Source organism: Pantherophis guttatus, chromosome 1, assembly GCF_059756535.1.
Source record: "Pantherophis guttatus breed Tessera chromosome 1, ASM5975653v1, whole genome shotgun sequence".
In the NCBI taxonomy this organism is placed as follows: Eukaryota; Metazoa; Chordata; class Lepidosauria; order Squamata; family Colubridae; genus Pantherophis; species Pantherophis guttatus.
The window spans coordinates 298,913,193-299,037,337 of NC_142063.1; the positions used below are offsets into that span (position 1 = coordinate 298,913,193).

Consider the following 124,145-nt stretch of genomic DNA (forward strand, 5'->3'; position numbering starts at 1 on the left):
TGCTTAGCCTTATTATGCAATAAAACTTTTTTCAACTTTCTAATAATCAGTGTATTGATTTGAAAACATTGGCTGTGACTATTTTGTATATGCTGTTGAGTGGTGCAGTGGCCTAGAGATGGAGCTCTCACCTCACAAACAGGAGGCTATGAGTTCAATCCTAAATAGAGGCAGATACCGTATTTTCCGGCATATAAGACGACTGGGCGTATAAGACGACCCCCAACTTTTCCTGTTAAAATATAGGGTTTGGGCTATACTCGCCATATAAGACTGCCCCTCTTCCAATGCACACCAAATAAAAATTAAAAAACATCAACTGGCTCACCTACAATGTAAAAGCAGCTGTGCTAGACCTAAAATGGCCCCTGTAACAAGCAGGAACCTCACACAGCCACAAAAAGCCCCCCCAAAAAAACTTTCACACTCTAAACACACACAACACAACACAACTGGCTCACCCACAATGTAAAAGCAGCTGTGCTAGACCCAAAATGGCCCCTGCAACAAGCAGGAACCTCACACAGCCACAAAAAGTCCCAAAAACCAACTTTCACACTTTACACACACCAAATTCCACATACAGCTTTGTGAGATTTTGTGTGTTTGTGTAGTTGGAGTGAAACACTACAGAAACAAACTAAAGCTCAGAAAGCTGCACAAATATTATTTTATTTTATTTTATTTTTATTTTTATATGAAAGCTAAATTTAAAACTTCCTAAACTTTAAATGGCTAGGTCTAAAAAAGAACAACTAAAAAAACCCCAATTAACTATTTTTTTTAAAGCTCCCAAAGGGGAAAAAAACTTACCCAATAGAACAGGGGTCTCCAACCTTGGCAACTTTAAGACTTGTAGACTTCAACTCCCAGAATTCCTCAGCCAGCTTTGCTTTGCTGGCTGAGGAATTCTGGGAGTTGAAGTCCACAACTAACTCCTTGCTTGATTGCAGGCAGGGAGTTGCTTGCTTGCCTGAATAGATTCAGGCAAGCAAAGCAAGGCAAGCGTTGCGACTAGCAGCTGAGGTAAGCAAGCTGGAGGGGGAAAACTTTTTCCCTTTTACATGGCTCTGGCCATCCCAGCTGAGTTGCAGGGAACTCAGCTGGGATGGGATGGACCGTCAGAGCTGGGACCGTCAGAGCCATGGTTCTGGCGATCCCAGCTGAGTTGCAGGGAACTCAGCTGGGATCGTCAGAGCTGGGATCCTCAGAGTAAAAGGGAAAAAACTTTTTTCCTTTTACGTGGTTTCTGGCGATCCCAGCTGAGTTGCAGGGAACTCAGCTGGGATTGTCAGAGCTGGGATCGTCAGAGCTGGGATCTCTAGAGCCATTTAAGGCTCGTTAGAGCTTTTCGGACTGGTCTGTCTGGTTACAGGAGAACGACACCCGGCGTATAAGACGACCCCCGACTTTTGAGAAGATTTTCATGTGTTAAAAAGTCGTCTTATACGCCGGAAAATACGGTATTTCTCTCTGGACACGATGAGAATATATCTGCTGAATATAACGCCGCATTGGTGACAGGAAGAGCATCTGGCCAGTAAACACTCAGCTCTATTCAGTTGCCCAGACTCCACCCCACAAGGGATTATGGGGTCATTTAAAAGATGACATCAGATTTGGATTAATTTAGAATCAATTTACTCGATATAATTTATATTTAATTATGTCTCCTATTATTTTTATAAGCTAACTCAAGGTGGCAAAAATACCTAGTACTCTTCCCTATTTTTCCCTACAACAACCACCCTGTGAAGTGAGGTGGCTGAGAGAGAGTGACAGGCCCAAAGCCACCTAGCTGGCTTTCCATGCATGATCTGTGCTGAATGAGAAAAGGCAGCTATTAAATTTGCCTAATTAAGTTTTAAAATAACTGAATGCCCTGCTCGTGTGAATGGAAAGAGGAAAGGTTGGAGAGACTTATTTGTTACATGTTCACATGCCTTCTCTAGACAACTAGCATAAGAAAAGCATCCAAAAATTTACTGAGTTTCAGCAAAGTAATAAATAACCACTTCAAAGAATACCAGTGTCAGTCACGTCCAGGAAGGTACTTTTTATTTTTTAACATATATACAAGCATACACAAATTACAAAATGAAAAGGCATATTGATTCATATACTATATTCAAAGATGAATTCGTATGCTGTTTCTAATCATTTTCAGAATTTAAAAATGAAGAGGGAATAAGTTAGCATTTTCCAAATAAGGAGGGGAAGGCACTATGGAAATGATACCATAGAATAACAATACAGGTATCTGCGGATGCTGCTGGTAGAGCGGGAAGATGCATAGCTTTCAAGAGAGAAAAAAAATTAGTAAGTGACAAGAATTATCTTGTTTCAGATCCAGGAAGATAGGAGGACTTTCACACTTTGATTCATCAAAAATACTAACACACTATTGGCACTAGATACTTTCCACTCTTCTGGTCTCACAATTTTTTAAAAAGGAAAATGTTCCAAATTATTTAGGCACTTTTAGACATGTAGAAATAATATCAATTATGTCCTTTGTGGGTGTTAATCCATTAGTTAAAAGATACAGTCCTTGAGTCAGGCTTGACTTCTTGCTACTGACAACCATGCAGGTTTCTAGCAACAACACAGAAATTCTTTTAGATAATGCAAAGTGTTCCAAAACAATTTTTTGGACTTCCCAGTGTGGTTGTCAGTCTTGGGACTTCCTGGTCATCTCCCATGTAAAAATAATCTGGGTCTGAACCTGCTTAACTTTTTGAAGCTCAGTCAGAGTCAATTAAGGTCCCGTGATAATTTCTGTCGCTCAAACAAGCCACTGTGTAACTAGGCAATCAGCAGAAAAAGTTCCATTTCAGACTAGGATTGTTCATTGTCTTGGCAGTTTTAGTTTCAATGCTGCCCATCCCACTTGCTGCAATGAGGTTTGAGAAACGCTTTGCATCTGTTGTTGAAACATAACGTTACCCAACAATCAGCATTTGTTTAAAGTGGTGCTGTTAAGAAAGCATCGAGTATGAAGAAATAGCCCATCTGTTTGGAAATTACAATTCATTCAAGTCTGGAGACGGGAGAGAATATTTGTAGCTCGGGTTGTAGATTTAGGCAGGTTTGTCCTCCGAGCTTGCTACTTGCCTCCCAGATGTTTCGTTACCAAACTAGGTAACATCTTCAGCAAAGATGGGTACAAAGATCAAAGACAACACGGAAGGAAGACAGTACCAACATAATATACAGAATCAGTTGCAACAATTGTAACCAGTTCTACTCAGGCAGACAGGACAAAGGTTAAAAACCAGAATCCATGAACACCAGCTGGCTGTCAAACGGCATAACTCGAAGTCCCTGACTGACAGTCAAACCAACAACAAACACTGTTTCAACTGGGATGAAGCCAAAGTCATCGGCCACACCAAAACCTGTTAGGCATGCGAGTTTATCGAAGCCTGGCATTCTGCCATGGGTCCATCAACAAACACATTGACATAGAACCAACGTACAAACCAATAAGGAAGCAGACCATCCAAACCATCAATCAACCACAGAACCAATCACCCCCCCCCCCGACTATTGAATTTCACGCCTCCCAGCAAACAACCAGAAGTCATAAGACCAGAATCAGTCTTGTGATTCAACCAATCTTGTGATCCAATCTGTCTTGTAACTCAATCAGTCCGACCACCCAGAACCTATATAACAAACAAGACACTTTGCCCCAAAACCTCGCTGAAGATGTTACCTAGTTGGTAATGAAATGTCCAGGAGCCAAGCAGCAAGCTCAGAGGACAAACCTGCCTAAATCATTCAAGTTTCTTTCTAATAAAACATATACTATAGAATTACTCTGAATGTACTTTTAGTGTTTAACCAATCAGCTTTATATTTGAATTTTTAAGAGAATACATTGCCTTTAATTGGAAGAGGCAAAATTAAGCTGAATAAAGTCCATCATGTGTAGCTTTCCCATGCAGTATCAAAATACTGAATACTGCTATTCATGTCAGAAAAAGATATTTCTTAAGTTTTAACTTCTATATAAACAATCTGCACTGATTTCTATTTGGTATCTGTATGGCCAAATGAGCAGAAGGCACTTGGCAAATGTATGCTTCTAAAAATATACATAGGTGAGTATCAGCTAAATGTTTTTCAAAAACCACAAATACAGTAAAGGTATTTCCAGATGGGAAAAATACTATCTATTAAGGAACAGGAATATATAATTGACAAGTCTCCATTTTTTCCATATTAAATCAGGCATGTTAAGTTATACAGCCATTCACAATGCTTAGAAAATATATGTTCACAATCCCTAAATGTATTATTAGCACAAATTTGAGTAAGCATAATAAATATAATTAGAGACAAAATATATGCAACATCAACGATCAAGTTGTATATGTAATAGTCTTGAACTTGAACTTTTGAGATGCAAGGTGTGTAATTATATTTAAAAGTTACAAAAAATGGTACCCAGAATGTTTTTATACACCTATATCACAATAACGAGGCAAACAAGCAAGTCAGGTCAAGCAGTGTTGTCCAAATTTAATTAGTCATTTTGCATAAGATACAATACATTAAACTCAATTGAGAAAAGAACTGGTCATTTTTGCACATGATCAATCAAAGGCATTAGCTGTGTGAAACCATGGCATTTTCTTAGGGAGGAAAAGGCATTCAGAATTAATTTATCAAGGCTCAAGATATTTCACATAGACCTCAGAGAATGGAAGAGGCAAGGCCCAAATGCACCACATGTTTGTCATTCCAATTATTTTACAGAAAAGCTTTCATTCCGCGTCAATTTTCAAAGCACTCCTGAAGTTTCCATAGCAAGGCTTTTAAAGAAAGGTTGAAGGATTACATAGATTCAAAGACTCTGTGGGTCTCTAATTCCTTTTTGATCTCTATAACGTATGGATGATCTTTCCCATGCGCTATCTCCATGATAGCGATTGCCTGCAAAAGGGGGAAAAAATACAATTGATTCAGACAGCCTTGGTTTATGAAATATGCTCGTCAGGGATTCCAAAGAGTCAGAAACCTCTGGCTGGTTTTTGTCCTCTTAAATGTACCCCATTGAAAACAGCCCATTTGATTGCAAGTATCAAACCGTATTCTATACACAGTACCTTTGATCCTGAGAGATCTCTGAGCTCTTTTGAAAGGCACAGAAAAGCAAAAAGTTAAATGACATTATATCTGCTTTTCTGTTCCAAACTTAAGAGGACTTTTGCCTAGGGCTGTTTCGAGCCACATTTGGCCCTGATTATATTATAATAATAATAAAAAAACTTATTACAAGATAGAGTTTGGGTAGTCAAGAAGAATTGGTCATGCTCCCTCTGTAACCTAAGTGACCATATAAGTAATCTTGGCCTTAGTCCATGCTAAGACCCTTGCAATCATTTGTGTCACAATTAGGAGGGAAGTACTTGTTCTTATAAATTGTGGCAATATAGTTAAAATATTTCAATATATTTAAAGTAATACTTTATTTTATTTTTATTCACTTATTCATTTTATCTTTTTATTATTTTTATAAATAATTAGAGGCAATAAGCATACTTAAAAAGGGATTAATGATTCACCTTGATGATTCAAGTTGCTATGTTCAGTTAATAGGCCCACCAAAATCGAATAGGATTAAATTGAAGTTATTATATATGTAGATTGTCTTCTACATGGGACTGCCCTTGAAGACCTTCTAGAGCAGGGATGTCAAACTTGATTTGAGGGCCGCATCAGGGTTGTGTTTGACCTCGGGGGGCGTGGCCAGCTTGACATCACTCGTGTCGAGGGCACCTGTGGTGGACCGAGCACTCTGCCAGGGAAAAAGGCTCACAAGCTCCGTTTTCGGCTGGAACGGCCTCCTGCCACACATTTTTGCTGGCAAAGGCACTACAGACCGGTCCTTTGCTGTTTCCAGGGCGGCCCTATGGGCCAGATCTAAGCACCCTGCGGGCCTTGAGTTTGACACCTCTGATCTAGAGGCTTCAATTGGTCCAGAATGCAGCAGTGCAGGCGGTGATGGGACTGCCTCGGTATGGCCTCATAACGCCTCAGCTGCACAAGCTGCACTGGTTGCCAGTTTGCTTCCAGGTGCAATTCAAGGTGTGGTTGCTACCTATAAAGCCCTAAATGGCATAGGGACTAGTTGTCTCCTGTAATATCAACCAATCTGGCAGGATTGGCGCACTCTAGATTCCTTTGTTTAAACAATGCTATTTATTGGCAGCCCAGAAGTCACTTTCTCTGTAGCAGTGCTTTGCCCTCTGGAATGAGTTTCCCCCAATATTCAAATGACCCCCATTTTCCAAAGGCCTCTCATGATGTGGCTTCTTGCACAGTCCTTTGGCAAGTGTGATTGAAGCATCTTTTTCTTCTTTTTCTTTGTTTCCATCTGGGTTTGTTATTTCTGTCATCTTTATTCTTTTGCTGTTGTTATTATTTCCTTGTTTGTAAATGTTTTTAACAATTGCTAGCCTGTCCACAGTCACTGAGAGTTGGGTGGCTTATACAGTTTAATGATGATGATGATGATAACATTTATATTACAGATGCTTCCCTGAAGGTACTTTCAATTGGAAAATCACAACCAACTGGAATCAGATATATACCATTTAAAAAATCTTTTGGAGGTAATTCCACATCACTGGATATAATTAATAATAAAACTTATTTGGATACAACAAGGATAGGAAAAAATTGACAATTTGTCACAAAGCACCTTTCCCAAGGTTCTGAATTAATATGTGTGCAATTTAAAATCAGTATGTTATATGGAGTGATCACAGAATTAGCTAGTGGCAGAGGATTCAAAGAAATTCATGAAGGTGAAATCTCAGGTTAATTCTAAAGCAACTTAGCAAGATTGGCCATGAATCGATTTAGGTGGAATCATGCAAAGTACCAGAAATCAAGGAATAAACATCCTTCATCTTACGTGAATCATCAACTTATTTTATATGAACTGTCCTCTTGAATTAAGACTGGCATATGATTTATGTAAGCTCCTTTCTGTAGTAGTTGCTCCCATTAAGTCTTGTATACCAAGAACTCCAGCTTCCTTTTCATCTTTGCTCTAGTTTCTAGAGAGCTTCTATCATTCCTGCCTGGGTGCTGACCCACTAGAAGGCATCCCCAGCAGCTGCCCCCACAGAAGTAAAATGAGCCCCCCAAAATGAGAAAATGGAAGCAAAGTTTCCATGTCTATTGCTCGCACACCCCTCCCCCCCAACACATGTTTTTTTGTGAAACCACAGACAAAAAAATATTTTGACTACCATATGCACTAACATTCAAACTAGCTACTGAAATGCAATCTGCTTGGTGCCATATGTCAGCTTTGACCACAGCCAAGAACATTCAGTTTCTGAACAGCTCCTGACTGTACACAAAAGCATGAAAACTCAGAACAACTTTTCAGTGAGGGATCTTGATGGAAGACCCACATGCATGACTTAAACTCAGCTCTCTCTTCCTACTACCTGAACTGAAGAGTTGGAGCAACCACGAGAAATACACATGGGAAATCTTTAGAAACATTTGCTTTAAAAAATAATTATTTTGATTCGGAGGACACCTTTTATTTTACTCTTTCGGTGGCAGGCAAAACTTGAATGTATGATCCTATATACATTTAATAGGGAGTAAATTCCATTAAAATAAAGGAGGCTAACTTCCAAATAGGAATTCACAACAAAGAACATTATAATGCGAAGCTCTTTGGAATGAACAGATATTCCTAAACAAAACGTTTCTATGTGACGACATGAAGGTTCAAATTCAACTAACACCAAAATTTTGTAAAGACAATGAGCATACCTTTTTGAGAGCCTTAACACCAGCTGATCTGTTTTCCAAGCCCATGTAAAGTCTTCCCAGCTTCAGCCACATGGAAGCCACATTGAGGGAGTAAGAAGGATAGTGCTTACTGCAAAATATAAACACACATTTGCTTATAAAGGAGTGTGATTTCTTAGACATGCAATAGATATTTATCACCGCCCTGCCTTAATTTAACTTGACCATGACCATGTTTTAGAGACAGTGGATGTTTCAAGATATTCTCATGGAAGGAACTTTAGTCAACTGATGCTCAACTGATCAAGATTATTATTTTTTTACATTTTTTTTACAGATAGCCATTCAGGGAGAAGGCAATCCAAGAGCTAAAGTATTAGTACACTAGATCCTTGGTTTTTAGCCAGCCTAAACCAGTTTAGGAAATTAGGCTCCAAGCCCATAAAAGCTAGGCAAGGATCAGGGGTGATAAATCTGATTGTGGCCTCAGGGGAAGTGTGTGCTCTTGTGCTTCCCTATCACCACTCCCCGCCAGCTGATCTATGACTTCACACTGGCATCTGATTCAAAGGGAAAGAGCTGTATTCCCAGCTAGGGGGGAAATTATGGTCTAAGATAGTAATTTATCAAGGAACCTACTGATTGCTGGCTCACACACCCATATATACAATCCTGAGGTTTACAAGGCTGGCGATAATGCTTCTCTGTCAATAGGCTACAAAATGTAGCCTTTTTAGAACCATCTTGTTTATAGCCTGAAAACTAAAATATCTAAGAAGCCACCAGCCCTGTAAAAATCTGCCATTTCAAAGAAATACTGGTTCTTCCAATACAGAAGGTGAACCGGTCCTCTAGATTTTGGACAGGGATTGCCACCACCCTTTCCTTTTGTTCATAATGGCTGCAGACTATGATAGCTGTATTCCAAAGCACCTGGAGGCAATCGGACTGCCTATCTGTGTGATACAGAAGTGCCCATATACCTCAGTGGCTCTTTAAAATCCAAGCCAATGAAATCTTTTTCCAAACCAAATGCCTCAAGAGGCCTACTGAAGTACCTCCTGTAGCCCAGAAATCTGCCACAAGAACCTGCCTTCCTCTTCTCCTAAAACTCTGCTGAACTTTGTCAATTCCTAACTGTCCATGAGCAAAACAGAAGACCAACCAGTTACAGTAGCATTGCTGGAGGAACTCAATCAGAGTTCCTCAATCAGAGGAACAGGCATACTGGGGAGAAAAACGTTGGGAACATAGGATCAAAGAAAGCTGCCTTATATGAAGACAGGCATTGTAGCTGTGTCTCAATATTACAGTGCAGCAACAATTCAGTTCCTACAACAGTGTTTCCAGCCATAACTAGAAATGCTGACAAATGAGCCCGTAACCTTTCCCATGTAAAGCACGTATATGAGTTTTGTCCTCCTCATGAAGGATATATTGGGTAGGAAAATCTCCGAGATTGATAACTTATATGGTGCTTAAGGTCAAAATGCATAGCTATCCTAGCATTCTGTTTTCTGGGCAAAATCTGCTTCATAATTTGTGACATCAAAATAGATCTATGAATGTTCTTAATTTCATGAGTCTTTAGGTAATGAAAGCAAGAGGTCAGAATACCAACCAGTCATAATCACAATATGAGACACTGGGAAGATTAGCTAACAGAAGAAGAGAAACAGGAACATAAAACTTGAGATCTCTAATGATAGAAGAGGCCAGAGATCCAAGAACAGATTTTTATCATAGAGTCTACCACTTGATGGGCCTTAGAGATAAGGTGCTTTATAAAATTTCAGTCATACTGAGTTTGTTTATGCACATGCACACCAAAATATTTAGGACTGGTATTTGTTTCTTTGCTCATTGAAAGGAAAGCCAACGGTGTGCTTAGTTAGATGTATTTCTTTACAAATATTTCAATTTACTATATTATACAAATTGCAAGAGGAAAAGTCAGGTACCTATATGGCTTAATAATCTTCTGCCCGTAGCGCAAAGCACCTTCCCAGTCTTGTATGTACAGACAAACTCCCATGGCCTGATACATCATATGCAACATGTAAACATTACTCTCTGCAAACACAGAACCCATCTTGTCCAGACTGAGCTCACAAATCTCCTGCAGTTCACCTGGGGGTAAGCCAAGAGTTAAGGTATATGACAAATGAAAACTATATTTTCCAGGTTAGGTTTCTGAATATTATGTCCCGTCATTACTGCCTCAGCTGAAACTATAAGGATGTATACTCTGCACCTTTTTGCTTTTTGTCCATACAGACTAGCGTTTAAAGAGATTATTAATTGTAAATATGTAGCCTCCTAGCTAGGATCTTCTCTAAAGGCCTAGACTAGAGCAATTATGGTGATGATGCTTCATATGACATTTGGCCTTTGAGGTGCTGCAAAGTTTCAGTTCATCTTTGCATGTTGTTTAAAATCTACCCAAAACAATGTGAAGCTGATAGTAGATAGACAGCAGGATTTTGATGGTATCAAATATTTTCTCTCTTGCTTGTTTTCATCCCAGAGAGATGGAGGATGCTTTCAATAAGGATGGATGGAAACAGCACACTATTTCCAATCTACCTGAGTTTGATGTCTTATGACAGCCCCATCCTGTTTCCAATACTGATCTGTACACTTTTTTTAGCTTGTATGAACATTAATGAACATTTTTACCAAGCTTATTTATAACACACCTCATATATTAGTTGAAATGTTTAAATTATGGTTCCATTAGGCATGATGTATACATAAATTTTATATCTATATATCTATACATATACACACATACATGCACACACTTTTTGAGCTGGGGAGTACATTACAACATTCAAAGAACAACAACTGTTTTCTAATCTGTCCAGGAACCATGAATTAGGATGGCTTAACAATGCAGTTCAAATAAAATTCTTAAAAAGTTTCTATTTGAGAGCTGCAACCCAAGTTTGTGGAAAATCATTTTTTGGATATGCCTCAACAAGTGAGACTGCTAAATTGAACTGAAATTTCAGCTTTGCAGAAATGGACACAAGAAAGATAACACCAAAGGATATATTTGTAATGTTTGGCCCGCCTGAATTCCTCAATCACATTTCTGGCATATCTGATCATATCTCGCACAACCTCCGTAGACGGAGGCTCATTCAGTTTACGGATTTCCAGTTTATCTTTGTCCTGAGGGAAGATTTATAAGAAAGTTACAAAGGCTATTCCAAAAACAAAAAGCAGATCCACAGGCAAACTGGCAGTAACTAAACTGATCAAAATGCGTAAGGCATCTTAAAACTTGGTTCCTTCTGGATGTATTGGCTAACTTCTATCAAACTGAAAGCCATGGACTAGCTACTGCGATTGTGAGGAGATCTGGAAGGCCCTAGATTACAGAAGACTGACAAAGAAGCAAGTTACAATTCATTCAATTTCAAAATGAGATCTGACTTGATTGGAAGGCTACAATTCCATCTATAAGACAAAAGTTGCTGAGAAAGTAAGAAAGTAGCTTCTGGTTTTAATTCATAAATCCCCCCATGGCTGGGGGTGAGGGATCTATGACCCTTGTACCCTTGGCTTCTGACCATATCACCTACCTGATCTGAATTATGGAATGCTTTTGGAAAAGGGCATTGCATAGTAATAGAAATAAGTGCTGTTGTTAAGATACAATAGAAAGGGGAGCAGGCAGAAAATATGAAATGGAAACTTAACCTGGGTTTCAATCTCTCCTTAGCTCTAGCTGACCTCAAAAATCCCAAATCTGTTTGGGGGTCTCAAGTACTGCAGGCACTATAAAAATGCTAGATATTATAAGAATAGTGTTGTGACTATAGTCAGTCTACCAATCTAAGTAATAAAGCATATAATTAAATGGTTAAATTGGCTTACCTTTTCTTTAGTAAAACATTCCCTGCAATCACAGGTAAAGAAATAGGAATCTTTTAATCGATCGTTCCTATCTTCTGTTGGATACAGTAAGTCAATGTAACTGGTAAAAATCTGAGAAAAGTAAAATGATATTTGTCTAATATCATTAGCACACAGATTTTAATATAGTCCATTTTATACTAAACCTGCTGTACATGCTAGGCATATGAAACTCCAATGACAATTATTTTTCAAAACTTCAGGACATAGTAAGCTTCCAGCCAATGTATGTTTCTCCTTTCATGTAAATAAGTAAACAAACAGAGAGATTCAATGGACCCAAGAAAATCATAATTCCTAACTAGAGTTTGTTACTGGATTAACAGACATAAGGAGAGCCAGACTGTCCAATTTAGTAGAGTGGTTAAGGTCAGTAGTGGGTTTCAATTTCGGTCGCTAACGTTTCGCTCGTGGGCGTGTGCACACTCATGCATGCGCACAATGCTTTTGCACATATGCAGAAATGTCCGGGCAGGTGGGTGGAGCCTCCCGCCGCTGCCGCCACCAGTTCTCCCGAATCGGTAGAAACCCACCACTGGTTAAGGTGCTGATCTAAAAACCAGAAGACTATGAGGTCTAGTCCCACTTTAGGCATGAAAGCTGGCTGGGTGACTTTGAGCCAGTCCCTCTCTCAGCCCAATGTCAACTCACAGGATTGTTATGGGGAAAATAGGAGGAAGAATGAGTATTAAGTATGTTTGCTCCCTTGAGTTACTTATAAAATAATAAAGGTTGAATAAAAATCTAATAAATATAAACAAACAAACAAACCCTAGAAATAAATGCTGTACTAAGCAATCCTAACTTGATTGTTTAAAAAATAGCATTGGTAGAACATACTTTGGGGCACTGCATTATAGAAGGATCAAATAAAGTGACCACCAAAAGCCATTTGTGGACAAATACAGCCAAACAAATGAAAGTTGCACATCTTAATTTAGCCTTCTCTTTTTTTTTTCTTTAGTTCCTTCCATATATATATAATAGGATGTTGAGGTCTTTTGCTTATTTCTATTATCATAGTCAGTTATAAAGTACCTATATTTTTTTCTAAAAGTTTCATAATAAAAAATACATTCACATATAAGAAAAACAAAATTAAAATGACCTTAGTCCCATTTTGAATCTCTCACCTAAAATAAAATGTGATAAAACCAAGAAGGAAAGGCAAATATCTAACTGCTCCACCACAGATGCAAATTGTTCATTCTGCCTGCTCTTCTTTGTGTCCTTCACTTTCTCACAGCATGCCTAAGGCAATGATGTTAGTTAACAGTTGCTTGTTTTTATTCTATAGTGAGTGTATCTCTATTGCTTTTTCCAGGCACAAAATATGAAAGCCAATTTAAACATGCGTACTCTCCTTCCCCACACACAGTGGAATTTTTTTTGACAGGTTTCTCATGCAATAATCACATTGAACCAGAAGATGGAGGCATAGGCCATACCACCAAAGATTAATGAGTTAGAGTTTAACTCTACTTAAGAATCTTTTCCAGAAGTTCAATTAACATTCTCTCCATTTGACCTGTTAAAACTTTTCCTCTACAGCCCTTTTGTCTCTAAAACAGATATAAGGCAGGCATCCAAAGAGATCAGAGTCTTCCTGAATAACCCCATAGTAGTCGGTAATGCAGTGAAGAAGTTCTAGCACCATTGCCATGGCAAACTCAGATGAGGATGAATATGCAGGAAGTAAGAAGTTACATTCCTAAAATACTTCTTTACTATGAGAAGGTGCCTATTTGTCTATTTATCCTGTTATTTCTGTTCTTTACATTTAAGTGCTTGAATTAGTAAGTAAAACTTAGTCCAAGTTTTGCAGCAATAAAATTCTGAAAGCATCTTAGAGTGCTGGAAAGCAACTGTATGCCCACTTAATCACTATTCTTTGCTAATGAATCCAGCAACTCCACACTGTCTTCTTTTGGTTAAACTGCACTTAGCCAAAATGTCCCACTCTTAGCAGTGGCTATCCAATCATATTGAAGATTGGAGACAAAATGTACAGGCTTTTTTTATTTAAGATTCAGAGAGAGAAGTGGGAGAAAAGAACTGGGATTACCATTTTAGGAAGAACACTGAAAATAACCACAGTCAATCAAATCTCTAAAGATAAAGATGGAACTACATCTACATGGAGGAAAGTATGCAGTGGGGTACCCCAGGGTTCTGTCCTATGCCCAGTATTCTTAGCATAAACAATTTAAATGAGATGATAAAAGGGGAACTCAAAAAGTTTGCAGCAAGCTGGAGAGAATGGACAACATTTAGAATAGAATAGAATAGAATAGAATAGAATAGAATAGAATAGAATAGAATAGAATAGAATAGAATAGAATAGAATAGAATAGAATAGAATAGAATAGAATAGAATAGAATAACAGAGTTGGAAGGGACCTTGGAGGTCTTCTAGTCCAACCCCCTGCCCAGGCAGGAAACCCTACATCACTTCAGACAAATGGTTATCCATCATCTTCTTAAAAATTTCCAGTGTTGGGGCATTCACAACTTCTGTGTTCCACTTATTAATTGTTTTGTCAGGAAATTTCTCCTTAGTTCTAAGTTACTTCACTCCTTGATTAGTTTCCACCCATTGCTTCTTGTTCTACCCTCAGGTGCTTTGGAGAATAGTTTGACTCCCTCTTCTTTGTGGCAACCCCTGGTTGAGAAGATTTGAGAAGATAGACTCAAGATCCACAAGGATCTTGGCAAACCTGTCGAACAAAATGCAATTCAGGACAAGAAAAGTAAGATTTTACACTTAGGCAAGAACAACCAAACACACAGATATAGAATAGGTGGTACCTGGGTTACCAGTAGTAACAGTAGGAGTCCTAGTGAACAACCATCTAAGTATGAGCCAGCAGTGTGCTGTAGCTGCCAAAAAAGCCAATGCAGTTCTAGGTTGCATCAACAGAGGGATATTATCAAGATCATGTGAAGTGTTAATACCATTATATACTGCACTGGTAAGACCACACTTGGAATAGTGTGTCCAGTTTTGATCACTGTGATACAAAAAGTTGTTGAGACTTTAGAAAGAGTGCAGAGAAGAGCAACAAAGATGATTAGGGAGCTTGAGGCTAAAACATATGATGAGCAGTTCTAGGAACTGGGAATCACTAGTCTAATGAAGGACTAGGAATGACATGATAGCAGTCTTCCAATACCTAAGGAGTGGTCACAGAGAAGAGGGGGTGTCAATCTATTCTCCAAAGCACCTCAGGGCACAATAAAAAGTAACAGATAGAAACTCATTAAGGAGAGATCCAACCATAACCAAGGAGATATTTCCTGTCAATGAGAAAAATTAATCAGTGGGAACGCTTGCTTCCAGAAGTTGTGGGTGCTCCATCACTGGAGATTTTAAGAAGACATTGGATAGCAGGGTCTCCAGTTTAGGCAAGGAATTGGATTAGAAGAACTCCAAAGTCCCTTCCAGCTGTATTATTCTCTTTTTTGTATTCCTCAAAATTTAGAGTCACTTATCTTCCAGCTGTACTTTAAAACTAGAAACCAGATTAAGCGAATGAGATACCATAAACTTGATACTATTTATTTCAGCAATACTGCATGAACAAAACACTTGGCCTTTCCCCTGTGCAACGTATTCGTTATACATTCCATATCAGCACATAAAAATTGCATATATTCAGTTACCTCATCTCCTGCTTCAATCTCTTGAACTGCTCTGACTTCAGCCACTGTCCCTTTATAGGTAACAATCACATTGGGGCAACAACTGTGGTTCATAAGTGCCACACTGAGAAAAACAGAGTTTTTTTTTAAAGAAACAAGCAATACTCCAATTTATGCAAAGATGTGAGATATATTTCTAACACTGGAAAAGGTTAGCACAATGTGAAACGGACATAAAAATTTGCTTAATATTTAGAATATGTTGCCATTGCCAGTGATTATTTTAGAAAATGAAGTTTGTATACAATGTAGTTAAACGAATTAAAATCACAAGTTATTTTAAAGAAACTCAGTTCATTCAATGTGTGTTAACTTTCTCACTGAAGCCACTGTACTAAAGGAATTTCACTGTGCCTGGTTTGGGTTGGGTGGCAAATTTGCAAACTTTTCTATATTCAGGTAGTCTTCGACTTGCAACAGTTCATTTACTGACCATTCAAAGTTACAATGGCACTGAAAAAAGCGACTTATGACCATTTTTCACAGTTACCACCTTTGAAACATCCCCAAGATCATGTGATCAAAATTCAGATGCTTGACAACTGGTTCGTTCTTATGACCGTTGTTGGGACCGTTGTGTCCCAAGGTCATGTGACCACCTTTTGCAACCTTCTGACAAGCAAAGTCGATGGGGAAGCCAGGTTCACTTAACAACTGTGTTACTAACTATATCAACTCCAGTGATTCACTTAACAACTGTGGCAAGAAAGGTGATAAAATGGGGCAAAACCAGGGGTGAAATCCAACAGGTTCTTACAGGTTCTGGAGAACTGGTAGTGGAAATTTTGAGTAGTTTGGAGAACCGGCAAATACCACCTCTGGCTGGCCCCAGAATGGGGTGGGAATGGAGATTTTGCAATAACCGTCCCCCAGGAAGGGAGGGAATGGAGATTTTGCAGTATCCTTCCCCTGGAGTGGGGTGGGAATGGAGATTTTGCAATATCCTTCCCCTGCCATGCCTATCAAGCATGGGAACCATTACGGGAAAAAAATGGATTTCACCCCTGGGCAAAACTCACTTAACAAATGTCTCACTTAGCAACAGAAATTTTGGGCTCAATTGTGGTCATAAATCATATCCAAGTGTTAATATATCACAGAAATGATTATTTTATGGCAACACATTGTGTAGCAGACATCAGTATAAGTCATAACAGAATTGATCATAGTTGAGCCACATGTCCCATATTCCAACTCCCAAAGGATAATTATGATTTTACATTAATTTAGTCATTAATTTGTAGTCTCCCTCATGGCCTATGTCCTGCTCTTCCTTCCTCCAAATTGCTAAAAATTGAGAAACAGGCAGTCATGTGACCACATTTGGGCACTTGGCAACCAGCTCACTTTTATGACTGACTGCAGCATCCTGTGATCAGACGCCCATGATTTGCTATGGGTTTTTTGCAGGTTTTCAGTGGTTTTGGCCAGTTTCCGGCAAAAGACACCCATTCAGAATAATGGATTCACTTAATGACTGTGCCATTCACTTAACAATTGTATGACTACTGCATGGCTACTGCAAAAATATCAAAAAAATCAGGACCACCCATCTTAGATGCCTTGATTTACAACCTGATTTACAACTGAATGGTCAGATTTTCAGTCCCAACTGTACGTCCCAAGCAGTGGTGAAATGTAAAATTTGTTACTACCGGTTCTGTGGACGTGGCTTGGTGGGGGGAGGGGGTGAAGGGGGGTTAATGTGACTGAGTGGGTGTAGCCAACTTTTTTTTTTTTTTACTTTTAAAACCATTTTTTCTACAACCTCTTCGGCCGAAGAGGTTGTAAAAAAAAATGCTTTTAAAAGCCTCTGACGATCAGAGGCTGGGATCGTCAGAGGCTTTTAAAAGCATTTTTCTACAACCTCTTTTAAAATGCTTTAAAAAGCCTCTGATGATCCCAGCTGAGCTGTGCGATCATCAGAGGCTTTTTTTTTTACTTTTAAAAGCATGTTTTCGGCCAAAGAGGTTGTAGAAAAAATGCTTTTAAAAATAATTTTAAAAAAGCCTCTGATGATCGCGTGGCTCATCTGGGCATGGGGGGGGGCAGGGATTTTTGTTACCGGTTCTCCGAACCACCCGCCACCCTCGCTACTGGATCGGGTGATCCGGTCCGAACCGGGAGCATTTCACCCTTGGTCCCAAGCACCAACAGGTAGTCCAAGACTATCTAACCTGTACTCAACACTATATAAGCTAAGCAAATAAAAGGGGAGACACATTCCATTTCCTCCATGGGTCAGTTGGCCAACTGGACGTCTTATTTCTCTGTTTCTTTTTGACATTTCAGCATCTTCATTTTCTATGGGATTCATATACATGTTCCATATATATCAACTCAATTATCTCCCAACCATATAAATATTAAAAAGCTGTCAACAGTCATTATGTAGGGTAAAATCACCTATCTTAATTTACAATGGGCCTCATGAATCTAATACTTAAAAGCCTTCTTAATAATGGTGAGGATTTTTAACTAGAGAGACCTTGGCGAATCCCTGTGCATGCAAAATTTATGTTTTGCCTTTGAAGTGTTTGATGCTTCTTTTGCATCTATTCACAAGTTTAAGGGTTCTCTGGGTTCTCTGAGGTCCAAAGAAATCAAATGTTATGTCTTTAACATCACAGCTTTCTTTCTACATAGGTAGACTACTACCATAAAAGATGGTATATACCATATGAGACCATTTAATCTATTATGGTTTATATCAGGTTTTTGTAAACTGAGTCTCTCCAAGTTCTTCTGATTCCCAACCTTTGGCCAGTCTCTCAAGCAAAGGTCTCTGGTGGAGCTATTGCCAGTGGAAGTAGACAGTACTAAGTTAGAGAAGTAAGTTATTTTACTTTGCCTAACCTAACTTAATGCAAGTTCTTCTGTTCAGCAGTCATTCCTAATTCAGAAGCAGAGATGCTACCTAGAAAATCTGCTTTTTGGGTTGAACATGGAGTAGTTGAGAATGGTGTGTGAAGTACAAGTTGGAATAAGGACTGGCTCAAGTCTGTAAACAAGCTAGAGATTTTTTTAAACATTTGTTATTGGAAACAACATTAATACATTGGGGAAAAGAATACAGTACTAGTTCTCAAACACCTACTCGGGAAATATTGCTGATCCCAAGTGTGAAAGTTCTTCATCTTCAATTGTGAAGCCATTGCAGTTAACCTGAGAGAAGAGGGAAGACAGACACACTCAGATCTTAGAAATAAAAAAAAAATCCATCGGCTTACTTAGCTCTGCATGGTAGTTGACCCCATTCATCTGTACCATGCTGATTAATCTGATTATAACACTGCTTATTCTTAATTAAGTCTTGCTGTTGAACTACCAGGATTACATAAGGGAGCTTATGCGAAGTTTATTTATAATCTAATTTTGCCTGAAAAATTAGAACTGCATAGCCTAGCTGGGGCAGACCAAACCACACAATTACCATAAAAGATGGAAGGCTGGGAGAAATTTTTTAAAAATCTAAGTCAGTCACAGTCAGTCAGTCATTCATTCATAACATTTAAATTAAAAAAAAAAGAAGAATCTGAATGATAACAGTCCAGAAAAACATGAAAGTAAGTTATTCCTACTTTAAATTCTTTAACAAATAATAAAAGTATATTTTCTTTCTTTGGGGAAAGAAATTCAGTCTCAATGCAACTCTTCATTTAAGCATGTTGCATTCTATCCCATAATTCCCCAACAGAATTCCTTGAAACATAACACGTGCACCTGATGTGGTTTTGGTATTGACATGTTTCCAAAAGAAGGGATTTGAAATTTAATATGCCCATGTATTTTTTATATATACAATACAAGAGGAAGCAATCTGTAAAAAAAAGTATCTTTACAGTATTGAAGAATTAGTGCAATCACAGTCCACACTGAAGGACTGCCAAGAAACAATTGCAGAAATTACAACACAGTTTTGTACCTATGCAATCATACTTCCTAACCCCCTTTTATCCTCATCTACCTTACCTGTCCAAAAAGTACCACCAGAGCTTCATTGTCAGGGTATTCTATGTGCTTTGAATAAAAGTGGTGAAGAGCAGAGATATCATTTTGAATCAGCTCCTTCTTTTCATTGTCAAGCTTATCAAGATCTATGAAGCAAAGGACATTTTTAACACCATAATGATCACTTGCTGTCAACAGTAAACTTAAGCTCAAGATATTATACACTCTATGGAAAGAAAATGCACTGTTCTTTTCCTGCAATAGACAATGTTACTCCAATCTTTCCCTTGTCCAGGATTTGTGAACATGAGTAATTATCAGCAAAAATGTTAATAACCAGGACATTTTAACTCTGTATATGAGTATGTGCATGCATGTAGCTTTGAATCAGTCGTAACTCCTTGTGAATGCCTAAACAAGTTTTCTTGGCAAGATTTCAGAAATGGTTTGCAGCTGCATTTCTTCCTTGGGTTGAGAGAGTGTGATTGACCCAAAATCACCCAACTGGCTTTGTCCCTAAAATGGGATTGGAACTCACAATCTCTAAACTGGTGATTTAACCAAACTAGCCCTCAACCTTCAATCATGGGGGGGGGGTGGAATTAACAACCAAATTTTTTGCTAAGCCTATAATAAAATTAATTCCCTTCATTTTAAGCTGATACCAATGATGTGGTATCCTAAGTGAATAATCCTGTTTCACTAAAGCAAGAGAATTCAAAAGGAAAACAAATTTTAACATTGCTCAGATTTTAAAATTCAGGACTTGAAAGTGATTGAAAACCACATGTCAAAAATGTCTTCAATTGGGCAAAAAATTACATGCCTAATAACCTGTTGCTGTTTTTTCAAACTGTGATTAAAAAAGAAAGCATCTTGAGAGGCGCCATCTGAGAAGACATCTATTAAAGTAGTTCTAAATGTCTAAATGGATAAAGCTAGAAGTAAAAATATTTCATTTTGAACAATTACTTGTTAAGCCAAATTTATGTTATAATATACATGAGCAACATTTAAAGTACTCTTTTCCCACAGGGATATCTTTATTTAACACAAAGTGAAAGTGAAAATGCTTCAACTGAGTGAAGGTCTAACTGTTCCCCCAAATGAATCTGACCCGAATTCATAATCTGACTGTCCAAGCTTCCCTTGAACCCCTGAGTGGGATTTTTTAATTCTCCAGATCAGGCAACAGTTTATCAATTGATCAAAGGGCCAACTCTTCCAGCTTGCTTTGTCCTCTTTTACAGTTGCTTTATTTCTCTGTCTGCCATGGGGCAGTATGGGGGGAGCTGTTTTCTCTCTGTGTCTCTCACATACACATACACATATACCATGGAACGTACAATTTGAATATTAATAAGTGCTTTAGCACAGGCTTCTGAGCACTGCCAGAGTTTTAAGTATTATATGGCAGCCATTCATTAGCAAGCATATGATAGTTCCAACTCCATGTTAGTGCTTTTTTATTTATTGTTTCAATTTATATAGCTACGCATTTCAGATTCTTGACTTTGGGTGGCTTACAAATTAAAAACTGCAACCAAATGAAGTGCAATCTTGAAAAATATAAAAAGCACATGAAACCATCTAAAAGGCTAGGTAACAGAATCCATAGCCAAGGTCTAAAACAACTAATCTAAACTCAACACAACCACTGTACAGGCTCTACTGCACCTCCAGATCCCCAAGCCTGGTGGCACAGACACATCTCTTCTCTCCACTTGACCTGTTCTACCTGCCCAGTTAGACTCTTCCTGGAGTCCCAGGTGATAGACCTCAAGGCATTCCCTTTCTGTTGTACCTAATGGGATAGGTAGATGTAATTGGGGGGAGGGGTTACTCCTCAAATAACCCAGTCCTGTGCTATGAAGGATATTACAGGTCATCACCACCACCTTGAATCATATTCAGAAGGGTTCAAGAAGAAATTGGTCAGACAATAAGAACTAGTGAAAAGTTGGGGGATTTTGTCTTTGACAAATACAGCATAGTGTGTTAATTTCTAGGTTCTTGCTGCTTGACAATAAACACACCCTATTTTCTTTGTTTCATGGTCTTGCCACGGTATGTTATTGAACATGTCCATGTGCACTTGACCTGGCTTTGCAAACCTATAATAAATTGTGTGGAGACTGAAGTACAACAAAAAATAAACTCATCTTGTTTTACAAGGCCAAGTGAGAAGACAAAGGAAAATGAAAGCCATAAATATTCAGAAGTTCCCTTATTGATTTTTCTCCAACAATACCACCACCACATACATAAAGAGTTAATCACACTTATTTCCTTAGTTTACTTAAGGGATATCCGGAAAGTGGAAATCATGAAGGACGTATCAGAGCTGACTGGCAATGATATACAACAAATACTAGTGGACCTTACAATTAGAGACACTATCAAAAAACAGTACCATCTCTAATTTTATGACTTGTGGTAACAAAACTGGCTGTTTAAATTTTTATAACAGTAATAGCCACAAAAGTTACCCTCGGCCAGGAATATTGTTTGACAAATAGAAATGACACAATTAATAAGCTGGAATTTTAATTATCTTTCACAAAGCTATAACATCTGGGAGAATCATCTGGGAGGGTAGGTCAGGGGAGGGGGTTACTCTGCTCCTCCTCCTCTTCAAACCATCCTAACAAGTCATAGTTTAAGCACAGTTTGTTTAAAAAGCCATAACTGGTTTGGGCTCACTCTAAACAATGGTTAACAATCCAAAATGGAGGCATTTATATTTAATCCTATGCCAAAATCAAAGAGATTAGCAATATAGTTTTGCTTGTTGGATTACTTCAACTATTGGATTAGATCCAGATATCCAACTGTAGATGAGAGTCAGGAGAAAATGACTTTCCCTTTATACTTTTTCCCATCAGCCCACAGAGATGCTTTAACATGCTTCAAGGATCAGGAAATCTTGCTAAGTGGAGGGGAGGTTGAGCCCATGGCCATCCTCAAAGGGGACAAGAGGAGACCAAGTCACGCAAAAGCTAAAACTTGTGTCATCTTTCATGGATACTGTCATTTTGGATTGCCATAGTTTGTTGTGGATAGCCACCAAGTGGAAAGGGGGAGATGATAGAAAATAGGCAGCAGTTCATATTCATCTGCTCCATATTCAGAAGATGCTTCTGCCAATATTTCAAATATCCAGGCAGCAGGGCCTGGAGGGAGCTTCTTGCAAAAACTGGCAAGAAGAGGATAACCAGAATTCAGTTATTCCCTGCTCCTCACCACTGTCTATTTCCAATCCATAACAGATACAAAGCGAGTATATACGTAGAAAAATTAGTAAGCCTTTTTTTTCTTTCTGAAAAGCCTTTTGAAAATCAACATACTGTTTCCTTTATTTTTACTTACGGGATTCAAATTCTTTTATAGAAAGGAGTTTCTCTGACTCAGTCCTTTCCAGGTGTGTTTTCTGGTAATGGTGCAAAAAAAGGAGGGAGGAGGGAGAGAAAATGACTTGTTGAAAAACCTCCAAAATATTTCTTCGGCTATTTGCAATTGTCGCTTGTAACAATCATCCTGTAAAGACTGCAGAGGAGTGGATGAACAGCTTTTCAGGTTTACCTGAACCTGACCTCTTACAATATATAAGCCATCAAGAGACTCATGCTGGAATTTGCATACATACATATAGGAGGAGTGATTGAAAAACTCTCCCTTGTTTTAGTTGCAAATTTGCAAAAAAATAAAACAAAAAAAAAAAAATACCCCAGCTAAGAATAGCAAGCAGTCAGAAGGCAGACTTTGCTTTGAGGAAAGTGAATAATCTCAATGTTGACAAGAGTTCAAAAGCAACACTCCAGCATTGGCCTAAGGCCACTCCTTTGTAATCTTGGCCATTAAATGTGAGTTTGCAGGTGGCCCAACAGCTGAGGTTTGGAGACTTTAGTTTGCATATTTAGTTTTCATATTCCATGTAGGGCCCCCTTCCATTCCCTGCAAGCTATAAAAGCCCAAATTTATTCCAATGACTTTTCATCATTACACATCTAATTTTGCTTGTGGGTCACCAGTAGACTATGCTTTAATTTGAAAAAGGGAAAGGGAGAAAGAGAAAAGAAAGAAGCAGAGAAGGAGGGAATTGGTCAGATTAACCTGCCAGCAGGCCTTCAGCATCTTTTCTCTATACTCTACCTGGATTGTTCTTGTCAGATTAGCAATTCTCGGGCATATAGATTTTCTTCAAAGGCCATCGTTTAAGGAATTTAATTTTTCTTTTAATGGCAAAGACGGGCACATTGGAGAAGTGCAAGAGCTATACAATATAGTTACTTAGAAATGTGCAAGCAAATTCTCCCTGTGAACAAATTCTGAGGCATGCTTCTCACCAATCCAAGAATTATATAGGAAGGACTGTCCAGGTATTTTGATGCCGATGGGGTTATTTCTAATGCTCTGTGCTCTCTCTTATCTCTCTTCTACTAAGCTGCTATCCTTACATGGTAAAGATATACCCATTCATGCAGTTATCTTGAAACCAAGGAAGAAGGTTCAAGGCATATTTTGATATAATACTTTTTTCACATTGGATTAAGTTTTTCTGAACTGTTTGCTTTTGAGCAAATTTCAGTGGGTTAAAGTCAAACTGAGTCACCCCATGGCAACATATCCATTAATCCTAAAGCAAATTAAGCATGTGCTGGCTAATTTAGGCCCCATTAGTGTCACAATATTCCAATTGTTTCATCTTTGTTAAGCCACCCTGATACAGGATGTGACTCATCAATGGATGTATAAAACTCAGAAGATTTTACTATATGTCTGATCTGTAAAGAAAAGGAAAATTTCCAAGTTATATAAAATATGACCGATGGAGCAGTGAAAATCACCTAGTAAATAGTTAGTATAAAGGTCTCTAGGGATTTTTTTCCCCTTCTTCTCTTTCCAAATATAAAGCAGCTCTTCTAGAATTAAACTCATTCATCTGCTAGACTATTATTTTTACTGATCTAATCAAACTGAGCTTCATATCTACCTTTTATTCTATTTTCTCAAATCTTCTCTCTACGTTCTGTTTTAAAACCAAGCTATGATGTCTCAGCTGGCAATGACAAGTTGTCACAAAGGTCATTTCAAAGACCTCCACTTTCCTAGTGAAAATAGTTATCTTTACCTTGGGGAACATGTTTCTCAATAACTCATGTATTTTAACTGATGCAAAAATAAAAAAAAAAGCATGCTTCCAAATAACTGGATTTGTAGAGAAACTGACTACAGCAGGCTCAAAATTTCAACTGCATGACTAAAGCAGGTACTCTCAAACCCAGATTCATGTTTTATGGAATCCTGTAAGGGGGAGGGCAATAGGAGGCAACTTGGCAGACAGGAAAAACAGAGATTATTTCAAGATGCAACATTTTAAAATATTCTTAAGTAATGTATTATTCAGAGGTTCAGCAAAGAACTATCAATAGTTATAGGCAAGAAGTTAGGAAATAAATTTTGCAGAGATCTGTTATTGACAGACTTATTTTCTTCTTTCCTATCCATCTAGACAAAGCAAGGCAAAACAAATATTTCAGATCAGCTCACCTGCTTGGCAAGAATCCTTGCTGTGAGTCTGACTGTCTCAGAAGGATTCCAGTTCTGTCCAAATACGCACATGGCAGAACACTCCAATTTGTGCAATGGCCAATCTTGTTTCTAAAGAATTAAACATACAATTTGAAAATGCATGAAATTTGTTTTCCTCACAATGAAAAGATAGTACCAGAAAAAAAATGAAGGTAAATATATCCTCTTTTCTGACATGAATTCATATGTATTGGTAAGACTCCTAATACTTAAAAGAACATAGAGTCTATCTGTAATACAGTAACTGAAAGAACTGATATGGGTTAGAGTGGGAAATGTCATTGACCATTGCCTACTCCTTCCATTCCCATGAATAGAAACCAAATTATGATCTCCATTGCTGGTTCTATGAAATGATTGTGTTTGCTACAAATTACACAACAAAGAACTGAAGCAAATCTTGGATGATCTCTTAAAATCCTATTCTCCAGAAACTATTTCCCAGTGATCTCCACTTATATTTGCCAAAGAAGTAATCATCAGAGATTAAAGCTAAAAAAACCCATATTCAAAGTTCCTGAATATTTGTATGTGAGATACATGAGAGAGAAAACACTGTCGAGGAGTTGCTGACTTTTATGAGGTAGAAAATAATATTCAAACAATTAATCAACAGCCTTATTTTACTAGCACACATAGGCATAGAAAATGCCCAGTTAAGACAGATGCAAAATTGACAATGCCAATATGTCCTTCCAACATCCCCTTCTGACCCCTTTATTCTTTAAGCATAGTTAATTAAATTTTTTCCTCAGGCTGAATCCAACTGAGTTATATGAACTAGTAAGGTGGTTAAAGGGACAAGATATAGATGAATTGTGCAAAACAAGATAAAAGGCAGGAACATTGCAGGAATATGGGAGCAGTGTCTGCATAATATCTGGCACGGAAGCATTCTGACAGAGATCTTTTTAGTGATCACAGCAGGATCACATTTAACATTCTTTTCCACCATTTCTCTAAGCCGTTTGATTGATAGCAGGCAGCGTTGTTCTAGCCAACTCTCTAATGCTGTAACGATACTCCAGATTCAAGAGGGGAAAAAAACAGGGCAGCCAATATTTCTCTCTGATTTAAGGATTACAATCAGAAAACTTCTGGAAAGGACATCTGCCTTTTAAAAATGGAAGGGGAAACATGAATTGTCTCTGCTGGGGTGTTCGGAATGACTCCCATCTGCTAAGAATGTACTGAACAGAACTTTATGGAAAGTTATCTCTCTCACACACAAAAAAAATCAAGTTCTCCAAAGCTGAAATGTGGCTACCTCGATATCTCCTTTCAAAGTCTCCTATGCATTTTAGATTACTCAGAGGCATCAAGACCAAAGGAAAAGTAACCAAAACCCAAAATAAATAATACATAAAAAGTAGGGGAGAGAATTAAAAAAAAAAAACTCTGATTGTGAACATCACCAATCTAGGTCACATTAGTGTTACAAGTCAAAGTTGGAAGTGGTGACTGAAGGCAGCAAGGGCCTGGATAGGAAGAACCAAAGTAAAGTCGAACCCAAAAGAGATGGGTTGTTGTTTACTTATTGAGGTCAAATAGAATAAACAGTGGGAGAAATAACAGTGCAAATAGCTGAGATGAGCTTTAGAATTTATTTATTTTTCACTTTTTTGGACCATCCATCTTCCTCAGAGAGGCACTCCGGGCAGTGTACAATAAAATGTTGAAATATAAAAACAGTATATAAAAGTTAAAGATTTAGAAGGTGTCAAGGATGATTAAACATGGTTAAATTTAATTAAAAGGTGAAGGGAGGGCTTTCAGGGCACTAGCCATCTCCTCTGGGATCTCCACGCAAGGTGGCAGAGCCATATTTTGTCTCCTTTTTGGGAGGCCAGCAGAGTTGGACCTGTTTCACCTCTGGAGGAAGAAGATTCCAAAGGGCGGGAACAGTGGCAAAGAAGACTCTTTCTGGATCTGCCATTTGGAGTTCTTTCATTGACAGGGTCTGCAACATACTTTCCCTGCCTGACTAGATGGGATGGGCTGATATAATGGGACAAAAACAAGAATACTTATTTTCAGTGCTGCTCATCAGTTTCTGAAGTGGAAACGTAACAGAGAAAAGTAGATCTAAAATTCTTTAACTTGAAACATATTATAACTAATAAGGTTTGGCAAATTATCTGGACTTGATTGGGGAACTGGTTATTTTGGAAAGCTGTTAAAAGACCAGCTATTATAAATTATATACCATAGTACAATGGAAATCATTGTGAAACCACTTAAGTTATAAAAATTGCCACATCCAAAAAGTAACATTTCATTAAACTTATATATATATATATATATATATATATATATATATATATATATATATATATATATATATATATATATTGTTTAAACAAGTACTCAAGGCAGCTTACAAAATTCAAAAAGAAAAGACAATCCCAAAACTATGTATATCATAGTTAATGTTAAATTTAACTGATAGCTTTAAATTAAAATCCTGGTGAAACAGACACGTTTAAACATATTTTTCTACCTTCTAGTGAGGGAATGTAGTCCATATCTTAAAAGCAATGAATACAGCCTGAGATACTAACTACCATTCCTGGAGCAAGAAGGTCTTGCAATGGCCTAGACTAGAGTTATCCTCCCTAGACTCAAGTCAACAGCACAATCTGAACAGGATGAAAATATGACTTTAATTTAAAATAGCTGTATAAACTAGAAATGCAGCTGCAAACAAATTTAATTTGGGGGCCTTTCCCTTTGAATTGCAAGGGACAACACCTGTGACATCATATCATCACCAGGTTTGGCAGGATTGAACTCCCAGACTCAATTTCTTCTATTTCTACAACTGGGGATAAAAAGGGTGCTAATCCTAAAAAATAGGGGGGAAATGCCCATTCTATGGTGCTTTTTTAAAGAAAAGGAGATACCTGCTCTGTTTCCACCAAGACTCAGATACAAGGAAAGCACAATGTTTTGCTTCATAATTATTCACTGTGCTCATAACCATTAAACATGGTGCCTCAGTGGTGCAGCGGACTAAAGTGCTGTTAAGTGCTAGCACTTAGCTGCCAGCTGCCTGCAATTAGTGCAAGTTCGAATCTCACCAGGCTCAAGGTTGACTCAGCCTTCCATCCTTTCGAGGTAGGTAAATTGAGGACCCAGTTTGTGGGGGCAATAAGCCAACTTTGTATAGAACAACACCGCTTAGGGTCCCCCGAAAGCCCTAATAAGCAAGTATATACAAAAAAGTATGCAGGCTATTTCTATAATGCATTGTAAGCCGCCCTGAGTCTACGGAGAAGGGCGGCATATAAATTGGACTAATAAATAAATAAACATAAATTAACTGACTCCAAGCCATAACCTTATAAACTACTTTCTTTAAACTTGATATAGCTCTTACGCATATTATAGCCTAGCACAGTGATGCTAACCTTTTTGGCACTGAGTGCCCAAACCGGAACGCACGGACATGCGTATGCACACATGTGCACCGGAGCACCGGAAACCCGAAGACCAGTTGGCCAGTGCGCATGCATGCGACGGCCAGCTGGTCTTTGGATTTCTGGAGCACACATGCACACCGGCCAGCTGGTCTTCGGGTTTACGGCACTCTGGTGGGTGCAAAGACCAGCTGGCTGGCGCCCATGTGCATGCCGGAAACCCAAAGACCAGGTAGCGACAGTGCGCATGCCACACGTGCCATATGTTTGCCATCTCATATTTCTGAGCTCAGAATATAGACAATCAAGATTTTTGAAACTATAGTAAATAAAGCCATGCAATATCCATTATATCTGGAGGGAGGCCATCATGAAATTATTATATGATTGCAGATCTTAAGGATTCAAATAAATCTTAAATCTTAATCTGCTTTCAGCTTTTAAGTGTCCAAAAATCTTGGTGGAAGAATCTTCCTTCTTGGAAGACAGTTTACAGGTTTGCTTTGTGGTAAGAGCCGGAGTACTAAACCAGGAGCAAGGTAATTAATCATTCACATTACTATTGAAGATTCAGCCAGATTCCCCAGAGGTACGTAATTTATTCAGAATAATTACAAGCTGAGAAGGGATTCCAAATAGCAATACATACACAAAAAATAATCTATTGAAAAGTCATATGAGGAATAAAAGATACACAATTTTTCCCCTTTCCCTCATCCCCTCCCACACACCCCGTAAAACATGGAAGATGAACAAACCAACAGTAGCTCAAAATGAACCACAATGTATATTTATGACTATTCAGAACAAGAACTCTACAAACCCTAAAGCATCCAAACAACCCCCCTCAAAATGAAATTAGGAATAAAGGCATGTATTTATACAAAGAACAGAAATAGACACTCCCTACAAATAGGGAAAAGAAGCATTTTCAGCATGCTCAACCTCAAAAAAATGTGGGGTTGTTGTTTGTTTCAAATAAATTATCAGATTTATAGAGTGTCCTGGCCTGACCAGGACAATTATGGCTTCAGGTGGGTTTTTCTTCAAGAAAAAGGAATTTCAGCAAAACAGCAGATTCCCCAGAAGTACTTAATTTACTTCTGCCTTTGATCGTGGTGAGCTGGCACTAGCGCTAAAAGGGACCAGGCCACAATAACACCACATGGTGGGGACGCTGTCAGAGAGTGTTCTGGTACAGAGCATTAAAGCTGGGAATGGAATTAATCTACGGTGTTCAAACAAACCAGAAGACATGGCTATTCAGGGTTTATGAAGTAGATTGGTTTTAAATGACTTGTAAGTCCAGTTGAAAGAATACTCAAATTTAGAAGAGAACTTAAAATAATTTTTAGTTCAGATGATTTCAAATATAAAATGTTATTTCATTTCCAAACACTGCTATTATACTATTCACTGTGAAACTATATTCATCTCCCCATATTATAAAGCTATCAAGAAAAATATGCCTGTGACTCTTTCATGCCCCTTCATGCAATTCACGATGAAATCATGAGCACAGGAAAAATATGGATAGTCAACAGTTTTAATCCGCCCAATTCCTAATTTGTCTTGGTTCAGTCCATTTAATTCTGTTGCACACCTACCAATGAGAGCAGAATTACTTTTTCTGAGGTATTTACAGCTGTACTGCTGGACAATTGCAGTAAATGAAAGTTTCATCAAACCAATACCCAGAAACCTTCCAGACAGTAAAATAAATAAGAAGCATGCAGGTACCCAAAAGTAAGTCAGCTTATCTGCAGTATTTAAAAACAGACAATATCCAAAAAGCATTACCTCAGTTTTGATGATTTAACAACAGCAAAAAAAAAAAAAAAAATTCACAGAGTGCGAGCAGCCAATCTAATAAGGATAACAAATTCTTTTCACTTTTAGTCGATTCTGAATAGGTCAGCTTGGACTCAGTTCTAGATAGACTCAGAAAGAATCTATCAGAAAGAGGAGAGAAGAGATGATGGCCTTGGCCTAATTTCAAAAGCCTTTTGCAAACCACCTATTCAGACTCAAGAAAGAATGGCATCGCTTTTCCTTGACAGTCACATTAGATGGTGAAAAAAAAAAGGAAGGTAGAAAAGAAAGCGTTAAAAAAAAGACTGACATTGTCTGGGAGTGTGATAACCAAGAAGTAAGGCTATTTTGGTGGTGAATCTTTTGTCATGATACTGTTTCCTAATCTTCAGATAATAAACAAATTATATATTTGTCAAAAGCATTTGCAATCACTCTTGTCCTCAGTATCTTTAAATTTTAATATATTTTAGCTTCCCCAAATAGTTTAATTTCTCTATAGGCTAACAATTTATTATTATGTTTATCATTTTACTTTCTATCCTTAAAATATTCTACTGTCAGTTTTGCTTCTGCGCATCATACTATTCTGGCCCAAAATGAAGAAAAGCAAAGTTTGCTTCTGTTTCTTATTCTCTGTTAGTTCAAGAGGAGAAAAGATACATAGATCCCAATTCATTCATTAAAAGTAGCAATAAAGCATCTTAGTATATGAACAAGGATTACAAAAGTATCGATCTATATAGCAATCTTTCTAGGGTAAAACTGGCTATGATCATATAATTTTGCCTGATTCAATTCCATTTTCATATGATTCCTTAGGATTTCTTAGATCTTACTTTCCTGACATATAACCATATACCAATGTAAATTAATTCCAAACTGACTCCATAGATTAGTTTAAATCTGGAATATAAACAGAAATCTTTAATGTGGCAGTGGAAATCCACATACAACAATTATGTAGGAAAGCTCTAAACTGAAAAACACTTTTAACTTATGGTTTAAAAACCCTGTTTTGTGCACAAAAGCTTTGTAAGTGGTAATAAATATTCAAAATTAGCCTAATAGTACTTTCTCTGCCCCTGTAATATAAGTATAAAACTACCTAGCCAGGCACAGTTGGTTTGTAAACACACACTATTATTATTAGCAGCAATGAAGTACATTTGCAAACAGATTCTCCCACCCACTCACACATCACCCCCACACACCAAAGCTAAATCTAGTCTTTATTTCTGATTGCTCAGATAGGCATAAGCTTCCTCATCGGCTTAGTGAAATAACGTTAAACCATCTGGTTCCCTAAAAGTAGGCAGAAGCTTTTGAAGCAATTAGGGCCATGTAGCAGTCAACTAATCTAATGGCTCAGCAGTCCTATGATCCAGCACAGCTGATCCTCAGTGACTTGTTATGGCAGTGTTTTTCAACCTTGGCAACGTTTAAGCTGTGTGGACTTCAACTCCCAGAATTCCCTTGCTGGCTGGGGAATTCTGGGAGTTGAAGTCCACTCAACTTAAAGTAGCCAAGGTGGAGAAATACTGCATTCTGGCAATTTCCAAATTCCTAGAATGGTTCAGGTCTTGATTTAGTTCCAACCAGGCCGAATGATCAACAGTGTCCCCTTACTTCCCCCTGCAGCCTTTCTTTGTGCTACACTGAAGTTTTCAATCCCTGTTTCCCTCTACCTGGAAATTATTATCTGACATAAAGACATTCAGAAACACAGCATTAAAAACAAAAATCAACATTTAGGTTACTCACCTGGCATTCCACATTGCAGTAAAAAGCCTGCTTGCATTTTCCACACCGGGACAATCCTTCTTTCCTAAACAGAGGTAAGTATAAAATTGTCACACTTTCTTTACGACAATAGCAGCCTTTAGTACTGCAGCATGCAAAAAAAAAAAAAAAAGGACAAAGGCAGACTCATAGTTACATATAACAATCATCATCATTATAAAAAGTTGCCAAGATGAGCTTTATTCTCCAGACCAGGGTGGGCAGTTTTTGGCTCATGGGCATCACTCTGCCAGCAGATATTTCTGGTTATTAGGTTCACTGCTACTTGACATTTTTCTTAGATCCATTCTGTAAAAGTGCCCATGGTTTTTTGAATTTTTAAGCAGGTCACTAGCCCCAAAATTATGTCTACCTCTGCTCTTTATTTTTATTTCTAGTTACTTTTCAAGAATTGCTTTCTGCTCCTGCATTAATAGTATAAGAAATACAAAAGAAAATAATAGGAAAAATAGGAGAGGGAAAAGGGGGGGGGGGAGGGAGGGAAGGGCTTTGACTTCTGACTTCCTTTGGAGCAGTAGAATAAAATAACAACATCAAACCTCAACTTTTTACTTTTACATAATAGTATAAACTAGCCATTTCTATAACAAACCTATCTAATTGGTAAAACCCAAAATCAAAGTTTCATTTTTTTTCCAGCTCAAGCACAAAATTCAGAAGCAGCTTCCAAGTAGAAACAAAGTAGTTGTATTTTTGTCTTTCATCAAAGCGGTCAGTTTAACCATCTCTGCTAACTCCATCAACTTCTGCATCCATTGTTGGAATCTGCATCCATTCATCCATTGTTGGAATCAAAGTTGGAAACAAATCATTTTTTGCATAAAGTAATCTTGCTGCCATCAATATATACAGCATCAACGTTCCAGGTTTTTGTTTTTTTCCAAATCTTTTCCCATTAAACCCAAAAGAAAAGTTTCTGGTTTTATCTTTATGTTCACGTTCTAGTATTTAGAATCTAGTATCTTATACTATTAATACATAAATAAATAAAAACTTTAGTTAATAAGAATTGCTTTCTGTTCTTATCACCTAAGCATAACATTGCCAAATATTATGATTTCCCTCTATGATATCTAGTGCTGTTACTAAGCCGTGTTCCCATGGTGATTCTTTGGGCTTAAATGATGCACAGAAAATATGGGAAGCCATGAGATCCAGCAGAGCCAAAGTAACTTTGCAAATCTAAGCTGGGCTACCATATTCTTTTTAGAAAGGAGAGCCTTTCTCCCGGCAACCCTTCCAAACAAACCATACTTATTCAGTCTTTTTCTAATTGTACTGTCATGAACATTTAAGGCCTGTAGATGTAACTCTTGGATTTTTTTACAATTTCTCTGAGTATTGCACAGTCTGACCTTGGGGTAAATTTGCTGAGATGTTCAACTCCTGGGAAGATTGGCAGCTGTCTTGAATGTTTTCCATTTGTGAATAATCTTCTTCACTGTAGAATAGCTATTTCCAATTGTTTGGAAATAGTCTTATAACTTTCCCCCGATTGATGGGCAGCAACAATTGCTTCTCTAAGATCCTTTCTGATGTCTTTAGTCTTTGGCATTGTATTAACATTACACCTCAGTGCTGAAGACCAGCAAACTCCTAAAACTTTGGCTCTTATAGTCACATTTGCTGATGATTAATTAATTGATCAAGGGCACTTGATTAGCAATACCTGGCTGCTACTTAGCCTTTTTATACCTATGGAAGTAGTAAGGGTCTACTTAGTTTTTCATACATGACTTCTACATTTTGGCATTATATTTCTGTTAATCCATCTATTAAGCTACAAATGTTACAAGCTTTTTTTCACAATAAAACTTCCTTTTATACATAAATAAAATAATCATAGCACAGAATAATGCATTGCTCAATAGTTCTGTAGGAGATGACCAGGCTGAGCCCCAGGGAAGGGTCAAACATGTCCTCAGTCTTGAGTCCCTTCGAATGCCCAAGAGATCTAAGTCCATCCCACCTTGAATTCCATGGACTCTTATCTACCGTCAATTTGCTTTGTCTGTTAGTAGTTCAGGTTCATGTCAAGCCCCAAGGAAATGAGGAAATCCAGGCCACTCAAGTGAATATAAAAGTTAATTGCAAGTTTAAGTTCCCTATAAGAATCTGAACTACTAACAGTATATATTAAAGGATAATCATGTTTTAATATTGAATGGATCATTTTTTTTACATGTTAGCTCATTTTAATCTATTTTTACTTATTTGATTATTTATTTATATCTAGGCAACTTGACTTCCAAATGATTCTGGCTTACAACTAAAAAAATATTATGTAAAAAGAATACAGATTAGAAGCGCAAAATAGAAAAACTGATCCGAAGCGAAGCGAAGCGAAGCGAAGCGAAGCGAAGCGAAGCGAAGCGAAGCGAAGCGAAGCGAAGCGAAGCAAAGCAAAGCAAAGCAAAGCAAAGCAAAGCAAAGCAAAGCAAAGCAAAGCAAAGCAAAGCAAAGCAAAGCAAAGCAAAGCAAAGCAAAGCAAAGCAAAGCAAAAGCAATGCATAGTAATGCAAAGCAAAGCAAAGCAAAGCAAAGCAAAAAAAGAGGCTCACAGTCACCCTGTCTCCAAGACCTGGGAGAACAACAGGGTCTTCAATAATTTTCTGAATAAAATAAGGGTGAGAACAGACAAATCTCTGAAGATCATTCTATCTAGAGGGTAGGAATTGCAACTGAATACATTTCCTGGATCTCTCAAAATGTCATTCTTCAATTGATAGGACTCAGAGATGGACCATCCTGGACAGGCAGAGGCAGCGAGAGTAAATTACCTATATAATTGTACTTTATTGCTTTTTATTTTTATTGGTTAATCCACTATATAATAGCATATATAAAGATATTTTATATTATTTTGGGTTAATTTATATTAACTTTATATTAGGCCCTAATATATATTCTATCATATAGAGATGATGTGTCTCCACCTTTATTAGTAGTGAGGCTACACAAATAATTGGGAAAATAAGAGGACAAGAAAATATAAAAGATATCCCATCTCTTAGGGCTTATGTCAAGCTCTTATCCGGATAAGACTTGCTGCTAAGTAATCACACTTCCAGGTTTGCATTAAAATTGTTCTGATTTAGAAAGTTCTGTAGAGGTCTTGGTGGATTCAAAGGATTGGTGAAATCCAAGCAAGGCCGTTCAAAGAAGAATTAAACATGAAAAAGAATGGGACTTGCCTGGAAAATCCAGCCAATGGATTGGGCATCCTCAGATCCAGACCTCAATAGTTTATCTGACTGCAAATAACTCCACATAGAGACTGCTCCTTGCCACTCCCACCCATCATGCCATCAAAAAGCAAATGATACTGTTGTCTGCTCTTTTTAAATATAGCATAGGCTACTTTCATTTTAATCACACTGAAATAAGATTTAGCTGCCATCTATGAACTACAAAGTATCATTTTGTCCTCAAGCATTGTGTTCAACTTATCAAATACATGCAGACTTTATATGTGGAAATATACTAGTGCAAAAAACAGCAACTAAGATGATTAAAGGCCTGGAAGCTAAAACATAAGAACAGTTGCAGGATTTGGGTTTGGCTAGTCTAGAGAAAAGAAGGACTGGTGGTGGTGGGGTGGGGGGGACATGATAGCATTATTCCAGTATTTGAGAGGCTGTCACAAAAAGGAGGGGGTCAGTTTATTTTCCAAAGCACCTGTAGGCAGGACAAGAAATAATGGATGGAAACTAATCAAGGACTGAAACAGTGGTGGGTTGCTACCAGTTCGCCCGCAAACTGGTAGCAGCGGCGGTGGGAGGCTCCGCCCACCCACCTGGACATCATCAAATACAATCTGCGCCAGTGGCGGGTTTCAAAATTTTTTACTACCGGTTCTGTGGGTGTGGCTTGGTAGGCATGGCAGGGGAAGGATACTGCAAAATCCCCATTTCCTCCTGATCAGCTGGGACTTGGGAGGCAGAAAATAGATGAGGGCAGGTCCAGTCAGAATTTTTACCTACTCAAAATTTCCGCTACCGGTTCTCCAGAACTGGTCAGAACCTGCTGAAACCCATCTCTGATCTGCACATGTGCAGAAGCTTCTGCACATGCGCAGACGGGGGGGGCGCATGCAAGCAAAGTGCGCGCATGAGCGAAGCGGTAGCAAAGGTAAGTGAAACCCACCCCTGGACTGAAGCAACCTGGAATTGAGGAGAAACTTCCTAACAGTGAGAACAACTAACCAGCGGAGCGGCTTGCCTTCAGACCTTGTGGGTGCTTCATCACTGGAGGTTTTTAAAAAGAGACTGGACAGCCACTGGTCTGAAATGGTATAGGATCTCCTGCTTGAGCAGGGGGCTGGACTAGAAGACCTCCCAGGTCCATTCCGGCTCTATTCTGACTCTCATTTCTACACAGCCAGACTTCAGAATTATAGATGTCAACATCGCCAATTTTTTTGGCGATATCTATAACAATTATTGGAAAAATACATTTACTCACATACTTATCGGCTCTCCACTCATGTAAATGAGGGAATGACCCTAACGATTTGAGATTATGCATTTTCATAACAGGGATGTTACATTCATTCATGATTAATGTCAGTATTATTTTTAATTTATTGTACTGTCCATTGCTGGTCGAGGACCGTCATAAAGTTTTATTCATTCATTATTCACCCAGCCAGAGACCCCCTGCGCAGTTTCTACATGCCTAACCGCGCTAGGCGATGGCCCTCAACGCAGGGCGGGCACCTGTTGAGCCGCTGTCTGTCTGACAACCGCATTAAGCACCCGAGGTGGAGGAGGAAGCGGCTGCAATTTAGCCACAGCCCAGAGCTAACATCCGGGTTTAAGAAGGAGGAAGAGGAGGAGGAGATTTTTTTTTTTTCCTTTTAAAGCACGAGAGGCGCAAGTTCCACGAAGGCCTTTCGAACTCCCCCCCCACCCCACCCCGCTGCCCGCATCCCATCCCGGTGGGACCCGGGGAGGGGGGGGTGGGCGAGCAGAGCACTCGCTCGGCCTCGTTTCCTTCCTCGCAGGGCGGCCGGCAGCCCGTCTTCCCTCTGCGTGTGATACCTGGCAAAGCAGCATTCGCAATGGTTGCCCCTCTCGTTGACGGTCAGCACGCAAGTGAAGGCCGGGCAAGAGAAGAGCAGCTCCCCAACGACGAAACGGCGCAGCGCCCGCAGGCCCCGGCCCTTCCCGGGGCTCTGGAACTTCTCCAGCCGTTCCATCTGGGAAGGGGCGGCTGCTGCGGCGCGCATGACTCCAGGGGCGCCGCTGCTTTCCTTCAAGCAACGCGGCTCCCGGATAGCGGCCCGTCACTCGGGGCTATTAATGGAGCGGCCGCCACCCGCAGCGCCCGGCTCCAGCGAGTCAGCCACCGCAGGCACATACATGGGCATGAACGGCGGCAGCCCGCCGGCTCCCTGAAAAAAAGTGCGCCGGAGCCCGCTGGGTCCTAAAGGCAATGGGTGCCGCTGAGATCGGCCATAGCTCCAGCCTTCCCCCCCCCCCCCACTCCTCACTTTGGAAGGAAAAGTTTCGACGGCGCAATTGCAGGAGCCCGTGGCTGGGTTTGCTGCATCTTCCCGAGCGCTTCCTTTGCTTCCCCGCGATTTATTAAAATCACGCACTGGGCTTTTGCACCCGTAAATTGTGCGGAAACCCAATCGCGCTTAGTGGCATCGCTTTGGGTGCAGGCTGGCTTGTTTAGGGCAGGGGTCTCCTACTTGGCAACTTTTAAGACTTGTGGACTTCAACTCCCAGAATTCCTCAGCCAGCAAAGCTGGCTGAGGAATTCTGGGAGTTGAAGTCCACAAGTCTTAAAAGTTGCCAAGGTTGGAGACCCCTGGTCTGGGCCTATCTACAGTAGAAAATAAAAACGGTCTGATCAGTGAGGGTAGTAATACGAATAGGTTAGGATCCAGAATTATTGGAGGTGGGGGAGAGAACCCCACTAAAAATGGAGTAGTAGTAAAATATTATTCGTGTGATATTTATGGAAGTTTAAAAAGCATATAGCAAGTTTCTTTCAAAGAGGTTACAGTTGATGAAATGGAGATATTATGGCTAGATAATTAATAAGAATTCAGTTCAGTTTAACTATTGAAATTTCATTAAACTAATATTCCTTCTAATTGACAGTGGGATGAGAAGTATCTAAATTTGATAAAATTGTAGAATCGTCTAATGAGGGGCGGGGGCAGTGGTGAAATTCAATTTTTTTAAACTACCGGTTCTGTGGGCGTGGCTTGGTGGGCGTGGCAGGGAAAGGATTCTGCAAAATCTCCATTCCCACCCCACTCCTGGGGGAAGGATATTGCAAAATCTCCGTTCCCACCCCACTCGGGGGCCAGCCAGAGGTACTATTTGCCAGTTCTCCAAACTGCTCAAAATTTCCGCTACCGGTTCTCCAGAACCTGTCAGAACCTGCTGCATTTCACCCCTGGGCAGGTGGGGAAAGGGCTGACAAATCCATTCTGATTTAGTCTTAAAACCATTGACAGTTCATTTGGATAAAGGCAGCCAATAGGACAAAGGGCCTAAGTGTGTTCTTTGTATGCTCATTTCAAGGGTCAAAAGGGTCACATACTGTTTTAATTTACAGCCATGCAAATGGGTATAAGCAGACTCTATTCATGTTCAATCAATAAGTTCACTGAGTATATTATACTCAAGAAATCTGCTGCATAATGGATTTGTTCTTGGTTGTTTGCTACTGTAAGAAAGTCAGCACTCGCCCACCCTCCTAGAGAATGAAACATTTTGGGGAATATTAAAAAGGCAGGATAGAATACTTCCCCTAAAGGAGAAATGGGAAAAAATCTTAAGAGAGGCAGAAACCAGCATCAGTCTCCCTGCCCCAAGCAGAAACTGAGGCAGCCAGGTTTTAGAAATACAGATTTGGTAATCCATTCAGAAAGACTGGCTCAGACAGAAACTCCAGATAAGCAATTAGAAAAGACAAGAGTAGCTCAGACAAACACCTAGGGTTTGCATTTCCCCTTTTGCCTATAGAGCCAGCCATGACCCCTACATGACCACATAGTAATCAAAAGTATAAAAAGCCACCCTACTCTCAACTCCATTTTCTAAGCTGTCCCAGAGCTGCATACTGTGTATGTGTCAGTGGTGGGGTTCAACTTTTTTTATTACCAGATTTGTGGGTGTGGCTTTGTGGGCGTGGCATGGCATGGCATGGTATGGTTGGCGTGGCAGGGGAAGGATACTGTAAAATCTCCATTCCCTCCCTACTCCAGGATTAGGTTACTGCAAAATCCCCATTTCCTCCCGATCAGCTGGGACTCAGGAGGCAGAGAATAGATAGGGGTGGGGCCAGTCAGAGGTGGTATTTACCGGTTCTCCAAACTACTCAAATTTTCTGCTACCAGTTCTCCAGAACTGGTCAGAACCTGCTGAATATCACCTCTGGTGAGTGTTGGTTCTGTTCACCAATAAATGGATCTTTCTTTCTTAAGCAGCCTCCATTTTATTCCCGGCTTGGAACTGGACCTGGATTTTTCTTCCTACACTACCCACATAGGAAGTTTATATACTATTCTTTTATTCACTTGGGAACAAGTATTTGTAATTCTGTTATACACATTGTTAGCTCAACAATTTGTACTTCTAAGCAATCAAGGAAAATTAGGTAAGGATGAAAGTTCAGGATGTACATATTTATTTTACACATAAATCCATAAGTCTATGGGTAAATAACCATTCATGAGAGAAGGAAAAATACTATTTCATTGATGATGCTCACCCTACCAAATCACACACTAAAAGCTGTGATCCTATAGAAACTAATCTGGGAATAAATCCAATGAACACAGTTGGGCTTACTTCTAAGTAAGTATGCATAAGATTGAATCAAAAATAAATACTTTGAGACTACTTAGCACCTTGAACTAAACTGCAGGGATATCATTTGATTTGACAGTGCTTTAGTAAACAAACCATGATAATAGTAAATTGTAGTTTATTGTAACCTCAGTCATAAATGAGATTGCTCATACGTGTTTATTTCCAAGAACACAGAAATCAGTTTTAGGAGGATTCAAATCAGTGGCATCGGTGAAGGGCAATTAACATAAGACTAATGGATTCTAGTGCGTCTTCAGCATGATTATATTTGCATTTGTATATTTCTTCAGTTTTCATGTCCGAATTTGGTGCTTAAATGCAATAATTTAATTATTTTCTTGTTTGAACTTATATTTTTGATGTGATTTTGTGATTATAACCTGAGATCATTTTATTAATTGATATTGTTGATACTATAAATGCTTTATTACAAATAACTTGATTGTAGCCCCATTGCCAGTAGAGTCATTGTGGCAGGCTAATAATGAATGAATGAATGAATGAATGAATGAATGAATGAATGAATGAATGAATGAATATTTGTGGCTTAGTCATAGTTGAAATAATTATATGGATATAAATATACAGATCCAACCTATGGTGTGTTCAAAAATATTTTTGAAAATTATGTATGAATCCAGCAAATAGCTGATCCCTCCCTAAACTAGGACTGGCCATCGTTTTACAGAATAAATGCACTTTTCTGTATAGCATGGATCTTTCTACCTTAGAATATTATAGTACTCTCCCTCCTTCCTTGTCATCTCAGTCAGTAATGCTTTTCTGAAGCCAATTAGATTTGTCAAGCTGCATTAGTAGAACAGTAGAATAATCTAACACTTCATTCACACCAGAATATAGTGGATCATTTATTTTTCTGGTAATGTTTACCATTTTCATTAATGTTATTAAATCAACTTAAATACTACTAATGATATTACTCGTGTCAGATTTCCCAAGGCATTAGTTTGATGACTTAGCCATGGCTACAATTAACAGGCAGAAATTGATTTTAAAAAACGAGGAATGCAACAGATGAACAGAGTTGAACATGTCTTTGCTATGAATATAACAAAAAACTTCCAACAATTATATTCCTTTTAATTGCTTTACATTCTGTTTATGTGATCATTTAACATGTAACCATCTTGCTTTCTAGCAGTGCTGTTCCCGAATTTCTTACAATGTAGATTGATAAAAGTATCACAATAAAATCCAAAAATAAATACATGAAAATCATAAAATGGAGTAGGGTAAAATGAGTTCAAAATGACTCAATGTGATTGAGGCTCCAAGCAAACCTTGTCTGTAACACATTGTAAAGCATACATACTGGACTCAATTGAAATCCTGACCCCAATATCTGGGGGAATTGCCAGGTTTTCCAAATCTTATCGAAGGCTAATAGAGTTGGGACCATCTGAATCATTTGGGAGGTGGCTGTTCCATAGGGCAGGTACTGCAAAATTATATCTCTTGGATCTAAACAATTGATTTTTGACAGAAGTAGGCCTACCCTGCTGAATCTGATTTAATTAGATCATTACAGACATCAGTCTTATAAGTAATCTGCACCTGTGGTATGCAGGGTTTTATAGATGAAGATCAGCATTTTGATACACTTGGAAACCTATTGGGAGCTGGTGCAACTCACAAAACTGGTATTACATGGACATGTATCCAGAACTCCATGCACTGCACTACTGCATTCTGGATCAGTTGCAGGTTCTGGATGCTCTTCAAGGGCACTTCCAAGTAGAACACATTGCAATAGTCCAGTGATGGCTAACCTTTTACATCACCGCGTGCTGGCCTCTGTGCCGGAAATGGCATGTGAAACCATCCCACGAGGAATGCACGGCCCTGCTGGCCTTCACACGCGCAGGAGCACCAATACCCAGAAGAGTGGCGGTCCGTTGTGCATGAGTGAGCCGGCACCCAAACTTCCGGTTTTTGGCACAGACGCATGCCCAACGAACAGATGGCCATCGCACATGCGCACAACATAACCCCAGAGGTTCAGGTGCCGGCCTGCGCATGCACGATGGAACACTGCTCTTTGGGTATCGCCACTCCCGTGCGCAACAGCCAGCTGACCGTTCCATAGGTTCGCCAACACGTCAATAGTCTAACCGGAAAGTGACTAAGTCATGAGTGACTGAGCAGAGCTTCAGTCCACTAAGTGCCTACTAGTGCACAGGATGGATCTGCACATAGGGTTGTGTTGCAGTAAAATTTGATTGAAGGTTAGTATCATTTAAATAATTAAGCATCAGAACAATTTGAATGATTAAACAACTTTTTCATACAGAATTGTAAAAATGATGCTGCTTGTCAGACTGCTAAATACGTTTCTAAAAAGCAACTTGTTGGTTGGCCTCAGCCCTGATCCTGGATATTTACAATGACGTATAAGTTCACAGGCAGTGACGGTTTGGTTTTTGAAATAAATGTTTGTGTGTCTGAGACATAGAAACACAGATTTGAGATAGAAACAGAGATATACAATTTAGTGCCATAAATCAGCTATAAATAAAACTTGTGAGGTCTTTTCAGCGTGTAGGCATTTCTGAATGCATTTTAAATCTATCAGTCTTCCAGGAAATCTGCAAAGACAAGGAGTGACAGCAACACAGATGTGTCTTCAATAACAGATTAGGAAAACGGTGATAAGAAAAGGCAAGGGCAGCTGTTAAGTATGAAAATGACATTCAGTTCTTAGATGGCTAGAAGTTCATAATAGCCTTTTATCAGAAACAGCAGCTTCTCAATTGTTGTGCTATATTAAATCCATTTTGCCCTACCAGCCCTATCAGGGATTAAGTAAATAAAAGCATATGGAACACATCTCCACATCTTCACAACTGAACTGGCAACTCAGCTGAAACATATTAAGTTTTGACCTAACATATATGTTCGGATGAATTTCAGAAATCTAGTAGTGTAGACTCTCGGGGTTCACTTTACAGTAGAATAGATTTGAATGTTCCATATGTAAGGGCACATTTATCTCACAGATGAAAAAATGTAAAGAAAATAAACCCAAGTAGGCAAAAGGATTTCTGAATTAAAGCCAGTTTTCTCTGACCTCATGCATGTTTGGTTACCTTTGATCCAGTATTTCTGGTTTTTATCTTAAGGAATTAATAACTGAGAAGCTATTAACTACTGAAAATAATTTAATTTCTTTAAATAATTGGAAGTATTATGTTGCCAGATGGACTTCTAGGCTGAACCCACCAGTATTCTAAATTACATTCATTGAATTAAATGCAATCTTAACTGTACGCTGCAATCAGTGAAGTCTAATAGTGCTTGATTTGCTTTGGATTGTATCCTTGGCATAGGAAATTGATAACAATATTTGTTTGGTAGATCGCATGAGGTTCTTTGGTTGTGTGCTAAAAGGAAAGTATTATTTCTTGATTTTTAAGCTTTGCACAATAAAATCCAAGAGTTGTTGCAATATAATGTTTTGGAGTGGAATGCCATGCATGTCATGAAAGGAAGAAAGGTGCCACTCATTATACCTGTATTATACATTTCCGTATACTGAAAGGATATCTTCATTTTTTAAAAAAACATAGAAAAGAGTTGAATATAGAATTGAATTGTGTAATACTCCAAGGAGATTTGCTTAGCTGTACAGTTGTTAGAAAAGATTTGAATGGATACTAATGAGTAGGTCACGGTTAATATGTCATTCCTTACACACAGCTCTTTGTCTCTGTCAAGGACAGCCCCATTAGAAAAATAAGCTGTTGATTATTGAAAACAACCACACCAAAGGTATTCAGCACTTTACGGAGTTGTCTTCCAAAGGGGGCAGCTGTTAAGTCACCATTTGTTTTGTTCATCTTTGAGTTATTTCCATGCTGTTTTTGACTTCAGCAACATTGTGGCTCTGTATACTACATAAATAAAAACCATGAAAGCTTTGTTCCCTTTGTCTAAAGAATTGGTGGTCAAAGAGACTTCTCCTCTTCTTGACCTTACAAATTCTCCCATCTTTTCCATCGAATTTTCACAAAATAGAAAGCTGATGCCGCTGTCCTCCATATGTTCTTAGCTAAAATAAAGACATATAAAATGGAGGGCACAATATAGACATAGCTAATGGCATTAGAGGAGTTGTCTGACTGGATGCCAAAGGCAACTTAATTTATTACTTTCTTACTTCTAGAAAAATTGTTCTGGCTCATATATGTGTATTAACATTCACTGATTCTCTTGCTCATTCTCTCAGCATTTTACTTTAAAATAGAACTCAGAAATTTCCTATCCATTAAGCTAAATTTGGGGCAAGGAAGGGGGGAAGATGACAATCTCTTTGTAGAGAAGGGTAGTTTGTGAGCGTTTCCAGTTTTTATTGTGCTATTCCCCTATATATTTATGGAATTTAAAGATAGTTCCAACCACACTCACCACCATTCGAAATTCATCAGGTTTTCCCATAACTTTCTGTGCCATTTTTGTTACTAGTGGAATTTCATTAAAGAACATATATTTATTTTCTTTTAGATTTTTTAATCTCACCTTTATTATTTTTTATAAATAATTCAAGGCAGTGAATATATCTAATGCTCCTTCCTCCTCCTATTTTCCCAACAACAAGAACTGTATGAGGTGAGTTGGACTGAGAGGGGAACATGCCTCCTCCTTTTTCCCAACAGTGAGGTGAGTTGGACTGAGAGAGAATGACTGGCCCAAAGTCACCCAGTCAGTTTTCATACCTAAAATGGGACTAGAACTCATAATCTCCTAGCCCGGTGCTTTAACTCCTACACAAAACTGGATAATTGACACAATGAGACGCATTCTATGGGTTCACCAATGAGACAGCTTTTCAGCCACAACATACTTTTGCACAGAACCCATATTTTGTGTAAACACAATGTTAGCATGCTTGCTTCTTGAAAAGGAGTCAAAACATGGCTCTATAGCCTCTTATGGGGAGCCCAGGGGAACATGCAGTCATGGGGCTGATTAGTCCTCTGCAAATCCTTCCTTCACCTTTTAACTACTTTTACATTCATAATTTAAATAATTTTAATCTCTTGCCTCCTCTTAATTTTTTAAAAAGCTTTTATATATTCTGTTCTATATTTTAACATTTTATGCTTAACATTTTATGTTAAACAAAGTTCCTCTGTGAGGGAGATGGACAATACAGAAATGTGATTGATATATAATAGTAAAGTGTAGTGTAGTGTAGTGTAGTGTAGTACAGTATAGTATAGTATACTATATTATTATATTTGTATAGTTTGCATTTTGAGTGAACCGGAGAAAATTTGCTTCGCTAAAGACGCATCAGCTTAGCTGTGAGAAAGGATGGAAAAACATAGCTGTGGTGTTAAACATATGCCTACGAACATTCATTTTGAACTCAATGGCCATGAAACATTTTAAAAGTCCATTATGGTGCAAGCGGAGTGCAGCTGAGGAAAAAGAATAACATCAAGTTGTAACAGGAATAAACTACACGAAGGCCGACAGTTCAATGCGCAGGACAGAGCCACCAGAGGCCAAGAGGGCCTTACATTTCTGAAGAATAGAAATGCCATAGGAAAGCAATTTTATGAGAAACAAAATGCATCTTCCTGTCAGGGAGGAAGGGAGTTACAAGGTGCTTGAGAAATGGAAAATAAAAAAGAATGCAATTAAAACCAGATATGAATAAAGATCAGGTGAGAGAGGATGTCACCTCCTGGCCTTCTGAACTATGTTTCTGCTGTCTCCTGAAATTATGCTTTTCCTGAAACAAAGGAACAATGTTACGGAAAAATGGGTGCCAGGTACTTTAGGAAAATGAGACACAGTGAAGCGGATAAAAGAGAAAGACAATAGCAGTCATCTGCAATAAACTGAAGACAGCTGAGGTTCGAGACAAAAGTACAAAAATTCAGAGCCAGCAAGATGACTGAAGCAGGGGAAGGAAGGAGGGGAAGGTGAATCACAATAACATTTGAAAGACATTGGCTTGAATATTTATCAGTGTCATCCTGAGCAAAGCTCAGCAGCCTGAGTTTAGTTCCCAAATTTCCCTGCCTTGAAGATGACTAATGGCAAACTGGGGCAAGAGGCCCCAGGCTCCACGGCTTGCAGGATGCTGCATATGGATTTAGATATGTATGTATGCCACTACATAATCTTTTTTTTTTCAATCAGTGCAGCTTGGTTGAGTCATCTGGGGATTATGGGATTTGTAGTTCTGCCTAGCCAAATGGACCTTGATCAAAGCAAGGCTGGGATAAACATTTGGTTGTTTTAAACAAGTTGGTGCTGCCACACAATTAAACAAAGAGTATTCTGGCAATAATCTTGATTGCCTCGTGTTAGACTAAGACGTCATCCCAATATAGTATTTCTGCTCAGTGGTTTCCTGCTGCTGCTGCTTCTTTTGGAAATGATTTAAGGGATTAATTTCATTTCATTTTCATTTTATTAGATTTCTATACCGCCCTACTCACGAAGGACTCAGGGCGGTGCACAGCCAAACAATAAAAACACATACAATACAAAATTTAAAAAATAGAATAAAATCAAATTAAATAATTTTGGCCCCGACAAATTTAAAACCCCAAACTTTTAAAACCAATTTAAAATTGAATATATAAAATACTAAAAGATATTTAAAATTTTAAAAATCTTTTATAAAAGAGGGGGAAAATTAGGCCAGGCCGGCCTGGTGAAATAGTAAGGTCTTTAAGGCGTGGCGGAAGGTGCGCAGATCCGGGATCCTCCGTATCTCTGGGGGGAGCTCGTTCCAGATAGTAGGTGCTATCCAGCATAGTCTGCAAAAGATATTTATTAGTCCTTAATCCAGCATAGTCTGCAAAAGACATTTATTTAAACATCACACACACACACACACACACACACACACACACACACACACACACACAAATTCTATAGCTGCCCATCTCAGGTGTTGAACAAGAAGTTAAAACTAAACAGCAGTAACATCGAGCAACCAATAAACCAAATATCAAAACTTCCGTTTTAAAAAAAATCCAATTTTTACCACAAAAACAGTAATAAACCCACCAATCGTTAAAGTTCACTTGATATTCTGGCCTAAATACCTGAGGGAAGAGCCAGTTTTGAAGGCCTTATAGAAAACTAACAAGATTAGATTAGATTAGATAATGTGCAGTGGTGAAATCCAAATTGTTTTACTACCAGTTCTGTGGGCCTGACTTGGTGGGTGTGGCAGGGGAAGGATACTGCAAAATCTCCATTCCCACCCCACTCCAGCGGAAGGATACTGCAAAATCTCCATTCCCACCCCACTCCAGGGGAAGGATACTACAAAATCTCCATTCCCACCCCACTCGGGGGCCAGCCAAAGGTGGTACTTGCCAGTTCTCTGAACCACTCAAAATTTCCGCTACCGGTTCTCCAGAACCTGTCAGAACCTGCTGGATTTCACCCCTGGTAATGTGCCTAACTGTGGTGTTTACAGTATAAAATTTGTACAATAATATGAACAAAAAATAGGAAAGAATCTTATCCCTCTTAACATTCCTGCTATTTAATTCAATACTTCAGATGATTTGTTAGTTGATCATCCACAATTATGTTAGGATTTGTAACCTTGACTCTTCATAATATTATAGGCCCATTGTCTAACTTTCAATTATACTACATAGAACCTCCTATAGAAGTATTTCGGATTTAAAAGGCGATCTTGATCATTTTTAGGTGATAATAGCCTCTTTGAGCCCTTGAGGACTCAAAGAAGACTAAACAGTTCCTTAGTCATGGAATAAGTCCAGGAGAAAAGGGCCACTGACTTCATCATTTTAATGGAATATCCACACTATACAAATGATCAGACGTGGCCTGAACTGAAAGTGATGAAAGGAAGTACTGAAGAAAGCTTCCTTTTATTTTAACTTTCTGTATTGAGTATTCTCCCCATATAGATTATAGGAAAGCTAACTTTGAAGAGAATCTGTGGTGATTTATTCGCTGATTGTAAATGTCTGCATAGAAAAAAGCCTTTACATTAATGTGGTCTTTTTAAAATATACTAGGTTAAATCCAAATATAGTCTTGCTTAGATCACTGGAATAAATGGGAGGGGTTAATCAGGAATATAAGCCTCACTGAGTTTTGGGGGAGCACTGCTAAATCTGGATGCAATCCACTGATTTTATTTATTGTTTTAAGATTAGGCTTGATTGGCTATTTTTGACTTTTAAGGGTTTTTTAATTGTTTATTAGGAAATATGAAACATAAGGAGGTGTCAGTGTCATGAACGTAATTCCTCAGGGGTGAAAAAAAGAGAGATTTTACTCTCAAATTACCCTCATCTAAATGAAGTTATTTGAGTGTAAATATTCACAGACTGGAATCTGGTTGCCTTGTTTGCCATTTCTATTAAATGCTGTCAAACAACATTTTGCCAAAAATAACTAACCAATGGATATTAATTTCTACTGAAAATCCAGAAACCATTTTCAAGACTGAACAGTGAAAGAGAGCCAATGAATGCTGGTGCACAAATAGATAATAATGTGATCCAATGCCAAGAATGTACCTGCAAAGCCTGATTTGGGTACAGACATATCATCCAAAAAGAGAGATTAGCTACATGTTCAATTCTTTTTCCTTCCTTGCCCCTTTCCTTTCACCTACCTAACCCAGTGATTGCATAGGAAAAAATAAAGAATTTGTTCCAGTCTCTTCTCCTCTGTTGGGCTGACACTTAGAATAATAGGAGATCTGCAGTAGGCAGTTTTCAGTGTGGCCCTTCTGCAAAGCAGCTGTTGCATAGTCTGATAGTGGGAATCTGCAACCAGCTGCTTCAGCCAGCTCCTGGCTTTTGCTGCTTAGGTTAATGAAAAGTGAGGCAGGAGGGAGGCTAGACCAATATAAGGCAGAAATAATGTAATCAAGTGCCATACGAAGCATGGGGGGATGGGGGTGGGGAGGAATAAGAATTTGAATGGGCAAGCAAACAAAGGATGTGGCCGAAGCCGGAGGCACTTCAGCAATCTGGCAACCAAGAAGCAATTTTGGAAACAGAGCAGTGCAGCCACAAACCCACAATTTGCAAGGATGGCATGACCCATGTGCCAATAGGAATGTTGGCTGTTCTGTAATACCCTATGCATACATGTGGAGATCTGTATCCCTCTACCAAATATTACCTTGCAATAGTCATGTGATAAATAACCAGAACATGTGATAAACTGGGTATTTCTTTTGGCCTTCTGACTACCTAATTCATCTTTTTTTTGGATGTGCTGAAACACTTCACATTAATTCTACCTCTGCTTCCAGTTAGACAAATATTTTAACGCACCATTTAATTTTTATTTCATGAACAGATTGAACTGGGGCTGGGGAAGAGGCCTTCCTTGGATTATTTAAATAAATCCATATTTCATGATTCAAACTGTGGGCATTATGGATAATTTTCTCATTGTCTGTCTATTGATCTGTCTATCAAATAGTAAAAGTGACTCATGACAAAAGTCATGAAGTGACTCTGATGATACTGTAATAATAAGAATAAAAAATTGAAACAGACAAGCACCTGCCATATAACACCCCAGACTTAACAACTGTCAATAAGTAAGACAAATAGTAAATGTGGCAGTACCTGGAGGCAGTAAAATACAAGAAAAAGCACTGGAGAAAATCACAAAATAGAATTAGTTTAGTTTATTATATTTGTATACCGCCCTTCTCCCGAAGGACACGAGGCAGTGAACAGCCAGCAGATAAAATACAGAAAATACAAAAATTAAAACAATATTAAAATCCAATTAAATTAATTTGGCCCACAGTTAAAACACCCCTATATTAAACCCATAATTTAACAATTTAAAATTTAAAACAGTTTAAAAAGTTAGGTCAGGTGAGCCTGGCTTGATGAAACAAAAACATCTTTAAGGCACGGCGAAAAGTGTGCAGATCCGGGATCCACTATATCTCCGGGGTCAACACGTTCCAGAGGGTAGGTGCCCCCCCAGAGAAGGCTCTCCCCCTGGGAGCCGCCAGCCGACATTGTTTGGCCGACGGCACCCTGAGGAGCCCCTCTCTGTGGGAGCGTACTGGTCGGTGGGAGGCTACTGGTGGCATAAGGCGGTCTGCAAATAGAAATAGAATGACCGTGGCAAAAGAAAACAAAAGTAGTACCAATAGAAATAGGCACCTTGAATGCAATCCCAAAATACTCCACATGAACATCATTGGCATTGATAAAATTACCATCAGTCAATTGCAAAAGGCAGCCTTACTAGGAACAGCTTATATCCTGTGACGATACCTTTAGCGCCATCAAACACAAATATTTGCCTTTCCCAGGTCCTTGGGAAGGACTTCATGAATAGGTGAATAAAAACGCCAAATCTAATTTGGCTGACTATGCAACAAAACACAATAATTTCTGCAAGAAATACCATTTGCCTGCAAGCAAGAACTAGTGGGACCACAGAATAGACAAAGTAATAGAAAACAAAAAAGTTAAAGTGCTCTGAGACAGTAGAATTCAAACAAACAGGCCTTGCCACACAACAATCCAACTTAACAATTTTTGATAAGAAAGACAAGATAGTTTTATGAGTATTTATAGATCTTTTATTGGATGTTTCGTAAGTGCTTAAAATTGTGGGAATAGGTGACATATATATGTTTACAAATAAATTATTCCAGGAGTGAAATCTAAATTTTTTTGCTACCAGTTCTGTGGGCGTGGCTTAATTAGTGGGCATGGCTTGGTGGTAAGGTGACTGGGTGGGCGTGGCTTGTTGGTAAGGTGGGCGTGGCCAAGTCAATGTCACTTCTTTGCCCTTTTTTAACCTACAAAACACAACACAACAGGCTCACCCACAATGTAAAAGCAGCTGTGCTAGACCCAAAATGACCCTTGCAACAAGCAGAATCTCACACAACCACAAAAAGCCCCAAAAAACAACTTTCACACTTTACACACACACAATTCCACATACAGCTTTGTGAGATTTTGTGTGTTTGTGTAGTTAAAGTGAAACACTACAGAAACACACTAAATCTCAGAAAGCTGCACAAATATTATTTTATTTTATTTTATTTTATTTTTATTTTTATATAAAAGCAGCTAAATTTAAAACTTCCTAAACTTTAAATGGCTAGGTCTAAAAAAAGAACAACTAAAAAAAACCCCAATTAACTATTTTTTCTAAGCTCCCAAAGGGGGAAAAAACTTACCTAATAGAAAGGGATCTCCAACCTTGTCAACTTTAAGACTTGTGGACTTCAACTCCCAGAATTCCTCAGCCAGGAATTCTGGGAGTTGAAGTCCACAAGTCTTAAAGCTGCCAAGGTTGGAGACCCCTGCAATAGAAGGTACAAGGCAGGCAGGAAGGCAGGCAGGCAGATAGAGCTGCTCACCGATGAGCTTGATTGTAGGCAGGGAGATTCAGTTGCTTGCTGATGCAATGGATTGAAGGGATTACAGCAAGGCGTTGGGACCAGCAGCTAAGGTAAGCAAGCTGGAGGCTGGGGGCGGGGGGGGGGTAGGATTTTTGCTACCGGTTAGCAGGCAACTCAGCTGGGATCGTCAGAGCCATTTAAAAGGAAAAAAAAGGCTCTGATGATCGCGCGGGTCAGCTGGGCATGGGGGGCGGAGGGCAGGGATTTTTGCTACCGGTTCTCCGAACTCCCCGCCACCATCGCTACCTACTCGCCCGAGGTGGTCCGAACCGGGAGCATTTCACCCCTGAATTATTCTCTATTGATATAATACTTTTTCTATTTTCAACACTCTAAATTATCTAAATAATAGAATGTAAGTAATCTTCAATTAATATTATATAAATACCACTGTACTGAAATAATACAATGTATCAGAATTTCTAATAACATAATAAAAAAAGGGGGGGGAAGGAAACACATCCCCATGGCCAACAATTTGAGGGAAATAAAATTTTCTTCTAATTTTACATTTCCTTCTTTCTTATGTTTACTCATTTCTTTAAGAAATATGTTTTCTGAAGTTCGTCCTGGGAGAAATTCTGTTATGATTTTTATCTTTTTACCAGAGTAACACTATACTGTATGTCAGGTTTGCAATTTGACATGGTTGTCAGATTCCCACTGAATGTCATGAAAACATGTCTGGAGAACAAGACTTTGCTCAAGGAAGGGTGCGAAATCAGGCTGGTTACCTCAACTGCATGGTTGAAGCCCTAGCCCTTTTCATGTGCGTTGGTTTATTCTATATCTATTCATTTATACCGTTCAGTAGATGAAGCACCACAAACACTTTACAATAAAATACACATGTACAAAATACAACCTGAGTGAAAACAATTTATAATAAAATCAAATAAAACCATGTACGTTAGGGTTGGGATTTTCAATCTTGGCAACTTTAAGATGTCTGGATTTCAACTCCAGCATGCTGGCCGTAGAATTCTGAGAGCTGACGCTACACTGGGGTGTTATGTGTCAAATCTATAGTAGTCATTCAAAACCTAAAACAATATAAATTACAATATAGTGAAAAGCCAAGTAAAAAGCCTGGGAAAGTAGGTTTTCGCCTCAAATTGAAATGATACTAAAGTGGATTTCAAAAGTGGATTCTGAATATTTATTTTTGAATCTTCAAAATTATGGTTCCTGGTGGCTGCCCGGATTAGTTGTTGCAGTTTTCTTGGCAATATTTTTGGAAGTGTTTTATCATTGCCTTCTTCCTAAAACTGGGAGAGAATACTTGGCTCAAGATCACCTAGCTGACTTCATGCCTAAAGCAGGACTAGAACTCACAGTCTTCCAGTTTCTATCCTGATGTTTTAATCACTGCAACAAACTGGCTGAGATGAGACATCTCATTTCCATTGGTTGCTCACTGTGTCACAGCTGCCTTCCTGATCTTTTTTACCATCTCCTGAAGACACCTCTCTTGGGCAGAATGAATCCTATTATATTGTATTATATTGATACTAATTTCTTGCAAGACGAAAGCAAACACCATGTGAGTAGAGGTGGTATTCAGCTGGTTTGGACCAGTTTGGGTGAACCAGTAGCGGAAATTTTGAGTAGTTCAGAGACACGGCAAATACCACCATTGGTTGGCCCTGCCCCCACCTGGTCACCGGCTCACCGCTTGTCCTGCCCACCCGGTCTCCGCTCACCCCGCTCGCCCCGTTCACCTCGCCTACCCCACCCTGCCCTATATATCTTGCCTTTGCCACGTGGCCCAGTTAATCTCCACACCTCGCCTCTGTACCTCACCCACTCTGCTCACTAAAGATAAGCATGCTGCCCGCTCACCCTTCTCCTTGGCCGGGTCAGGGAACACGCCATTCCCCTGCTCTGGCTTTGCCCCAGGCCTCCACCTGCATGCTGCCCACCCCTGGCCTCAAACTACGCCCCCCCCGGGCCAAAGCAATTTATTCAGCCTGCGGCCTACCGCACTAGGCCAAAGGGCCATGGGGGGGAGCATGCACACAAGAAAGCTGAAGTGGTTTGGGAATGGACCGGGTCCGAACGGTTCTTACTTGTAAGAAGTCCCATCCAGAAAGTGTGTGTGCGCGCATGCACAGAGACTATGCATGCACACATGCATGCAAATGCGCAGAGGCTGTGCATGCACACATGCTCATGCATATGCAGAGGCTGTGCGAGTGCGCCTGCACACGCACGCATTTTCAGTGAACCGGTGGTGGAATTATTTGAATGCCACCACTTCATGTGAGCCATTAAGGTAATATTTCAGTGGGAATTTCAGCAGTTTCATTTGCGGATCTTTGTCAGTTCACATAGGTATTTGTTGGTTCATATTATTCACATAGGTATTCACCTAATATTTAATTTAGCCCTTTGTTGCTGTAATCATTCATGGGGTGGGGGGAGGTTAATAGTCAAGTGCTTTGAATGATGGGGCACAGGTTCTAATGATAGATAATAGCTCCTTCTCTCGTCATACCTGTGCCAAAGCAGAATTATTTCTTCTGATGTTCAGCCTCACCTTTAGGTACATAATACATACACTTCCTTTCTTCCTTTGCTTACAGCAGGGAGAACAACAAAGGGAAAAGACGGAATGCCACTGTGTAATGCAAAATGCCATTCATAAGTCATGCAAACTCTAAACCCTATGTATAATGAATCTGTTCTTTAGGGACAGTCCTTTCCATGTCATTGTCTGCTACTTATGTTGTCGTTCATCTAGCTAATTACCGTTTTGAAAGGTATAGTCCTGCTGTCATGGCTAGATTAGCAGCAAGTGTTTGGCTGGCTACTTTCTTGTCACAGTTGATAATTATTTAATGAGTTCTGTCCTTCCCCAGGAATGTAAGATTGGAAGAGAATTGGACCTATTTTATCACAGTAGCATTGCTGTGACTGTTGGCAGATTTGACAGCAGCTGTGCTGGATTCCACTAAGATGGGAGGAGAAGAATTTCAATAAGTAGCATCTGAATTGGTCAGAAGCTGAAAAAGGTTTTAGCAGCAATGAGTAGGTCTTGATAGGGGCAGGCTCCTCAGCTTGTCTGCTGCCAGGCTAGGCTTTATAGCTTGAAGCTCTAAGAAGTTTCTAAGGGTGGAATTCTTGTCTAGTTGCTTGTACAGTCTGACTTTTAAGTATGTGATGGATCATAAGAAGAAAAAGGGGATGAGAGCACCTGTGGGCTCGTGGGTGGAATAATGAGAAAACATGCGTATGTTGTTAGGAGATGATGTAAGAAAAAGAATTTGATTGCACACACAGAGATGTCTGGACTCCCAACCCAAGCTATGAAAACAAGAATATTTTGATATTCTCCATCAACAGTGCTATGACCAGACTTGTTTAGCTGAGGACCGTGATGGTGAACCTATGGCACGTGTGCCACAGGTGGCACGCGGAGCCATATCTTTGGGCACGCGAATGTTACCCTAGCTCAGCTCCAGTGTGCCAGTTGATTTCCGGCCTCCTGGAGGACTTCTGGGAAGGTGGGGAAGGCCATTTTTGCCCTCTCCAGGCTCCAAGAAAGCCTCTGGAGCCAGGGGAGGGTGAAAAACGGGCCTATTGGGCCCACCATGCCATCGCATGCCAAAAGCAGTGGCACGGGTGTTTGGGGGGTATTGAATTATGGGTGTGGGCACACACGTATGCGACCCCTCCCCGTGTTTCCCCCACTTTTGATAAGCGATGGTGAAAAGGTTCACTATCACTGGCTTAGGAACTAACAGTCCCCTAACTGGATCTATAGAGGAACTGTTCCAAGCTTGATTCCTTGGTTTGAACAACTACTCTGTGAGTTTGTTTCAGTCTACAGATAAATCCTGAGGCTTTATAAATCACAGTAGCCATCACTGTGTCAAGTAGTCCTTGCTTATTTGCTGCAAAACTTGATTACTGCCTGTTTCAATCAGTGACTCTTGGCAATAGAGACATATTTTTGTGCAAACATCAAGTAGCTGCAAATATCTGCTTCTGATAGTTTGAGGTCCCAGCTTTTCTAAAATAAAAAAAAAAGCCTCTCAAACATTTGAGATAGTTTAAAAGGGTTTCCTAAATTTCAAGATGCAGTTTTATTGAGCGTGGTTATAAATTATGAGAAACTGGATAGTAGCGTGTGATATGGTAAAAATGTTTGGTGGGGGAAAAGATGTTGACTTAAAAGGATACAGGATGCAATTAATATCATCCTGTTCTCCACTCCACCCTGTCACTCTCCATGGGGAAGCCTTTGGAAAATTAACTTTCCAAAGCTGGGATCTGCATTTCAAAGAATGTTTCCACTGGTGGCAATGAAATATAAATAATAATTTAAAAGTGGCTTTTCTTGTGGGGGCGGGGTAGGGAAAGATAACCTGGAAACTACTCAAGATTCTTTGCATCCAAAATGACTGAGAGGCTAGAGCTGTTTTTAGGGATTTAACAGGGCAAAAAATGTACATAAGGGTCTTGATGTTAGTATATGGCTGTGATGGCGAACCTATGGCACGCATGTCCAAAGTGGCACACAGAGCCATGTCGTCTGGCACCTGCGGCGACACCTGTTCCTCTTCCAGGGTTTTGGCGCGCATGTGTGCACGATGGTCAGCTGGCCTCTATGCTTGCATCAGAGGTGATCTTCTATTTTCCGGCATGAGCATGTTCCAGCTGATTGGCACATGCACATGCGCAGCAGTAATCTGACAACTTGCCGGCAGTAAAGAAGAAGAAACTGCAGTAAAGAAGAAGAAACCTGAAGAAACCGCAAGTACATTCTCCGGCACGCACATGCCCCTGGGCAACTCCTATTCTTGGTCTCGGCCCAGTCGAGTGCCCAAAGTGCTCCCGTGCGTGAAGTGCTCCCTTTTCGGCACTCGGTGCCGAAAAGGTTCGCCATCACTGGTATATGGCATTATTTATCACAATTTTTAAAAAGTAACAACGAAATCAAAGCTTTATATACTGATACAACAAATGTATCAAACCATCGCAATCATGTATAATCATGAAATGCCTGATTAAATAAAAAGATGTTGAACACATGCTGAAAAAATGGTAATGTAGACAGCTGTCAAATCTTTGTGGGAAGAATCTTTCATAGTCAGAGAATCAATGTTTGTCTCTCTTGTTGAATTTTGTTGAAACAAAATGCACTGAAGGGCCTTGGTGGAGAAACTCCCATTGCAAATTTAAAAAAAAAAACCATTATCCAAACAAACAGACAAACAAACAGCAATAAAGAAAACTCTGCTTGTAGGAGGTGAGGTGAAGAATGAATCCAGCACAGTAGGTGAAAATTAATTTACAACTTTCGCCGTGAGGTGGCATGATGCTCTTGAGAACAATGGTCTTTTGATAATAGTTTAGGAGGTCTTCAGAAGAACACAAAAATCCAATATTGGGTGAAGCAATTAAGTAAAAACTTAATTCTAATTTTACTGTACTATTTTTTTCTGTTTCTTTCAACAGCACAAGAGACTTCTTTGTGTGAGCTAGCCTTCCAGCTGGAGCGCACTCAACACCTTTCCATTTGCTGAGAAGGGAAATGATTCTTGAACCAAATAATGACTATGGCTTTCAATCAACAGTATTTCCTATGATATGAGTAATCTCACAGCTCAAAGCCCAAGTTCTGTTAAAGGAAGGGAGAAGATCGGCTGGAGTTCTGCCTGTTTCACTTGAAGTATGTTGGTTGGCCAGGCAAACGAAAAATGCATGACACCGTCAGCAATAACGACCTTTATCTGAGTATAAGGCAATGGTAAGCATTGAAGATTTATAGCTGTCCTTCCAAAATCCCATTATTTGAGGCAGAAACAATAACACTTTCAGATAATATCAGAACGGCAAGAATGTTTCTCTTCCTCTTGATCATGAGATAATGATTCTTCATTCTTTATCCAGCCAAATGAATTAAGCAAACACACTTTTCACATGGAAATTCAAACTTCAGAAGAAAAATAAAGAAACTCCTTTAAGGACAGGAAGAGGATGACTTCCCCGTTACACAAGAGAGATCATTTTGTCAGCTGGAGTCATACTGTTGATCTCTTGTTTAGAACCCATGAACTCCAGCTGGCTACGATATTTACGCCTAGCACTGGCATACGTCATTTTCTACCCCATCATATATTTATTTTGCTTTTCAAAAAAATTTGTTGCTGTGTATTAGAGAGCTGTTTCTTATCTTCTAATAGTAGCCTTATTTTGACCTAAACTTGAATGAAATCTGGGTGGAAGCGCATTTAACTGGGATCAGAGAAAGAGTGGATTATGGAATGGTTCATCTTACAAAATGAAATTTTACCTCATTACAAATCATCTTCTTTTAGCAGGCTTTTATTGTTTTGTTTTAATTATTTATTTATCTAATTTATAGAGCTGTCCATCTCACAAGCAAGTGACTCTGGTTGGCATACAACAAAACAATAAATATCTAAAACCATCATAGTTATTTAAAAACTATTTTTAAAAAATTATTTAAAAACATTTAAACATATATAAATAGCTAAAATAAGAATAATAGATGAAGGAATGTTAATATTAAGAGAGTTACTACACTAGAATCCCTAAGCCTTCTGGAATTACTAGGTCTTGAGGGACCTTCAGAAATGATGAAGTCAATATCACCTCAGGGGAGAAAAGATTCCCCAAATGTGGGTGCCACAGCAGAGATGGTCTGCCACTTGGGACCCACCAGATGTAACTTCATAGATGATGAAACCCGTAACATCCCCATTCTTTTGGATCCAGTGAGGCAGTTGAAATTGGGGAGAGGTGGTCCTTCAAATAACCCCCTCCCGTGCCATGTAGGGTCTTGAATTGGATTCTGAACCGTAACAATGCAGCTTTTGCAGCAGAGCTGAATCAGTAGCACACATTTCTACTAGTGTTACTGCATTTTGAACCAGCTGAAGTTTCCAGCTACTTTTCAAGGGCAGCCTCATGTAAAGCATCTTACTTATACAGTCCAAACAAGAGGTGACCAGTACATTTGTGACTATGAGGAGAGCCCCTTGGTATAGAAGCAGGCACAACTGGCAAACATTATGAAGTTAGGCAAAGACCCTCCTAACAACAATTGTCACCTGCTTCTAAAGCTGGAGTTGTGAGTCCACAAGGACTCCCAGATTGCACACGGGGTTTATGTGGGGCAGTGCAGCCCCCTCCAGCACCAGAGATAGTCTAGTGCTGGAGCAAGAGAGCCTCCAAACCCAAAGCCACTCAGTCTTGCCAGAGTTCAGCTGAAGCCTATTGTTCTCCATCCAGATCTCCATAATCTCCAGACACTGGGATAGGATCAGAATAGAGCTGGAAGGGACGTTGGAGGTCTTCTAGTCCAGCCCCCTGCTCAAGCAGGAGATCCTATACCATTTCAGACAAGTGACTGTCCAGTCTTCTTAAAAACTTCCAATGATGAAGCACCCACAACATCTGAAGGCAAGCTGTTCCATTGGTTAATTGTTCGCATTTGTTCACAGCATTGCTGAATTTGCAGGAGCTGAGATGTACAGTTGGGTATCACCAGCATATTGATAATACTTCACCCTATGGCAATAAACAACTGTAAATGAAGGGGATGCTATTTTAGTCTATTTTGCCCAGGACTTCCTCCTACCTGGAGCTGATACAAAGGCTGCATGTGGCATTTTGGAGTTTAGAATTCTGCAATACACAAAATGTCTTTCCTCTTCCTTTTCAATATGGTTTGAAGATGAAGTAATCTAGCTGGTGGCAATGATGGGAAACAGAAAACAGGAGTGCCCTTTCTTGCAAAGATTATAGGTCAAATCTCCTGAATTCTAGGGATTTGATAGTCTTGTCAGTATTTTGACACCTCCTTCCCCAGGAGCCATTCCATAAGGGAAACAAATCTGTAAAGTTGGCTGCGTACCTTAGATTTTACATTCTTATATCCTAAACAATAGAAGGGAAGCTCTAGATCAGGGGTGTCAAACTCGATTTCATTGAGGGCCACATCACGGTTGTGTTTGACCTTGGGGGGCCATGGTGGGTGTGGCCATGGTAGGTATGGACAGCTTGACATCACTCGTGTCAGGGGTGCCTGTGGTGGCCCGAGCACTCTGCCAGCGAAAATGAGCTGAGCTTTTTTTTAAAAAAATTGATTTATATGCCGCCCTTCTCCAGAGACTCAGGGCGGCTTACAATGTGTTAAGCAATAGCCTTCATACTTTTGTATATTTATACAAAGTCAGCTTATTGCCCCCACAAACTGGATCCTCAATTTACCTACCTTAGAAAGGATGGAAGGCTGAGTCAACCTTGAGCCTGGTGAGATTCGAACTTACAGTAATTGCAGACAGCTGGTGTTAATCACAATGCTATCAGTCTGCTGAGCCACCAGGCCCTGTTTCCAGCTGTGATGGCTTCCTGCAACCTTCTGCTAGAGAAAATGGAGCTCGGGCCCTCCTGAGCTCCATTTTCTCTGGCAGAGGGTTTCAGGAAGCCGTTGTAGCCAAAAACAGAGCTCAGGAGCCTATTTTTGCTGGCAGATGAACCTCAGGCCAATCCTTTGCTGTTCCCAAAGCAGCCCTGTGGGCAGATCTAAGCACCCTGTGGGCCTTGAGTTTGTCACCCCTGCTCTAGACAGTCTTTTTTTTCCTTCCCCACATTCCCAGGTCTGTTTGGATTGAGTATATTGAAAGATTCCTAGTGTGCTTTCTAATAGACCTGACAGTGCAAATTGTCTCTTTTCACAGTAGGTGATAACTATCTGAGGAGCAAGATGCTTTCAAAGATATTTTGATTACCTTAAGAAAAAGTCTTAAAATTACATAGATGTAGCCTATAACCAGAACAAGAAAAACTCGCTTCTATCTGTGATGAAAGGGTGGGGGGAGGAACAAGAATGAAAAAGGAAAAGTGCTTTCTTCACTTGAATGGAATTCTTATAATTCTGTTGGGTCTCTCTGTGGAAAGGGAAGCAGAATGGTGTGAACAGATTCCTGCTGAGGAACAAAGGTCATTTCCTGCTTTGAGAAGAAGAAGGCATGTGACATAGGGATATGCTAGTAAGAGCTGCTGGAGATGTTTATTAAACGTGGTGGAAAAATAGACAGTCGGGTCATCTGGAAAATAACTATTAGAAGAAAATGTTTTCTTCAGATTTATCCTAGGGTTAGCAAAACCAAATTCAGCTGAACTGTGTAAGGTATTGTCATAACCAGTCCACAAATATACAGCATTAATAACCAACAGGGCACCATACCATAGAATGAAGGAGTCTACAGAGAAGATGAGGAGAAGACAAATTATGATGTGTGTGATAATGTAATCATTCAAAGGCCATGCTGATGTACTTGTGTGACAATGTCTGGTGTAAGTACATCAGTCAGGGCCTTGGTGCAAAACATGCCACATGTTTTGCTCTGAGCTCAGAATAAAACATTGACATTATCTGAACTTTTCAGGTTTCCTATGTTCCCACAGAAGGTCTTAAATGGCACAGGGGAAATTAATACAAAACCCTTAGTTCCTTCGGTTTCATGTCAGTGCTAAAAAAGGTAGATAGGATTGTAGTTCATTCAGAATTATATCTAAGCCCAGCCATCAGAAGAATTGAGCAAAGGGTTTTAATTATTTTTTAAAAAACATTCTCATAGCAAACAAAAGTAACCTAGCTTGCCCTAAAACAGCTGTAGAAGCCCAGCAAAGAAACAAGTCATAGCAATTTGATTCATTTAAAATAGAATGGACAATGTAACAACAAAAAGACACTTCCCTGATAGTTCAGTTCAGAAAACAACTTAATTTTGGCATTTACAGTTTGAAAATTCAATAATAATATTTTAGAGTACAGATATCTGAAATGCCAGACATTGCTCAATGCATTCTTTTACGTTTGGCATTCTGCCTGACACGCATACAAACCAAGCTCAATAAAAGAGCTCACAAAATAACCACATTGTGATGTAATACAACCCATGAATTCCAATGCCTGCATGGCAAAACATTTAAATACCGTGCAGGTAGTCCTCAACTTACAACAGTTGTTTTAGTGACCGTTCGAATTTACAACAGCACTGAAAAAAGTGACTTATGACCATTTTTCACACTTACGACCATTGCAGCATCTCCATGGTCACGTGATTTACATTCAGAAGCTTGACTCACATTTATGACAGTTGCAGTGTCCCAGAGTTATGTGATCCCCTTTTGTGACCTTCTGACAAGCAAAGGTCAATGGGGAAACCAGATTCACTTAACAATCGTGTTACTAATTTAAGAACTGCAGTGATTTGGTTACCAAAGTGGCGAGAAAAGTGATAAAATAGGGCAAAACTCACTTTAAAAAATTATCACTTAACAACACAAATTTTGGGCTCAATTGTGGTTGTAAGTTGAGAACTACCTATAACCTTAATTACCAGATAGGAAGTAATATTTTGCTGTGCCTGAAATGTTCACAGTCTCTAAATATGTTTTAAACTAACACTTTTTCATCCCATCTCCTTTAATTAGCACCAGCAAATGATAACGGGAATGATAACTGTGTTTGCTGCTATACTGAATAATGTGTCTCCTTGACTTGGCCTTAACCTAAAAAACAATAAAAAAAAACCAATCTCAGAATATCGGAGCACTCAAAACAGTATGGAAAGAATGTCCTTATTTTTCTTCTAAAGTTGGGACAAGTACAGAACGTATCATTCTGAGCTTGAGACAAAACTTTGAAACATGGGGTATTTTGTTCTGACTTTAGAATATATATATTAAAAAATTGGATTTTTGAACTCAGAACATTTCAAACTGTAAACATTATGCACAAAACTAATGTAGTGGAGAAACAAGGTAGAGAAACACAGATTTCTGGCAGAGATTTCCCTAACCCAGCTTCTTCTAGATCAGGGGTGTCAAACTGGCGGCTCGAGGGCTGGATGCTTCACATGCAGGCCACGCCCACCCTGGCTCCGCAAAGGCAAAAAACGTTGCGATACATCACGTCATACGGTCGAGTTTGACACTGCTTTCCAGAGCTAGGGGAACATGAAGCAGCTAGATAGCGATGTAGTGGGACAGCTTTAAATAACTAAACCTCATTGAACTTTAAACATATACTTTCCTATCTTTCCATTAAAGGCTCATAAAAATAAAATGATTCAGAATATGAAAATACAAATTAGAGTTGCAATTAAAAATAATAATAAAGCTTCAGGGAATGTACATTTAAATCAAACCGAAAAACTAAACATTTTAAAACCTGATCTGCTGGCATATTAGATGTCTGTATGCTGTTGGAAATGTTCACATTGTGGTGATAGGCCAAGAAGAGTAAGTGAAACCTCTCAGGAGTGACTTCCATCCAATTTTGAATGTTTACTTGTTTTTTACTTGCTATTAGGCATCTCCAGTCTGATGCCCTTCAATTGTGCTGGAAAGACCATGGATGGGATTCTAGGAGTTGCAGTTCCAGGATCTGTGGAGGATACAGGTTGAGGAAACCCTTTGACTGTTTCCTTTGTGGTCTTACCCTCCTTCATTTTCCTCATAGTAGTCAGTGCTTTTCCAATGTAATTCTTTTCAAAGTTTCCAACTAAAGAGAAACTATTATTTGGAAAACATTATTTATCTATACAAATTCAATCTTCAAAAGAAGTCACTGGGTGATTTTAGTATTTGGCTGCATTGCCCCCCCCCCCACACCTCAATTGCATTATTCTCCTCCCCTCTCTCAGAAATACCTTTGTTGTCTCTCACTTTTTTCTCCTTTTCTTTTAATCCTCTCGTCCCTGCACTTTCTCATTCACAGTGGTTTAAATCCATAATACAACACTTTGTTCATCTTCTGTATTGGAAATCGGTCACAATTACAGTATTTCCTCTGGGTCCAAGTGAAATAATGTCAACATCTTTCCAGTGGACTGAAGTGACACACTCATACTGACACAGATGCTTGTTCTTTTGTGTTCATTGACCTGCTTTCCTCCAGGATGCTTCTGTACAGAGTTTGCTTTGAAAGTTCAGCTGTGGGCTCCCTGCCACAAAATGTGTTCTGCTTAGCTGAAAGCTCATCGAGGACAATTTAACAACAGAGGCAGATGGCTCAAAGCTTTGCCGTAAATATTTCATTCAGGACTCCTAGTATAAGTCAAGACACTTTTCCACATGTTTATTATGAGTTCAGTTTCCAAAATGGAATTTTGAGGGACATACAAGGCAGAGCAGGGGAATTATGCAATTATGATTGATTGATTGATTGATTAATTGATTGATTTCGTGCCATAGTCGGTGTTGACTCTTAATAACCACACACTGTAGATAATTTTCCTCCAGGATGATCTGACCTTAATCTGGTCCTTCAGTTATCCAAAAGCACCGCCTCCCCAATACTACTCTAATTAAATCCATCCACCTTGCTGCTGGTCGTTGTTTTGTTTTTCCTTTTAGTTTTCTCAGAATAATGGACTTCTCAAGGAAGCTGGTCTTCACATAATATGTCCAAAATATAATTTGATCCTAGTCATGTGTGTCTTGACTGGGAACTCTGGATTAATTCATTCTATGATTCATTTGGCAATATATTGTAAAAGATCTGGGAACTCCAGTAAAAGTTACTGACTACTCTAGTTTAATACTGTCTTTTATTTCAATCCTATCTCATTCCAGCTCCTTGCATTTGTTTATCAAGGTGGTCAAAGTCAAAAAAATTTAAAAATTGAATAGGTCCCTCATATATTACTAAGGTTATGATTGATTCTCTCCCGCCTCCCCCCCATGCTTCTCTTCTCAAATCTGATTCTCTTCAGATGTGTTAAGTTATTACCCTCATCATTCCAGTACATTGCCCTACTGATCAGGAATGATAGTTGTTGTATCTGACATATACAAACAATGCAGATTTAGTAAAACTATTTTATAGAATGTTAGGATTTGAACCAGCTAATCATCACACATTCATAATCTTGGGGCTGTTAAGTCTGTAGTGTGCTCAGACTTTACTAAGTTAAGTGGTAGTTCTAATTGCTTAGCTGTTTTCACCCCTAAAGTTGTTTGATATTTTTGAAACTATTGAATTTTCCTGAGTGCTGACATTAACTTCCTGTCTGAGGGCCTGCACTCAATTTTTGCTTTTAGCAGGTAGGAAGGACAGATGATCTTACATTCCATTTTCAACAGATACTGATCTTGAATAACATTTCCTATCCTCCAACAGTTTTTTATTTATTTATTTATATGCCGCCCTTCTCCGGAGACTCAGGGCGGCTTACAGGGCATTAAGCAATAGCCTTCATACTTTTGTATATTTTATACAAAGTCAGCTTATTGCCCCCACAAACCGGGTCCTCATTTTACCTACCTTAGAAAGGATGGAAGGCTGAGTCAACCTTGAGCCTGGTGAGAATTGAACTCGCAGTAATTGCAGGCAGCTGGAAGCTAAATACTACCTTTAACAGTAGCATTAGTCTGCTGAGCCACTGAGGCTCCTTAATTAGTTACATCATTAACAATGATGTACATCAAGAAGTGAGAGAAGGACCAGGGGAGACATGATAGCAGTGTTCCAATATTTGAGGGGCTGCCACAGGGAGGAAGGGGACAAGTGTTTTCCAAAGCACCTGAAGGCCAGATTTGGAATAATGGATGGAAACTGATCAAGGAGAGATTCAACCTAGAAATAAGGAGAAATTTTCTGACAGTGAGAACAATAAAGCAATGGAACAGCTTGCTTTCAGAAGTTGTGGGAGCTTCATCGCTAGAGGTTTTCAAGAAGAGATTGGACTGCCATTTGTCAGTGTGTCTAACTTAGAGAAAGAGCCATAAAAGGATCAGGAGTTTTAGGAGAAAGTAGGAAAATGAGAAAGGAAACTGGGTAAGACAGTGGGAGATGAAATGGTATCTTGTTTGTTAAACTTTCATTAAATCAGACTATACAGACAGGATATTTAATTCTTAAAACAGAGCAGATAATGTGTTACAACTGCAACAATCAAGCCAGGATTATTAATAGAAGTTGCAGTTTAGAAAGACCTGAAATCCCCTATTAGCATTACATATTCTGTCACAGACATTATACCTGCTGAACCAATTCTGAAATCGTGCTTCAGAAAGGGACATTCCAGGATGGCCCTGAAACACAATATATTCAGGTAGTTCAACAGCAATGTCTTTCTTAAAAACAGTTTTAATCAGAATCAATTTGTGTATATGTGTGTGTGTGTGTGTGTATGAAACCAGGAAATACAGGATGAAGTCATTCATACTTCTGCCAATTTTTTTCCTGAAAACTGAGTGAGCATTACCAGCTAATCTTGTGCTATTGTCAGCATGTTCTTTTCCCATGGATGAAATTTTAACATTGATTCCATATAGGAAAGGTGCATTTTGAGGACCCTCTGAGCAAACATGACAAAATATAATTATGGGTAGCAGCTGGGTACAACTGAAAATGAAACTTATTTTGGCCAGGTTTCATGTATTATGTTTTTCATTATCACGTACTGACATCTACTGGCTACTTACTGCATTATTAGAGTAGTAGCCTTTAATAGGTGTTCCAAAAGCTTGATTTTAAGAATCCCAGACCATATCCAACTGAATTTCATTTAGGTTTCTTGTGTTTTCAGCAACAGGTTTTAAGCTGCAATCCTTCTTCCCTTTGGGTTTTCTGAAGTTTGGGCATATATTTTCCACTGATTGTTATAGAGGGTATAAAAATCAGGATTCATTTAGGACAACTTTGATTCTTTAGCACAGTGTTCTCACCATGTTGATTGTAGACGCATGTCATTCCCCCCCCTTAAAAGAAATTACTGAAGACTTCATTTTTAAAAAAGCAATTAATGCCTCACAATGTGTAAAAGGTTGTAACATTGCTTCTAAATCTTGGAGACTCTACCAAGTTACAGTCTGACATAGTCAGACTGAAGATGATCTGGGGCAATACTGAATCTTCCAACAACTGAATATGGTGTGGTCTACAATAATCATCTCTACTTATAATAATTCTAATGAAAGGGAGTGCAGTTTTCTGATTTCCATCATATGCCCAACAATGATACTTCTAGATGTTCTGAGACTTCAACTTCCATCTCCATACTGGAGAAGTCTGATTTATATTCTTGCTATGGATAACTCGCTGTATCTATGAAACTCTCTATTTCTTTATGGGCCAACCTGGTCCTTGCATTTTGAGAGGATGTCTTGTTGATTGCATCAAAGTCTGTTGATGCAGAGTAATAGAATAGAGGATGAGAATGATTATCATTGTGAAGCCAGTTCAGGAGAACTGTCTTCCCATAAGGATCATCTGGACACCTTGCATAGAATATTTATGCTCTTATATAGTTTCTGACCTTGTAAGGTGGGAGACGTTTAACTAGACATTTCTTTGATTTCTCAGTCTATCTGATTGTTAGCTGTCCTAAAAAAGTTGTCAACCATATTATTTTTAACTTTGTGGATTTTAAGTTATTGTTTCATCCTTGCAATTGTGATTGTTTTAAAGTACTGTATACTACTTTGATATTTGATGTTTTAAGCTACAGTATAAATCAGTATCTACAATTCTTGACTTATAGCTGCAATTAGGACCAGAATTTCTGGTTTCCAAGCACCCAAATTTTGATCACATGATTGTTTGGATGCTGCAACAGTTTTAAGTGCAAGGACTGGCTGTAACTCACTTTTTCAGTGCCATTGTAATCTTGAACAATAGCTAAACGAATGGCTCTCTGTTTATGTCAGAGACACAGTTTAAGGTGCTTTTGGGTTGAAAGGACTAATTGGTGACATCACCTTTGCCCGAGGGTTGTCCATGGACACTCCTTTCATGAACCAATGGTTGTAACTCAAGAACTACCTTGTAGATAAATTGTAGGATTAGATAAATTATGAACAAAAAGTGAAGAATCTTCAGTTTTCTGAATATTTACCTTCAAGATATGATGGTTAATGGAAATACTGAATTGATTTCCTCATTCATAGTTGGTGTTATGTATCTCTAATCATGCTTGCTGGGGAAAGAAGAACACCTAAGGCCTTAAAGATCTTAAGCTATAAGACTGAAGAAAATAAAGAACAGGATGTGGTCCCTGTTTGCTTTTGGAAAAAGTCTTCAAAAATGTTTGGATGTGGATTTGAATCCATAGTCAACATACTTGGTATTTTTATTGTTTTTACTTGAAAAGCTCAACTGGACTCTAAGGGGAAAAAAGCTTACCCTAAAAACATGAGAACTATTTTAACAATTTTTGGCATCTTGTTATAGTTACTGAAACAAATTATAGGACATCAGTAAGATATTTTTCTGTTCTTTCAATACTGTACACTTTTAGCTGCTGGGTGAGAAATGGCAGAGAAGTGCACAGCACAATAACAGCATGCTATGCACTTACGTAACTGCATGCTGCACTGGAGAAGAAGAGGAACTCAGCTGCCATTTTAGTGAGGGCAGCACTGAGGCCATGGTCATGTTTAGCTCTTTGCCAGCTTTCATTAAGATCAGCAGAGTCTTATTTGCAATTAGATACATACTCGTCATTTTCATTATGGCTCTTCCGGTCATAGTGCACAGAGGTCTGAGTATTGGCCACTATAACTTTGCTGTTGTTTTGAATGCACTGCATGAATAAATGAATGAATAAATATTTTCAAATGTTGGACTATTTTTTTATTTAACCCAATTAAATACCCCTTTAAAATAAATTTCTGCTGTGAAGTCTCTTCATTCTCTAAATATAAATTTGGAAAAAGGGAAACTTCTATTTTTATTAGCAGTGCACTTGTAAGCAATAGAGAGGCAGCAAAGGGAGAAGGTCTACTGTTGCTCCCATTAAGATAGCAACAGAATAGAATAGAATAGAATTCTTTATTGGCCAAGTGTGATTGGACACACAAGGAATTTGTCTTGGTGCATATGCTCTCAGTGTACATAAAATAAAAAATACGTTCATCAAGAATCATAAGGTACAACACTTAATGCTAGTCATAGGGTACAAATAAGCAATCAGGAAACAATATCAATATAAATCGTAAGGATACAAGCAACAAAATTACAGTCATACAGTTATAAGTGGAAGGAGATGGGTGGTGGGAACGATGAGAAGATTAATAGTAGTGCAGACTTAGTAAATAGTTTGACAGTGTTGAGGGAATTATTTGTTTAGCAGAGTGATGGCATTTGGGAAAAAACTGTTGTTGTTGTGTTGTTGTTGTTGTTCTGGTGTGCAGTGCTCTATAGCGTCGTTTTGAGGGTAGGAGTTGAAACAGTATGTCCAGGATGTAAATATTTTCACAGCCCTCTTTTTGACTCGTGCAGTATACAGGTCCTCAATGGAAGGCAGGTTGGTAGTAATTGTTTTTTCTGCAGTTCTAATTATCTTCTGAAATCTGTGTGATAGTACTTAGACTTATATACTGCTTTACAGTGCTTTACAGCCCTCTCTAAGCGGTTTACAGAGTCAGCATATTGCCCCCAACAATTTGGGTCCTCATTTTACCCACTTCAGAAGGATGGAAGGCTGAGTCTGGTGAGATTTGAAGTGCCAAATTGCAGGCAGCCAGCAATCAGAAGTAGCCTGCAATATTGCACTCTAACCATCTAACACTCTAGCCACTCTAACCAACTCTAAGATCAATGCTACCAATAATGCTTTTGTCTTCTCCAAACCTGAATGATTTGGGTTGGATTTTTTTTTGCTCCTCCTTTCACCTTCAACATCTTTGTTTCAGGAAAGAAAAGAAAGACATCTATGGAGATTCTCAATCATTCAGGTTGTAGTTGTCCCAAAGATGCTTTTCAAAAGTAATTGAATTTTCTTGGGTTTTTCCTTGAAAACATTTCGCTTCTCATCCAAAAAGCTTCTTCAGTTCTGACTGAATGGTGGGGGAATAAAAATCCTTCTACTCCCCACCATTCAGTCAGAACTGGAAAAGTTTCTTGGATTAGAAAGGGAAATGTTTTCAAAGAAAAAATCAAGAATGTTGCCTTTTGAAAAGCACCCTTGGGACCACTGAATTTAGGATAAAACTACTAACGCATACAAGAAATACAGTAGAAATGATAATGAGATTGTAGTGGTGGTAATGGTGGTAGTGAGGATGGAAGAGGAATGCATATTATATAAGCATTCCAGTTAGTGTTCATTTCTGACAGAAACATAGGAAAAATTCTTAAATGGGACCATCTCCAAAGACAATCTCAGCATTTTACATCTAGTTTAAGAGAGATGCAGAAAATAAGAAATCACATATTTTATCCAGAAATTTCAGTTAAATTTTTTTTAGATAAATCGACTAAAGCTGGGTTAGGATAGATTTAAGGTTAGAGTTAAGTTTAGGGTTAATAATTCTTCAGAAGGTGGCCAAGAAGACCGTGAACTTTTTTTTCTGAACCAATTCCACATACACAATTAAATATATATTGTAGGCTATCTATCTATCTATCCATATACACTTGTTACTGGTTTGCATCGGTTCAGGTGAATCGGTAGTGATAAAAGCTACCGATTCAGATGAACCGGTAGTAAAAAAAAGTTACGAGTTCGTCCGAACCAGTATTTCTGACAATCAGCTAAGCCACACAATTTATATTCGCTAGAAAGCAGGAAATCATCCTTTCTAGCGAATCTAAATAGTGTGGCACAGCTGTTCCCCCCTCACTGTTTTACTTACCTTGTTAAGCCTTCTTTTTCTGCACGAAGTGCGCGTTTGGTGCACACTATGGATGCGCATGTGTTTGGTATGTACTGCACATTGCGCAGCATGTGTTTGGTGCACACTGTGGAAGTGCGCATGTGCAGTGTGCTTTTAGCACTCACTGCACATGCACGCACAAAGCAACTGGTGGCAATCTGCGGAGGATTTCACCACTGCATATACACAAATAATTTTATACCAGAATGGTGTGATGATTAAGATATTGGACTAGGACTGGGGAGACCAAGGGAACTGAGCTATGGGTACTCATGTATGACTCTTTCAGCACAATCTATCTCCCAGGTTTGCAGTGGTGGAAAATAGGAGGAAGTACTGTTTATTTCATCTATTGTGTGAAAGATGAGATGCAAATTATTATTATTTTTAATTGTGTGCCTTCAAGTCCTGCAACTGCCTGAACAGCAGTTTTCTTGGCATCATTTTCGGAACTGGTTTGCCATTGCTTCCTTCCTAGGGCTGAAAGAAATTGACTGGCCCATGTTCACCCAATTGGCTTTGTGCCCAAGGCAAGACTAGAAATCATGATCTTATCACAATTTTTTTAGTTTCTAACCTGATGCCTTAACCATTACGCTGGTTCTCTGTTAACTATTTACCATTTCTGTTTTCCACCAAGATAATAAAAAGCCCTATCAAACTGTCAAGGTCAAGATAAAGTCCACATATTATTTTGTGCTTTCTACAAATAAGTTTATGCATTTTTTTTGTACTTCATGAATAAAGAAAATTGTCAGCCTATTAATATGCAGCATGCATCCTACAATTTCTTTCTTTCTTGTTACTTTTCAATACTGATAATGAAAAACAAAATAAAATAGCCTCATAATACAAGCTAGGAGACATTGCCTGCTTCTCAAAAGATGGTCAGGGCATTTGATAGAGCCGACAAAGCACTTGAGAGCCTCTGAGCAAATAATAGGGATCCTATTGTTGAGGTGGCTTTAACTTTCCTTGAAAGCTTCAAGACAGTAGTGAGTTGAGGTGCAAACACTACAACAAAGGAAATGAAATGAAACATAAAGAGGTTAAATAATCTCAGTTAACTTCCTTTTAGCTGGAAGTGAATCTTTGTTTTGATTTCAAGGTTTGCTTTAACGTGTTTGTGCTGGGTACTTATTATCCTTTGGGCTCCTCTAGCTTTGTTGAGAATTGATACTTGCTTAATAATTCCAGCACTTCGGCCTGATCTGCATTTTCTGCTTGCCCTAGGACAAGGACAGGCTGCCTATGTTTCAGGAGAGCTGGAATGGATGACATCATCTTCAGTGGCCTACTGCCCAGGTTTTCTGGATCCAGATAAAAATTAGTGCTTTTGGGGAAAAGAGTACAATTCATTTGCTATGCTTCGTCCCATCTTATATAAATGCTTCTGTTCCAATTGGTCTTTGCCTTTGATGACCATTTTCCACAAGGCTGCTGGACTGTCTGCCATGAATGACTGGACCTTCCTTGTTTATGTATTTGTTTAAGAGTTTCAGTAGTGGAAGGGCCATTTCTTTGCTATTTCTTTCTTCTTCTTTTTTTATGGGTGAAATTCTAGCCCAAATGACTGGAAAAGCTGTAAAATAAAGCTTGTCATTCCCCCTCCCCCACTTGTTCTCAAAAAACATGCCCCCAGGAGAAAAGCCACACAAAACTACCAAAAAGAAAAGCTCTCATTCTTCAAATGTACCTTGCTGACTCTTGTCAGCTGTACTTAGATATGAGACACATCTATCCATCAATCTCACTAGGTAGACCAGACAGGAAATATACTGGATGAGGTAATTTTATTTTATTGTAAATCTACATTAGCAGAATCTTACAAGTCTGAAAATACCTTTCTCCTGCCATCTCCTTTACAGCTCGAGAAACTAGGGAGGATCCCTTGTCTTACCTATCCAGCCATGGGCTATATGCTTTCTTTCATCTGACCATTTCCTAGGCAGCATCTCTTTGTTCAGTCTCCCAAATTCTTTCCTGCATACCATGAGCTACCATATATCCCATGCTGTGGATAACAGGCTTTTGAAACTACTGCCCATTTTAAAATCTTCACAATCTTCTCAAACCACCAATGTAGTATTTTCCCAGGACACCCTGGAATTGAAAATGATGGTTGAAGGGCCAATGAGATAAGAGAGGGACAGCCTTGCTACAGCTTTGAGGAGTTATGTCTGCTGGGAAAAGTACATGTCCTAAAGCAGAGCCAGGATGTGAGACAAAGTAGACTGAAATCAAGAGATGTGGAGTCAACCAAGGCTCAGAGAACAATGGGATCAGGGCTAGAAACCTGGTGGCTTAAGGACAGGCTCAGTGGGTTCTGATGTCTCAAAGAGAGGACCACAAAACAGTTAGAAACCTACCAGAATCATTTTACTGCCTTTTAAGCCCCATTTTCACATATTTGACAGTTGCTGCATCTAAACCACTTGATTGGTTCATTGTGTTGATTGTGAGATCATATGCCTGTCAACATTCTTGCAGTATCAGTTTTGCTATAGCACTGTCCATGTCTATATTTTCCTATTTGTCATCTAATCCCGAAATGACTATTTGGATATGGATTATGCTAAAAGTCAAATTGGTAGTATAAGCACTGTTGATTCGAGCTATCTTTTAGGTCTGTACAAACTGATTCTGTATCTCTGTAGATAATGTCTATAGGGCAAAACACCATTCCTTGCTCATCTCCTTCATATATCCCACTGCTCTTACAATATAAGTGCCAAGCATTAAAATAGAAAAGCAGAAAGATTTACCCCATATTTATGAGCTGGAATTTTAAAAGACATACCCGTCTATTTATCTTTATATCTGAATTTAGAGGCTACTCTTGTTATGCTAATGTATAACAAATGGATTTGGGGCCTAGAAGGATTCAAATTCAGAATGTTCCCAGTATGAAGACCTTAATGTGTTTCTACTTCAGTATATTGAAGTCTAAGCTGCTGCTGTTTTTCTTTCTCCTCCTCTTCTTAAAGCAATTTATGTTCCTGTTCAAAGTATAATCTCATGATGAAATATCTGCATGGCATAGTTTTATATTTCTATTTTTTAATTACATGCAAAAAAAATGGGCAGTTCTTCAATTTCTCTTCCAGGAATCTGCATGAAATTTGCTTTTCAACTTTTTACTCAGAAAAATTAAGATTTTACATCCAGGCTATTTCATGCAATTCTAAACAACTCAAGAGCGTTGCCTTACAGAGAATTAGACTGCCAATTGTGCCTTGTCTGCTCTGATTGTGATCTTGAAACATGCTTAACTTGGATTAATTAGTTCACTAAGCCATTTTCTGGATTTGCACAATACATTGTATGAAAATATTACTGTAGCTCTTTTTGGTAGCCCTATTTTTTTTTCAAGAAATGTTACAAGGGAAAAAAAATATCTCAGTTTCAGATTCCAGCAATTACGTTTAATTCCAATCCAACCACCTTCAACCAAGGCTGCTGCTAATCCAATCAACAGAGGGCTTTTAGGGCCATTCCGGGGTGAAATCCAGCAGGTTCTGAAAGGTTCTGGAGAACCGGTAGTGGAAATTTTGAGTAGTTCAGAGAACCGGGGGCGGAAATTTTGAGTAGCTTGGAGAACCAGCAAATACCACCTTTGGCTGGCCCCAGAGTGGGGTGGGAATGAAGATTTTGCAATATCCTTCCCCCTTGAATGGGGAAGGATGGAGATTTTGCAGTATCCTTCCCCTGGAGTGGGCTGGGAATGGAGATTTTGCAGTATCTCTCCCCTGCCATGCACACCAAGCCACACCACACCCACCAAGCCACGCCCACAGAACCGGTAGTAAAAAAAATTGGATTCATCACTGGGCCATTTCCCTCTAGACTCAATAAATTGCAATATTCTTCCAGTATCAGACAACATACCTTTACTGGGTTATTTGAATTTGATACAAAGTTAAGAAAAGCTCTATTTTACTTCTTGTTTTAAAACAATAATAATAAAGGTCTACAACCAGATTTACACAGATTCAATATCTTTACAATAATTATTGAACTCAATCATTGAATATGTGTAAATCTGGTTGTATCCTGTTTGAATCATAGTATCTGCAGGCTTGTGTGGCATTTTTTTCACCCATCCCAACAGTTTCCTTAAAGGGACAATATATTTTCAACCACACAAACACAATACATACAGCAACCTAGTTCTTTTATTTAAGTAGGGCATCATAGAGCTGGAAGAAACTTTGGTTTTCTAGTCCATCCCTTTGCCTCAGGAGGTCCTCATATCATTCTGGTCAAATGGTTGCCCAATCTTTCCTTGAAAACCTTCAGTGATTGAGCACCAACAACATTAGGAGGCAAATTGTTCCAAATAATTCTGTCAGGAAACTCGTCCTAATATCCAGGCTGATCTTCTACCCATTACTTCTTGTCCTACTCTCAGATGCTACGCTGACTATATCAATGTCCTCTTCCCTGTGGCAGTCCTTCAAGTATTGGAAGACTACTATCATGTATCCCACCCCAGTCTTCTCTTCGTAAAGCTAAACATAACTAGTTCCTTTAGCTGTCCTTCATAGGATTTATGAGCCTTGGTAGTACAGTGGTTTAATGCACCCTGTAATTAACACAGCTGCCTGAAATTTCTGCAGGTTCGAATCTTACCAGGCTCAAGGTTGACTCAGCCTTCCATCCTTTCTAAGGTAGGTTAAATGAGGACCCAGTTTGTGGGGGCAATAAGCTGACTTTGTATAAATATACAAAAGTATGAAGGCTATTGCTTAACGCATTGTAAGCCGCCCTGAGTCTCCGGAGAAGGGCGGCATATAAATCAAATAAAAATAAAATAAAATAAAATAAATAGGATTTAGCCTCTAGACCCCTTATCATCTTTGTTGCTCTTCTCTGCATGCTTTCTATGGCCTCAGCATCTTTTTTGTATTAAATGTGAATAATATTATATAATCCCCTGTATACTTAGTTAAGAATAAGTTGCACTTATTTACGTGGTCCTTAGGTTTAAATAAACACATGCGGTCCCTATTGCTTCGTAGAAAAATGGTTTATTTGTTGTTTAAATAGATGCACATATTAGTATGTTTGCATGTGTGTATATGCATTTAATTCATTATACCGAAATTCAGCAGAAATCTGCCTATCAAACATGTTAACTCCCTACTAAAGGAGGTAAGGGGCAGGAGAAATGTTCATCTAATTTAAAAGAAATTAGTTGTACATTGTTCTCTGAAAATATCACTGGTAAAGCTTCATTAGTATGTATTTTCACATTATTCAATTAGGCAAAATACATACAAATGCCAGCAGTGCTGTTCCTACTCAGGGAGTGTTGGTGAGGCTTTAAACAGATCTGAAACAAAAAAATTGCATAAATGGCATGTAATGTCCTGTGCATACAAAGATACCTTCAGGGTTCTAATAAATTCATGAAACTTTTAAAAGCATGATTTCCTAGCAGGCAATCACTTTTAATTAAGAGGATCACCTACAGCAACACATGTCCTTCAAAAACTTACATTATTTTTTTCATTTTTTGAATTTCAAAGTTTCTGTAGTAAAAGTTGAATTGCTGAGTAGCTTAACCTCAAACAGCTCTCAGGCTTTCATGACAGTTACAAACCACTGGTGGTGCCTCCTTTATAGGAAGAAAAGAGTCTTAACACAAGAGAGAAAGAAGGAAATCTCTTTCTACATTTAGCTAGAAGCAAGTATTCCCTCCAGAGGTCAGAAAAGTTTTCTCGAGTTAAAGATTTTTTTAAGGACATTGGAGCTACTTGAACAAGTCATCTCTGAAATTACGTCTCACCATTCAATGCACAGTTAATGATTTGAACAAGTAATGTCTGATTATTTCCTTTATCCACTAAATATACAAATTGGTGGCAGTCATTCTTTCATAAATTTTAGGTTTCATTGTTTTATATTTAATAAAATGGGAGAGTTGGTAGAAATCATCAGTTTGACTAAATATAAAGTGGCTGCAGCTTGACTGTAGATTTTAAAGAACAATGTATTGTTTCCATTAGGCAGCATGTTAACATTCCTCCTAATTTTTTTTTTTAAATTTCTCTTCTAAAAAAGAAATCTTAGTTCATGGGGGTGGGGAATGGGCTAACATTTCAACCATGTATGAAGGTCACTTGATTGCTCAATTATTAACTATTATGCACCTTAAACTGTATCTGACTAGATTGGAAAGAACTTCTAGTTCTCTAAATATTTGTGGCACTATGGAGCCACTTGATAGCATTCCTGCCAATAGGACTCCAATAAAGGACAACTTCTTTGCTCTCTGGACAGAGAGAAAGAACTCCTCATGGGGTGAGAGAGGATGGTCTTTTCCTGTGATCCTAAATGCTGACTTCAGGCTGCTTTTATTAATGTCAGGTCTATTTGTATTAAGACTTTTCTCCTCATGATTTAATTATGGAGAAGCAAAAAAAATCTGCATATACAAATATTAAAATAATTAAATATTAAAAATTTAAATATTTTAAATATTAAGATGCATATTAAAAAAAAATCAAGCAATAGATACAAACTCAAGGTAAACCACTCCAAACTCAATTGCAGAAAATATGACTTCAGCAACAGAGTGGTCAATGCCTGGAATGCTCTACCTGACTCCATTGTTACATCCTCAAACCCCCATAACTTTAACCTTAAACTGTCTACTGTTGACCTCACCCCATTCCTAAGAGGTCTGTAAGGGGGCACGCATAAGCGCAGCAGCGTGCCTACCATCTCTGTCCTACTGTCCCCATTTATTTGTACTAATTTCCTGTGTTCATGTCCATGTCTATCTTTATACCTGTTATCTTGTACATGTTTGACAAACTAAATAAATAAAAAATAAATAAAAAATAAATGTTTCTGAGATTTGGCTGAGGAAGGGAGGGTTGCCCTGCCCAATATCTCTCCAACCAGATTTTAGTCTCCAGAAGCTGTGACTTCAAGGTTAGGAAAGGGAGCTGGTGGAGATCCTCCTGGAGAGCTCAATGGTGATCAGATGCTGTATTTTCTAGTTTGATGGAAATTTGGCTCCAGTCAAAGCTGCAGAAACTTCTGGAGATAATCTTATATATTATCCAACCTGCTAACTGAACTGTTTGACCATATTGCCAGGCTGGTGATCCATACAGACTCTGTACTTGAATGGCAGAGTTCGTCTAAGTTCTGGATTTTTATATACTCTGTCAGTTTTACTTCAAAGCAGCTGGAACATAATTTCTAGAGGACATTACCTTCAATATATATTATCACGGGCAGGTCAGTTACTGGAGATTTTGATATTCCTCGGCACCACCAATGTCTGCAGGGGGTAAGATTATTGAGATAGTCTACCCTGCCTGTCTTATGGCTCATGGAAGATTTTAGGGGGTGCTTGGGGAGGTCCCCAATGATATGGGAAGCAATTTGATTACACCTCTAGTTGATTTCTGGAAGGCAAAGATGATAGTGACATTCTGCAAAATTACCTTTGAGATCAGTGATGGGATTCAAAATTTTTTACTACCGGTTCTGTGGGTGTGGCTTGGTGGGTGTGGCTTGGTGGGCATGGCAGGGGAAGGATACTGTAAAATCTCCATTCCCACCCCACTCCAGGGAAAGGTTACTGCAAAATCCCAATTTCTTCCCAATCAGCTGGGACCCGGGATGGGTTGGGACCAGTCAGAGGTGGTATTTACTGGTTCTCTGAACTACTCAAAATTTCCGCTGTCAGTTCTCCAGTACTGGTCAGAACCTGCTGAATACCACCTCTGTTTGAGATGCATCTCCCTGTTCAACAATCCAGAGGTTCACTTGGTTTTGACAAGATTTGGCAAATATAACCAAATACGAGTAGTTTGTACCTCCAACATGTTGGTAAATGAGGAAAGTATCAGTATTTCTCCATCCTTACTGTCTTTGCAGAATGCTCTCTAACAATACTATTTAAGGTTACTCTAAATCTATTGAGGAGGGTTAGAAAAACTGCTTTCAGGTTGTGAATTTTTTGTTAGGATTTTTTTGGTGGGAGAGGAGGAAGATCACTCATATTCATCCTATATTAGACAACAGTTGGGCACAGTCGGATGAGGTGAGTGGGAGGTTTCTTGAAAAGTTAGCATTTTTTAAAAAACTGAATTCTGATGAAGGGGAAAGAGTTCTCTGAAATGAATGAATGAAAAACTTCCCTAAAATGAAATGAATTCTGCACACTGGATCCTTGCACCTCCTGGCTTACATGAGCTGCTGGAATGAGAAAAAGAGCAGGATTTAAAAAGCGGTGAATGCTTCTTTGAAAAAGAGGGTGATGCCACTCTCCCTAAAAGAGGCTGTGAGCATCTCCTTCTCCATAGGCTATACTTCAACCAATGGTGAAATTCAATTTTTTCTATTACTGGTTCTGTGGGCATGGCTTGGTGGGTGTGGTGTGGCTTGGTGGGCGTGGCAGGGAAAGGATGCTGCAAAATCTTCATTCCCACCCCACTCCAGGGGAAGGATATTGCAAAATTCCCATTCCCATCCCACTCTGGGACCAGCCAGAGATGGTATTTGCTGGTTCACTGAACTACTCAAAATTTCTGCTGCTGGTTCTCCAGAACCTGTCAGAACCTGCTGGATTTCACCTCTGACCTCAACCTAGCTATTTTGGATTACATCTAAGCCAATCTCCCTTGTAAACTAGGTACCGCTAGTAAGGAAATAACTATAAAGGAACATGGAGGGGTGGGTTATTTAATCCTTTCCATTCTAAATTCATACTTTGGTATGAGAGAGAAATTGTTTCTTTCTTATGCCTCATACTTGTGGATGATCTGAGGCAGGACCTGGATGGGCAGAGTATGGTTGCTTTGGTCCTGCTGGATCTCTCAGTGACCTTGATACTATTGGCTATAATATCCTTCTAACTTGCCTATGAAGATTAGAGGTCAGAGGCACTGTTCTGTAGTGGTTTCAATCATTCCCAAAGAGGTGGTGATGGGAAGGAAAGATTGAGTCCACTCTATTGTGGGGTGCCCAAGTACTCAGAACAACCCCTCATTTATATATAAAAATATATCTATGTGAAATTACTGGGAGAAGTCACAAATTGATTCAGAACACAATATCATTTTTTTGTGAATGATGTCCAATTGTATGTTTCTACTCTGGACTGAGCAGGAAATGCATATTAATCTTGACTATGACTAGTTGCTGTGTCAGATTGCATGAGAAGAAACAAACATAGGTTGAATTTCACCAAGAAAGAATTGTTGTTTATTCAAAAGCCTTTTGCTTCCATCTTAGTTCAACTCAGGTGCTAGACAATGTTGCATTTCTCTGAAGGTTGCATAGTCTAAAATAGTTGTATAGTCTGAAGGTCTCCTGGATTTGTGATTCTTGCTAGATCTGTGGGTGGAAAGTATGGACATTTCCCAGATTTTGATGGTTCAGCATTTGCAGTTTATTTTTCTAGAACAGAAGACACTGGCAACAGTAACTTAAGGGGCTTTCCTTCAAGACACCTGTGAAATTACAGCTAATTGAAAATACAATTGCCTTCTAAAAGCAGAGAGATAAGACTCATTACAGCAAAATAATAACTATTGCAGAAGCTTCATTGAGCTGAAATTCAAGATGCTGGTTATTACGTATGAAGGTCTTTATAGCTGTGGGATTATCTCCCCCATATTCCTTGTGTGTCCAATCATACTTGGCCAATAAAGAATTCTATTCTTTCTATATAGAATCTTAGAAGGACATGAGACTTTGTAAACAAGTTTTATCAGTGATTGCTCCAGGCCTATGAAAAACCTTTCCTTTCCAAATGCTTTAATTATTTCTATATTCAGTAAGACAATGCTCTCACCAAGCCTTTGGAAAGCAAGGACAATATTGGGGCTGCTGTTCCTCTCCAGTTGTTTCAGAGCTTCATTTTACTACAATTATAATGGACTTTGTTAGGTTTTTCTAAGTGTGAATTGCCAGAGTTTTTGATTGTAGCAGCATGTAAAATAAATTAATTTAATCTTAATCAAATTAAATTAATAAAGGTTTTGCCTGCGAACTGTGAAAATGCATTCCTCCATATCAAATATCACTATTCACCAGTGTTATGCATGTGTGAAAACAAGTAAAGCCTTGAGGTTTGTTGATTTGGGATGTAATCTGGATCAGCAGGATATTATGGTTGATGCAATATATTAGCAGTACTATTCTATAATCCTAGAATAGATGTTTGTCTTATGTAACCCAGTAGACCAATATCTTCAACAGCAACAAAGCAGTGCAAAAGTTGACACACAATACAAAGCAAATTAGCTGCCAAGCCCAGAGGAGAACGTCATTTAATACAACTTTGTTTTGCTTGGTTAGTTTAATTGAATATTAGATTTCTACCCTGAATCAATAATAGCAGCATTTGGGGGGCACTGGATACATTTGGAATCTTGAAAAGATGTCTCATAAAATAGCTGTCATGGGATAGGGCTTTATACTATCTTCAACTATTTTAGTTAGCTAAAAAAAACCTATGAAAAAATCTAACACTCTCTAGTTGCTCTGGTGATAAATGAAAGGCTGACAATAGTGCAGCTGATGGGTTTGTTGCCTGTTTCCTTTATTGTAATTTTTAAAAAGCAATTCACTGTTCTATCAATAAATATGTACAATATATGGGAAGTGATTAAAGTTTAGGATAGAGTGTGAGACTTCCAACATCACCCCTTGACTTTCCCAGTTAAAATGGTTAAACAGTAGAAAGACTAAGAATGGCTTTTCTCATCCATTCCTGACTTCTTGTAGAGCCACTGTGAATCTGAATAGCTTCAACAGAATCAAAGTCCACCAGAATCAGATGGACCATGAGCTGATGCAATATTCATCACGTTTTATGTCAAAACCCAGGGCAGCCACCAGGGCTGGAGTTTTGTGTCACTTCTGAGGTCAATCACAGAGGAATTCTCAATGTTCTTGCTGTTTAAGTATAGTCCACCTATTGGACTGTTAAGAGTGCAGCCTTGTCTTATCTTGGATGGCCACCATAATCAACTACCGTAATTATGAACAGTTTCTAACCTTCCTGATTATTTTTAGTGGTTGAAATGGATGGATAACCCTTTGAAATGGCTCATACACGTTGCAAAGGAGTTAACAAAGATGTACAGTGTGTAGCAAGCAACTAGATTATAAAGGACGGCTACTGGACAATTAAAAAAAAAGAGTGGGAAGGACACAGCTGCATCACAATGATCAAGATGTGCCAGAATAAATTAGCATCATGCAAAGTTGGGGCCATGTTTAATTCATAGGCTGTGCCTATATTTAGCCATCTTATTATGTGTAATATAATCCATCCGTTTATTGAAGGTTAACACCAAGAATTACTCCTGGGTATTCTGTAGATGTGTCATAGGTCACTGTAGCCCTTCTAATCTCAAGCTACTTAGAAAGACGAAATGGGGAGGGGTAAAAATTATATAGGGTATCAAGTTAAATGAAAAGAAAATGAATTCTAATTGCTGTTATCTTATCCCAGGTGCTTTTTTTTTATTTTACTGACAAAAAGAACATGGGAGACAAAGGAAATATTATCAGCAGTTAATAAAAGAATACTGTCCTCTGACTTCATAAGCATACCACTGCTAAATTCAAACACTTATGTGGCATCTGAGACTGACTAAAAGGGAGCTGCCACTGTCTATGGAAGCACACCGGGAATCAGTGGATGTAGCACTGTCAAGAAGCTGTAGAAAAAGTCATTTGAAAATGATGCAAAGTACAGGAAGAGACAAAATTTTGAACTTTGTGAATGTTCAGTGAATAAAAAGAGTGCTAAACCAGAAGCTGTTTTACTGTGTTTCTGTGTATGGAAGAAGCATTCAAATCTGTATTCAAGAGGGAAACTGATACTTTGTTCTTAGAGAAAGGTATAGCCTTGAAAGTACCAAGGTCTCAGAAAGTGTCTGGGTTTTTTTTGGATATCAGTGCATTAAGTATAAAATAATACACCTTTAAACTAGCAGTATAAATTATTGAGTTGAGGGTTGGACAAGATCTAGAAAAGTTAGTGTTTCTTTTGGTTATAAAGTGCACTAGTTAAATTTGTCTCAGGGGCCAACCCATGATATTTGCATCAATCTAGGATTGGTGCTACACCAGTCCTTCTTTTACCCTTTTGCAACTCAGCTGAAGTTGAAGTTTCAGCTGAAGAAATGAATGTGGGAAACTTTTCCAGGTTAGATGCATGGATAACTTTCCAGTTTAAGAAGCATTTCTTCTTATTCCGTTCAACTCTTTGCTCCCGAAGCATCTTTTTGAAAGAAATTTGAAACACTGCACCCTGGTACTTGTTAGGTGGGGAAATACTGATTGGTTCATGAACAATGTTGGTGGTGCTGAGGATGTTTATAGCATGGTGCAGGAATTATTCTAAGAACTTGAGGACTATGTGAAAGTATCTTCAATTTAACCTGTCTCATCAAAGTGGGTGTAAGAATTGTCCATGCATGGATTTTCTTGGTAACCCACTGAAGAAGAATGTGTGCAATTCTACCAGTAAATGTTCTTCTTATGTAAAGACATTCATAACTTTTGTCTTACTTCCCCAACCCAACCCCCCATATTTTTTTTTGATTGGATAACTTCTTTAGAACATTTTCAGCACATTCTTTCTGGAATTCAGCATGTAATCCTGGACATATGGAATAGTGAGTTTGTTATGCAGGAATAATTTGGTGGATCTATTATGTGTACACAACAATATTCATAAATAGCTCAACAGTTCTTCATCAAACTGAAGTGAACTATCAACTTTTTGGGGAGGTATGGAGAACTGAAGATGGCTCTGCGACAGCCGAGCTGATGACCATGGCAAAGACTAGGCAACGGTGAGCAAACCAGCTCTTTGGAACTTTTCTGGATAAGGAGAAGACAAAAAACTATTCACCTGTGTTCTAGATAGGTGTTTGTTGCGAGGAGACTATAAGAAAGCAGTTGCCACAGGTTGAACACTGGGAGATGTTGGGATTAACCATCTTGCTTGCAACTCTGCTGGAAACTTTCAAACCACATTAAGTTTCCAAGCCTCACTTTCTAATTACTTCTGAAATTGCTCATTAACTACTTCTAAATTATTAGAGCCCTTCAGAATGACAAATTTGAATATGCTATGTGAGTCTGCCTTCAAGCCTAAATTAAAGAAAATTTTAATCACAAGTTTAATAATTTAAAGAATATAAAGTAAACAGCAAAAAGCTAAATATGATTTTGATCTTAGAAAGTTATAAATGGACTAAGTGTCCAGATAAAATTGGAATATTGATACTTTTTGAATTAATTATAAAGAAAAAACATATTGTCATGGGAAATAGATTCTTTTTGGTTTTTACAAGACAAAACAAAAATAAGCAATTTCATGATTTCAAAACTGGATTCTAGAGGAGGCCAAAATGTTTAGGTAAAAGAAAGATTTACAGACCTGTAAAATGTTGCAAAACATAAGAATGAAAATATTGAAAGAGATCTTCAAAATATTTAAGAATGGAATCATAAAATAGCCATTATATAAAATAATGCCAGTAATGATTTCTGCTTGTATAGATTATGTCCAAAGGATGTTGTTGAAGAAACAACAGATGTAGAACACATTTTATCCAACAAGATATCAAAGGTGAAATACAATAAAATAATACAATAAAAATAATACAATAAAAGGGAAATACAAATGAAAAGCCAAGAAAACGACCCAAATTAAATGGATACAAAACAGGGTTTTGAAGTACTCTCTGTGAGGGGACAAAGAAGCAATGAAGAGAAACATGGATATATTTCTTCTTTTTATTTCTAAAAACTATTACTATTTAAAAAATAGTATTGTTTGAAATAAAAGGAAGAAATATAAAGTTGGGTTATTTGATCAAGATTACAAGATACTTTGTTACCTTTGCAATACCTTACAGACTTTCTGCTGACATTAGGACTGAAGAGATTATGTTTTGTGGCTTTATTTATAGATAAGATACAGGGTATGGAATGAAGAATGACTTATAAAATAAGAGTGAAAATTACAGACTGAAATCTAATACAGATAAGTGGAGAGTTCTCCAATTAAGAAGAAAAAAAATCAGCTGCAGAGGCATTACGTGGGAAAAGATGTTTGGTCCACATACAGCTGCAGGGTCACAGGCTATTTTCCTGTGATCTATTTCAACCCTCTACGAAGGAAGAAAATTTGTTTCTTCAGCATTTCTGAAGTTACTTTGTAAAGATTAGAAGCCATACACCTAAGAGGTGTACATACAGTTAAATTCATCATTTCCATTCATCACACATTAGGGCTAGGAAATGGCCTCATGATTGATCTGAAAGTATTATGAAGTGTCATTCTTTTAGCAGCAGTCTATTACTCAATAATTATGTTTTGCATATCAAAAATACTTTATTCTTCAACCATTTGTAAATCTGTAGTAACAAGAATAACAAATGCCTGTTTGGGCTTTGGATGAGCTATTGCCAATTGAAATAACCCAGCCTCAGTCGGTGCCCAATGTCCAGACCAGTTAACCATATAACTCAGAATTTCCAGCAGAATAGGATGGTCCCAGTAACTACAGGCCATCCTATTCTACAAATTACTATTGTAATCCCAACCTTTCTGAATGACATGACATTGGGAAAGGTGGAAATAGACATATTGGGCAGCTGGACCAATAATCCTACAACTACTTCCTTTTCAATTCATCTGTCACATTAACTCGGTGCAGAAGAAGAAACTGTATTAAACTCCTCTTGGTCTACTATAAATGATCATATAAAGATAGAATTAAAACTGATAGAACCTGTCTATTTACACTCAATATTATACTCAGTGGAAATAAGCACTAATACAGTATTGCTTGAAGTAAAGGACTGACTGTTCACTCTTCATTCTAATTCATAATAACATTCAGTAGCAGCATAATAATTATGATTTGCAATTATAACACAAATGACTTTTTGCCAGATTAACTGGCATTTGATTTGATTAAAAATTTGAACTGGAACTTTTAATTATTTATGAAGTAGGATTTCGCTAGTGTTTTACCAGCTTTTGCCCATACTTACCTATAGAACTTATCTTCGGCATGAATAAAGAAATGATAATGTATGTATAATATCAGCCAAGGTAGATATGTGCAGTACCTGAGCCAAAAGACAAATTAATACTGAAATCATATAAAGAGGATATAAAAAAAGATCTACTTTCAGATCAAATGAAACATTTGTAAAGAGCTGTATTCAAAATGGATATAAATGCACCATTTTCTTCAAAATTATCAGTGAATCAAAGAGAAAAATTACATCCAGGAAGATAAAGCGGGCAACCAGCAGCCTAACCACGTGAGAGGGAGAAATACATCTTTGAAGATGCTCCTATGGCTCCTCCTAAAGAGCCAGATGTTGCTGGAAGAACAATGTCCCCTCAGCATCCACGTTCTGATTCATAGGGAAAGTGTGGAAGGCCGTCATCTCATGCATTCATTTAAGACCAAAGTATTTTAAGAATTTTAACAAAAAAAAAAAAAGTGTATGTGTGTGGAGGGGCGGGGGGAGAAGTGCTTTAGATGGGTATCCTTTTCTATTTTATTGGGAGAGGGAGAAAACGTAGTTATGAACAGAAAACCTCAAACAAACGAATGCAAAATCATTGCTGCAATTTCTCAAGCACAGAATCAGCTTAGGTGGCCATTTCCATTTGTACAATCAGATGGTGCTTTTAAGTCTGGAATGCCTTCTAATTAAATAACTATTGCTCTGTCTTTCTGAGTAAAATTCTAGAATATATGATAGTAACAGAACACAGTATTTTCTTGATAAAGGTATTGGATTCTTTTCAATCTGAACTCATATCTGGTTTGGAGAGCGAAGCGCTGTTGTAGATCAAGACTGACAGCTCCAAGAGAAAGATATTGAAGAATTATGCCTCATCCTATTGTCCCATAGGAGTCATTGGGATCTACTTTTCCATTAGGAAAACTCATCAGGTTATTGGTTAGTTTTTATTCTGCCAATAATATCAAACTCTATTGTCTTTGATATTAACTTTATACTATAAAGAACACCTGATCCAAATGCAGTGAAGGATTGAATATGAGTTAACAAAATGAAACTTAATCTGAACAAAGCCACAACTTTACTATTGTACTTGTTAGTACAGATTTAATTCAGATCTACAAATTTCTCAACAGGATCAGTTCATAACTGTGAAGTGCCTTGAAATCCAGCATGACTCATGGTATTCTAGTGGCTTAACAATATTTTTACCCGGGTTTTCAAATACACTACTTGTATCTCTTCACTACTTGTATCTCTTCATGAAAGAAACGTATCCTGGTCATTTAATTTGAATTTAATTTTGCTTTTACAATTTTAAGACTACCCAACTCCTCCAAACTCTGGGAACTTACAAATTTACAAATAGCAAAGTTAAAAGAACAAAAATCATAGATGTCTAGAAAAGAAAAGAAAATCAATAGAAAATTTAAAAAAAACATATGGGGGCTTGACAGCCATCCTAACTCTTTGGAGAATAACCATATATTCAGTGATAGCATCACCAGGGAGGCAGCTATACAGATATCTGGATGTTATTCCAGAGGGCAGGGTCATATATGCCTTGTTACCTCCTGATTAAAGCTCACTTAAGGAAGAAGAGGTGGGAGGAAGGGGAATAATGGTCTTTGAAGGATGTAATTCCGAAGGCGATGTCATACAAAATGTAATATGACATGATGACATGGTAAACACTAGCACATTCTGTGAATGCTTCCAGCCAAGCATTTAGTATGCTGCTATGTCGGTTTAAAAATCTCCTGTAAATTTATTCTCTGTAAATTTATTATTTATTTTCAAGAGATTCTCTGGATAATGGTGCAGAAGCAATTCACTGAGATTTTGATCTTGTCCTGATTTCAAGGTATACGCCTGTGCTCTCCAACCTGGTACCCTTCAGATAATTCTGAATCAGCCAGACCAAGAACATGAAAATTATAATCCACACATTTCTGGAAAGTGACTAATTAGAAAAAAACTGAGTTTGACCAGAAGTGGAAAAGTCAGCTTGATGAGCAAGAACATATTGCATTGTGAGTGCATAAATCATGATAATAATACAAATTACCAGCTAAATGAACATTTTCTAATGCAGTTTGCATGGGATAATTCATCAGAAAACCAGACCAAAATGAAGCATTCCTCTATATTGTTTTGAATGCTTGTTTGGAAACAAAAAAGCTTGGTAAATGCTGCTTCGTATCTTTTGAACTTTCTAAAATAAGACAGCTACCATTCACTTAAAATGAATCGCCCACTATACACAATTCAAACAATACAACAGATAAGGAAAGTTACAGTCTTTTTTTAAAAAACTATTTTAGCTATCTATATAGATCTAATTTTGAAAACATTTTGGGGAATGTTTTGCAGTTGAAGACATTCAGACCACTGAACGTTTGCTGAAAATGGATATAATATTTGAAGTCAAAACAGGTTCAAGTAATATAAAAGTTTGTTCTGTGCTGCATAAACTGGTTTCAGCCTTTCAAACCAGAGGGTTAGGCAATTAGCTATGAGGAGTTGCATGAATGGATCTCAAATGCTTTATTTCTTGGAGGATAAGAGCCTTATGGAGAAAACTTGGCCATCTTCATTTGATACAAGGAAGCTTTTTGTTAGAAGAAATGCCCTTATTTATTTGTTGGTCTACCTCTTTATCAAATTTGCTCAGTTTATTTCCAAGTAGATAATTTCCAATCACATAGCTCATGCCTACGAAGCAAGCCATTTCACATAGCACCCCTAAGCCATGCTAGGTTGAATAAACTATAGTAGCCTGGTTTGCCAAGCCATATGGTCTACAAACCAAAATGGAGTGCTTCAGATAAATAGCTTAACTTGATGTGTGGAGCCCTCCTTTGAATTGCTGTTTTATTTTCTAGTAAATATAGACACCTATGACTTCCCAAATAAGGGACTGAACGCACAAAACAATTATTAATATTGGGTTATAACCATGTTTGCATATGTTGCCTTTCAGTTCCCATTGATCTCTCCCTACAGTTAGAGATTTCCATTTGTCCTTGAAGTCTCCAAATAAATAAAATATTAATTTTATTTAAATTAAAATATGAATTTTTTTAAAAAATGAAATCATAATATTCACAGGTGTCTGAATTAATGATGTTGACTCTAGTTCAATTTCCCAGGCAAGTGAGGGACTCACTGTATAAGTGTTTATCAGTAACTTTAATTAAGTTACTGAACTGAAAATTAAGGTCTTTTCAGTGGTGGCTCCATATCTGCGTCCTCCATAAAAGTGGATTTGGCTTCTCTTTGGTGTCTCTGTTTCAGCTGATTTTAGTTTGCATATTGATGTTATATTATTGCTTTCTGTTATAGAATATTGCAGTTGTTTACCATCATTTTTATTTTTCTGATTAACTTCGAGTATTGGAATTAAATAATTTATTTTGTAATTTATTCTTTTGAGGAATACAAGTATTAAACGATTCACATGCATGAGCTAAAGGGCTGGCTTAGAGAAATTCAATGTCCCTCCTTAACAGCAAGCTTCCCAATTGCACCCATGAACATTTATATTTTGTAGGGTTATGGCATAGGTTGTTAAAAGCATGTTTTTACAGAAACAATGAAATATGATTATGAGTGTGGAATAGCCAACCCAAAAATAAAACAAGCAATGTTAGTATTAATGATTTTGATTTACATATACCCACAAAGCAATTAGATTCATGTTTCAGCTGTGATTACAGTATAGCAAATTAAGAACATTGTGTTAGAACCTACGCAAAAAAAATCTTATTTTAATGCCCTAACTTCAGATTCAACTAGGAGAAACCATTAATTGACTCCCAAAGTTACTTTGTCTGGATTTATTAAAATAAGTGCAACCTACATCTGACAAATGAGAACACATCTGCTCCACATCCTGGCCACAAACCCGGCACAGTATTAATTATATTGATGGGTGATGCTGAAGCGCGAGTTGCACTTTATTTATAGTGATCTTTGCTAAGGGAGTCATTATAAAAACAGCTTTCAGAAATGAAACATTTTTTTAAGACACCACACAGAAGTAAAGAGGCTTTACAATAGAATGTGAAGCATATTGCATAGAGAAGGAGGGAGGGAGGGAGGGAGAGAAAGAAAAAGAGCCAGAAGCTGCCTTGATTAATGCTTGCGATTATCAGCAATGCAAATCACTTTCACTTATTAAGTCTTGTTTAATATCCTAATGAAGCTTCCTGAGCAGATCTGATAATTCCAACAAAAAGTGACTGTAAACCAATGCCCTTCCAACATGTTGAGAATGGGTAATGGTGTGTGTGGGTGTGGGTATATTTATTTCCTATAATTCTGACCTAGGTTTATACCTCACAGAGGATACAATTAACCTTTTCAATGCAAAAAGGAATTTCCAACATGATCCAGCTGCAAAAGGTCAAGCAGGTCAGGCACAAATGATGTTTACCTTTCAGCTTCTGTGCAATGCCAAACTCAGCTTCTCCAAAGCAGTCAGAGGAATATTTTTTTCATCCCAACTTTCTCAATACTGAGCTCGCCCGCAATAAGGAATCTATCGCAAGCAAATGATCATGCCATGGAAAGGAACTATAGGAGATAGTCCAGTGGTGGATTTCTACTGGTTCACCCCGGTTCGGCCTAACCAGTAGCGGCGGGAGGCTCCACCCACCCGCCCGGACATCATCACGGACACTCTGCGATTGGGATAGTCAGTAGTGGTTTTCACATACCTTCGCTACCGGTTCAGAACTGTGAGCGCGCATGTGCAGAGCATCCATGATGATGTCTGGGAGGGTGGGTGGAGCTTCCCACCACTGCCACTACCAGTTTGCCTGAACTGGGGCAAACCGGAGAAACCTACCACTGGGGATAGTTTCTTTTCAGGACATTTTCTGAACAATGTCGATAGGAAAGCAGCTGGTCGTAACCCATCAACCCCTTGGTGCTTGATGGCTATAAGGGCATTTTCTGAAGGCAACTCTTCTGAACAAAGGAACGACCAGGAACAAATGCACCGACAAATTTTAAATGTTACACAGATATGCAGTTTGCTCCGAAAGTTGAATGAAGTGGATGGAGCCTTTAAAAATTAAAATGGCTATGCTTTGCTCTAAAAGAGAGATGTTCAACCAAAACTCCAGGGACTGTCATATGTTGCACCCTTCTTCCCCCCCCCTCTCAAAAAAGTTCAGGGAATGATACTGCCCATGATTCCGTAGATGTTGCCTTTGCATGAGAATTTTTAATTTGACAGAAAGAGAAAATTTGTAACTTCATGGGAAGTAATCATATTAACTTCTTTAATTAAGCTTACATTTCAATTACTCCAAATCTTATTTTTGCCTTGGGCTCACCCATTTTTGTCTTCTAACTCTGCCTTTATTTGCCACTCAAAGACAAAGCATAGGTCTTGTCCCCTCTGACAATTTCCCCTGCTCTGGGCAATGTCTCCATCTGTCAGTGGTCTTCTTCTCTCCCACCTTCTCTCCCTGAGATTTCCACCCCCACCTCCTATTTGTATCCTGCCTTCTGCCTCCCTCCCACACAGCTCCCTCCCACCTCTATTCCTTGATCAGTCAAACATAGCAGCTTGTTGCAGAGAAACTATGGGGTATAACATCAACGGTTATTTATTAAAAGTGTACGCCACAGAATCCTCAAACCTCACAGTGGCTTACAACAATATATTCAATATAATAAAACTTTCCCAATAGATTAAAAATTGTACAATACGTAACAAAATTAATAATTAAAGCTTAATAAATATTAGATTTTACCTGTTTTAATCTGCACAACTGCCTTGGGAAATAATTGTGCAAAGAAAAGTTATTAGTCATAAGTCACCCACTGAGTTCCTAAAAAAAATTGGGGCTAGAATCTGATTCTTCCCAGTCCGAATCCAGGGCTTTAAGCACTGCACTGGGTTTAATACTTCAAACAGCAAAAGGTCTCAAACTGGCCCTGGCATTACCTAGGGTTACAAGATCTGGGCTACACAAATCTGGATTACCGATTGATGGCAACAAACAATACAGAAATCCTTATTACCACCAGTAGGAAACCAGATTTTTGAACCCTGTGAAAGTCCTAAATTACCACAGAACTTCCAGTATCTCCTGAATATCTAAATCATAATATTCTCCTTTTTTACCACAATCTGTGTGTTTCATTTCTCTTCACCTAGAACAAGGGGTTGGCTGCAGGGGTTCGGGAGAACCTCTAGAGCTAAGATTCTGTGCAGTTCGGAGAACCATCAAATACCATTCCTGGCTGGTCCTGCCCACCCCACCCCACACCTCCCAGGAGTCCCCCATGAGGCCTGTTTTGGATGTAGGTAAGTGCAGGGTGCACATGGAGGCTTGGGGAGGGCAAAAAACAGGCCTACCGGAAGTTCAGGAAGGCCTCCGGAGCCTAGGGAGGGCAAAAATGCCCCCCCACCGTGGTGCAGGAGGCCGACTCGGCCTCACCCACCATGGCCACATCCACCCATCAACCAGATAGAGAACCCCTTGCTAAAATTTTTGAAGCCCACCCCTGCCTAGAACATTAACATGTCAGATAACTTTTTTCTAATGTAAGTTTTCTTTTCCACCGTCAGAAGTGGATTTTCCACCATTCAGAAGAGATTCTTGGCATGGTACACAGAAAAGCTCCCATGGGAGACCAGACTATGGGCTTTCCTAAGTCCTATTCAGATATTAGTCATGTAAAGGGTTTAGTATATAAATGATGAGAACTAGTTTCTAATAGGAGTGGCTGTACATTCCTCTATAGAGTGGTGATACACTACTATATAGATCTTAAGTCAAGATGATGAAAATGTATAGATTCAGATATAAAGAGGAGTGGAAAGTCATGCAGGGGCATGTTGGAAGTGAGGTAAGGAAATCTGTCAAGCTAAGCATGGAAAGCCAAGGGTTAAGAGCAAGGGTGAAATCTACTTACCTTCCCTACCAGTTTGGAAGTGCATGCGTCACATGCACATGTGGACCCTCTGTGTATGCGCAAACCCTTCTGCGCACGCGCAGAGGGTAAAAAACAGGTTACTGGAAGTAATGACGACCGGGCAGGTGGGCAGAGCCTTGCACTGCCATCGCTACTGGTTCTATGAACCACCTGCCGCCATCATTACCAGTTTGGCTGAACCAGTCCGAACCAGTAGCATTTCACCCCTGATCAGGTCATAAATGAATGAAACCACTTTTTTTAATTTCAATAATTATAGAACCATCCCCAGTTTAAAAAGAAGTCATTATTTAAGAATGTACTGAAGAAGCAAGTTTGATTCAAACAAAACATGATTCTATTTGTGCTTTCAAGGGAAAACAAGACATCAGTTTAAATTACTTTCTTAAAGTGGCACATCTTGTGGAAACCCTGAGGGGAAAAATTGTGATGCATAAATGTTGAAAATTTATTTTCTATTTGCCCTCTTAATACTTTAATTGGAAAATATGACTATAGCTTTGAAAGGATGGGAACTGTAGAGAAGGTGCGATAGGCATCAAATGAATAAAGAGACAGATGGTATGGTACCTCAGCAGCCACTATAGAGAGGCAACCAGGAACTAGAATGGAGATAGAGATGTGGATGAATAACTGACTGCCAGCCAAACAAGATCTGCTCCCTGAAATCCTTGGGTTAGGATTAATATTTAAGGGAATCTGAAAGAAATAAACTGATGAATCAAATAAATGGTTATGGCTGGAAGGAATAACCAACTTTGGTAGCTACAAGACCAATGAGAAGGATGGACACTTAAAAATAATATTTAGTACAAGGAAGAAATATCCAGATCTACTGTATGTATATCATTTAATTGAGCTAACAATGATAAAGCAATTAATTTGAATATATGAGGAAAAAATAAATGAGTATGATCTTGAATGTTCAATTTCCTTTAAAAATCTCTGTGTTTTACTTATGCTACTCTGGAAAGCTTAATGTAATAAAAATAAAAAGAGATTTTTTTCCAGTGGTAGGCTAATGTTATGAAATTTTGCTATTTTATCTTTATTTTGAATTTTAGCAAACAATAAAATGTGTTTCATTCAAATAACTTTCAAAGACCCTTCAGATGTTATTGTATATCTCCATTAGACCATGGCCAAGGTCAAAGATGATAGAAGTCAGTGAACATTCCCTCACCCAGTTTAAAGAGGATATTCATTTATAGTAGTTGCAACTGTATAATGTCAAATCTCTCTGGTAGCAGCCTGAACTAGGAATTATTAATGCCAAGAACACGTCTGTTGGAACTTTGATTATTAATATTAGTTAAGAAGAACATGAAAGTTATAGCACAAGGATTCCCAGCAATCATATTAATTTCAGATGAGCAACAGATACAGGCAAAATAGAGTGGAAAAGTTCTGATTTTCCTTTGTACACTGAGAGAAGGATAAGACTATTGATTGAGTTGGTAATAACTATCAGATTTTAAATCAGTTCTCCAAGCACTAGTTTGCTATCACTGAATGCCATATTTATATTCTCCTTATTAAAGCTCTCTTTTGTTAGGTTTTTGGTTTGTTTGTTTGTTTTTTAAAAATAAGGCTAAAATATCCATGAACTGAGCTATAAGGATACCGCTTAATGCAAATACTGAAAAAATTCAGTAAAAAGAGTATTCATCCTGAGTTACAGAATGTAGAAATGTGTATATTTCAGCTTATTGATCAACAACACAGAGCAGAATCTTCTGGCCCATTTTCAACTATGAAAGTCTCTTTGCTGTCTGACTAGAATACATCCAAAAAGGAAACCTGGTAAAAGCGAGCCTTTGGATAATCATTGAAGATAAGGCTCCTAAGTAGCTTTATATTTTCCCTATCTTTGGGGAACATTGATACAGATTTTGGGGAGGAAAGGGAAGAGAAGTTCTGCTTTCCAGCTGATGCAATGCTTGTGTGGACGTTGACACTCTTCTAACTGTCCTTGTTTGATAGATATAAGATGTGAAAAGCCTGAGGTAATAGTGGATGATATTGCATCTCCACAATCATCTGAATTCGAAAATAGTTAAAATAAATACAGACACTTAGTATTAGATACCTCACACTTAGTGAAAAACAAAACAAAATGCGATTAAAAGGTTCTGTTCATTCAGGGAGATGAAGATGAGAAGAAACACCTCTTCCATTCATCTTCTTGCCTTTCTTTAAGAAGTACATCAGACCATATTTCAAATCAAGCTTTCCGTTCTTATCAAAAGCACCATTAAATGTGCTACTAATGTCTTCCTTTGGGGGGGGGGGGGCTAATGGCTAACAGCCAATTGCAAGATGATCGCTAATAAAAGCAACAGTGACAACCATACTCCGAAGCCTTGAGTCTTCGGAGAGGGGCGGCATACAAATTGAATTAATAAATAATAAATAATACCATTAAAAGTGGTAACCAAGGCAGGGCATATAAAACAGCCATACATCTTTGGTGCTTCCATAAAAGAAGTTTGCTGAACATTGCTTGTATGGTAAGCTGAATGTAAAAATCAGCATATTTTTAATATTTCCCAATGCAAAGAGAGCAGCAATTGTTTATAAAACAACACATGGTTTATTAATTACCATAATCAACAGTTGACACTTGGACAAGCATGAGTTGGTAATAGAAATTATTGTCCATCAGGCTTTTATTACTACAGTATATAGAGTATATTTGCAACCATAGTCTCAACCATAAAACAAGTTGTTTCCACCAAGGTGAAAATCACTGAAAAGAATTCTCATTGTTACTTGTGCTTGAACTTAATCAATGGCTTTTCTGACCTCTGGGCCATGAAGACAAAAATCAGTGGCCAGTTCTGTTTTCTCTAGAACAATTTGTAGTAATAGAACTGGAAAGCATCCATGCCAATTGGCAGAAGTAAACTATGGATCATTTAGCACATTTTTGTCCCACAGGTTAACATTTGAATGTTGGGGCATATAGGAAAAGAGCAATGTAGTTTCTTGTCTGAAAAGAGAAGAAGGATAGATGAGTTATTTAAAGGTATTGCAGATGTTTTTGGTTATAGAGGACTTGTGAGTTTCTCAAAAAGAAATCTATAAGATCAGACCAAAACTCCTCCTAGTTCAATGTTCAGTGGTCAACCAAGTCGCAGTCTGGAAAGATCACTGTCAACATGCAAGAATGGTACATATCTTCTTTTGCAATTCTCTATATAGGTCTTTAGGGCAAATGGCCTTCAATTCTGGAGGTAGTCACCAAGACTAGAACTGATATATCTATATTTAATGAATCTGTGCAATCATCTTTCAATATAATTGTTCCCAGCTGATAGTAGTGATTTTCATAGGTTATAACTATGATTTTTAAAAACTCATAGTTGAACACATTACGGGTTAGAGCTCCATGTGAGTCCAATCATCAACTGCAGATGTGAAGGATTTGTCATAGATTACTCATAAAATAACTTCATGTCCTGAAGATACGATGTAGTAAAACTCTCATAATTCCCATATTTTTTTTCAACATAGTACCTTCCAATGTGGATTATAAAACATGAGTTTGGGGATGATAGATGTAACGTTTGTCCTCTACTCCAGGATGTAAGTTTAAATTACAAAGAAGAACCCTTGTTTGAGGTAAATGGGTGGTTTAGAAATGTGAAATATAAATAAAGAAATAAAAATCTCAATTATGCTAAAGTGTGTTACATACCTTCCATAGTGGAAAGGCAAATGGAAATAAAGGACGGTATGGTATTTAATCATAGTATAGTGATTAAATTTCCTGTAGGATGATTTATTTTATATGTTGGGTCAGGCTTACCTTGATTGTTATGAAGCATTATGGACAATCAATACCAGGAGTCAAACTATGTTCATTTCTTTCATCTGGAGCTGAAGACACTGCACTGGGGTCTGAGTTTTGACTGTTCATGTATAGACAGAAAGGGAGCCTATCAGTGATTGCAAGAATTGGAAGTAGTTTGCAAGAGACGACAAAATTTTCCTTATTGGTAAGGAAAATTTAACAGTTTGATGGCCTTTTCTATATCTTCAATATTACATTAAAAGAGCCAATGTGTTAAGAATATTTTACACATTGTTTTTTTTCTGCAACAGTACAGATTGTGTTTAGTTTGAAAAAGAAGGCCTGAGGGAGCAAAACATGTCTTTGCTTTTCTTCAAGGTTAGTTAGTTAGATACAGTGGTGGGTTTCAAAATTTTTTACTACCGGTTCCGTGGGTGTGACTTGGTGGGCGTGGCATGGCTTGATGGGCATGGCTTGGTGGGGGTGGCAGGGGAAAGTTACTGCAAAATCCCCATTTCCTCCTGATAAACTGGGACTTAGAGGCAGAGAATAGATGGGGGCGGGGCCAGTCAGAATTTTTACTACCGGTTTTCCAGAACTGGTCAGAACGTGCTTAAACCCACCTCTGGTTAGATACTACCCTTGTGATTTATGCCTGCCATCTAGACACTAGGTGTTAGGCTTGATTCAGCAGCACAAAACTATTTCAAGAGAGGGAAACATAAAATAGCTCAGGACTGAACTATAGAGTCCTTGGTGCTCTCTGAGCTTGGTTGTTTGTTTGCAGACATTTCTGAGGAGCCGTGGTGGTCTAGGGGTTAGAATGTAGATTGCAGGCTAATTCTGCTGACTGCCAGCAGTTTGATCTCATCAGCTCAAGGTTGACTCAGCCTTCTATCCTTCTGAGATCAGTAAAATGAGAATCCAGATTGTTGGGGGCCATATGCTGACTGTAAACCACTTAGAGAGGACTGTAAAGCACTGTGAAGCAGCATATAAGTCTAGGTGTTATTGCTATTCCATTACCTCACTATGTAACATAACCAGTGCTAGTGAGTATGGGGTGTGCTTCCTGTTCATATACATTACCTTGCCCTATCAGTGTTGGTAGGGGTGTGGTCTTCTTTTCTGTACTTCCTTAATTAGAATCCTGTTTTCTGCTTGATTGTTTGTCTGGTGTTAATCCCTGATTATCTGGGTGTTGGCTGCTGGAAAGCACGTGTTTTGGGTCTCCCTGCCCCTTAGCCATCAATAGACAGTTAGAGATAAACCACATTTACACACTATTCAAAAGACACAATAAAAAGGCTAAGCAAGGATCTATCTACTTAATTTGCTTGGCAACAACACAGAATTAGTTTGCCATTGGATTCGGTTTTGGAGTTAATTCTCCTATGGCCTCCTGTGTGCAAGCAGAGTCCCAATGCTCTCACCCACTTCTTTCAACTTTAGAGATTTCAACTTTCAACTTCTTTTAACCACACCAAGAGCTCATGCTTCATCATGGTACCATTATTAGGGTCTCTGGTGGGTTCAAGCCCTCTCATCATGACAAGGAAGCAATTCTCTTAACAGGCTATAAATAAGACAAATTCCCCAAAACAGATAGCACTACTTCCAAAATTAAACATTTAATTGCTATAGCCATGAGTCTGGACACATCCAGGAGCACCAAAGCTGAGCAATTAAATGATAGTGACCATTAGCTAAGCGAGAGGTTACCGTGAAAAAAAAAACTTTCATCCACTTCCACAGTGCTTGTAAGAATGCAACAGACTCTGAGGATAGAGGAATCAAGAAAACCGCCTGCCCCAAGTCGGGCACCATCTTGTCGCTTTGACCAGTCACCTTTTAAATATTTATGTTTTATTTTTATCTCTGTGTTAGGGAGACATTATTTGTGCACAAGGCTGTTAAAAAATCAGTTCTAAGGGAAACACACTTCCAGCTGGTTTCCTCCTGTTTTCCATCTGCTGTCTGTATGAGCTTTTGGAGTCATTTAACTGTTTCCTGCCATGGTAATTGGTATTTTGGAACATTTTAGGCTTGGGAGGGAAGGGAAAAGGCAGCAAAAGCTTGGAGCATCTTTATTTCTGCCGTGGATTAGCCTAGTTTTCCCTAATCAACACTTGCAGTCTATAAAATAGGCGCCAGAATGTTCAGTAGGTAAAAAATGTATAGATTTTATTTGCATGCATGTGCTTTATATGAAACTAAAGTTTAAGAGTTAACTTCTTCAGTTTAATATCTTTACAGCCCTCTCTTTTTGTTCTGGTACTTCCTCCTCCCTCTCTTTAATCTTAAATATGTAAATCCTCAATTTATCTGGAATTATGTAGCAAAAGACTGATGTGTGTGTGTGGCAGATTATAATATTCTATTGCCACCCCTGATCCTCTTTACCTCTTATTCTTTTCATAGCCGATAAAAAAAAAAAGCTGTATGCATGCCATAAGAATATATTATTTTAAGAGACTCAGACTTGGAAATTGATTTCCTTGATGAGAAAAAGAAAAGTCTCCTTCTGACCCACAGGGTCATTTCATAATCCTGTCACTCTATATGAAAAAGCTCCCCCCTCTCCATCCTTTTAGTAGAAGATGAGAATATTTCTGAAAGGGATTCTTTTTTTATTTTTTCAACTCAGCAGAGAAGGATGACAAGGGACTTAGCTGCTGATAGAGGGGTGTCCTATTCAAAACACATCTCCTGTGATTAGAAGAGACTCCAAATCTATTTCCAGATTGGGCAGTTTTAGATTGGTATGTGTAGTTCAGGATGAAGCATATCTTATATTTTTTTTATCAAAAGTGTTTAAGGTTTAAGCTCCAGCTCTTTTTTTTTTCTTTTTCTTTCCTTTCCATTTTTTGGGGTTAAATTACATGCAGAGGGATTTGGTTGGCGTTCTATAACAGAGATTGGTACAAGCAGCCCATCATTTCTACGTATGGGGTTTATTTAATAAGATGGTAGATATGAAATGACTTTTCCCACTAATGATTAAGCTCAATGATTTTTGAAGTGCATTGTTGAACAAAAAAAACACGTGATATCTATTCAATGTTAAATAATCTGTTTCACATAAAATTACAGATACAACCTGAGGACATTCTCAACCCATCATGTATTTAAAATTGGAGGATTTAGAATGGTTTTATAGTAATTCCAGATTGAAGTCTTGCAAATATGAATTAGTAATACTTAAGAATGAATGATCCGATCATACAAGGTTTGGACCAAGTATTATGTATTGATTTTTTTTCAAAACTGTCAGTGAGACATTTATCTTCAGAGAAGTTATAGGATATCACATTAGGTTTTGCATTCTAAATAAATAATAATTATATACACAATAATGTGAAATCACATCCTCCCGTTCTTTAGCTGGTGTTTGCCTTCGTATGCATTGAGTTCTTCTCAGGAACCTATGATGACATAATGTATCAGTGTACTATATGCACAGATACAAGCAGTATGGACTTTTGTAATTGACAAATGGAAATTTCAAAGCGCCTATTTTCTTATGCGCCATGCAAGGTTATTTGGTTTCGCACCCAGTGTGCCAATAACCACTGGAACCACTGTAGCCAGTTTATGTCATAATCTTACATTTCAATTTTCAGATTTTGATATTTTGTGCTCTTCTATTCTACTATCTCCTTGTATTACCACATCAATTCATCCTTTTTTCCCTCTTCATTTTATTTTTAATACTATTATTATTATGGTTGGTTGCGCTTTCAGACAGATGTTTAGACTAGATTTGGCATTTTACCCATCTATTGAGTCCTTCCCAAGGACCTAGGATAAGCAGATATTGTTGGTGTTAAAGGTATTGCAGGATGTAAGCTGTTCCAATAAAGCTGCCTTTTGCAGTTGACTGATGGTAATTTGGTCAATGCCAGTGGTGTTCAAGTGGTGCTCCCGATGTTTTAGGATTGCACACAAGGCACTTACTTACTTTTACTTATGAGACTTGTGTGCCATCCCTTGCTAAAGGCAGCTTACAGACATTGAATAAAATGCTGACTAAAACAATTAAAACAATAAATAAAGATCTTAAAACTAAAAATAAAATTTAATTTTTAAAATTATTTTAATTATTTTATTATTGTTATTCATTAAAAATTAAAAGTAAAATTGTGCGGGATGGAGAGAGAGAATTTTCTACAGCAGTGGCCCCCAACTTTTTGGGCACCAGGGACCGGTTCTGTAGAGAAAGGTTTTTCCATGGACCGGGGGTGGGGGGCGGGGATGATTTTGCGTGCTGCCTGCATCTCTCAGATGGGGCTTTGCTTGTTTGTGTGGACCGGTTGCTGGCATGCTGCGGACCAGTGCCAGTCCATGGACTGGGGGTTGGGGACTCCTGTTCTATGACAGCTTAGTGACAATGGGACATGATCACTGGAAAAAAAGGGAGGGCAACTGTCTGCACTAGTTTTTCTTGGCAGTTTTCTTGGGAATGTTTTTCAGAAGTGGATAGCCATTGCCTCCTTCCTAGGACTGCAAAGAGTGGCTGGCTTTGCGCCAAAAGGAATGACTTGAATTTAGAGTCTCCCAGGTTCTAACCTGATGTCTTAAATATTTTTTTATTTTTATTTATTATTTATTAGTCATATTTCTATGCCGCCCACTCTCCGAGGACTCTGGGCAGCTTACACCAAAGACAGCATACTAAATAGCATATTGCCCCCAACAATCTGGGTCCTCATTTTACCCACCTCGGAAGAATGGAAGGCTGAGTCAACCTTGAGCCGGTGAGATTTGATCCGCTGATCTGCTGAACTAGCAGTCAGCTGAAGTAGCTGCAGTACTGCACTCTAACCACTGCGCCACCTCGTCTCTTACTGCACCAAACTGACTCTCTAATAACATTTACAGTATGTATTTATTTTATATATTTATACTCTGCCTTTCTATGGTTGCTAATACTCAAGACAATTAAAAGCAGTAACATACAACATAAAATGCAATTTAATTAAAACATGGAAAATTAAAAATGTAAGGATGATTCATGAAGTCAAATTAACAGTATATTTCAGTTCAAATGAACTGAAAATACAAGTTTGATAAAAAGAATCCTTGCTTGCCAGTGGACACATATCAAAGATAGAGAAAACGTAATCTTCAGTAGGGACACTTAGAACCTGTGAGGAACCACAAAAACAACCATCTCCAGTGTTCTTGCCAAATAGAATTATTACTGTGATAGATCAGACACAATCTTCTAATGGATACTGAAACTTGAACAGATTTATATGGAAAACTATGGTCTTTCAGAGTCCAAGCTATGTAGGATTTTATAGATAAAAAATTTGAAATTGGGCCAGGAAATAGACACATAGTCATGAATCTGCTGTTTAAAAAGTTACATGATTTGATTCTTATCAATGGACTGGGTATAGCATTCTAGACCCCTGGAAGTTTTTGAATATTTTTCAAAGGCAATGCCTATAGAGAAATTGTTGCAGGTCTCAGATGTTGCTAATAACAACTTCTATATTATTTATAATAGAATTCCATTATGTGTTTCTCATAACAAAGTCAGGAAGTATAAATGATCAAAGTATGTTCCTAAAATGCAAGATACATTAGGTAGTATTAGGTAGTAATAAAAAACTAGTTAGGTAGGTTTTTTAAAAATTAATCAGGGAATGTCTTATTGTAACTTAGAATATGGATTTAGACTTACATAGTTTTTCAATAATTGTTATTGAGTCTAATATTGTTTATACTTGTATAGATTCAAAAATAAATGTACCATGTATTTCTGTTGTAGCACACAGAAATAGCAAAGTATGAGGTTCCCCAGCATTTATCAAGTCAAAAAATTCATGCAAATATGCACACAAATAAGTCTTCATTTAGTGACCACAATTGGGGCAGGTAACTTGCCATTAAACAAAGTGGTCACTAAATGAAACTGCGTTTGTGCTTACAATCTTATTTCAGCTTTACAAATCTGTGAAAGTCACAAATGTGGGTACTGATTGTAAATTTGCTTTCTTATCTGTGAACATTGACTAAACTAATTATGTTGTTTGAGCTACTATAGTTTTGAGAAAAGGACTTCCAAAACTCAGATATTGATGCATTTTAAAAGGCATCCATTAGGAAAAATTATACTAAAAGTGTCCCTTAATAAAAGCTAAGTATTATGATGTATAATTGGAAATGTTGTGACACATATTAAAATCTATGAGATAGCTCTATACCAGTTTTTGGCTGATCTGCACAATTGGAAGTGTTTCCAAAATCTCAGATCTTTTTAAAAGACTAAGATACCCAGATCTGCCTTGGGGACCTTTCTATGCAAAATCTTTGCTGTATCTTTGAGCTATGGGAATGAGAATGTGTAACGTGAGTTTAAAAGGGTAGAAGGCATTAGCATAGTTAGCCGCCCTAAGGTGCAAGCCCCCCCTTGGAATTTGCTGGTAAAGGTAAAGGTTCCCCTTGCACATATTGCTAGTTGTTCCCAACTCTAGGGGGCGGTGCTCATCTCCGTTTCAAAGCCGAAGAGCCAGCACTGTGTGAAGACAGCGAAGACAGAGACAACATGTCTCTGTGGTCATATGGCCAGCAGGACTAAATGCCAAAGGCACACGAAACACTGTTACCTTCCCACCAAAGTGGTCCCTATTTTTCTACTTGGATTTTTTATGTGCTTTCGAACTGCTAGGTTGGCAGAAGCTGGGACAAGTAACGGGAGCTCATCCTGTTACACGGCACTAGGGTTTCGAACCTCTGAACTGCTGACCTTTTGATCGACTAGCTCAGCGTCTTAGCCTCTGAGCCACCACATCCCTTTATTTTTTTATTTCTCACATTTCTATGCCACCCAATTCCCAAAGGACTCTGGGCGGCTTACAACAAAGAATAAAATAATGCGAACAATCCCATAAAAATGTTAAAAAGAAAAACATTAAAACATTAAAAACTTTAAAAACGTTAAACACATGCACTCCAACATGTGAGTTTAGGAAAGCATAATTCCTATTCAAGTGTATGCATCTTAGAATCATTGGAGTTAAGCAAAAAGCAGATCCTGCAAATTCCTTCATGTGGCTATTATTTTCTACAAAGCATTTTAATAACATGGTCAATTTTGGTTCATTTATAAGCATTCTTTTTGAAGGAGTATAAAGGTCCAGACTCCAGGAGGCTTATACTCCTGAGCCTTTTTTTCTTGCAGCCTATAGATTGGAGCAGAACAGGTCTACAATTGGGCTACTCATAAGATTGACCTTCACTCAGCTCCTAAGCTGCTTTCTGTGATGATGAACCTTTTCAGTCTTAGCTTATTACTGAGGGCCAAGCTCAAAACTTGAAGCAGTCATGTTCCCAGCAAAGAAGCATCCATGTTAATTTTACACAGTTCCTTGAATTGAATTTTGGACAAGTGCAGGAAACTAAAATTCATCCATTTTGTGAACTGCCAATTATAAATATGGTTGCATAATGAACATCAACAGGAAGCCCTATCTGAATTGAGGGCCCAAGGCATTACCTGAAGATGCTGCATAGTAATGCCAAGTTAGCACAAGAGGTTTTGTCGCTCTAGGGAAAGATACATTTTTCAATTGTTTAATTGGATGCTAAGCAGTACATTAATAGTATATATAAAAGTCAAGACAGGACCAGTTGACTTTCTTCTTTTATTATTTTTAATTTCAATATATTTTTATCTGACATTTTAATGTTCCAGTTAATCTGGAATTAAAAAATAGTTACATTAGTTAATCTGTTAAACTAGTTAATTTGAATTACAAAATTGGCTTTCTCACCTACTGTCCAGATTATTCAAATATAACTTAAGATCCCCATTTAATGATACATATATGTTTCAAGGGAATCATCCATACAACAACAACAACAACAACTTTATTGTCATTGTATGTGTATACCCATACAACGATATTCACTTAACACCCAAAGACCAGATCCAACACACATAACAATCCCCAAACACATTCTCATCCACCAAAAATTCCCCACCCCTAAACCACCCAAACATCCACACAACAGACCAAGTAATGCTCTCCAACAGCTCACTGATAGTGGCCCTTTAGTTCATTGTTGAGTGCAATTATAGCTCTGAGATAAAAACTATTCAGAAAACATGTGGGCTGAGTTTTAATTGTTCTGTATCTTCTGCCAGTAGCTGTTTGTCATGGCTTGGATAGGCCCCACTTACTGTTGGTAGAGGACTTGTCCTCACATGGAGCTTCCATCTCATTGGAAACCTATTATTAAGGCAGGCTGAAGCTGGAGACCAAGGTGTTCTCACTTGAAAATAGTGTTTTCCACTGGAAAGTGGAAGAAAAACTATTATGGAAATGTTTTTCTTCACAGGGCATTGTAGAATTTTCAGAGGTCAATTACCTGCTAGACTCCACTTGGTGTCTTGCAGAACTACTTCCTTCCTTCTCTCCACTCTGAGCTCTGGGCCTACATGTCCATTTCTGCTCTGGTCCCATGTCTGGCATCTTTCCTTTCTTCCCCTTCCCTTTTATTCTTCTTTGGCCAGGAAATCTTCCAGAAGGCTGATATTTCTATTGGTAAACTTCAGGTAAGAGGATGATTAGAATTTTGCATAAACTAAGCTCTATACACTATTTTGTAATGCTGAAATAAAGTTGTGGCAATCTAGAAATCTTACAGTTCAAGAACTAGCTGCTCTCAAGTTTGGGGAGAAAAAATGGTACATTCTGTCCCCTGACTCCAAGAGTAAAGCAGAAGCTCTCAAGCAAATCCTACAATCTACTCAGCACAAGTAAGGTCAAGGCAGGAGACATAATTCTCTGCTTCTCCCAGGGATCATTTAGTGTCTGCTAATTGTTGCCCTGTGGATGACCCCTCTGTGTGGGCAGCATCGTTATCAGTCTCATTTCTGAGGCACGGTTTTTAAAAAAAAGGCTGTTTGGCTCAAGGAGGTGAGGAAATTACATCAATGATTACCCAAAAGATAGGTACCTTCTCGTTCTGCCAAGGTATTTCCATAGTGGAGGCAAACATCCTGCAATTGGCAGGGGCATCTGTGAGGGAGGAGATCAAAACATACACAAAAAGGGAGTGATAGTTAATCTCAAGGTCATGGCCGCCATCTTGAGCTTTTTTAAAATCCTCCTTGTGCATGTCCCTGGAATGTGAGCACCATGAATTTAATTGTTTTTGTTTTCTTGGGTGATTGGAGCAAACATGTGTTTGTGTTCTATTAAATTCCACTAGAATAGTTGAAGGGAATGGAAAAATGGACAGACTCATTATTTTGCAACTGTAAACTAAGGGCTGTCCCTAAGTATTCACTCCTGCTCATGCACACAGACAGAAACTGGTTGACAACATTCAGGAAACAGTGCTATTCTGAAGAAATGACTGTAGTTACAAAGATAAACTGGCAGGAAGGTGTCTTTGGAATGAGATGAATTTAATGAATCATATCTGTATTTCTTTTAAAAAATCCCCAGCTGCTCTTAAATTTCAGGGGGATTTGAGTGATAAAAGATATTTCCTCTGTCCTTTTAGATGTGCATTAGAACAGAGACAGCTTGGAAATAAACCCTTCTGGGAATCAAACCTCCCTCTTCTCTAATTTGCGTTAAAGAAAGAATGAGCCATCCATGCTCCTGAAACTTAAAGGAGCATAATTAGTTATTTGCTATTACTGAACTAAAAAGAGGAGGAGTAGACCATCTTTTAGATTTTGCATCTACTGGGCTATTGTTAAAGCAAGAGGATACTATTCCCATTTGCCCTCCTTCTCTCTCCTCCCGTCATGGAGCACATTCTTTCTGAGCACATTGATTTATTTAAATTAAAAATAATGATCCCCTTTCTCCTGTTCATTCTTTCCATTTGTAGAACTCTCTCTATAATTCTTATTAACAATTGATTGTAGGTATTGGTGTCAGAATGTCTAATTTGATACCCAAAAATTGAGGTGGGGGATCCACATTCAGATTTTGGCAAGACCCACTGCTATTTGAATTTAGTATAAGAGACTGCTGTGGGTTATATTCCCTTGATGAGATAGAAATGTGATGGTTAATCATTCAGCCTCACTGTGATTTAAATTTGCTAACGTTACAATTCATGAGAGCTGCTCATTTCTGTGATATAATATGAAGTAACGCTGGTGTTTTTATTTTTGCTAATAATAACATCATCTTAAGGGGGCCTATATGGACCAATACTCAAAGTAGCCTGCTACAAGATCAAGTATTAGACCTATTTTGGTAGTCAAAGATCCAGCTAGGTGGCAGCATTTACTGGAGCACAAGACGCTAAGATAGCATCTTGCTAGCATTTAGATGAAAGATCGCTAGGCAAGTTGTAGGCTGGGATGTTGAAAAAAAAAAAGAATCTCTCCAAAAGGCCATGTCAAGCAACTTTTGTTGCCAAAATCAACAAGACCCATGCTTCTCCCTGCTTAGCTCAGTGGATATGTTTAACTGGTGCAGTCATTGGCCAATATTTTACTAGTGGGTGAACCCAGCCATTCCTCCTTGTGAGCAATGCTACTGCAAAACATCCACTTTCTTTTTCTTGCCTAGCAGCCATGTCGTGCCAGGTTTGTTTGATATATACTTCTGGTAAGAACAAAAACAATTCACTATGTTGTTTAAGATGTTTTCATAGAATCTATTTATTCTAATCAGGAATGTCTGCAGGGTATGATCGCCCAGAGTCACCTTATCAGGGAGATGGGTAGCATATAAATTTAATAAATAAAAGGTCAAACAGTCAAGAAGATGATCAGAATGGATCCTCCTGCTTTTTATACGTATGCATCACAAAGGCAGAGGTTCACTACCAAACCACCATGACTGCTATCTTGACCTTTTTTTTTTTTTTTACTGTTTCCTGTAGTTATGATTCTAACTGAAGGTATTGGATTCACATAAACACAGTTAAATATCATAAACCGCAGAATGGTGTCATTCATGCCACTTAGAGGAGATTAAAGAATCACTAGATTACATTTGTGGCTAAAGCATTGTTGCCAGCAGCCATGTCATAAGGGCCCACCTTGGGATTTTCAACTACTCACTGTCTCTTAGTATTTTAGCCTATCTAATTCTAGTCTATCTCAAAGGATTTTCGTGAGAGTCACACTGGAAGAAGAAACTGTCCAGGGTAATCTTGGACTCCTGACAGAATAGAAACACAATCTATGTTTAAATAAATTGATATCACAGAAGGTGACAAAAGTTTTCTTGTGCCAAAGCAAAATTAATTGTGCATCAGTATATTTCTGAAGACCACTTGCATTTCAATTTACATGACGGAAGAAGAAAACATCCAGGGTAAGTCTTATATTTACTTACTGATGAATATGGAAAGAGCTGTTTTATTGAAACTTTGAGTAAGTGAACTTCATAAACCGCTTAGAGAGGGCTGTAAAACACTGTAAAGTGGTATATAAGTCTAAGTGCTATTGCTATATGGCTTTAAAATTCATCCCCAGAAGCTTGTTGGAGAATGGGTGCTATAACATACCCGTGGAACGTCTCTGTTTAATGTCAGTTTTTCCTGGTGCATTTTAGCAGAGCAATGAGAATATAGTGAAATGGGATAATGGTGGCAACATTCCTCTGGAAGCCAATCACAGTTTTGGGTAGGTTGATTTGATAGAGAAGAAAGAGTTAAAATCCCACATCAGAGGTTTACATTAAAAATCTGAAGGTTTTGGTATATATTTTTTCTTTTTTAAAATAAATATATGAAACAGATGTGAACTTTCTCATATTGCTTAATAGCCTCTTCATGGTACGATGGGAGATTGTATTGCATTGACCCTTCCTCAACCTTTTGGGGCTGATGGACACATTCAGAATTTTTAAATTTTTAAATGAATCCCATGGACTGAAAACAATTGGAAATAACCATTTTGCCAGATTGCAAAACAGCAAGGATGTTCCATTCCGTTCCGTTCCATTCCGTTCCGTTCCATTCCGTTCCATTCCATTCCATTCCCCCCCCCTCTCTCTCCCTCCCTCCCTCCCTCCCTCCCTCCCCCTCCCATTTCCTCTCCCTCTCCCTCTCTCCTTCCCTCCTTCCCTCCTAAGGAGGAGGGAAAGCAGTGTGCTGTAAACACATACATGTTTCATTTCTAAGAAATCTTATGGGCCTCTTTCAGGACTGATTCTGAATATCTACTGATTGCTGAGCTCTGGGAATCACTACACTTGATAACTACACTTAGACTGTTCTGCTCCTTGTATATATATTCCTATTCTTTTTTTTATTTAAATAAAAGACAATATTCTAAATCAAAGAGGGTAGAGGTAGACGAGACTGTGTTATTCAAACCATGCACACTTCAGTTCTGCTTTATTTATTTATTTACTTCTGGCTAAGAAAATCCCTGATGAGAAATGAAGCCCTTGTGCTTAGCTAATCTACACCCTTTCTCCAAAACTGATGGAAAATGAAGTGTCTAGTAACCATCTCAGCTTCCTGGCTGGGAACAAATGACTCTTCGAAGTTCAGTCACTGAACTAATTATCCGAAAATGATTGCCTGGGGTTGGATCATTTATCATCTCATCAGCATTCAGTGCCACTGCTATAGGATGAAGGAAGAAATGAGAAAGAGGAAGAAATCCTTAAGAAGATGATCAGATAAAAGGAGAGCAGGAAGAAGGGAAATGGTTCTGTACGCAGCACTGTCTCTCTCTAATCATGCCCCCTCCCAGTCCAACATAAGAAAATAACTGAAATGAAATTATTTTTTTGTGAGAGTGAACTGGAAGCTTCAGGGCTCAGGGTACCTATGGATTCTTGAAGGACCACATTCAGACTTGCTCATTATAATAACTGGGCTTGGTTGTAACTAAATTCATGATCTGGAGGATGAATTAATATACTCTTTGTGAGACATTAGGTTAGATTCGCACATTATGTTAAGAAACATTCCAGTCTGTTGGGTAGTTTGATCTCGGCTAATTGAGGGTTTTTGAAGGGCCACACTTGAATAAATGGTGACTTTTGATTGATATATGACACAGTCTAAGTGTGCAATCCCATATCTTCACTAGGGTTTACTTTATATATCTGTGCTGTATATTTTACAAAGAGGCTGGTAAATATTGGCATAAAAATTCTTTTAACTCAAATGCTTAACAAGAAAAACAAAAAAAAATTCTAACAACTTCTCTATTTCCTTTAGAAATAATCTCTTGATGACTCACTCTCATAGGTTTTTCCATCATTTATTCGGCTATAAGCGAAACCAAGTCATTCATGTTATTAGCCTCTCAAAGATTCAGAAGCAGCTATATGATGGATGTTTACTAATGGAAATTCATGTTTAGAATACATGCCATGAAAATTTTAAAATATTATGCAGTGATAGTTCTCTGAAATAAGTTACCTTTCATTGTCTGTCCCAGAAATCTAACTGGATAGACGCAGCTATATTTTATAACTCCAAATTGTGTGTTCCTTCCAGCTCTGGTGCCTCTTTGTAACAAAAAAAAAAAGACTTTAATTCTAATAAATGAGTAAGTTGTATGATTAAAAAAAAAATCCTTCGGGCTAACTGAATGTTAATGGTATTATCAGCAAGATAATATTTACCATGCAAATATTTGTGGCCCAAATGTTCTCTCTAATATGAAATGTGACTTTTTCCTCTTTTCTTAAGAGCTAAGTTAGGAGGTTGGAAAATGGAACTGAAAAATCATGTGTTGGTTCTTCAAAGAATTAGTGAACAAAATCCTTGGAAATTCTGTTCAGAATTTGGAATTGGAATCTGGAAATGTTGCATAAGAAATAGACCCAACTTGGACTATCCTGTTCTTATCACAAGTTGTATCATTATCAAGGTCTTCAGTTTAAACCAATTAACTCCAGAAATATACAGAAAAGTCTTTGTTGATAATTCTTGGTCCCCCATTCATGGAATCCATGAGTTAAGATGAGAAAAATGTGTCTGGAAATCAGGTTTCTACAGTAGCATACTGTCATTGCCATCTTTTTTTGTTTCTGAGAGAATTACAGCCTAATCTTCTATATAAAATAGTGTTTAGAATTGAGATTAGGGTGCTGCAAAGCTTGATGTATGGAACCGGATCTCTTCAATCAGGTATATTTGACATTAATATTAATATAAACTTACAATAAAAAATAAGTTGAGGTCTCAAGCAGTAAAAATAGCAATCCAAGCAAAACTCAAGCCAGCATTATGAAAGATTTTTCTTTTAGATCTGACAGAACGTCATTTGGCGATTGCAGCACCAATTCTGATTCCAATTCACTGGTTAGATTTATAGCTTAATTGTCCCAATTTATTTATATCCAGATTCTTCTTTCTTGCAAGCATGTTGTTTCGTATCTTCTAGTAATTTGTTTTTAATATTTTTTTAATATTTAAGATATATTGTTGTGGTAATTTAAAATTCCCATTTAAGTTGGAGTTATTTAGTTCTCTGCACAGTGTTAAATTCAGCGCTCCTTTGGGAAGAAAAGCAGTTACTTATTTTAATAAATACATAAATCCCACAGAGATCTGATAATATACTAGAGATGGAAACTGATCACACTGAGTACAATTGAAGTTAAAGTCTCAAGATCTGTAGTCAGAAGTTTATAATAACACGCATACTGTAGGGTATTATTGTGGCATGAAAACAAAACAAAACAAAAGCCTTTTTGTTCAATCACATGCCTGTGCTTTCTATACATACTTCACTTTTCTGATTTAAAAGAGTTTAAAGAGTTTATATATCTCTATATAATTCTGGTCCACCTTTCACTTATTTATTTATCAAATTTGTATGCCAACTAAAGGACCAAGCATCAAACTTGGGCCTTTCCGTAAGTAAGGAATCTGCTGCCCTGGATGCTTGCAGCCAGGGATGCCATCTAGCCAACTTAGTGCAGTTTTTAAAAGTCCATTACTGAATTGCTTTGCTTGCCTTCAAGAATGGCTGAAACAGATGGCACTTTTTGCCTACAAGATTAGCAAAAATGAATAGGAAATTATCACCACAATGTTGGAAATGTAACTCAGCGACAGGATCTTTTTATCACATGTGGTGGCTATGTACAAAAGCTAGGATTTTATGACGTTGGTTGGAAGAGATACTAGACCAAAATATAGATCTGAGACCAGAACTATTCCTATTAGGAATCACAAAAGAGAAATATGACAAAGGGCAGATATACTTAATGCTGCATGTTATAACTGCAGCAAGATTGGTTTATGCACAATATTGGAAAAATGAAGAAAACCCTCCCCCTCCCCCCCGGAAGAAGAAATAATAAAGAAAATATTGGTCTGTGCCAAAATGGACAGGCTGACACTAGAAATAAAAAACAAGGGTGAGACAGAATATTTTGAAATATGGAACAAATTGTATCAATGGTTGGAAAGGAGGAAAAGGAGTCAGAGAAGAAAAGATTGAGGATTTGTAGAATAGAAAGTGGATAATAATTAGATAAAGATATAAATGAGGACAAGGGATATGGTTATAAGATCAAAATGATAAGTATGATAAGTAGTGATTATATTTGTTGTTATGTTAAAGATATGTATGGAAATGACAAAACCGGGATGGTCACACCGTGTCCAATGTTTTTAATGTTTATTTAATAATTTTTTTTTTTTAAAAAAAGAATGGCTGAAATAAAGTGAGGCAAGCTTCCTCTGATTGGAAAAGGAGACAGCATGGACCAACTGAAAGTGCAACCTGGTTGCAGGTAGCTTGTGGAGCAGAAGGTGCCTCTCATCTTTTCCTGATGGCCAAGGTGGCCTTCCATCCTGTCCTCCACATCTGGAAGGAAGAAGCCATGGTTTTTTTCAGGAAGGGCTCTGCTGCCTCTTTGCGATGTGTGTGGATGGTGGGCTTTCTTCAGCTGGATTAAGAAGTCTAGGAGAATGCCAGGCTTGTTTTCATTGCTGTGGCAATGAACTTAGAAATAACTAGCTGGGCTATTAAAACAGTTGCAATGAGAGCTTCTCAGTCCTATCTGCTGATTGGGGGGGGGGTTCCTATTTGCAACCCATGGGAAGCTGGTTAGCATACTGGACAGATAGAGTAAGTTCAGGATAAACTTCTGCATTTAGATACAATTTCACTCTGCTGAAAGAGCTCAAAGACAAGAAGTAATGGGTGGAAGCTTGTTAAAGAGAGATCCAACCTAGAAGTAAGGAGAAATTTTCTGACAGTGAGAACAATTAATCAATGGAGAAGCTTGACTCTTGTCAAGCTTCTCCATTGTTATGGTTATGGATGCTCCATCACTGGAGCATCAAATATAGACTGAACGATCATTTGACCGGGATGGTGTAAGGCTCCTGCCTTGAGCAGAGGGTTGGACTAGAAGACCTCTGAGGTCTCTTTCAGCCCTATGATTCTAGGATTCCTGGGTAAGACACAGGAAACCTTGACTACGTCAAATCCACATCTCATGTGTAGATGTCGGCAAAAAGGGGAATGGTCTCTTCTGAACAAGACTGCTTGAAAGCATCTATTAGACCTTCAGAAACAACACCTAGAAATGATTGTAATAGCTTGGTTGGGGTCTTGAGATATGTTTGGTCATAGTGTTTATTCTTGACAGCCAACATGGCCGCACTTTCTACCTAGTGTGGCCCCTTCATGATTCTACTAACCCAATGTCCTGGTTGCCAGAACTTGTTGTTACCTAATTTAGGTAATTCCCATAGTACCTAGTATGTAGCAATTCTCAACAGGGTTTTCCTATCTGCTTTTGGAGTTCAGAATTCCAGAAAATGATTCAGAGTGCTAGATTCTAAATTCCTTCCCTTAAAGTTCAATGCACTTTTTCTGCAAACCACTAGGTGTCAGTGAGTCATCTGATTTTCACTATATACTATACTAAACAGAGAACCAGAAAAGATCTGGGTGCAAAGTTGGCCTGCTGTTTCTTTCAAGGCAGTTTAGAAAGCAAGGAAGGTTGTTTCTCTTTGTGTCCAGCAGAAGATATTAGATAGGATTTACACTTAAGACAGAGACACTTCAGCTACAGCAAGTCTCTGTGCTTTAAAGTAAGCCAAACCAAATAAAATCCAGGCATCCAAAACTTGGAATGGTGATCATTCTTTCTTAAATTCAGTTTTGAAAAGCAATTTAATTCAACTCTTGTCAGATCCTGATACCCACTGATACTTTAATCCCAAGCAAAGCTTTTCATTGATTTACGTAACATCTGTAGGACTTTCTTCTAGGCACAGAAGAAAAGAACCCCAAAATGAGTAGCTTTTTCAGTAGTTGAAGGCAGAAATCTTTTGAGGTTTTAAGAAGATACAAAGTGTATGGATTAATTGGCTGATGTGAGAAAAGAAAGTCTAGTTGCGGGTATAGGGGAACAATCCTCTAGACTATAGTTATTTTTCTCCTTCTAAAAGTAGATTTTAGACATGGGTAGAGTTGTAAGATTCAAAGCCAGAACATTTTCATATTTTATTAAAGCTCTGGATATGGCAGATAATAATAATAATAATAATAATAATAATAATAATAATAATAATAATAATAATAATAATCATAATCATAATCATAATCATAATCATAATCATAATATTTATTATTATTATTATTATTATTATTATTATTATTATTATTATTATTATTATTATTATTATGCAATACTGTAATTGCAATGGGCCTGTCATCCATCTTCTTCCCTGATTAAGATTTCAGGTATTTAGTAAATGAGGGGACTGGACAATAGATGAGGGGGTTGCCCAAAAGATTCACAGCAGACTTATTTATTGACATCTGGAGTTTTAAAGCTCTATGACTGTTCTGTGGACTTTAAATGTGGCAAACTGCCGGTGTGAGCAGAAACAACTCACTGTACTACCCATTTGTTTCTGATATATATATATATGTAGGTCTTTGGTTATTCGGGTCTTCTCCCACATAAAATTGGAAGTGTCTTGGCCAAGACACTTCCAATTTTACGTGGGAGAAGACCCGAATAACCAAAGACCTACATACAAACACCCGCGAAAACCTGAGAAAACATATATATATATATATATATATATATATATATATATATATATATATATATATATATATATATATATATATATATATATATATATATATATATTTCCAAGGCCAATATTATTTACACTTGTGCACATGTGCATATTTTGCATTTCCCCCAAATTTGCTTTGTCCGTTTAAAGCAGAGAAGAGGGAGAAGGTAATAGAAGGAAGTGAGCTATTTTATCATAACCCCTTGAAATAGGCTGAACATTTGGCTCCTGTAATTTTTCCTGACAATTGCATGCACACACTTGGTACAAAATACCTGACATGACCTTGGTTGCCCCTGGTAAATGTCAGCACATAATTGTTTTCTCAAGTAGCCCTAGCAGCTTCTCCTTGCTAATAAAGAATTCTGGTAAAGAGAAAACCGTTTTTAAGACAATTTTGCCTGATATGCATATCTATTTCTACAGGAGCTGTAACCTTTCCTGGTTATGCCACCGACAGAGGATATTAGCAATATTTACATGAGCAGCAAGAGGTGTTTTTATGGCAAGATTAATTTGTCACTGAGTTTTCATGCAGCTGAGAACTGTGGCCCATTTGATGAATACCAGTGTATTACATATGCAAGCATAGCCTATTTTGAGACCTTGTGCTTTGTAGATAGTGACCTGCCCATTAGAACTGGAAAAGCATGTCTACACTACAAGATTTCAAATGCCACTTGATTGGGGCTCCAGAAAACAACATACAGAGGCCTAGGAAGGAAATTATTTGTCCCAGCATTCTTTCTGTAAGCAACAGGAAACTATGCATATAGCATATACAAAAATTAAAATATTTTTGGTGCTAGAATAGCTGGATCACTTTTAGTTTGGGCCACTTTATTTACATAAATTAACCCCTAAATTCCTTGTGTCTCATTTCTGTAATAATCTATTACTTTTCAAGACATAAGACACATACAAATCAGAGACAGAGAGATGTGTTTTTCTTATTATATGTATTTGTAAGTGTGCTTTCTTTCAAAATCTGTACTTCTGACTATATTTTATCTAAAGGATACAAATGTTAAAAGTATCCTAATGCACTTATGAATTTGCAGCTGAATCCCAGTATGCAGAAAAGTGAGAAAACTTAAGAGTATAATTGCATTCTGAAACGCATGTTCATTTGGGAGGGATAGATCAAATCAGTAGTGACATATGCAATGAATTTCACAAGTTTCTCCATGAGGTACAAATATAGTTTATAATTCAGATACAACTGTTGAGTTGCAAACTCTTCTGGGTTAACCGAATAATGTTTTGACCTCTTCAGTCTCCCTTTCTTGGGAGCTACATGGCAACCTGCCTAAACAACTATTGTCAGAAACCTGACATTTTGCTATCAAGCCAATACAATTATGGCAACAAAAAAAGTAAGAACATGTTGAAACTCTTCTTACCTTTGGACTGATTTGGGGTATTTTTCCTACTCTGAAACTGTCTTTGATTCCAGAAAAGTTAGAATATTATTTCTCTCTCTCTCCAGATTCTTAGTGAAGACAAAAAAAATATCTCTTGGATTTTTATGCAGATTTATTGTGGCAAATTCTTTCTTTTCTCAGATACCTGAAATATATATTCTTAGTCCCACATATGTATTTATTCTTCTTTTGATTGGATCCTCTATTTATTGTTTTTCATTTTCAACATATGAATAAAGAAGTGGTGCAATCTGTGGACAGAGGCCCAGGTCTATGTTACTGTATATTTAAGTGAGCACCTGTGCTTAATTTATTATTGTGTATAGTGTTTTAGAGGTCTTAAATTTCCATTCTTAGCATTGTGGTTGCAAAGCTACACCTGGTTTCAATGCAATATGAAGATGTATCAGTCAGAGATGGACAGGTCACTCTGTTCTATAGCTTGGTGTAGACTGTAATTATCAGCCAAATAGGGAAAGCTAGCCAGACTGGACATGATGTGTGATTAAGTGATACTATCTGCAATTCAGTCTGTGACACAGTATTGGGGGATTGCAGCCGTGCATATTGTATTCAACATGGCAAATCAACTAACACAAAAATACCACCCTCATTTCAGAATGACATGTGAGGCTGCTTTTAATGTTCAAAGATATTGGGGAAGGCTGGGAAGTAAGCTAATATAATAGTAATAATGCTTTATCTGCATTTTGATTCCAATTGAAAATGTTTGTTTTATTTTTATTTTTTTTTAAAAAAAACTTAAACTGCCTTCATCCATAGCAGCTTGCATTCTGCAAGCCATCATACTGGACTCCCAGGTAAATGATTAAGGACAAGGAAGAAGCCTTTTAGGTAGGGTCTCCCGATCAGTGACATGAGCTTTGGTCAGTGGTCCAAAGTCTTATGGAAACTTATGAAGACCAAAATGACCTCACTGGCTTTTTAAAAATTGGATTGCTTGTTTTACTTGTAATGGGTACTTTGAATTGATTTGTTCTACATCATTAATGCACAGCACTATCTTTACAGAATGTTTAAAATTTATGTTATAAAATTTGTATAAATTTTTTAAATTATGTTTAAAAATTCAGAAGGACACACATGCATAACTGAAAGTTGTGAAAAGTTTGTGTCCATTCAAAACTATCATATATACAGAAATATTCCATACCAGGATCGGAGAGACCAGATGTTTTCTTCAATCATTTTTGTGGCTTTGGATGGTCCCTGTCATTGCTTCAGAATATGCACAACTTCCAATTATGCATAGATTGTTCTGAATATTTAAACTGTAAAATAAGCTTTAGGGCATTACTATAGATTACTAAAGGAAACAGTACAATGAAAAATCATTTGAGACACCTGCTGTAAGTAAAGCCAGCAATTTTTAAAATGCCCAAGGAAGATGGTGCGAACGAGAAAAAGAAGTAGTGATTCCAGGGTCTGACTTCCCACTTTGCATTCAGGGGAAAGATTTTTCCTCAAACTCAGTCTCAGAAGTTGCAGCATAAGAAAAGATCATTTTGCCAATTAAAATACTACTATTTATGTTCTTTGGCTATGAAAATACCAGGCTATTGAATACAGCAGAGGTACAATCTCCACAATGCACTGAAGACCCAGAAGTTCATGAAGTGAATCTAGCTATGTTTATCGACTGAAGATGTTTATTTTAATGAAGGTGGGACTAACCATTCAAATATAACTTTAACTGGGATTGCCTGTTGCTGGAGCAACATTTGAGTTGATCCTTTGGATTGCATGGAGCTGTCCAGGGTACTATCTATTTTTGATTGACTTGACCTTGACTTACATTGCTTACTTTTGAATTATTTTACTTGAACCAGGAATCTAGACCTTGGCCAGGTCTGCTCCACTTGTCTATGACTTTACACTCTCCTTGGGTGGGTGGGTGGGGGCTGGGAGTTTACATTTGAAACAGAGCACAAGGAAGATATCATATACAGTGCCAGTCCTTCAAGGTAGATCAGGACAAGGCACAAACTCCTCTGGAATGATTGGAAGTCAACTTACCAATATACGTTATAGTTAACAGAATTTTGAAAGTGTGACTGTGCTTTTGTTCTCTCTGTCTTATACCTCATGGCATTAAAGCAGAGCCAGTTTGAGTTTGTAAAATTTTCCAGGCTTAAAACATGTTTCTGTAACTGTTGCCACATAGTTTCTCCAAGGTCATCTCTGGAGCTTGCCAGAGAAGCACCAGAAATTCATGCAGTGGACAACTTTCCTCCTGATAGATACTTCAGGCTCATTCAATCAAGAGTGATTGAATGATTCAGCAATGAATGGTTCAGTGCAGATAAAGGGCAGAATTATCTTCTCAAGAGAGAATTGCAAGGATCCTTGTACTTCAGATGCACAGAATAAAGACTGAGCCCATATACCAAGCAGCTTTATTGTTTCAATAAACCCGAGTAAATCATATCACGACTTACTGTTAAACAGGAACTCAGCTAATGAGATTGATTTGATACAAAAATCTTACACTGTTTAGGTAGTGAGATTCAGCTTCTTGATCCTGCTGTATCATGCTTTATGGTCTCCTTTCAGCAATACAGCTAGCTTTTAAATGCCCCCTTCTTCTCCCCCTCCCATGGTTGGCATTTTATGATAGGAGGGCTGTGATTTCCTGGCATTGTTGCTAGCCTGGAAATAATAGTTGCATCCCAACAATACCTTTAGGGATTGGGTCTAAGTATGGTCTATAAGTCAAAACAGCACAGATGGCATAGCACAAGTATGCAAACATTGCTTACTTGAAGACAATGATCTCTGTGTGCCAAAGCCCGAGTCTTGCCAAGCTTTTCATAGGGATCATTGCAAAGACAGAGCTAATGTGCAGAGACTGGCAAGGACAATGTGGAAATCTTGTAGATGTTTACAGGAAATCTACTTCCCTCTATTAAAGGCCGGCAAAGGAAGAATGCATAGAAGTGGACATTATTTGCCATTTTGAACAGGTGCTTAGTCAAGCCTGACAAGAGAATCTTATCTTTCATGCTTTTCCTTCTGCTTAGCAACAAAACCATTCTGCCATGCATCCCTTACTGCTAGCAGGAAACAAAAGGAAAGGCCGGGTGTTTCTTAGGCTCTGTCTTGTTATGTGTCACATTTCTCAAGCATTTCTAATATATAAACTCTTATAAAGGCTGGATCTCTTCTAAGGACCTCGAAGAGCCTTGGACAGATCATGCATGGAAGCTTCTTTTGTTTTGGTCAAGAACAGCCAATATGACAGAAGTTAAACAACTTGGTAGTATCTAGGCAGAATTGGACTTTGTATCAAGGACAGCTCCACCATTAGGCAGAGTGAAAGGAATGCCTTGAGCAGCAGATCTCGGGGTAACAGCCCCTGGCTCTTTCCTTGCATTGAAGAACAGAGTTGTCTATCATCTAAAGTTAGACTACTGTCTCATTTGTGTTACAGGATACCATCCTATCTTGAGTTCCAAGGTCAGAATCAACTGCTATTAGTTTTCTGTTGTCTATGGAATGAAAAAGCAAAATGTCTCAGGCTTGCTTCACTGGATATATGAAATGCTTGCCGGTGTGATATATTTGGTTGTTCTGTTGTTGAGGCTCACTATTCATTTCTTCAAAAACCTTTGCAAGAACCAACCCAAAGCTGATTCTTTTTTTGTAGCCAGCAGAGACTCTTAATATTTTTGGGGAGGCTGAAAATTATGTTGAATGGAATCATATATGGCTAAGAATTTTGGGAGAGCTTTTAAATTTTGATGTTGCCTATTTTGAAGATTATGTTACTGTCTTCACTTGTTCCAAAATTATCTTTTAGCAAACACAGTTAAAAGGGGCTTCATGTGATTGTGGTATCTCCGTTTATACGATGCCAGCATTCCAGCAGTTGCATGTTGGAGATACGTTTTACAAATCAGAGATGAGATTGGAAAGCTTGTAAATTGAATTTGTGGAGAGGGAATTTAAGTACAGTTGTTATAGGTTATAGTCCCACAGGTGCTATTTAACATATAGTTATTATGAGCGGATGCTTTACAAGTATAATGCTTACTCCTTCTTCATGTGCTTTTTTAAAGTTACACTTTTCCCTCACCACTTCTGTTCTGTTATTTTATTTCCAGTATTTATATATAAATATATACCATCCTAATCCTAGCAGACTCTGAGTGGATCATAATAAATAAAGCTAGAATACAAAAACCTATATAAAAAATGGACACATGGCAAGGATCATGAAACAACTAAGGTGTGAAAGCATGCTTAAGCATGACAGTTTTCACTTGCTTCAAAATGCATTGAGGCTTGCGGCCATCCCTACCACAGGGGAAAGTGCTGTCCAAAGTGTGGGCCTACAACCATGAAGGTCTGCTGCCTGATCCATACCTTATGAACCTCACAAAGAGGTGGAACCCTCAAGAGACCATTTTTAGATGTCCAGACCAGACAGACAGATTCTATACTGGGAAGACATTGCCAGATGTATCCTGGTATGTTCTCAACAGGGCATTCAAGGCAGTGGTGAAATGTAAAATTTGTTACTACCAGTTCTGTGGGTGTGGCTTGGTGGGGTGACTTGGTGGGCGTAGCCAACTTTTTTTTTTCCTTTTAAAAACCTTTTTTCTACAGCCTCTTCAGCCGAAGAGGTTGTAAAAAAAAATGCTTTTAAAAGGCTCTGACGATCCCAGCTGAGTTGCCTGATCATCAGAGGCTTTTGTTTTCTTTTAAAAGTGTTTTTTTTCTTTTAAAAGAAAAAGAAGCCCCTGACGATCAGGCAACTCAGCTGGGATCGTCAGAGCCTTTTAAAAGCCTTTTTACAACATCTTCAGCCAAAGAGATTGTAGAAAAAAATGCTTTTAAAAAACTCTGACAATCCCAGCTGAGCTGCGTGATCATTTTTACTTTTAAAAGCATTTTTTCGGCTGAAGAAAAAATGCTTTTAAAAGTAAAAAAAAAAAAGCCTCTAATGATGGTGCGGCTCAGCTGGGCATGGAGGGGGGCTGGGGATTTTTTCTACCGGTTCTCTGAACCACCCGCTGCCATCGCTACAGGATCGGGCGAGCCGGTCTGAACTGGGAGCATTTCACCCCTGATTCAAGGTAATAACTGTCACTTACTGTGGATGGTTGAATGGAATCAACCAAAACATCGTCAGTTGGAAATGCAGCAAAGACAATGTAAATAAGCTAGAAATATTTTTCAAGGAAAGCATGAACATGAAAAATTCTTATTTTTTCTATTCAGATCTCCGCAAATTGTTTGCAAAGGTTTGTGCAAGCAACAACAGAGTGAAGAAGGTCAGAAATAAACAGCTCAAAGAAAGTGTCCAAGGTTGCTTCTAACAGTAATTATGTTTTCTTTGGCTTTGCTCATCAAAATGCAAGAACAGTCCTGCTGTCCTGTTGTTTGGGAGAGGTGCACAGATCACAGCCCTAGGTAGTAACACCCCAGGCCATGTTTCATAGTTAATGCATGCATTATGTTGCCATAATCATATCTTATTATACTAATGACACTGAAAATTTGCAAATTCTTAAAAACGAAAACTCTTGAAAATAGGAGGGACCCTTCTAGTGAGGGATCTGGGTCCCATAGCACAATTTGTAGGCAGCAGGTTGAGCCTGCAGTCATTACAAGCTTAGAGGCACTTTATAACCTGACTGTCTGATAAGCTGAAGTTCTGACAGAAAGGCTGCACATCCATGTCCAAGATGTATTATTACAATTCACATTGAGATAAGAAATCCCTGCAATGTTAGTGTTTTGAAGGGGTCTCTTTACTTAGGCCTTTGATGGGGATGACTGGAGTCTCTTTTTAACTTGGATTGCTTTCTTTTGTTTTCACCCAGTTTGTCATTCTGTGTTGTGGCCCGCCAGTGGCCTGCGAGGATTGTTGTTGATCCCGATGACGAGGAGGCTGGTGTGGTGTCGCGCCAGCAGCCTGTGCAGCCGGCGCTCGAGTCGGACAGCGAAGAGGCTGAAGAAGATGTGGTGTTAGAGGCAGAGATTCAACCAGGGCCTTCAGAACCTCCAGAGGCTTCTTTAAGTGAAGAGGATGAAGTGGAGGAGCCTTTTCTCAATGCACGGCCATGCAGAGCTGCCAAAAGGCAGGAGTGGTTACTCAGGAGGAGGTCTCTTCGAGAGTAAGGCTTGGGGCTAATTGGCCACTCCCTTAGCCTATTTAAGTTTGCACACAGCTTGTAAAAAGCTGCAGGAAACAATGTTTGTTCGTTTGCTGATCATTGAGTTTGGATTTTCTCTGCAAATTTTGCTTCTGGGCTTTCTGCCAACTCTTGTAAGACTCTATCTTATCTGTGGAATTTTGGGCAGGTTGTTAACAATGTTTTATTAACAGCCTGCATTTGCAAAAGACTGCGCTTTGAAGTAAACTTGAGTTTTGTTCGGAGTTTGTGTGTGCTGCGTTCTTTGGGATCCGTAGCTGGGGCAGAACATTCTGCCGCCTCTATTCTTTTTTATTTCTTGTTTTTATTGTCATATTTCACTGGAAGTCAGGCAGCATATACATTTAATCAATCAATCAATCAATCAATCAAAACTTAAAAATAGAGATGAGGGGACAATCATTCCCCCCTACACACATACCTTATAAGCAAGGGTCTGACTCATACACATGATAGAAGCAATTCAAGATTTTTCCCAAAGGTGCTTTTTCAGGAAGCAACTGGACTTACTTTCTTTTTCTTTTTTTATTGAAGACAAGAAAGTCCAGTTGCCTCCTGAAAAAGCACCTTTGGGACAGCCATGATCTGGATGACTGAGAATCTCTACAGAATTCAAGATTTAAATCAAGACCTGAGAAAGTGAAACCAACTAATCTTAAAATAACCTTTATTGTCATTTTTTTTCCTGTGGGCACTCTGGCACATATTAAAAATGAAATTCTGCTGCCTGCTCTCAAAAGTGTACACATAACATAACACTCATACAGATATGCTATATACATATGTATATACCTACACCTTAACATTTAAATACATATAAATATTAATCACTGTCCATATTACTGCAGTAACAGTAACATTGCACGTATCCAGCCCAGGGTCTGTAGTTTGAGGACCCCTGATTTAGTGCAATATAAAAAATGCAAATAATTTTTCTGCAGACCACCTAAATTTTCTCGCGGACCACCAGTTGGTGACTGCTGCTATAGAGTTCTATGGTTATGCAGGGAAATGGAATATCAAATACTTTGCCTTTCTGGTTTTAACCCATGGTATCCTCCAACTACAGGTAGTCCTCAACTTACAATAGTTCATTTAGTGACCGAAGTTACAACATCCCTGAAAAAGATAACTTATGACTGTTTTTCATACTTATGACCGTTGCAGCATCCCCATGGTCACCTGATCAAAATTCAGATGCTTGGCAACTGATTCCTATTTATAACGATTGCAGTGTCCTGGTCAGCTACCACCGGTTCTCTTTGCGCACGCGCTTTGCATCACCACTACCGGCTCAGCCGAACCGGGCTGAACCGGGAGCAACTCACCACTGGTCCTGGTGTCATGTGATCCCCTTTTGCAACCTTCTGATAAGCAAAGTCAATGGGGAAGCCAGATTCACTTAACAACCGTGTTATTAACTGAAGAATTGCAGCAATTCACTTAACAAATGTGGCAAAAAAGGTCGGAAAGTGGGGCAAAACTTAACAAATATCTCAGCAACAGAAATGTTGGACTCAATTATTGGTTGTAAGTCAAGGACTACCTGTATAGGGATCGAATAGGCAGCAGTAAAAAATAAATTGGTCTTGAGATAGCAGAATGCTACTGCATATCTACAATGTGAGGTGCCAAGACTCAGAATTGTGAAAGAGTATTGGTTAAGTTAATCACAGTTTGGGGAAAGACCACATTCTGAGAAGAATTATGGTTTTAATTTTCTGCAAAGCTTTTGAATTATGCTACTTATAGGGCATTGTGGGAAAATGAAACAGAAGGTTTGAACTCCCTGCCACTGTTTATGAATGCTTTAGAAATCATAAGATGCTATTTACATACTAATAGGCTACTAGAAGGCACTTTCTTAAACTCTCTCAAAGTAGTGATTCTCCATATTTTAAAATATATTTGTGCTAAATAAAATGGAGGGGGGGCACAGGCTTGTTGCTAACAAGAAATTGAATGCTGGATGCTATTTTCTTCTGGATTCTATTGGTTTTGACATGACATTATTGTAAGTGGCAAATGGAAGAAAGAGGCTCAAAGTTCCTCTGTCTTAAGTGTTTTTCTGTTAAGGGTAGAATTACGATTCAAGGTTTGGGATTCTGCTTCCCTCCCCCCCCTTTGTTTCTGTCCTTCGCCAATGCTGTGCGTAATCACTCTTTGTTTCCATTCTTCTACATTTTCTCCCCATAGACTTATCTCCATAATAGTAAGCAAGGGGAAGTCAAGTCAAAGAAATGGCCTCAGCTGGCTGGAGTTTTCAGCGTGTCATCTCTCCGACTTGGAACTTCATTTCAAACATGATTAGCTCATTCATATTTCACATTAGTTTACTTATTTATTCATTTTTTGTGTAGATCTAATTTTTTCCAGTTAAGAACTGTGTAAATAGCCCTAATGAGCCTTGAGGGCTCTCATTTGCTTAGAGAAATTAAAACAAGCTGGGAAATCTCCAAACACGTGGGTCTTTAGGTAAAAACGTATTTTTCTACCTAGAGATAGTCATTCCCCCCACCCACCCATATTTTAATCATTTATCTGTAGTAATCAGCTCCTGTTGTTACTTCAAATTTGTGGCATAAAGATCTTATCACACACAAATTACCAAAACTCTTTGCTGTGTACTGCCTTTGCTGAATTTTGGCTTTCATCCTTGATAATTGCTAACCCAAACATAGTATACAAATTCAGTCTAAAACCCACTTTGATTTGGTTTGAGAAATTCATAATTATCATATGAGCCTTCCCTCAATCCCCAACCCAAGATTTGCACTAGTACAGCTTATTCCAACTCTTCATTAATTTTCTTAGAGACAGA

The 124,145-nt window shown here is 38.3% G+C and overlaps 1 protein-coding gene and 1 long non-coding RNA gene across 3 annotated transcripts; one reads left to right on the top strand and one right to left on the bottom strand.

The window, feature by feature from the left end:
* Positions 1-4,502: 4,502 nt before the first annotated feature.
* Positions 4,503-37,708, bottom strand: SMYD2 (SET and MYND domain containing 2). Its single transcript, XM_034427809.3, has 12 exons — positions 37,034-37,708; positions 31,953-32,016; positions 24,916-25,026; positions 22,735-22,795; positions 19,387-19,511; positions 18,512-18,579; positions 15,376-15,478; positions 11,674-11,784; positions 10,845-10,965; positions 9,750-9,924; positions 7,810-7,918; positions 4,503-4,941 (listed from the first exon to the last, which is right to left on the bottom strand). Exons 1-12 carry the CDS (start codon positions 37,219-37,221, stop codon positions 4,843-4,845), a joined length of 1,335 nt encoding a protein of 444 aa, XP_034283700.2. The 5' UTR covers positions 37,222-37,708; the 3' UTR covers positions 4,503-4,842.
* A 60,019-nt stretch (positions 37,709-97,727) lies between these two features.
* On the top strand, positions 97,728-121,548 carry LOC148116904 (uncharacterized). Of its 2 annotated transcripts, XR_015733938.1 has the most exons (3): positions 97,728-97,866; positions 120,387-120,578; positions 120,992-121,548. It is a non-coding gene; the product is annotated as an uncharacterized LOC148116904 (long non-coding RNA). The 2 variants fall into 2 exon arrangements; XR_015733937.1 differs by having other exon boundaries at positions 97,759-97,866; positions 120,387-121,548.
* Positions 121,549-124,145: the final 2,597 nt, after the last annotated feature.

What these genes read in the sequence shown, in the direction of transcription:
- SMYD2 (XM_034427809.3), bottom strand. Translation starts at nt 37,221, where the DNA reads ATGCGCGCCGCAGCAGCCGCCCCTTCCCAGATGGAACGGCTGGAGAAG. An exon ending in GGATCAGCAATATTTCCCGA is followed by an intron (nt 15,479 to 18,511) that starts GTAGGTGTTTGA and finishes TGTTTTTCTCAG; the next exon opens with TGTGGCACTTATGAACCACA. An exon ending in AAGATTATTAAGCCATATAG is followed by an intron (nt 7,919 to 9,749) that starts GTACCTGACTTT and finishes TATATTTTGCAG; the next exon opens with TAAGCACTATCCTTCTTACT.